Source organism: Mauremys reevesii, linkage group 8 (assembly GCF_016161935.1).
Source record: "Mauremys reevesii isolate NIE-2019 linkage group 8, ASM1616193v1, whole genome shotgun sequence".
In the NCBI taxonomy this organism is placed as follows: Eukaryota; Metazoa; Chordata; order Testudines; family Geoemydidae; genus Mauremys; species Mauremys reevesii.
This window is the reverse complement of record NC_052630.1, coordinates 53,952,461-54,093,312: the sequence shown is the minus strand read 5'-3', so window position 1 is coordinate 54,093,312 and position 140,852 is coordinate 53,952,461. Positions and strand designations below refer to the sequence as shown.

General features: G+C 50.1%; 5 protein-coding genes and 1 long non-coding RNA gene across 21 annotated transcripts; 3 read left to right on the top strand and 3 right to left on the bottom strand.

Annotated features, from left to right (window-relative positions):
- Window positions 1-30,679: 30,679 nt before the first annotated feature.
- On the bottom strand, window positions 30,680-39,118 carry LOC120370650. Of its 2 annotated transcripts, XR_005583861.1 has the most exons (4): window positions 38,802-39,118; window positions 37,643-37,900; window positions 35,274-35,845; window positions 30,680-32,218 (listed from the first exon to the last, which is right to left on the bottom strand). It is a non-coding gene; the product is annotated as an uncharacterized LOC120370650 (long non-coding RNA). The 2 variants fall into 2 exon arrangements; XR_005583862.1 differs by lacking the exon at window positions 35,274-35,845.
- Window positions 39,119-43,596: 4,478 nt separating this feature from the next.
- Window positions 43,597-51,084, top strand: LOC120370649 (zinc finger protein 239-like). Of its 3 annotated transcripts, none has more exons than XM_039485683.1 (3): window positions 43,597-43,716; window positions 44,977-46,352; window positions 49,810-51,084. In XM_039485683.1, the coding sequence occupies exon 2, from the start codon at window positions 45,167-45,169 to the stop codon at window positions 46,040-46,042; it is 876 nt and encodes a 291-aa protein (XP_039341617.1). In that variant the 5' UTR covers window positions 43,597-43,716; window positions 44,977-45,166; the 3' UTR covers window positions 46,043-46,352; window positions 49,810-51,084. The 3 variants fall into 3 exon arrangements, with proteins under 3 accessions (XP_039341617.1, XP_039341618.1, XP_039341616.1); XM_039485684.1 differs by having other exon boundaries at window positions 44,977-46,404; window positions 49,859-51,084; XM_039485682.1 differs by having other exon boundaries at window positions 44,977-46,404.
- Window positions 51,085-54,128: 3,044 nt separating this feature from the next.
- ZNF648 (zinc finger protein 648) lies at window positions 54,129-59,476 on the top strand. 5 transcript variants are annotated; one of them, XM_039485673.1, is made up of 3 exons: window positions 55,032-55,162; window positions 56,803-56,871; window positions 56,991-59,476. In XM_039485673.1, the coding sequence occupies exon 3, from the start codon at window positions 57,061-57,063 to the stop codon at window positions 58,822-58,824; it is 1,764 nt and encodes a 587-aa protein (XP_039341607.1). In that variant the 5' UTR covers window positions 55,032-55,162; window positions 56,803-56,871; window positions 56,991-57,060; the 3' UTR covers window positions 58,825-59,476. The 5 variants fall into 5 exon arrangements, with proteins under 5 accessions (XP_039341610.1, XP_039341607.1, XP_039341608.1 ...); XM_039485675.1 differs by lacking the exon at window positions 55,032-55,162 and adding an exon at window positions 55,344-55,603; XM_039485676.1 differs by lacking the exons at window positions 55,032-55,162; window positions 56,803-56,871 and adding an exon at window positions 54,129-54,167.
- Window positions 59,477-66,387: 6,911 nt separating this feature from the next.
- On the bottom strand, window positions 66,388-81,197 carry LOC120370647 (zinc finger protein 234-like). Of its 6 annotated transcripts, none has more exons than XR_005583858.1 (3): window positions 77,989-78,657; window positions 73,571-73,731; window positions 66,388-66,494 (listed from the first exon to the last, which is right to left on the bottom strand). XR_005583858.1 is itself a non-coding variant. In XM_039485679.1 (3 exons), the coding sequence occupies exon 3, from the start codon at window positions 73,614-73,616 to the stop codon at window positions 72,615-72,617; it is 1,002 nt and encodes a 333-aa protein (XP_039341613.1). In that variant the 5' UTR covers window positions 73,617-73,731; window positions 77,989-78,071; window positions 78,593-78,661; the 3' UTR covers window positions 72,577-72,614. The 6 variants fall into 6 exon arrangements, 4 of the variants coding, with proteins under 4 accessions (XP_039341613.1, XP_039341614.1, XP_039341612.1 ...); XR_005583859.1 differs by lacking the exons at window positions 66,388-66,494; window positions 77,989-78,657 and adding exons at window positions 70,580-70,716; window positions 80,529-81,197; XM_039485679.1 differs by lacking the exon at window positions 66,388-66,494 and having other exon boundaries at window positions 72,577-73,731; window positions 77,989-78,071; window positions 78,593-78,661.
- Window positions 81,198-83,882: 2,685 nt separating this feature from the next.
- Window positions 83,883-101,189, top strand: LOC120370618. Of its 2 annotated transcripts, none has more exons than XM_039485646.1 (5): window positions 83,883-84,019; window positions 91,385-91,433; window positions 91,664-91,718; window positions 97,338-97,448; window positions 99,065-101,189. In XM_039485646.1, the coding sequence occupies exons 1-5, from the start codon at window positions 83,939-83,941 to the stop codon at window positions 101,007-101,009; spliced, it is 2,241 nt and encodes a 746-aa protein (XP_039341580.1). In that variant the 5' UTR covers window positions 83,883-83,938; the 3' UTR covers window positions 101,010-101,189. The 2 variants fall into 2 exon arrangements, with proteins under 2 accessions (XP_039341580.1, XP_039341579.1); XM_039485645.1 differs by lacking the exon at window positions 83,883-84,019 and adding an exon at window positions 87,720-88,109.
- Window positions 101,190-125,613: 24,424 nt separating this feature from the next.
- LOC120369703 lies at window positions 125,614-138,750 on the bottom strand. Of its 3 annotated transcripts, none has more exons than XM_039483279.1 (5): window positions 138,399-138,750; window positions 130,893-130,941; window positions 130,608-130,662; window positions 129,504-129,614; window positions 125,614-125,747 (listed from the first exon to the last, which is right to left on the bottom strand). In XM_039483279.1, exons 1-5 carry the CDS (start codon window positions 138,681-138,683, stop codon window positions 125,702-125,704), a joined length of 546 nt encoding a protein of 181 aa, XP_039339213.1. In that variant the 5' UTR covers window positions 138,684-138,750; the 3' UTR covers window positions 125,614-125,701. The 3 variants fall into 3 exon arrangements, with proteins under 3 accessions (XP_039339213.1, XP_039339212.1, XP_039339214.1); XM_039483280.1 differs by lacking the exon at window positions 125,614-125,747 and adding an exon at window positions 127,298-128,262; XM_039483278.1 differs by lacking the exons at window positions 130,893-130,941; window positions 138,399-138,750 and having other exon boundaries at window positions 125,614-128,262; window positions 130,608-130,764.
- Window positions 138,751-140,852: the final 2,102 nt, after the last annotated feature.

Here is a 140,852-nt window from a genome sequence, read left to right as displayed (position 1 = left end):
AAGTCGGGAGGGGGACAACAGCAGGCAGGAAAGTCTTAGAGATCTGGTCAGACTCAGGACTGGTGAGAGCCAATCCCTGCCTTCCTCTTTCAATCTCTCCTCCCTGCTCCCCCTTGCTGGCCCTGGCTTTTGCTGAGTCAATTCATAAACAGGGAACACAGATCTGGCTGCGGTCCCTGCTTGATTTCAAAAGGAGATTGGGAAGTTTCTGTTAGAACTCAAAAGCATGGCTGACTGAAGCTAGCTGCGGGGGACATGTGGGCTGCTTCCAACTTCACACAGCCCCCTCCCTCCCCCTCGCTGAAGAAAACAAGCAAAGCTGGAGGAAAACATGTTGTTCCCTGCAACTTGATCACCAGGCTCAGCCAGAGCTGCTTGTATTATACATCTTGGGACACAAAGGCCCGGGGTGCTGGCTGCAAGCTGATTGGATGGTGGAGGGAAAGAGAGGCGGTTTAACTGTTACCGGGCAGACTTGAAACACATGAATGGGGTGGGGGTGAGGAGTTTTGGGGGGTGGCAGGGCTGGAACACGTACAGCACTTGTTTTGTGTGCTGGGATTCCACTTTGCCTCTTCCGGAGTTCTGGGACAGAGTGTCAGCTGCCTGGGTCCCATGATCATAATTTAGGCCATGGAGATGGCAGGCACTTTGGGGGGGTCTTTCTGGGGAACAAGGGGCCTGCTGACCATTGTGCTGCTGAATGTCGCTATTGTGTAGTTAGGGGTGGCGGCTGGAAGTAGAACAATCACACTTTCAGATCTACCGCTGACCTCCTTTGAAGCTCTCTGCCAGGGCTGTAACAAGGGCGAGGCGAGTGAGGCACTTGCCTTGGGCGCGCAAAGCGGAGGGGCACAGCTCTACCGCCCAAGTGGGGCCGAGGGGGAAAAAAAATCCACGATCAGTGACGCTTCAGCACAGTTCTACCACCGCCACTTCTTCGGTGGCAATTCAGCGGCAGGTCCCTGAGTCCCTCTTGGGGGGAAGGACCCACCACTGCTTCATTCTTTGGTGGCAATTCAGTGGCGGATCCTTCTCTCCAAGAGGGACTCAGGGACCCACTGCCAAATTGCCGCCAAACAACCTGGAGCCAGCCCTTGCCTCGGGCGCAAAAATTCCTTGTTATGGCTCTGCAGACACGGGGCCAGATCCTCAACTGGTGGGAACAAGTGTAGCTAATGGGAAAGGGTGGAAAGATCTCTCTCTCTCTCACACACACACTCTCTCTCTCTCTCTCTCTCTCTCTCTCTCTCTCTCTTTGGGGAAAAAATCTCTGATTTTCTGCCAACAGAAAAGTCATGCTTTGGACAAAAAACTGAAAACCAAAAGTACTACCACTGAGAAGAGGGAAAAAGGGAACGGACGGGAAAGAAAGGGAGAAACACAAACTAAAGAGCCACTTTCAGCTTTTGTTTTTTGCTTTTGTCAAAAAAATGAAAACTTTTCAGTGAAACAAACTTTCTCCCAGGAAAACGTTCATTTCATTCAAAAAGCCACTTTCCATTGCTCTAGTACCTGTATTGATGTCAGTGGAGCTACACTGATTTACACCAGCTGAGGATCTGTCCCATTAATCCTCACTACACTCCTCCAAGGAAGGCATGTTTATTTGCATTTATTGCTCATAAATTTCTCCAGTCATCAGAGTTAAAGGTTCGGAGCTTCAGCATGCTCCTGGTGCCTTCTACTGGCACTGGCATAGTTAATGGAGAAGGTGCCTTGCTTTTTCATTCAGGGTTGCTATTTAATGTCCTTTACATTTTCCCTGCCAAGACTAGCCTCTATTGGCATGAATAAGCCCCTTCCCCTTCCTTTTCTGCATAGCAACACAGGGAAGAGAGAAATGATGGAAAGACTATTTGGGTCCTGTCTCATAAGCATGCAAAAGTTCAGAGGCTACTTCAGTGTTTCCAATGCCCATGATTTCATTGAGTGTCTTGCAATATATGGTGTTTTTCATAAAGCCCCAGCTCCTTGAGTTCTGTGATTTTGGGAGAATCTTAGCTTTATATCTAATCTAATCTATCTATATATAAAGTAAAATTTCTAGCCCTCTTGGTTCCAGAGAAAAATTTGAAAACATGACCTGAATGCACCCAAAAGGCTCAGAAACCAAAAGGCAAAGAAAAGAAACTCAATTTTTTTTAAATATAATTTTTAAACCCATCTCATGATTTTATCCATTGGGGATTGACAGTACTATAGAGGTGCAAAGTTCCCATGCTTACACATGGCCAAACTATTTGGATTCCAGCTAGAGTGACAAGGCAGCAAGAATGAAAAAATTGGGACAGAGTGTGGGGGGTAATATAAGAAAAAGCCCCAAATATCGGGACTGTTCCTATAAAATCGGGACATCTGGTCACCCTAATTCCAACCTGGGCTGGAGGTTTTCGAAGAAGAGGTATCCTTGAGAGATTACTTTGGATTGGCTGAAAATACCATAAGAACTAGCTTTCCCCCGGTGTTTGAGCATTTCTCCTTCCAGCCAGAATCTGGCGGGGCAGAGGTGGCTCAGAAATGAAATCTTGTGGGGAAACATTCAGTTGAAAAATGGTGAACCTTCAAAAATAACATGAGGTCACTGTATGGTTTGGATGATGGTTTAGAGCAGGTTTGCCTTACGGGGATGATAACCTCGGTCTCTTAAGGTTGCTTCTTACATGGCTGCTCGTAGCAAAGCTGAGATCAAGGCCCTGTTGTGCCAGGTGCTGTACAAACACCTAGGAAGAACCAGTCCCTGCTCTTAAGGGCTGACAATCTCAGGCCCCCAATTGGGTAAGTTGTTCCCTGTAGGCAGACTCAATTGACATCAGAGAGGCTCCATTTGAGCACAAGGGTCTGCCCATGTGACTCCAGAGGTGATTGGAGGAATGGGACCTAAATAACTTTAGGAGTCCTAGTTTGAAAACATTGGCCCTAAGTACAATAAAAAACCCTATTATTATTAATGCAGAAGCACCCTGAAGAAATAACCTAATAGAGGACACAGGATCACACTCATTGTCAATCTGTTAGTTAGCTCCGAATTAGCCAGACCTCCTCTCCCCCACTCCCCTGCCCCTGCCCCTGCCAACCTACTGGCTACAGTCTTTAAAAAAAATTAAAGGTTAAGGGTAAAATTTTCAAAAACACCTAAGTGACCTAGGAACCTAAGTCCCATTTTAAAAAGTGGCATAGGCACGAAGAGCCTAAACCCCATCAACTTTCAATGGAACTCAGGCTCCTAAATCACACAGGTTCTTTTGAACATTTTATCCTGTGTGACCAGCTTTGGAGCTGATCACTGTTCATCTTCCTCATTTTACTTGCCCAATAAATGATGAATCAAGAAATTCATCACACCACCCCAGCTTGAGAAGATATAAATACACCCCTAGTGGCAGGATCCCATGGAAGCTAGTATGCTCCATTGTGTAGGAGTCAGGAACCCAAAGTATTTCCGGTTTCCCTTAATTTATTTAGTGACCTTTACATTTATTTAATGGACTTTCAAAAAGGGATTAGATATGAGTTACAGCACTGCTGCATATAACACACAAGGGCTCCCTCATGCTTCAAGGTATAAAATGGTCACCAGCTGAGGTCAGGAAGAATTTGTCTTCCTCCCCCCCAGATAAGCATTGCACAGTTAAGTGAGCTATTGTGCATGGAGAAGTTAGACCTTCATCTGAAGCACCCAGCCTGGCAAGGTTCTCAGGCAGGAGGCTGGACTGGATGAGCCACTATCTGTTCAGGAACAGCAATTCCTATTAGCTGTCATACATGAATCCCATGATTTATGCACTTCCCTGTGCTGGCTGGAATATCAGACCTACTCAAGTGTTTAGGGTTTATGGCATCCTCTCAGAAAGCTCCAATCCTTGTTAGTGATAACTCCTCATCAGTCTCCTTTAGCTCATTTAGAAGCTTGGTTATATTGGGAGCAGACAATGTATTCCACATTCTGTGTATGATTTAGCTTTAGCTGGTGAGCATGGTGTGTCTATGTATGTAGTCATGGATTCATCACACCATGTTCCTATCTAGGAGCTAACACACAACAACACTTCTGCACTGTCCCTGTATAGTAGCCCCATACATTAAATTAATTACTCCTGGGGGAATTCTGCACCACTGCACATGTTTAGAATTCATGTCCCCTGGAGACTTCTTTGCTTTCCCACAGAAAAATGACTTTCTGACAGGGAAGCAAAGGGAATCTGCAAGAGCAGTCACACATCACTCCCTAGCTGCACAGGTACATTGTTTCAGGCACCCAGAGCAGCCAGTGGAGAGGTACAGCCAGTGGAGAGATAAATCACCATGGGTCTGGGGACACCCCAGCCAGGGGCTCCTACCCTGAGTTAGGATCAGCTGCTAGTCCCGGTGGGGCTGGAGGCAGGGGAAGACAGGACTTCCTCTTCCCCAGTAAGGAGTGACTGGGGCGGTGTCCAACCCCAGAAATCTCTCCCAGCTGCAGGAAGCTCAGCATCCTACCCTACTTCCTTCCCCCATTACTCCTCAACTGTGGGAGGAGGGGTCACTGTATGGGGAGCTCATCCAGACCTCCCATACCCAGATACCCCTACCAAGTCTCACCAGGTACATCCAGAACTCCCCTAGCCCTCCATATCTGAACGCCACTCCACTGAACCTCAACCCCTGCATCTGGAGCCCCTCTGAATCTGGAACCTCTTCCTCCAGACCCCCACTGAGCTCCCTGCACTCAAACCCCCATCATGATGCTCCACCCCCTGCACCACTCTAAGCCCCCACATCCAAACCCCCACACCACACCATTGACCCTCAACTACCTGCACCCAGACCGCCCCCACCAAGCCCCACGCTCCCAGAACCCCACACTCAGACCCTCCACTGAGCCCCAATTACCTTCACCTGGAAGCCCCTGCAGAGTCCCATTGTCCCTGCACCTGGAACCCCCTCAATGAGCCTCTGTGTATTGAGATACCCCCACACCTAGATCCCCCACTAAGCTTTCTCACCCAGATTGTCCCACACAGAATCCTCTCACCCCACACCTGGATCCCCCCCCCACAGCCCCTTCACACTTGGATCCTGCCTGGTTGAGCCTGCCTGCCCCACACCTGGTGCACCTGGCGCAGAGGGGCAGGGCCCCAGGGTGTTTCTGGGGCAGGCCCAGGCCTTGTGCTGTGTCAGGGTAGGGCTCACCACTGAATCTGTGTCCTGGGGGTGTGGGGGCTGCAGGGTGATCTTCCACTTTCAGCAAGCCAGTGACCTGTGCTCCACATTGCCATGCTGGAGCTTCTGCATTTATTTATTGACAAATAAAACTTGCAGAATTTTAAAATATTGTGCTCATAATTTTTATTTTTTTTTTGGCGCAGAATGCCCCAGGAGTAAATTAAAGGAAGTGAAAAATCACACTATGGAACTTGCAAGCATGAGAAATCTTACGGAAGGTCACCTGTGGCCAGAGGGGAAGATGGGACAGGTGGCTAGTTTGTGTCATGGCGACTGGGAGTCTGGTTGGGAAGATGTAACAATCAGCGCATTTGTATAAATTTGAAAACAAATCAAGGTGTCCACAGAGTCTGCTCATTAGGACCGAGACAGGGTATTTTAGATGTGTTTGGTCTTGAGCTTTCTATTCATGACTTCTCATTAGGACACAAACAACCTGTGGAGCTCTCCCAAATTCTGGCTGGCAGGATCTGAGCCCCACATTAGTTCATAATCTTCTGCTTGGCAGCAGCAGAGAGGAAGAGGAAGAGGAGGGAGCTGAATCAATTCAAGTTTTTGATTCAGTTTCTAAAGGAAAAAAAAAGGTCCCACAAAATTAAGAAATGTTCCCTTCCCTTCACTCATTTGCATTGAGATGCAAATTGGATTGCCTCAGGAAAGCCCTGGTGGTCAGTCACCTGGGAGGACATGTGAGCGTGATCTCTTCTTTCCCCCCCTCTCAGACCCCCTCTCGCTCACCCTGCAACCTGGCCAAAGTAAAAGGATTTTAATTAAACCTCTATGAAGCCAGGGTGGGTGTTTCGTGTATTAATTACAAAACAAATAGACTCTCAGAGAAATAAATGACTGTCCTGTTGGCTCACGTTCCCCTCTAAGCCAAGAGCTGAGAACATTAGCACCAGGAAGAAGAATGTTCTTTCCTGGCAAGGACACCAAGAGATAATCATCATCATCATCATCACAAGAAGAAATCAGAAGAACATTTTCCCCTTCTGGATATGGGCTGTTCTCCCTGTGGGAACTAGGTCCAGAACCTGTGGCTGCCAGTTTTAAAGGTGAAATGTGGGGAGGCATGACTGTTGCCAGCCTGAAGCTTATTGCACCCATGGCTTGGTCAGGACAGACATCTCTCTAGTTCTTGGGGGGCATCTTAATGGAGTGGTATCTGCTCCAAAGCAGATCCACTTGATCTGGAGTTTGGAACCAAACACTCACCTTGGAAAAGTAAAGAAACTCCTTACCTCCTCCCATTAATTGCTATTCCTCCTCCAACGCTCATCTCCAACATTTGTGAACAACAGACATCATGCAGAGCCACCACCCTTCCCTTGCAGCTGTGTACGTGTTTCTTAATGTTTCCCACGACATGGTCTGCTTCATGGCCTCGCTGTGTTGCTAAAGCTAAGAGTGCAAGAACACAGAGGACCCTAATAACCGTGCATTATGGGATTAATATATTACAGACTCTACATCCCTCACCTGCCAGTTTGTCCTACACCCATGGTTTACTTTCAATGTAGCACGCTAACATGCAAGTTTTTAAAGGCATTCTCATCTCATCGTTTGGGGGGGGTCTCAGGCTGGATTCTGGGTTTTATGTTTAATTTTTGGTGTTAATTTCAGTGACAGATGCCTAGCTGACAGACCTGGCAAATTTAGTTCTCCACAGAACAGGTACCGCATGGCATAACACTGCCGCACTGCATCAACCCTGAGACCACCTCAAGGCATGGAACAGTAGCTCAGTCTCCAGGCCCATCCAATTATCTTCTGGCCTTTCTGCTGAAAGTGCTGGAAAGGAGGCCAGTTAGAGCCAGTTGCGGCTGTGTTCTTTGTGTATTGTAGACAATTCTTCACGACCAAGATGCTCAACCACAGACAGTAACAACTTCCAATCATGACCAACCTGTGTTGGACTTGGATCAGTGACCTAGGGGCAAAAGGTACCATCTCCAATAGCCAGTCCCCAGAGCCATCCAGTTCCACTGCATTGATTATAATTATCTCACAACCTAATTATGCCCTCTCACTTATGAAGAACTAGTCCTTCCAGCAGTCTCAATGAAGCTGCTAATGTACGCTGGTTAGATACATGGCAGCGGAGGGAAATCCAGCTGGTAGCTTGAGAGGTATTTTTAAACAGTAGAGATTGACCTAAACTGAAAGCCTGGATCTGACCAGACCTGAATCTGAGAGCAGGCTGGTCTCATATTCGCACTTTGCAGCTCAGGTTCATCTCTATTAAAGAACACAAGGAATCCATTCACTCAGTAGTCACAAGAGTCAAGGCTGCTGCTTCAGTGCTATGTCTGTGTTTGGTCTATAGCTCAAATGGTGCCCTGGTTTAAAGTGTGTCTTGATTTTTTGCTCAAAAACAGAAGACTTCCTGCTTGACACAGCCCATAATCTGTGGTACTGGAAATTATAGGGTTGTTTCATTTTTTTCAAAAGTACACATTCAAGGTTGAGCAGATCAGAAGCCAAGCTACCTTTTTCTCTTTAGATCTTTTCACAAAATCCATGGAGTTATTTGTGTCTGTCTTTTCCTACAGAAATTCTGGATAGCCCTTTTCCCCTTCACTCCTCAACAACCCTTTTCAAAACAATCAATGCCAACCACCCAGAACTACTACACAATGTTACACTAACTTACCAGTAGAGATGTGTAATGGATGGGGAAAAACCTGGTAAGAAAACAGTTTTCATTTACAAGCTTCCAATGGTTTGCTATTAGGGAACCTTATTTACAGCTGTTTCTCATTTCCCTTCAAATAGATTCATCTTTACAACCTCAGCCAGATTGTTCCACGTGACCATATCACTAATGTTTACCAATTCATACATAAATCAGATCTTCGGCATTCATTAAAAATGGGGCCTGGATTAAGCCCTCAGCCTCACCACCCAAACAGCCCAAACTTCGAGGAAGTTTGAATTCAAATCAGAAGTTCCTGGTTGGCTGCATCTCTATGAAAGACTGGGCAAAAACTCCACATCCAAACACCCTGAACAGTAGGAAAGTTTAGATCGACTCTACACTTTACAGCTGAGCTCCACCTCTGCTACTGATCTGTTTGTATATATGCCAGAGGTAACGGGGTCAGCAGTCCCTTTCATGACTGCTCTGTCCAGGCCCTGGCTGAGGGAGAGCTTGTATGGGGACAATAAGCAGCACAAGCTCCATCTGGTTAGTCTGGAAGGTAGACAGCCAGAGAGAACCATGTGGTCTTGTCTGCATCCAGGAGCCAGACTAAAATACTCCCTTCATAGTCATTACAATGGAATCCTAGCTCTTCAGTGGATGGGACACTGCCCCTTTAATAACACTGTGTTGATTCATAAGGGCTGGACAAACCATTGAACACACGCAGGAAAGAACAAAGACCTCACCCAAAATGGAAACGTTTTGGAGGCTCGAATGAGTTTCATTACCTCTTTGGGTGTTTGTTTTCTACAGTATCCCCTGTGCTTCGGCACTTCCTAACATTGACCAGGGCCAGACATGGAAATGCCCAAACGCCATGAGAAAAGGCTGCTCTTGTGAGGACTCTAGCCTAGTGAGCAAACACTGGAAATCCCAATGAGAAATCTGGTTCTCACAAAACCCCAGCCCAAGAGCTTCGGATAAGCAGCCAAGAGTCTCATCTGTGCTCACTTCCTTGCTTACATGTGGACATTAAAGATCTCATAGCCCATCTCCAAAGAGTAGGGCTTTGCCTTGCTATCCTTGACCACATGCCCCCTTCTCCCCACTGTTATGGAGTATGCTACCTGCTGGTGGCTACATTTCAGTATTTGACAAGGCATTTAGGTTCCTTGGGCAGGTTATTTTGGTTGAACATTTGCAGAATGGGGTCTAGGGCAAATATCTGAGCATAGCCTTCAGATGTTTACCCCTTTTCCCGTCATCCTGACTATAAACAACCAAAACTAGGTCTGAAAAATACTTTGACAGTGTCCTTGCAGGCTTAGCAGGGTAATGAATAGTCACTGGATAGGATATTAGTAGCCATTCATATATATTTGGGCTGCGATTCTCAAAAGGACCTAATGGAATTATGTGTCTAAATCCTATTGACTTTCCCCTTTGCATGTCACCTCCCTTTGGTAGTAAAATGATTCTTTTCAGGAAGGATTTTTCACTGCAATGAGGTTTCTTTTGCCGGAAACATTGTGGGGGGAGGGGGGCAGAGGGAGGTGTTGAAGAAGGGGTGCAGCCATAGTGAAAGGGGCTGCATTTGCAGATCCATTTGGGATGACATCAAACTTCAGCTGGGTTCTGCTCGCCTGCTGAATTATAGCCTTCTTAGACTCAGGCAGTGCCACTCTACCAACAAAGGACCAGGCATGGGCCACCGTGTGGGACAGAGAATATGAGACACAAGAGCGTCATTAGTGAAGCAAAATGGTGTTGGACTGGGGTACAGTTCTTTATCGTCAGTATCGTTTACCTGTACAGGCCACTTCAGCAAGGCTCAGCGTTCAGCTCTCAGGAATACACCACTACAGGGGCTGATAGGAGATTTATGTGAGACTGAGCTAAATTTGGCTCTGAAATAAATAAGAGTTGAGAGGGCAGCAAGGGGCTCGCAAATCCGCTGAGCTATTCAAAAGAAAGCAACAGGCAGACTCCCCACCAGGTGCTGGCCCCCGCACTTCCCATGCAGACTCCAGCGGTGGAATCCGGACCCTCCGGAAGTCACTGTCTGTGATGCCACTGCGGCCAAGATTTCACCTCCGGAGAGTCTGCTTAGCCAACAACCATCTCAGGAAAGAGCTGATTTCCAGGGGGCTAATCTGCAATCACAGACTCACTGTCCAGTACTGAGTGAGACCCAGGCTGGGGAGCTCAAAGGAGGGCAGATCTGGGGAAATTATCCCTCCACTGCAAGATAACAAATATTCATTAGTAAATGGGGCATAAACAGAGATTATACAAGCTAAGGGACAGGTTAAGCCCTAGCTCCAACCCTGGTTTATGGGCAGTGTGTAGCCTGTGCTGCTTGAGCTGATGAAAGGAAGGAACTGAGCTGCAATTCCCCTCACATTGCTCAGAAGGGAAGTTGCTTTCCAGCATGCCTCTTACAGCCTCCATCACACTGGCTCAGCACGGCTGGCTGGCACATTGGCGGGTGGGGTGGGGCATGGCTGGGACCATTCCCCGCCCATCTCCCTCCCCTCTCTGCCCATCTTCTCAGGTGAGCGGGGTGCAGAGCCCCTCATCTCTCTACCATGCCTGCAGTGCACATGTGCTCTAGGGAATGCTAACCCAGCTGCATGGGGGCAGGGGTATGACTTCCTAGCATGGACATATTGGGGCAGGTCACAAATTGGCCCTAAATGCTAACAAATGCTGAAGGGACTGCTGCAGAAAGAAGTCTCTGAGTTTTGCTCTGGTCAGAACGGGGAACGCACGCTTCCTCTTCTTCCTGAGCCAGCCAATATAGGGGTGCTCATCTGTGCAAACAGACACCATGCTGTATCTACAGTGTCCTTCTCTGGGCCTCCTGAGACCTGCTGACTGAATTCCTGGGTGGCTTTGAACTGTCCCTGACCATCCCACTGCGCTCTAGATGATCTCAGAAAGGACAGGCACAAACGGACCAAAGTTCCATCGAGCTGGTTTTTAAAGCAGCTTTGGGGCCGTTTTCCCTCCTCTATCCCAACAGAGGGTGCCCTGCCCATTTGCAGTTATTACACATTGGGAAGCAGACTGGGCCGTTAGGAATCTGGAGCCCTCCTAAGAACACAACTCATCCCCAGCATCTACCAGTCACAATGCTTCAATGACTACTTGCAGGGCACTGCACCCCTGCATTGCCAGGACTATAATCAATGGGGGTGGGGGGCAGTTACCAGTACGTGGTTATCAGGGGTTGCAAAGATGGCAGGAGAAGGCGTGGGAAAATCCCAGCCTGGATAACCATGGAACAGGGCTCACTGGTGGGGCAGTGTCAGGCAGCTAAGGATGAACTGACCCCAGAGCCCGAGCTCCCTCTGGCCCCTGGAGAAGGTGGTCCCCACGTGGCTGCTCCTGGGGGGGTCTGGCAGTGCATTGCATTGCGCGGCAGGTTTGCACTGGCTGTTGGGCTGGCGGTTTTATGTTCGGTTCATCCTGCTGAGAGGAACAGAGGAGTTCAGTGTGCAGGAATCCCACCCCTCTTCCTGCTCAGAGACCGCATGAAAGCTACTGAGCAAACAGAGAAATCCAAGATGATTACGCCCTGCCGGCAGCATGGTGTGCTTCTGCACGGCTGGCCCCGCTGTCAGAGTCTTACATAAGCAGCCGGCTCTGCTCGAGGCTTTAACCAAACAGCTGCCTGCACAGACCCATCTTCAGTCCATTCTGACCTGGAGGTTGCAGTCTCAGGGCCTGAGTTGTTGCTGTGCTGGCTGGGCTGGCACCAAGGGGCCAGAGAGCATGTGTACGTCCCTCAGGGGAAGCTACACAGCAGCTCCAGGCGGAGGGGCATCTGGAGACAGACTAAGGGCAGGGCAGAGGAGGGAAGGGGGCGATTGGGAGCAGGAGAGCATGGAGCTGGGACAGACCTGAACCCCAGTACTGCAGCATCCCTGCAGCAGGGCTGTCTTCACCCTGTGCTGAGGAGACACAAATACCCTGCACCAGCAGAGGGCTAAATCTGCCCATTGGCCCAGGGTGGACTCAGTACAGGTAGAGGTAGAGCAGCGTGAACTCCTCCTTCCTGCAAGCTGCCCAGCTGATCAGGAGGCCTGTGGAGCTGGAATAGCCCCCAATTGCTAAGCAGGCCCCAGCAGGCCCTGTGGCAAAGGCAAAGAAGAGCTCCCTGAGTTTCTACCCATTCCTCCTGCACTAGGAATTATTTTGGGGAAATTCTCTGACCTGATCATCAGACTAGATGATCACAATGGTCCTTTCTAGCTTGGAATCTGTAACCATGCATAGACAGAGACAACTGGGAATCATGCACAAATTCTGAAAGAGCCCCCTTTCCTCCAGGGCTAGGCATAGTGCAGTGGTTTTCAAACTTTTGTACTGGTGACCCCTTTCACATAGCAAGCCTCTGAGTGTGACCCCCCCCCTTATAAATTAAAACACTTTTTAATATATTAACACCATTCTAAATGCTGGAGGCGAATCGGGGTTTGGGGTGGCGGCTGACAGCTTGCGACCCCCTTTGTAATAACCTCATTACCCCCTGAGGGGTCCAGACCCCCAGTTTGAGAACCCCTGTCATAGTGGAATAGCTGCATGCATACTGAGGGCTTCCATAATGGTGTCTATAGAAACTTACTCCACACATATGATATATGTTTGTGTGTGTGAGAGAGAGACAGAGAGAGCATCAGTTGCAGTTTTATGTCTTGTACATTTCCTGGGCCTGTGTTGGCCCTGACAGCAGTCACAGTGATTCCAACTCAGCTCCCTGATGAGTACTAGGATGCATGGGCAGTGGAGTGGCACTTTTTTTTGCACGTGGCAACTGGTTGGCACAGCCTAGTCACCATAACGTAACGTGACTGTGGCCTTTCCAATATCCCTGAAGCTGAGCACGGGGGGCCCATCGTCAGAACTCCCTGCCCTCCACTCCAAAAACACCCTGGGTTTTACGTGCATCTGAAACTGAGCACTCTTTCCCCTGCACGCCTCCCTCTGTGTGAAAATTTTAAACAGTGGTTGGCAAGTAATTCCCAGCAGAACTCTGCTGGTTTGGGTCGCAAACAAGCCTGAGTTCCCTGGACATTATGCATGTGAATTTTCAACATGTTAGGAAATTAAATGCCAAGGGAGGGAGCATTAAAACAATTGCATGTGCTCTACCTTCCACCCACCCAACTTCACAGCAAGCCGCAGCCCCGCCTTTCCTTCCTACAGAGAGGTTATTCTCTGAGCTTGGCAGGGAAACAGCTATCTAATAAGGGCAAGCAAGGCCCGTGGTTATCTTTGCCTTTTCTTCTCCAGCACTCGGATTTTTGTGAGCCTCCCACTGTGGGAAAATCATTAAAGTGTAAAGTTAGTCCTTTGTCCGGCCTGCCCTCCATTAAACCCGGAGCCAAGTTCCGAACAGAGCTGCCTCTCAAAGCGCTCCATTTTCTCACAGCAACCCCACTCGGCCATTGTCAAGCTGTCAGTACCTCTTGGATAGGTGCTGGCAACAGTAATGGCCGGTTATGCAAGTGCTGCAGAAGGGTCATCGAGAAAGAGATCAGAGGGAAAACCCGAAGGGTAATGAAGAGATTAGATGTCATGCCGGCTGGAAAACCAGGGAGCCTGTCAGCTCTGAGCTTATGTGCTGGAGTGGTAAGCTGAGGGCTTGTTAGGGACCAGGGTTTTACAAAACTGTTTGTACTCTCAGAACAGGACATGCTGTACACTAGGGCAGCTGCCATGCAGACTTCCCACAAAGGACCAGGCCACCTTCCCCGACCTGCTCCTGGAGTGACCCTCTCTTCTAAGCAGAGAAGCATTCGGCCTCCTTGTTCACGCCATGTGGAGCCACCCCGATGGCTCCAACAACAACATGCCACCTTCCAGCCCTGGATGTAGGGACCCCCTGTGCCAGGAGGCTCCCTGCACAGCTCCAGCCATGGAGTCCAACCTTGCTCTATAGAGACCCACTCAATTGGAAGGTGTGCAGAAGCCAGTCTCCCAGGGGGGTTCAATCCAGCCTAGCATCCACCTCTTCCCCCCAGAGCCACTCTCCATAACCTTCATTTCTTCATAAAGAGCATAGAGTTAGCTACATCCTTAACCCCCAGGGCTCCTCAACCTGGCTGGTGGAACCGGAGAGAGGGGGACTCCTGTCCACCAGCTCACACAACAGTGGCATCACAGCAGTTTGTAACACAGAGGGAAGCTCTTCGGAGCTCCATTATCCTCATTTGGTCTGAAAATCACTTGAATTATTCAATACAGCATGTATCCAGCAACCCTCTGCGGCTTCTGCTGGCTCTGTCCTTGGTGTCTGCAGAAAGGAAAGCCCTGCTCACTTGCTGTGTCTGTTACATTAGCCTGCTATGATATGGCACTCTCCTTCTTCTGGCTTCCATTGAATCAGATCAGATTTGAGGATGATGATAACAACATCTTACATGTATACAGCTCCTGCCATTCCAAAGGAACCAAAGCACTTCACAGAGTATTTCTGGGTATGTCTACACAGCAAAAAAAAAACCAACTGTGTGGCAGGGAGCTGGAGCCCAAGCTTCCCCCCTCACTGCATTTCAGATCTGGGCTCCACCTTGAGTCTGAACATCTACATGCTGTTTTTAGCCCTATAGCAAGAGCCCAAGTCAGCTGACCCAGGCTCTGAGACTTGCTTCCATGGGGTTGTTTTTTTGTGCTGTATAGACATTCTCTCTTAGGGCTGGTCCACACTAGCTCTTTAAATCGAATTTAGCAGCGTTAAATCGAATTAAGCGTGCACCCGTCCACACCAGGAAGCCATTTAATTCGACATAGAGGGCTCCTTAGTTTGACTTCGGTACTCCACCTCGACAAGGGGAGTAGCGCTAATTCGACATAGCCATGTCGAATTAGGCTAGGTGTGGATGCTAATCGATCTTAGTAGCTCTGGGAGCTATCCCACAGTGCAACACTCTGTTGACGCTCTGGACGCCAGTCGGAGCTTGGATGCTCTGACCAGCCACACAGGAAATGCCCCGGGAAAATTTGAATTCCTTTTCCTGTCTGGACAGTTTGAATCCCATTTCCTGGTTGCTCATCGGGGTGAGCTCAGCAGCACCGGCAACGATGCAGAGCTCTCCAGCAGAGTCCAGGCAATCTCAGACTAGAAAGAGGTCCCCAGCATGGACTGACTGGGAAGTCTCAGATCTGATTGCTGTGTGGGGCGATGAGTCTGTGCTTTCGGAGCTGCGCTCCAGCAAACGGAATGCAAAGACCTACGAGAAGGTTTCCAAAGCCATGAGAGACAGAGGATACAGCCGGGATACAACGCAGTGCCGCGTGAAAGTCAAGGAGCTGAGACAAGGCTACCAGAAACTCAGAGCGGCAAACGGACGCTCCGGAGCCCAGCCCCAGACATGCCGCTTCTACGAGGCACTGCATGCCATTCTCGGTGGGTCTGCCACCACTGCCCCACCAGTGACCGTGGACTCTGAGGATGGGATAGTGTCGACAGACTGTTCCTCGGAGATGCTCACGGACGGGGAAGATGAGGAGGACGAGGCAGTCGACGGCGCTTTCCCCGACAGCCAGGATCTCTTCCTCACCCTCACTGAGATCCCCTACCAACCCTCCCCAGCCGTTACCATGGACCCTGAATCGGGAGAAGGATCAGTCCGTAAGTGCTTTAAACAAGTTAACATTTATTTATTAAAAGCAGCTAAGACCAACGAGTTAACTTTTTTTAGTAACTAAACAGGGAGAGACATTAGGAGAACAGAAGGTCTACATACAGGGGGATGGAACTTTTATCTTCATAAGAGATCTCCAGGAAACTCTCCTGGAGGTAATCTGAAAGTCTATGCAGGAGGTTCCTTGGCAGAGCTAGCTTATCGTGTGCCCCAAGGTAGCACACTTTGCCATGCCATGCTATAAGCTGGAACTCCGGGACCATTGCCCTCACGAGCATGGCAGAGTAGGCCCCTGGGTTGTGGTGGCTTTCTTCAAGCATGCGCGCTCTCTCTGCCCGTGAGACTCTCCTCAGGGTGATCTCTCTCGCACACTCCTGCATGAAATTAGAGTAATTGGGGTACTATTAGTAATGGGAGCGCTTAACTGTTCCTTTGCATAACAAGAAGCCTCACTTAACAGCCACGTGCTGCAGTCTACAGAGTGGCAGCATACAGGGATCTTTCCCAGTGAACAGCCGCGAGGGGGTGCAACAGGGGCCGAGTTTATGCTTTCAGGATTGCCTGCATCAAGAGGACAGAGCTGTACATTCACTTCTATGAATCCAAAAGTGTTTGGCTTACCATGCCTTGCTGCTACACGAATTCTTCTTTCCTGCAAAGGTTCTCTGATCTGCAGCCCAATACCCCAGGCAATGAAAGCGCATTCAGAGAACTCGAACTTTCCATTAGTGAGTGCGCATGAGACAGGTGCTGTGCATACTCTTGTTCACAGACACCGAGTAGACTATGTTTCTTTGTTTAAAAAATGTATCATTGTAAGAAATTCACTACCTTTTTGACATCACACAGGTGCAACTGTATCACGACCTGATCCACCATGCCCCTCACAGATGATGGCGCAAACTAGAAGGCGTAAGAAAAAGACAAGGGACGAGATGTTTGCTGAACTTATGGGCTGCTCCAGAGCCGAGGCGGACCAGCAGAGCCAGTGGAGGGAGAACCTCACTCAGCAGCACCGCTCACTCTGCGAACGGGAGGACAGGTGGCGTCAGGAGGACCAGCAGGTGACTCAAACGCTGCTTGGACTAATGAGGGAACAAACAGCACTGGGTCATGCCTGGTGTCACCAACAATTGGACACGCTCAGGCACCTTGTCGATGTTCTGCAGGACCGCAGGCAGGAAGACAGAGCCCCCCTGCACTGTATCTGCAACCGCCCACCCCTGCCTCAAACTCCAATCCCCCCCTCATCAAAAATAACAAGAAGGAGGGTCACCAGGGGCCGTGAAAACTGTCACTGCACCACAGGACAGTGTTAAATTACCCCAAAGCTATCAGTCACTACATTTTGAAAAGTCCTTCCCTTACTGTGTTGTTGATTATTAAAAGTAGTTTTCTGTTACTTACTTTTTCCATCATGGTTTTTTACACAACGCTGTGTTAGATGTCTTGGGTGGGTCGTTGGGTGGTTGAGGGGGTAGTGTAATGCATAGGACAGTCACCTTTAGCAGGGTACAGAGACGGGGACTGGATCAGCAGCATGTCACACACACAGTGCAGTCAGTAGGCGGTTAGCTGGTATGGGAGGTGGTTTGCAGGTTTTCTGTCGTTGGGGGTGGTACGTGCATTTGTAGCAGGGGAGGGGGGTTACAGATGTCATGCAACGGTCCCTGTAATGGACCGCCGAGCCACGCAGCAGAGGAATCTGTATCCGTCCTCCCCCGCAACAAGGCCACATAGCCCCCGCACACAGAGTCCAAAAAAGGAGGGATGGCAGGATCCGTTGAAACAACCAGTCCGGCACTGCTGACCGGTCTGGGAGCGGGAGCATGTCAAACCTCGACTTTAGAGGCGGTCTTTACATGACCACACACCCTACCCAGCACAGTGTGCGTCCCAGTTTCAACCCTTTAACGCAAAGTCATCAATAAAGACACCATTGTAAAGCTACAGTGGAGCACGTACTTTAATTTTTAAATGTGTGTTAGAAGTTGGGGAAGCGGGGTGGACGGGGTATGTAACTGCAGAGGCTAGTCAACAGTAACTTGGTAAAGAAACAGGGGCAGGTTCAGCTTCTCTGTGAAGAAACTGAACAGTCACAGTTCATGCTGCTCGCTGGTACTTGAAGACTTCCTTGTCGCTGTGCAAGGTGCCTGCATAGGGCGTGACGAGCCAGGGCATTAGCGGGTAGGCTGGGTCCCCTAAGATCAGTATGGGCATCTGCACATCCCAAGCGTTATTTTGTGGTCCAGGAAGAAACTACCTTCCTGCAGGCGTCTAAGCAGACCAGAGTTCCTGAAAACACGCGCGTCATGAACTTTGCCTGGCCACCCGACGTTGATGTTGGTAAAACGTCCCCCATGGTCCACCACTGCTCGCAGCACCATTGAAAATTAGCCAAATTTCTCAGCAGCTGACTGCGGAAGAGGTGGACGATAAGTTGCGAGGAGCTGACAGCGACCACAACTGCAGCGGGATCCATGCTCGCAGTGCTGTGGCGCCCGCGCTGTCACTGAGAAGAAAAGTGCATGAACAGATTGCCAGCTGGCGCTTTCAGGGAGGGATGCTGGGCGTGATTGACGGTTCAATGATGACATTTACCCAAAACCACCCTCCACACAATTCCCACCCCCCCCAGCATGCATTGCTGGGAAATCCCAGCATTCCAATGGGCGGCGGGGAGTGCGGGAACTGTGGGATAGCTTCCCACAGTGCACCGCTTCAAAAGTCGACGCTTTGCCCGTTACTGTGGACTCACACAGTCGAATTAGTGTATTTATTGTGGATACACAACTTCGACTTAATTCGAATTTCTGGAATCGACCTAATGAAGATGAATCGAAATAGTCTTGTAGTGTAGACGTACCCTTATTCTCTCTCACCCCTCAGCCCCCCACAGGAATCACTTCACCTACCACTGAAATGCTGCCTGCCAGAGGTGTGGGGGGTGGAACACAACCACAATTTAACTGCTCAGAAGAAATACTACCACTGCTCAGGCTACAAGATGAAGACTGTATCCAGTTGACATTGCAGGGAGATTTTTGGGAGATAACAATACAGCATTCATGACACTGAGGTGAGTACCCTACTTCTGGAGAATAGTGCCATCAGATCTTGGAGGATCACAAATGGTCGGGGGAGAGAGTTCACACCTTATCAAAAATTGGCCTTTCCAGCAATACAGCACCCGGACATGGATCCAGTATTGAATCAGGGGGAAGAGGGCTACCTAAACAATTCTCAACATCACTTGCCTACTACAGCAGCCTGGATTATTTTTCTTGGAGGTCTCCATCCAAATACTGATCAGGCCTGCCTCTGTCTGGAAGATCTGACAAGAGTGAGGAAGCGCAGCTACAGCTGACTATGGTTAATGTTAATGTGCAACTACCTGGCAACAAACTGTCTCCTCTTATGGACCACATAAGGAGTCTTTCAACTTTACATACAAATATTTCTTAATTATATGCATATACTTCAGTGGTGGTTGGTTTTGCACTGAGTTGGACAAAGTGAACAGCTAGAGTTCATAAGTAGGCATGGCAGATTTTTTTTAATATAATTTCAAAGGATAATATTGGAGTTTATTTGTAATCTTTGTAAAAAAAATTATCTATTTAAATTTTCAGTTGTGGGGGAGGTTAGGTCATAGTTATTTAATGACTGCAGATACTGAGATTCAAAAAAGTCAAGGCTTTATAACAGTTAAAAGCCATATGTCAATATCACATGTCAAAATATACAAGTCAATATCCTGAAGCCAGATTTGAATAAATTTTCAAACAGCATTTTTCTTACTTTGTCTATCTGTAAATTTTGATAATTATCAATATTTGATAAATATTTTGGTTTGTATGTCTCTGGTGAAATCAAAGTTTACTGATCTCTACTGATGAAAATCTAATCCTTCCATGCCTATTTATAGGATTCCTCGGAGAAAAAAATGTTCTTCCAATGTAAACAACAGTGAGCAGGTCCAGCAAGGATGAGTCATCAGCTCACTGATAACACTTTGGCCTCTGGGACACACATTTGGCAGTTCAAGCTCCACACCAGAACTTGGACTGATGCTGTTGCACTCTGGGTCTAGAATAGCTTTTGGGCTAGTGAGAGAAATGGGGCGAGTGCTACTGCCTATCAGCAGCTGGTGTGTTAACCACCGTGTTATCTAACCCCACTCAGAGCAGGGATAGACAGCACGGTGGTTACAGCACTGACAGTCACCTGTAAGTGCCTTGTGTGCCCTAGCAAGGATGGGAAAATTGAGGCAAAAAAGGCCATCATATATGACAGCCACATTTAGCATTGGCCTGCTAAACCCAGGGTTGTGAGTTCAATCCTTGAGGGGGCCACTTAGGGATCTGGGGCAAAATCAGTACTTGGTCCTGCTAGTGAAGGCAGGGGGCTGGACTCAATGACCCTTCAGGGTCCCTTTCAGTTCTAGGAGATATACCTATCTCCATTATATTTACCTATACAGTCACTGAGCTTCTAGCATCTAACTCAGAACGGACACCTTGAATAGGATAGGTGTGATAGCAAACCAACTGGGGATTTATTTCTAAACTAACTCATTCCACAGGGGGCACTAGTAGGCAAATCCGGGGCTGGAGTTCTGTTCTTGGGTGTATCTTTGCAACCGTAAGGGCTAGAAAATCAACTGGGGTCGGGGGAGAGGAAGCGCAAGTAAGCCTATAATTTGTGTAAATGTCTGGCTTATTCCACAACATTTGTGAATGGAGTTTTCAAGCCCTGCTTGCTCCAGCAGTACTGGGCTGGTGGGATAGGGAGACAGGCACTGAATATTACACAGGCAGAAGAGGTTACATCCTTCACAACGCTGCTTTGAGGGAAGGTCATGGACTATGGCCAAGATGTTCAAAAGTGACTTTGGGAACCAGACCTGCCACCTTAAAGGGGCCTGATTTTCAGGGGGAGAAGTCCATTTAAAAACATTTGGGCACCTAACTCCCATTGATCTCAACGGGAACTGGGCATCTAAATACCTTTGAGGATCTGGGGTTGAGTGCTTAGCACTTTCCCTTTGATGCCTCTCCAGCTGGGTGCCCACCTATGGAAGTATTCCCTATTACTGCTTTGGTAAAGGGACCACTCAGTGCACTTGCTTGATCATGGTAACGCCCCTGAATCTATTTCTATTTGTAGTGACTGTTTAACTCCACCATTACTTCGTAAGGTCCCCTGAGACAGCATATACTGTGCCCCCTCCCTCTGTATCTTTCTTCCCCTCAAGGGAAAAGGCCCTCTGCTGTCTTCCTTTTCTTTTTTTTTTCTGGGGGGCAGGTCACCCTCCTGGCCTGAGATGCTCTTTGACAGTCACCTTTGCATTTTCTAGCTCCGTGTCCCACCCTGAGCCATTGTTGCACAATGAACTCCTCCTCAGCAGCCACAAACACCCCTCAGGAGTCACACTTCCTTTGCCGCTGGGTTTGCATTTGGTTGCAAGTCAGGTTGCTGGGCTCTGCACTCGAAGAGCAAGTCTGGTAAGTTTTTCACTGCTGCTTCCATTTCTGTTGCTGATTCTACTGCTTTGGGCCACGTTAAGCTCCCCTTTGCCAGCAACTGCCTTTGAATTCTCTCATTATGAATACCAGAAACCAATCTGGCACATGGCACATCCTCTAGGACATTTCCGAATGCACAACAGTCCTTTTATCTTTTTAACTCTGCTACACACAGGGCTACGCTTTCCCTTTGCCCCTCTCGTTCTGCTGTGCAATGTCCCACCATGTTTGGCGTTTGGCATGCAGTGCTCTGTTAAGGCCTTTTGCAGGCCTTCTAAACATGTACCTTCCGATTTCCTTGGCTGTAACAAACTCCTTGAGAGGGAGTAGGTTTTACTGCCACAGGTGCTCAGGAAAATTGCTTCCATTTGTCCTGCTCTATAATCTCATTTGCAAGAAAACAGTGGCCCACTCTCTCCATATTCTGCTCCCAAGCCTCATTTTCTGCATTAACCTCCTCAATTGCCCTTTCTTATGTTCATCCTCATCACCAGTTGTGTAAAGGGAGTGCTGGGTGCACAAGAAACATACATTACTTACAGTTCTGCAGGCTGGGAACATGCTGCTGCTTCAGCTGTAGGCAAACAGGAAGTCAGAGGAGGGCACACTAACTAAACAGGAAGTTAGGGAGAGGTAAAGAGTGAGTCCAACCCATAATACTCTGAGCAACCCAGTTAGCCCCTTGATGATCTCTTGACTACAACTGGTCACTATTGGAAAGCTTGGCCCACACCTTGAAATTGGGATAAGGGAAAGAGGTGGGGAAACAATTTTCATTTCTGGCCCTTAGACCTCACTGGATTAAAAAAATAAAAGGATGGGGTGGGGGCATTTTGGATGGGAAGAAGACAGATGAAGACTGGCACTGCTGTAAAAGCTCTTATTCTATTATTCCAAATGCTGGTTTTGGTTTAATGTGTGGCTCTATTGAATGCACGGATTATTGCTGAAATAAAGTAGCTGCTGTACCTGCCCCATTAGAGATGTTCATTGCTTTGCCATTTGTTCAGAACTCTAGAGTGGAAGATAAAGACTGCTTGCCCAACAAACCAGGCTTTGCTGAGGTTACCAGGCCCAGCTATCGCAAGGCAAACACGAAAAATCCATCATCACATATGCCAGGCTCATCACAGCCTTTCCTGATAGCAAGTAGCCAACATTGGCTGCTATCTAGGAGAAAATAGTATAGGGTTTCTAAAGCCATCCTATTCCGGTAGCTGTCCACTGCAGTGGCAGTCACCCATCTAGGCAATGCCAGCAAAGTCCCTATGGACTAGGGCACGCAGGAGACAGGGAGATGCAAGGTTTTTTTCCCTCATCCTCCTCGGCTTGTTGTTCTAAACCCGGTTGGCCCAATACCTGTGGAAACAAAACTTGGGGGGAGGAATTATGCACCGTCTCCCTTTGCTCCAGGGAGGATGGCAAGGCTGGGTCATTTGCTCTGGTCAGTCCCAGGCCCCACATTCAGCTTGTTGCTTTCTGTTGTCTCATTATCTGGTCTAGTCCAGGGCTGGCAGTGTAACAGCCTTTGCAGAACTCTAATACAGTGTGGCCCAGGGGGTAAGGTGCTGGCGTAGGAGACCAAGGTTCTAGCCTGGGCTGTGACCTGCTGTGTGGTCCTAGACATGTCACTTAACTTCTCTGTACCTTTATCTCCCCATGAGTCTTGTCTATTTAGACCACAGGCTCTCCAGAATGGGGACTGTTTCTAACCATGTGTCTACACTGCCGAGCACAATGGGGCCCTGATGTCACCTGGAATGGCTGGAGAGGTTCAGACCATCAGAGCACATTTTAGTTGCTCCCAGGCATGGTTTTCATCTCAGGTTATGCTTAGGGGCCCTTTGTTGAAGCAGAGTGGGAGGGGGGAACCTCCAAAGGATTGACTGGAACTGGGAGAGGTCTCTTCATGAAGGCAGAGAGCGCCATAAAGTTCGCTTCCCTTTCTCTTGATCAGGAGATATCCAGAAATGTGGAGTCTCCTTCAGAGGATAGAGGAGGGGGCCAGAAACTCACAAACCCCTTTGCTAGAGCACCAGACATGGATTGGCAGATTGCCAGCTTCGGAGGGCAAGGGGTTGGAAAAGCATTAGGCCTTGATTGGAAAGATGAGCTGTACAATGGTGCCATTAGCTCACAGAAAGATGCAGAGAGGAGGGCCTGTCTGCCTAAATGGAAGCAGTTATTTTGATGACCCATGTGGCAGAAGCAAGCACAAGAAATCATATACGATGAGTAATGGGTCGTGAAAGCTGGGGAGGAAGAAGAGAGACACAGAAAGGGTCCCCTTTAACATCCACCCCTGGTTATGTTACTGACTGATTTAAAAAGGCCTTGGACTTGCAAATCCCTTCCCAGTGTTTAGCAATCTAGTGCAGTGTGAGTATAAGCTAAATATGAGCACAGGCAGCATTACATGGGGAGGAGGGGGGATGCTGTGTGCTAAACCATAATGAAAGCAAATGTTTTAAATGTCTTGACTAGCTGTTGTCCCCTCCCTCCCCATGTTTCTTCTTTACCTTTCATGTGTATTTTGGATTTTACTATAATCTGCTGTGTACTGTAACCATCCACTATTCTAGAGTTGCTGAGTTGTGCTCCAGTGCTGACTGCATTTTAGTGCTGGATGAAGTGCCCTGTATCTATCCCTCACAACGATCTTACAAGGCAGAGCAGCTTTGTTTATTTTTTTTTTTTATATAAAGCACTTTAAAATTCTTAGAAGGTGACCATGCAAGTACAAAGTATTCCCTTGCAGGACAGCCTGATATTCATTCCTTAGAAACTCAAGGATTGTTTACCCAATCAATCATTCATACATTAATACCTAAAACACTGAGTTTAATTTTAAACAAAGTGCCAGGTCACTAAGTTTATTTACTTTTTAAGAATAGTTTTTAAAGGCTGACTTCCAATTCTTTTGCATCTTTCTTTTAATCTTGCCCTCAGTGGGTGAATAGCAAGCAAAATGATACAGAATATTTCAAGTGCATTGATTTCTGGTTTTTGAAATGCATCTCTCCAAACCTAAAGGCTGGTGTAATGATCCATTTAAAATCAACATATGAATCTTGCCAATCTCTCTATTTCAGTAAAAGCCTCTGGAAAAAGCTGGGTCCAGCAGCATGGCCTGGCAGTCAGCACGCTTGGACCCTGATCCAGCCAAGAGCTAAATGTATGCAAGGTGCTCGTTACAGGACTGGAGCATGTTGTATTAATTTAGATGGAATATATGGGCCAAAGGTGTTAGCATAACCCAGTTTCTGTCCAACATTAAACAGTGTTAGATAACATTCAGCTATGGTGTACAGAGATCTCACCACCATGGCACACATGCCATTAAACACCTTTAACCTTTTACTAAAGATAAATAAAAGAAGGAAAAACACTGAAGGCATTTGAAATGTAAACTGCTAAGGCAGGCTTTCATTTTAATAACATCCCCTGTTCCTTTTCCCTGGAGCTGGAGAGAGTTTTTAGAAGGAAAAAACCCCTTGTGTGACAGTCTCAAACCTAGCGATAACTGTCCTTTTGGGGAAAAGAGAAGAAGATAGTTGAGATGAGCTGCAGCCAGTGGCATTGGAACAGTTTTTATAGTGGGGGTGCTGAGAGTCAGTGAACAAAGCTGTATATGATGGAAACCACTTCAAGACAGGAGGTGCTGCTGCACCCTCAGGACCCCGCGTTTCCACACCTCCCGTTGGAGCTGTTGTTGGTTCACTGATTTCTGGTTCCACACTCCTCTTGTTTACCAGGAATGATTTTAACATGGTCCTTGACTTATCTGAGGAGACCTTTCTGTTTGGACTAATTTAGTCTGTCTCCCTTTCGTACCTTTTCCTATCAACATTTGTCATTATAAGTTATTGTTACATCTTATAAACTTTTACTAACTTCTTATAGTTAAACTCACAACTAGGGTAAGTGTGCAGGCCCAATTATCACAACGTAATTCCTCTCTTTTATGAGCCAATTCCACCTACGATCAGACATTTGTTCGTGAAATCACAATTACAAAGTGTGACAGGGTCAGGCCAGATGGCTACAGGAGAGTATTCCTTTTGAGTAGCGCTCGCCCATTGCTGAAAGCCCCTCCTCCAGCTTAGGGAGGGGCTACTAAACCCGGAACCCAACTGAGTTCAGGGGACAACAAAGGCAACAACAGGAACAGCCATGAGGGTCAAAGGGCCAAAACTAAGGAACCGGAAGGGGACACCGAGCAGAGAACCCCAGACAGCACCCACTGCTCCTCGAAAACATCGGGAGAGCCAGCGGATGCTGCCCAGGGCAACTCTGCCCAGATGTGAATGGCCCCACAGTCACAGCCCCCCCCGCTAACCTCCTCTCCCTGGTGTTATGAATGGCCACCTTGGCCATGGCTAGGAGGAGGTTGATGAGGTGGTCCCGTGACTTTGTGAGGCCTCTAATCGGGTGTGCGTAAAGAAGTAAGTGTGGGGAAAAGTGCAGTCAGAACTTCAATAAAAGGTTCTGGAGGAGCTGGAAGAGGGGCTGCAGCCTGGTGCACTGAAGGTACGCGTGCGCCAGAGTCTCCCTCACGCCGCAGAAGGGACAGGCTTCAGGGTCAGTGGTAAACCCCGCCAAGTACACGCCCGTGCTCACAGCTCCATGCAGGAGCTGCCAGCTGATATCCCTGGCAGGCTGCGGGACTAAGGTGGAATAGAAATTGGCTCACCAGGGTTCCCCACCCTCCGCTGCTGGTAGAAGGTTCCGCCGCTTGGTGTCTGGGGGGGACACAAAGGTGGGGTAATGAAGCACGTGCAGCATGAGCGCATACAGATGGTCCCTTGGCGCAGTTTGGAAACAAACCGGCTGCATGATATGCAGCCGGCTGGAGGTAGGGGGGGGGGGAGGCTGGGAAAACTCATGGGACAGGGGGCCGATGGAAAGATCCGGAAGGCCTGGAGTGAAGGGCGGGCGGCGCGCACCCTCTCGCAGGACCCACTCGAGGAAAAACCGAGCCGTGGGAAGGCAGGGCTGCCTCCACCTCCTGGAGTACGCACCGGGGGGTCATAAGGGTGGAGAGCCGCATGCGCCAACCAAGTGCCTGGGGATCCACCCAGCCCCCCAGGTCATAGTCCAGACAGTCTCCGATCTCGGTGACTCCCACCAGGACCGACCTCCGGCACACCGAGGAGGACTCCGCCACCTGCATACGAAGATAGGGATTGTGTAACAGGGGCTCTGCGAGGAGATCTACCCCCTCGGTGGCCACAAGGGACCTGCTCGCTGAGAACAGTTTCCAGGTCTGGAGGAGGTCCTGGTAGAAGACTGGCAGCTCGGAGAGGTCTCGCGGAAGACCTCTCGGATGGAGAAAAAAGAGCTGCCAGTCGTATCGGAGCCCTCGCAGGCGGAGGAGGAAGGCATGCGCCAATGTGCTCCACACTGAGCCACCTGCACTATAAAGGAGTCTCTGCAGAGCCTGGAGGCGGAAGACATGGACCTACGTGCGCATGCACATCAGGCCCTGTCCACCTTCCTCCAGGGGGAGATGGAGAACCCCTGCAGAGACCCAGTGCAGTCCCGGCCAAAAAACCTCCCCCATAATGGCCCTCACAGTCTGGAGAACAAGATGGATATCGCCCCCGTGCTGAAGAGCAAGATGCACTCTGTTCATGGATCCACGAGTGTCCTCCAAGAAAGAGCGCATCTTCCTCCTCTGCGCGGCAGGGACCAGAGTCACAGACCCCGGGGCATCCCCCGATTGGGCCCCCCTGCCAGCCCCGTGGCCCATTGAGACGGGCATGGAGGGATCATAGCCCCGCCGCAGTGCCCGTCCCTCCAGCACTGTGCCACCCAACTCACTCGGCCCTAGGGACAATGGCGGAGGGAGAACTGCAGCCCCAAATGGGCCAGGAGAGGGAAAAAACAAAAACCGCCTCCCGGGGGCCTTCGTAAAAAGAAAATAAGGCAACCCTAGGGGCAGCAGCAACAGGAGTGGGGAGGGAAAAGAGGTTAAGGACAGGAAGAAGGGCTGGAATAGGACACAGATCTGGGACGGGAGCAGGGTCAGGGCAGGGAGCGGGGACAAAAATCTAGGGCTCGAGTGGCAGAGCCACCGGGACATGGTGCCTCTTGACCCAACACAGTAGTTAAAGGGGCAGCAAGGGAGTCAAAGGAAGGCCCAGCGCCAGCACCCCCTTCATAGTTTTACAGGGGGTCACTTCCCCCTTGCCAATGAGGGGGGGTGCTGGGCCCGCGCTCCCTGCTTGCAGCGTCTCCCCTGCACAAGCTCCCAGCTCCCCGAAGAGCGGGGCTGGCCAGCTGGGTCAGGGCCTGAGAGCAAGGGCAATGACGGGAGGGTAAGGGAAGACGAGGGCAGGACAACAGGGAAAGGGACGGACTCCCCCTGAGGCAAGCCCCGCTCAAGTCCCGCTACCAGCCCTGCCACCCTCTCCTCTGCAGGCCCCAGTCTATGGCCCATCTCAGCGACGGGGCCTTCACGCTCATCTGGGCACGTCGGGGGGGGGGGCGTCCCCCGAGACCTGAGCAGAGTTGACAATGGTCATGGATGGAGGAGGGGTGATCCCAGAGACTGGACGATCAGGGCCGCCGGCGATGATAGAGCCGACGCCCTTCCAAGTATTGGGGGTCCCAGATGCCTCTCCAAGCCAGGCCAGGGGGCAGTCCCTCCGGACGTGCCCTGCCGCCCAGCAGAGAAAGCACTGGGCCTCCCCCAAAGAATAATAAACCTGGTACTGGGCCCCTTGATGGGGCACCAAAAAGGACCCCTCCAGAGTCTCCCCATCACGTGTCGCTGGCGGCCCTTGAACCTGCACCTGCCAGCGGAATGACAAAACGTGGCAGAGGGCGGGGTCCTTACAGCCCAACGGAAGGGGTCTGAGGACAGACAGGGGCCTCCCCAGGGTGGCAAGGAACGGCAAAAGGGTGGCGTTAGGAAGGAAGGGAGGAACACAGGAGAAACCACCCGTACACCCGGGTCCTCCAAAGGCTCGAGGGGGATGTGAACGCCCCCCACTGCCAAGCCCCTCTCCACCGCCTCCTGGGCAGCAGCCTCCGACGCCAGGAAGAACACCACCTTCTCAAACATCTTAGAGACCACCACCACGGCCGTGGGCCCCACCACCCGTGTCAACACCCGCACGTAGGTTTCTACATGGGGCGAGGCCGGCACCAGGAGGCAACACACCCCATGCTCCCTGGTGAGGGTGGGAAAGGGGCCCCAGCCGCCGGGAATGGTATTCCGGGAGGCGGCTGGAGCAGATGGCGAGCGGAGGAGTTGCAGCCACCTGGGTGTAGGCCCTGGGGGCCGAGGGAGCAGCACCCCCAGAGCTGGTGAAGGAACAACGGGCAAGGGAGAATGGGGAGCTGCGGCTGTTGACAGGGCCGCAGCGGGAGAAGGAACCAGTCACTGGGGGTTTCACCTTCCGGGCAGGGCCCTTGCCCTTCTTCGTCCCCTGGCCCTTCTCACCAGCCAAGGGAGCGGTCTCAGAAGTGGAGGCGGCCGAGGTCGCAGCAGCGGAGTCTCGGGAGCCTCTAGCCATGCCCGCCAGTGCCTCAGTGGCAACGATGGCAGGCAGCCCGGCAGCGGCAGTCAGGGCAGCCATCGCAAGGGAGGGAGACTGAAAGGGAGCTGCAGGGGCATCCAGGGAAGTCCCACCCCCTGAATCACCCACCACAGAAAGGGAGGGAAGGGGGGGCAGCCGCTAGGGCAAGGAAATGGAAGGAAGGGGAGGGAAGAGTGGGAGGGGAAGAACAGCTACCACACCTCACCCGCCAGGCTGAAAGCGGGGTGGAGGGGCACCAACAGAAAGGGACAAGGGAAGACAAGGAACACAACGCCAGCACAAGATGAAAAAGAAACCAGCTCCCCCAGCTGCACTAAGGAAAGGAAGAGAAAACTAAGACGGCCTGGGGGAGTGCGCGCTAGTAAAGGAATCAATGAAAAAGAAGGGGGGGGGGGAGAATCTCAAATGCCAACAGCGGAACGTGGGCACGCAGGCAATAAGGGCAGACCGGGAGGGAGAGAGGGCAGGAAGCAAGGGGGCGGAATGCAGGGGAGGCCAAATCAGGTGTGCCTCGGGCATGGAACAAAGAACAGGTGGGTTCAAAAACAACCAGACCAAAAAAAACGAGGAAATGGGGGTGGCAACCACGCCTGCACTGCGGGACAAGGGCAGGGCAAACAAACTGATCAAGGACCAAAAAACAATCCAGAGCAAACAGGGTGGTAGAAGGGGGACGGACAGGCAGGCAGCAAAGGGAAAGGGGGCAAGCAGCTGCAAGAACAGGGCAGTGGACGAGGCAGAGGAAAAGGGGGCCCACTGGCCAAATGCAGCAAGGGAGGGAGGACAAAGGGAAGGGAAGGGAAGGGAAAGGAAACGAGCACCCATGGGCATCTGAAAAACAAATGCCCGTTCGCTGCCAATACTTTCTCTGGATGATTAGAAGGGCAGAGGAAACTGCTGGGTCAGGGAACAGAGAGCAGACTTGGAAGGCAGGTAGAGGAGGCGGTGGTGGTGGCAGTAGGGGAGTGGATGGACCAGGGGGAGGGCTCCAGGTCACTCCCACAGCAAAGGCACCTACCGCCACAGAAGCAGGGATGTTACAAACCCCCTCCACAAAACAGACCTCCCCTACTCCCTCCTCAGCTCCAGCAGCAGTAACAGCTCCCCGGCAGTGGCGAGGGCAGCAGCAACCCAGCCAAGGGAGGCCCCCAAAATGATGGAAAAAGTGGGGCCTTGCACTCCCCTTTGAGAGTCAATCCAGCAGGGTCCTCCCCACAGCAGCAGCAGCTAGGGGGGGCAATGAGCCAGCAGAATGGCCTCAAAAGAAGGGGAGGCAGGTATCTCAGCCTTCAGAACAAGCAGGTTCCTTTTCCCTGGGTAAGGTAACAAGGGCAGTTCCAGAACACGCAGGAACTTGCTGGAACCAATTAAGGCAGGCAGGCTAATTAGGACACCTGGAGCCAATTGAGAAGAAACTGCTAGAATCAATAAGGACAGGCTGGCTAATCAGGGCACCTGAGTTAAAAAGGACCTCACTTCAATTTGTGGTGTGTATGCAAGGAGCTGAGAGTGGAAAGGTGTATTGCTGGAGGATTGAAGAGTACAAGCATTATTAGATACCAGGAGAAAGGTCCTGTGGTGAGGCTAAAAAAAAGGTGCTGGGAGGAGGCCATGGGAGTTGTAGTTGTCACACAGCTGTTCTAGGAGACACTCTAGACAGCTGCAATCCACAGGGCCCTGGGCTGGAACCCGGAGTAGAGAGTGGGCCCAGGTTCCCCCCTAAACCTCCCAACTCCTGATCAGACACGGGGGGGATTGACCTGGCCTGTGGGTTCTACCAGAGGGGAAGATCTCTGGGCTGTTCCCTGACCCACACAGTGAATCTCTGAGGTGAACAAATCTGCTGATAAGTGCAGGACCCAACAAGACAGAGGAGGAACTTTGAACTAAAATAAGGTGTTTCTTTTGTGACAAGCATTTAGAAAAAGGGTCCTTGGTTATATTTTAATGTTAGCAAATTCCTTATCCCAAGCTTGGGATTTGCAAATCCCATTTGATCAAATATTGCAAAGATTACAGGTAAGCTTTGTAGCATTTGAAAGGTTTAAGAACTTGTAACCCATTTCATTTGTAGTGAAAACAAAACATAGAACTGTTGCTGTTTGTAAGATGTTTAAGAACAAACCAGCCCTTCTCACTTCTTTGGCTGTATGCCCAGAGTAGGTAATAATAGAAAGAACTCCTCCCCGGCACCCCTTTTGCTGCTTACACAGTAAAGGCTGTACATTTACACAACCCAGGAAGATTTTAGGCACTGGAGGTTAAGCTTGGTCACTTGGAGAAAAACTTTAGCCCTGAGGGCATTTTTAACCAAGTGTGTTGCCTCTTAAAAAGAAGCAACAAAAAGATGTTCTTTTGGAACCACTTTTGCATCCATGAGCAATGTTAGATCTTGCGCATGCATTTTACCACCATCATTTGTGAGGACAACATGGCCATCTTGGCAACTTAGCCCATTCTGGGGATCTGAGCTACAACACTAGCACTGTGCTGAGAATAACAGAAATCATTGACATAAAAACCAAAAGTGTGTGGTGGGGGGGGACCCTTTGCTAAAGCACAAAAGCAACAAGTTAAAAAGCATCGCAAAACCAAAACAATCACCAACCCCCCCCCCAAAGTTTGGTGCTCCAGGAACCCTGGGTTCTGGTGGTCTGAGATTTAATTCACGGTTAATGCAACAGCAGCCCAGAGTAAAGCTGGCATTTTCTTAAGAAGAGAATTAAGATGTTATTTCAGGAAGTCTGCTTTAGTCACTTAACCTTCAACAATTTTAAACAACTCATTCCTTTTACTTTTTCTTAAATTACCAATCACAGAAACTACAAACCTCAAAAACACAAAGGGAAAAAAATTAACCCAAGCATTTTACAAGATTTTTTTTTTTTAAGAATAACTAGAAAAAAGAGAGGGTTAACAATTGTTTTAAAGCAAAAATGTTCAGTTTGTTTTGCATGTTTATCTCAAACTCAACACATTTAAGAATTTTAAAACACTTTTGTTTTAAACTAACTTTGGAAACAATTGCTTGTTTGCCAAGGTGCCAGCTTCTGAGTATGTATTTAACCGTTTGGGTCCCACATTGGGAACCCAAAAATTTTGTATTAATTTACATGGAGTACTTGAGCCAAAGGTGTTAACATAGCACCATCACTGTCCAACACTAAACAGCATTAAATAACTTTGGGGCTTTGTTCTATAGAGACCTCATATTGCTTAGCACGGTCTGTGGCAAACACACTTTTACAAATTATTTTAACCTCTTATTAAAGGTCAAGAGAAGAAGGGAAATCAGTTAAAGCATTTGACAAGTTAAGTATTAAGTGAGGCTTTCATTTTAACAACAACCCTTGTTCCCTTTCCCTTGAGCTGGAGAGAGTTTTTAGAAGGCAAAGCCCCTGTGTCTCATGGTCTCTTAGATGATGATGATAAAGATGGCAATAACCATCCTATGGGGAAAAGAGAAGTTAGCTGAGATGAGCTGGAGCTGCTGCTGCAGTTAAAGTCCAGTCCTGTTTCATCCGAGGTGGCATTTGGGATTCAGCTGGAGCTGGTAGAGGTGGTGATGTCATCTGGGTGCCTCTCGCTGACTCAGGCTGCTCAGGACATCTCTCATGATTAGGATGAAGGTGGTCTGTGGTCCTATGAGACAGTTGGGGTGGCAGCCATGATGGTGAAGCTCACTCTAGTTACTAATTTTTCTCCCCAAAGTCTTCCTTTAAGGACCCCAAAAGGGGAGTGGTGGGCAGAATAGCCCATCCTTTCATTATTTTGTCCACCAATTAGGCCTAGTTTCCGACACACTAATTTTAGTTCACTGATTTGTAGTTCCACACTTAGAACTCAAGGACTGTGTTATCAGGAAGCCTTTTTGTTTGGACTAACTCAGTCTGTCTCCTCTTCATACCTTTTCCCAGCAACATTTGCTGCTCTAAGTTCTGGTTACATCTTATAAACTTTCACTCACTGCTTACAGTTAAACTCACAATGAAGGTAAAGCTGTAGGCTCAATTATCACAACAGACCCTGGGTGCTGTTGGACCACTGTGGGTGCATAAATTTCAGAGTTAAGGACCTTTGACTGAAAACACTTCCAGTGCCATCCATTTAAACCTCACAATCCAATGGCATTGCACAAGGAAAGGGTTTATGAAACTGGCTTCATTGAAGCCAAGGGGAGAGATTTTACTGAGGGAACTATACAACTTACATGGCAGGAAGTTGATGTGGTTTCTGTTATTCTGGTAGGGTTTGTGTTGATACCTGCTTCCCTATATTGATCCCCTCTGTGAGTCCGTTTGGAAATCACTGAAACTGGGGATCAGGACAACCAAGCGTTTTTCAGAATGTTCTACATTGGCTGTGAAGATATCATTCAGGAACATCATAAACTGGCAGGAGCTGGCTGGGAAGCTGGCCAGCGGCAGTCCAGTAAACTAATTAGTGGCAATATTCACTAATACCAGGCAACAGGCCCAGTTCAAAGGGAGGTACTCCAGATTTACACCAGTGTGAACAAGAGCAGGGTTTGACCCAATATATTTGCTGGTTAAGAACCATATTAGCTTAGTTCTTTTCTGGGGTATGTCTACTCTGCAATCAGGGTGTGTGATGGAAGCACATACAGATGGCAACTGAGTTATATTATTATGGGTTAGCTCAACCGGTTTCAACCGGCTGAGGGAGCTCTCTGTATATCTGTAAATAAAATGGAGGTTTTAGTTAGCTGCCTGCTCTCTGGTCTCAAATGATTGCTTCCTACACCGGCTGCCCAAGGATTTTACAAGATGTACTAGGAGCTAGATTTAATCCAGCTAGTTTGGGTCCTGGATTAGGGAGGTGGCAGTAACACAGGGTATGCAGTTCATGCTGAAACCTGTGTGGGGCCGTGGGTAGTTACCTGGGCAGCTAGCCCACACTGAACTCTGTGTGGCCACAGCTTCACTGCACTATAGCTAGATTGAGGCTACCTTGGGTACATCTACACATTCTGCTATCACACTTCTGAACATTCCACAGTCTCCCCTTCCTCAACACACACGGCACCTTTGCACTTACATTCTCTCTTCATCTGCATTGTCTTTTTTAAACATCATTCTGGCAATGATGCTTTTCTTCTTCTGTCCCTTCCCTCTTCTTCTCTGGTACCTCCCCTCTCTGCCAGGGGAGATTCCTGCTGCTGGGCTAGAACTCCTTTGGTATCTATCTGGGCTATATGGTGTGCTCCACTCATCCCAGGGCTCTTTACATTCTTACTTGATACAGCACGTCTTGGGGTATGGTCACAATTCACTTTAGATCTTCTCTTCCGTCCCAGCTGCTGGTCCTGTGGATGGAGTCTGCCACCCATCTCCCTTGGAGAGAAACTAATTTCTCTATCCATATCCTTTGTTATTAGTTTCTTCCATTGGTCAATGGATTTTCTCATCTAGTGTTTCCCCTCTATTTTTCCTGGTTTGCACATCCACAGCCTTGTCTTCTCTCATGGCCTTGCACTTCTTTTCTCTTCCCAACTGGCTCTGCTTCAGAAACCTTTCCCACTCTGGGCCAGATCCTCACCTGGAGTCAACTGGCATGCCTCCATTGAGTTATTTGGGAGGGTCTGGCCCCCTCTGTTTTACTACATACACACACACAGACACCACACTGCTGTACCAGAAACACTGACAAGCCCTCATCACTTGCACTAAAGGAGTAAGTGTTAGCTGTCAGAAAGCAGCATGCCCTTAGCCTCGCTATATCCAATGGCTAGAGGGAGACATGATCACATGCACCCATCCAGTGCATTACACTGGCACAATGATGGAATGTACATATGCAATCAGGCATCTTATCCTGACATCAGCATGACCAGCACTGTCCAATATGGCTCTCAAACACCCAGAGAGTTTCTCTCTCGACTCCTTTTTTGGGGTGAGTGAAAGATGTGGGACCAACAGCCCTGGGGTGTTTATTCACAGCACTGACAGAGTGTGGACATTGACTGTTCAAGCTTCTCTCACGCTGCCCCATCAGTGTACTTCAACCCTGTGCTGGAGAGACCTTGTCTAGCAGCTGAAGGGAAGTTCAACTTCCATACAGGCCCAGTCCTCTCTGCTGAACCTGTCAACCCAGCAGAGGGAATACTAGCTCATTGGGGGCCCTAAGCAGGAATATCCCCCCCCCCAACACATCATGAAAAGCGAATAGGGGGCCCCCGCTTGAGCTGCTCAGGGCCCTAAGCAATTGCTTAATCTGCTTATGCCTAGCACTGGCTCTGCAACCCAGGTGCCAGTTAGCTGGTGGCTTCCATGAAACCCCCAATTCATTTCATGGAGGCCACCAAACCACCATGAGCTGGTAGTTTCAGCCACTGCTAAGCTGGGCTTACTTTGGTTGTTTGCTCTCCAGCTGTTCTGGTAGAGTTTGATATGGGGCTGGGGGTTAAGCTGTAGCATGGAGAGTTAGTGTATGAAATGAAGCACAGAGGTTGCTTAGGATAAGGGCTGTTGGAGGACAGGAGTGTGAGTGTGTGTAGGACGGCTGTTTGTACCTGCTCAATGCCTTGTTGCACATGGTACAAAGCACCTTTCAAGAGGATGATAACAGAAGGAGGGGGAGCCTAACTGAGTGCAGGGTTCTTGTATCTTATCTTTGCTGTTATCATTGGCAAACCTGCAAATCCTGGCCTGCTGAGAAGTCCCAGGCAGGTTATTACCTGAACAGCATTTGCACAATGGCTGTGCCACGCCCACATCACATCTTCAGCTGGGTCCATGGAGCGACAGTGATTTACGCTGGTTGAGAATCTGGCACAAAACGTTTAAGGATCCTTACAGCGATGAGCTCTTACAGCCACCAACAACTCCACTGACTTCAGGGGGACATGTCACATAGGGAAGTGCTCACTAATGTGTGCAAGGGCTAAACAGCCGGGCACTAAACATTTACACACTCATTCTTCTAGGGGGGGGGAGTGTATGGCCGTCCTGCCTGCCTGAGCACAGCCCCTGCCTCGCTGGGAAGGGAATGTTCTCTATAGATACCAGTCAGGTATTCAGCAGCCTGGAAACGTGCACAACAGTCCCTGATATGGTAACATCCAGGGCATCCTGTGTCCCAATCTCCACGTGTGCAGGACAGGAGGGTGGGCAAGAGAGCACTGTGAAAAGCTGCCACAACGCTTCAGCTACTGCCTTAGCTGCAAAGTGGATGAAGAAATGCTGAGAGCTGCGGTAATTTGCGGTCAGGATGCTTCGCTTAGGGGGATTTTCCCGATACACCAATTACCTGGGCAGTAATAAAAATCAAGGCATTTACTCCGTTTGCACCTCAGAGTGCCTCCACAGCCTCCCACAGCTCTAACACCAGCTTGCCGGCCCATTTTAAGAGTGTGGGCCCCCCCTCCTCACTAATGTAGCTATTTGTATAGTGCTGCACATGGGAGAGGCTGGGGTGGGGTGTTCCTTCCTGCCCCCCCACTCCAGTGATCAGTGTATGCTTGAATCAGGAGCCTTAATTGCCTTTACTATCTTGGCCCACATAACTACTCTTATTACAGGTCAGAAAACCAGCCATCCAGGCCTTACTACAATGCAGCCTCAGTGCTGGCCCTGGATGACCTGCTCCCAACGGTGCTTTCCATCAGGGTGGCTGCACATGCTGTGAGGAAGGATTTCCTTTTATTTGAACTAAATTTACCAGCCATTCATATCACAAAGTGCCTCCTTATTCTCTTATTACTGGACCTAGGGCAAAGAGAGGGCGGGGCAGTTTTCAAAAATAGCCTTCCCATAAAGGTGCCACCCTGAAAACCCAAGCAGGGGGGTGGAGGTTGGCAGGCGCTCAGGGGAGGCCAGTTAATTCAGTCACGCAAACAAGTTCCAGAGGGCACCTTCTATTACTTGGCTTGTCCCTCTTCAGTACTTTGCTGCCTCTAATGCAGTCAGTTGGAGAGTTCCAGGATGGGTGAGCAGACAGCGCCCCCTGCTGTTTCCTCTAGAATGTAAGATCTAGAAAGAAACACTATTACAGTACGAGGCAGGCTTTCAGTCCATCAAAACCTGGCCAGAAATCCAGATCTAGCTAGGATTCCCAGCCAATTCTTTGCGACACGGCCAGGAATGCACTTTTCTCATGGTTAATAACAAACGGCTGCTAATTGCAGTTCTTATAGCAACCGCTGTTCGAGAAGGGGTGTGGGTAGTAACATGACTGCCTCAACAGCTCGAGGCCCCCTCACCAGGCCTGTGAGGTTATTGTTAACCTAGGAAAATAGGAGCCTACTATAGTCTCTTCTCCCTTCTCTGTCACTGTGCTGTTAATACCATCACCCTGCACCAAACACTGTACTTATTAACACTATCTTTAGGCCAAGTCCCTGTGAGAGGGGGCGGCAGCACAGTAGGGCAGATGGTAGTCGGGAGCATGAGGGGACAAGTAAGTGCTGGAGGGAGGAAAAGCCTGAACAAGGGGCCACTTTACAACTTCACCCCAAAAATATCCCTTCACCCTACGGCCTTTCCCCCTGCCCATTCTCAGCAAAGGTGCCACCCTTGCGAGAATGGGAACAAGAAGCAGGAGAGAGCAGCACAGGGATGCTGCGCAAAGTGGCGTGCGTTGACTTGGAGCGCATCCGAGCTCTAGACATGGAAGTGATAGTTCAGAAAATGAGCCTGAGAAAATGGGATTGGGTGTGAAATGGAGACACCGCCCTGGTCATGATGATTAGATCATTATTACACACATCACTAAAATTGCACAAATCCTTGCCACAAATACTGAGAAGGGAGCTAAATAACTACAGGACAGAAGCATTTCACAGACACATTCAATTCCAGAAAGTCCCAGTTCTAGTCACTGGGCCAAATCTTCAATTCTGTACTCACACATTACTCCCTTTGACTTCAGAAGGTGTCTGCTTAAGTGAGGACAGAGTGAAAACTAAGGAAGGATCTCAGGACTGATGGAAAGACGGAAAGATGGCAAGAAAATAATAAGAACCAAGGGGAATTGTGACCTGTGCTGCCAAACCCAAGGCTATCACAGAAAAAGAAAGGCCTGAGAGAATAATTAGCAAAATCCTACCAGTAACGTGACTTCCAGTGGAAGGTTGGTCTTTTGGCTGAGGCACTGGATTGCTGCTCAGCAGACCTGGATTCATTTCCTGTCTCTGCCGCAGATTTCCGCTATAACCCTGGGCAAATCATTAATCTCTCTGCACCTCAGCCTCTCCATCTGTATAATGAGGATCACAATATTTCCTTTCTTCCCTTGTCTGTTTAGAATGTAAGCTCTTCAAGGCAGGCGCTGACTCTTACTATGTAGTCAGCCCAAATCTCAGTGCTACAGTAATACAAAGAACAAGGAAAAACAGTGACAATTACATGTGTATAATGAGCTCTGACACTGAACAAGAAAGCAGAGACCAGCCGTTAAGGGCTCAATCCTGCAGGCCTGCCATGTGCAGAACTCCTCCATTGACATCACTGGGAATTCCGCACCCAAAGGACATGCAGGATTGGACACGTAAGAAAGCAGAATTTCAGGAGCATGTAATGTTTTGTGAGATCTTCAGGGATCATCCCTGCCCTGCCTGTATCATTAGCCCTCAGCTGTGGAGCCATACTAGCATGGAATGCAACAAACTTTCCGGTGCCATCAAGATGAGAGAAAATACATCTTTTGTCCTGCCAAACTATCTAAAACTCATTTCAGCTTGACATGCATCAGGAACACAGGTTGTAAGAAAAGCCCTTACAAGTGAAAGCGATAAACCCCACTTGTTGTCAGAGCTTCCTGTCTGCCGACCTCAGCTGTTCCCTGTGTTTTGCTGGTGAGCTAGGACCCCCCATTAATCCCTGCACTATGCCCCCTTCTGCCAGCTAGGCCAGTGCCAAAGGCCGTAAGGCAGACAGACTCCACCAGGGAATAACCTGGGTGCAGAGCACAAAGCTGCACCTGCACTATCTCTGGGGCAGGAGGTGTTTTGGGTCAAGGCAGGGGTAAGGTAGGGGTAGCTGGGGTGTAGCCAATGAAGAACTGCACCCTGGCAGTCCTACACTCTTGCAAAGCCCCACAGAAGCCATTACAGCAGGGGTGCAATTTAGGGCTGCTCTCAAGCCTGGCCTACTCTGCAGTGGAGGCTGAACCAGCCCCTGATCAGGTGCATCCCTGGTGTCTGGGCAGGGGTGAATTTGCCACCTAGAGTGGAACACATCTAGTGATTTTACAGGGGGAGTCTTACCTCTGCTGGGAAGGGGCAACACCAGGGCCTGCTGCCAGGACCAGATGTGTGTGGGGCAGGGAGTCAGCAAAAATTCTCAGCCACGCCTTCTGCTGTCCAGCCAATCCCAGGATGCCAGTTGAGAACAGGCAGCAGAGCTTGCTGGGGTAGTGTTCTTTTCTTCTCTGTTGTCCTGAGCTCAGCAGCCCCGCCTCATGAAGGATATAATTGAGCAGAGGGGGAGGCAGGGGTGAAAGTAACTTACAGGATTTAGGGGTCCTGCTGGAGTCCTGAGGGGGCATGGCCTCATCTGGAAAAGGTGTGGCCTCAACTGGAAGAGGTGGGGGCCTCTCAAGATTTAAAGGCCCTGGGGCACCAGCTGTGGCTGGGAGCCCCAGGGCCTTTAAATCAACTCGGAGCTCCCAGCTGCAGAGGTGGCTGGGAGCCCCTGGGGCTCACGGGCAAATTAAAGGGCCCAGGGCTCTGGCCACCGCGGAGCTCCAGGCCCTTTAAATCCCCAGCACAGCTCCAGCTGGGATTTAAAGGGCTCGGGGCTCAGGCTGGGGCTGGGGCTGGGGCTGGGTTTTAAAGGGCCCAGAGTTCCTGCAGCTGCGGGGAGCCCAGAGCCCTTTTAATCCTGACCGCGGAAGCGGGTGCGGTCCAGCACGGCGTACTGGCTCTTGCTGGTATGCTGGACCGGATCAACTTACTTTCACCTCTGGGGGAAGGGGACACAGTTTTGGCCCATGTTCTGTCAGACAGTGAGTAAACAGGTAGGAGAGGCACAGTTCTTCTGAGCAATGCAAAAAGCCAAGTGGCAGTGAGCACACATGCAGTCACCAATCCAGAGCTCTGATTGCCCTACATACATCTTTCAAGTATCAGAGGGGTAGCCGTATTAGTCTGGTTCTGTAAAAGCAGCAAAGAATCCTGTGGCACCTTATAGACTAACAGACGTTTTGTAGCATGAGCTTTCGTGGGTGAATACCCACTTCTTCGGATGCACTTGCATCCGAAGAAGTGGGTATTCACCCACGAAAGCTCATGCTACGTGCATCCGAAGAAGTGGGTATTCACCCACGAAAGCTCATGCTACAAAACGTCTGTTAGTCTATAAGGTGCCACAGGATTCTTTGCTGCTTATACATCTTTCATACTCACCCAAACCACTCTCCTGGGAGAGGAGAGATGTGACTTAGAGGGCTGAGAACTGGGAGCTAGGAGCCCCAAGCTTGCTTTACATACCCATTCTCTTGGTGGCTTTAGGCAAGTCACTCACCCTCCTTCTGACTCAGTTTCTCCACCTGTAATAATGGGCTGATGCACTGGAATCCCTATCCTTCCACCCAGATGTGCACGTCAAATAAGGAGATGCATGGCTTGGCTACCAAGTAGCGCTCTCCTCTGGGTGTCACTACACAGCTGGGGACACATGGGGAAGAGGGAAAAGAGCCTGCTCTCTTCCCACCCATAAAGGGCCTAGAACAACTGTGTCCCAGTGCTGGGTGGAATGCAGAGAGCAGTCCCTCTGTGTACCCTGGAGGGACACATCACCCCAAAGGGGCATGGCCAGGGTCTGAGTCCTCTGCTCATGCCCACAGCGCAGGCCATGGAGCTTGGGGGAAGCACAATCCCTGGATACTGCAGGCTGTTCCCGCTCTGGCAGCAATGACACAGCTTAGCCTTTCATGACTTTCACCCCTCCACCTGCTGCAGCAGTGAGTGTGTGGAGATGGCTGTTCTGACACCCTGCCATCACTTACACCGTGCTGGGAAAGGGCTCAGAAAAACCTTAGGTGGCCACATGTTCAGAGCCAATTACATCACTAATAACAAAGGTGGCTAAAAGTCAACCTGTAAAAGGGCCTCAGAAACTCAGGGCCAGCTCCTCAACTGGTGTAACTCAGCCTAGCTCCTCTGATTTCCACAGAGCTGAGCCAATATCCACCAGCTGAGGATCTGGCCCTTGGCTTGTATTCAGACCCATGTGCTGCCCCTTCAGTGACAGGGCAGGTGGTATCAAATCCCTGCTCAGCTGAGCCAATTACTGAATGTCTGCCGCAAAGGCCATGCTATCCAGGGGCTGTTCTGCAGATGTCATACGGAGGTTTAGGGGATCTGGAGACAGGGGACATCTCTTACCCGTAGCTGGGTATTTCCAAGGGTATGCTTGCAATTACCTGGAGTGGGGGGCTTTGCAGAGTCCCAGAATGATGGGAATAAAGGAGGAAAAGTACCACCCCCTACCATTGCCAGAGACACTTTGGTTTGTCTGCTTTTTTTGAGTGCATTGATTGCAGGTGATTGCTTAATCCAGTGTGGAAGACAGACAGACAGATAGATACACAGACAGGTCGCCTCACTGCCTGGGATGATTCTTCCTTCAGGGCCACCTCTCTGTGCCACTGCCTGGTATCATTTCTGCTTATTGGAAGGGTGATACCGCCACCTGCTGTTCAGTTCTAGACATGACAACCCAGAATGTCTCGAATTAGTGTAGTGTCCTCCTGCATTTCCATTCAACTTCAAGATGACACAGTAGCAAGTAACCTGTTCCTGGCACCCGTCTTCCTAGCCTACTTCTGCCCTTTAGAGCACAGTGCAGGAATCCTCTCCCTCTTCAGGGCTTTCTTGGGGTCTCACTGTACCTTCCTGCCGTTGGAAACTCATCTGTCTTCTCAAACGCAGGTGACCTTCCCCCCTACCCCCCGTTTCCTTCCATCCCAACAGCATGACTCATAAACCGTCTCTGCAGAACCCTTCATGTGATGCCTGTATGCACGCTGTAGTTAAGGACTCTGGTAGATACTTTTTTATATGAGAATGTGAAAGCAGCACCCTTTTTCCCGTTCAAAGGCCCCAATTAAGGAAAGCACTTAAGCAAGTGCTTAAGTTTTCCTGAGTAGGGATGAATTCCTGAATTGGGGTTTAAGGGTTTGCCAAAAGGAGAAAACACACATCATGTAATAGGGGGAACAAAGAGGCCACTGGATAAAATAAAAACAGTAATTTGCCACACCACCTGTGTTTGATCTTAGTGCATTGTTAAAGGCTCTACTGGCACCATGATTACTTCAGATTCAGACTGGCCAAAAGTGAACTAAATCACTAGTCACTGCCAATTACACAACTATATTGGGTAGGTGTTTGCTAGAAAATCATTCCTCCTTAAAAACAGTCTAAAATGATCTGGTAGGATCACAGAGTAGCTGACTTTCCCCACGCTGGTCTGCCAATGGACCTGTGTACAGACTTAAGGTGAAATTCTGGCCTCAGGGAAGTCAATGGCAAAACTTTCACTGATTTCACTGGAACTAGGATTTTACACATTGTGTTTACTGAACTCTCTACTCCTCAGTCCACTAAACACTAGGAAACTTCATTCCCCTACACATTGATCATATCAAATCCTTCCTAGAACATTAGTTTGTTCCTCACGTTGCTGCAAGAGCTCACTCCAACACATTTGCTTCAGAGATGGGCCATGTTCAAATATCAAGTCATTAAAATTTTCACCAGTGACTTCTGTATTAACTCCATAATCCCTGAACTGCAGCACGAACTGGGATGTCAGTAGGGTGGGGAAAGAATGAGAAGGATTCTAATATGGGAGTGAAACCCCCCCAAAAGTGTAAAAGCAATAGGCCCCCTTTCTGAGACGGGAGGTGGGATTGCCGCCTTGTCTACACTAGGGATGTGTCCATACCGCAATGGGAGGTCTGAGTGTAGCCGGTGTGGACACCCCCGAGCTAGCATGGGCAGGGGTGAAAGTACCTCCAAAAACTTACCGGTACTGGGGCTGGCTCTGGCTCCTGGAAGGGGCGGGGCTGGGAGTGAGCATCCCCAGCCAGCCCTTCCGCGCTGCCTGGCATGCGCCGCTCGGAGCTCCAGCGGCGATTTAAAGGGCCTGTGGCCCCGGCCGCTGCCTTTTAATCACCGGCCCCGGGGCAGCAGCTCCCTTTGCGCCCCCAGCGTCCGGGGGGGGGTGTGTGTCAAAGGGGAAATGACATTAAAGTGCTGTGGAGCCTTTGCCGCGGCAGCACTTTAACATTGCTGCCCCCTTTGTGCCCCCCCATCAGCGGCCCTGCCTACTGTCAGGGCCGCCAATGGGGGGGGGGGGAAGCAATATTGAAGCACTACTGTGGCAAAGGACCCTCTGGCTGTGCTTTAACATTGCTGCCCCTTCCCCGCCCCGCTGGTGGCCCTGTCCGTATGGCCACCGACAGGGTGGGGGGGGGAGGGGCAGGGACGTTGAAGTGCTGCCGCGGGCTGTGTACGGGCCGGTACCGGCTCACTTTCACCCGAGCGTGGGTACCAACAGCAGTGACGCTGCAGCAGCAGGGCGGCTGTACCAGCCTACCCCGGCACCTTGGGTACTCAGCCGGGCAGCTAGCCTGCGCTGAAGTCCCTGCTGCTGCTGCAGCATCCCTGCTATGTGTACCCACCCTAGCGCCATCACAGCTAGCTCGGGTGGTGCAGTCACCCCTCTGCTTCCAGGGTGGCCAATAACCATATCCTATGAGTTGGGAGGTGTTGGCTAACACGTGTTACCAGCCTAGTGTGTCCAGGGCAGGTGCCTTTAGCACGTGTTAAGCTGATGGAGTTCAAAGATAAGGTTGGCCGTTCAGCCCTCCCCATCCGGGCTGGTTGCTGCCTGCTGTGGATCAATAAGCACTAGGCGGTTCTGGGTCGGAGGGGGGCTTTAAAAAATAAACCAAGCCGGGCTCGCCCTGCCAGCCCCCCCACCCGCCTCGCCCTGTCTCCCCGCCGCTGCACAGGCAGCCTGGGCGGACAGCTGCCTGTGCAGTGTGTGTGTGCACGGGCTGTGCGCTGGGGTCCTCGGCAAGGGGAGGCCCCTGTGCTCACCAGCCGGGAGAGCAGCGGCGGCTGCGGCGCGCAAGTCTCGGGCCAGCGGGGAGCGGCAGCACCGAGGGAGGTGAGCCTGGGCCGGCCACGCCCGGCACCCTGTGGGGCTGGAGCGGGCAGGGTCCTGCCGCGGGAAGGCGAGAAGAGGAAGGTCCCCTTCCGAGCTGCCGTGGGGGGCGCAGTGCCCCCCTACACATGCCAGATGGGAGACTGGCAACCCCCTCTGGGCAGCCCCCTGCCCTGCTGCTCAGCGGTGCCTGCGGCAGCAGCCCTGCCATGCCCCTGAAGCCGGAGAGCAGGCAAGCAGCATGCCTCTGCCTCGTCAGTCCTTCCCTGGGTGCCAGTGCGCCCCTTCCCTGCAGGCCTGAGCCCAGGCTGTCCCCACTCATGTGGACCGCGCCAGGCAGCCTGCTCCGGAGCCCGGCTGCTCCTGGCCAGACAAACCAGAGCCAGCCCTTTAAGCGGGTGGCTGTTAGCTCATCAACACAAGACAAGGGAAGTCTCCCCCATGCTTGCTTTCTCTGCACTGAGCTTCCAGCCTGTGTTAGACTCTTCCTAGAGAACTATGCTAAATGGGATTTTTCCTAGAAAGCTGCTGAAGCTTTTGGAAAAGTCACGGTATGCAGGTGGAACCTACCACTCTATAGCAGGCACTTACCCGACAACAGAGGGGTAGGAGGCTGCTGTGGGTTAGGGGAACTCTTGGTTTTCTTGCAGGGTTCGGCACCACCATGATGCATGATGGACACTTGACAAAATTACTGTACTTAGTGATGGACATGGGGAGGGGGGGTTATGTCATTCAGTCATTCAACGGTTTTTGAAAAATTACCACAGACCTCAAAATTTGTGGAGGATGGGGGCCATGTCTACATTGGGCACAGGGGCCAGCAATCAGTGCAGCAGCAGAGATGAAAAGCCCTAGCGTAGACAAGGAAAGCTGTGATTTGCATGGGCAAGTTCAGTTGCCGCAAAACATGTTTTTCCTTCTCTATGCTAGGGGTTTGCACTGGTGCAGCTACTCTGATTACTGGCCACTGATGGCTAAAATCTGGGCTGGCTAATCCTTGCATAGACAAGGGGTAGGGCTCAGAGGCCCCTAAGGGATACTGGAGTAGGGTGACCAGATAGCAACTATGAAAAAACGGGACAGGGGGTGGGGGAGTAATAGGCATCTATATGAGAAAAGTCCCAAAAAACTGGACTGTCCCTTTAAAAATGGGACATCTGGTCACCCTATGCTGGAGGGGAGACCCATGAAAGTAATGCTGAGCTCTAAGTTTGTTGTAAAGGGGACTTGCATCTCCTGTTTGCATCTCTTTGGTTTCAGACCTTGGAGGTGCTGGGAGGCATGGACTGTGAGCACACAGCAGTTCCACAAGTCACCATTCATGGCAGGAGTCCAGCTGTGCCTTAACCTGGCAAAGGAAAAGGGTAGGATCAGACAGATCGGGGATTGCCCATGAGTGGAAGGCCTTGGAGACCAGAGCCCAGTCATCAGCAAGCAGGGTGAGGACAGCATGATGGTGGACAGTCCTGCAGAATGCGGCCAGGGCAGGGCAGAGTTTGGCAGAGTCTTTGCTGGTTTTGTGCCCACAGAGCTGGCAGCAGTGGCAGAAATCAGCAAGCTTGCGCCTGTACTGAGAGACCGCAGGCCCATGGCAGCTGCTGGTGCCACCACTCTGATCTGTGGGGACTGTGGCAAGAGCTTTGCCAGGAAGTCAGACTTCAAAGTGCACCAGCGGATCCATACGGGCGAGAGGCCCTACAAGTGCTCCTACTGCAGCAAGGGCTTCTACCAGGCCTCCATGGTGCGGCGGCACGAGCGCACACACACTGGCGAGAAGCCCTACCGCTGCTCTGTGTGCGATAAGTCCTTCGCCCGCTCCACCTCGTTACTGATCCACCAGAACACTCATACCGGCGACCGGCCATATGAGTGTCCCTTCTGCGAGAAGACCTTCTCTGACCCCTCCACCCTGCTCCAGCATCGCAAGATGCACATGGGCCTCAAGCCCTTCCATTGCAGCATCTGCAACAAGTCCTTCAGCCAGTCATCCAGCTTCACCTTCCACCGGGCTACTCACACCAATGACCGCCCCTTTGTCTGCTCCGAGTGCGGCAAGGCCTTCATCCGCTCCACTGCCCTGCTCAAGCACCGGCAGACCCACGTCCAGAAGGCCTTTCGCTGTGGGGAGTGCGGCAAGGTTTTCCCCAAACTCTCAGGCCTCCGCTCCCACCAACGGATGCATGCCCAAGGCCACCGGATAGAGATGGAGTTGAGGGAGGAGGAGCGGAGCTGCTGGGATGTTCCCACGCTGAGGTTCCAAGCCCATGACCCTCTGGCCCCGGACTGTCCCCTGCCCAGATTGGCTGTGCAGCCTGAATCCAGTTGACCCTAGGACTGTATGTTCAACCCTGCCCAGTTTCACATAGCTGCAGTTGGGTATTGGAGATATTGCCAATGAAAATGTTACGTATACAGGTCCAAATTCCTCTCCATCCCATATAGACCTGCTGGTATTCCACTTTCTAGTACCTATCCTTCACAACAGACAAGAATTCTCCTCCATATCACATAGACTGGCCACCTCGCTTCCTATCATACCTCTCACCTGTCCCACCTTTTGGAGCTGAATCCCTCTCTATCCTGCTGCAGTTACCTCACTTTCTCAGCCTATGACCTCATCCAGTCTGATAAGCTAGGTGAGTCATGCTGGGCCAGAACTTCAATGGGAGACCTTCAGGGAAAACACAGGTAAGGGAGGAAGAGGATTTTGGTGATTTCATCTGGCATTTTTCCCTCTAAGTCAGTACTGAACTAACTAACCTTGGTATTAGGGGCACTGAGCCGCCAACCTAGTGTGGTCGTTAAAGGCTCCAAGGCACTTTTTGCAACAGTAGAACTGTTATCAACAATGTCCTGGCCAAATTCCAGGTTAATTACCCTACTCATTGAAAACTCCCCCTTAGTTTCAATAGATCTAGTATTCTTCACTTCACCTCCTGAACTGCTGTGCTGTACCCCAGAAGTGGCTGCATTTCACTGCTGGGCAAAGGTATTCCTTTGTGTCATTTGTAAAGCATTTGGAATCGGGCGGCAGAGCACCATTTAGAGTGTGTGTATGTGGGGGGGGATAGATTCCCCCCCCATTCCACCTCACCCTCCTCGTTCCCTCTTAGGCTCCCTCTTACTCCCCCCAACCATGAGTCCCTACACCCACCCCACCTCTAAATCTGAGTGAGGAACTCTAACTTGGTGCATGTTGTTGCAGCACCGAAACATGAGTGGCACTGTGATCCTATGGTGCCAGATCACAATGCTGCTCACTCAGATTTGACCCAGACACAGTGGTTTTCAACCTTTTTTTTCTGGGGACCAAGTTGAAGAAAATTGTTGATACCCATGAACCAACGAAGCGGAGGATGACGGGTTTGGGTGGGAAGGGCTCAGGGCAGGGCTGGGAATGAGGGGTTCAGGGTGTGGAAGGGGGCTCTGGGTTGGGTCAGGGGGTTGGGGTGTGGGAGGGGGTCAGGGCTCTAGGCTGGGGCTGCAAGCTCTGTGGTGGAGCCAGGCATGAGGGCCTTGGGGTGCAGGAAGGGGTTCCAGGTTTGGGGAGGCTCAGGGCTGGGGCAGGGGATTGGGGCATGGATTTACCTCCGGCGGCTCCCAGGCTTCCTGCCTGTCCTGGCACCGCAGACTACGCTGCGCCCCGGAAGTGGCCAGCAGGAGGTCCGGCTCCTAGGCAGAGGCTCACAAGTGGCTTCATGCGACTCTCACCCACAGGCACAGCCCCCACCTCCCCGTCAGTGCTCAGGGTGGGGGCAGCACACAGAGCCCCATGGTCCCCCTGCCTAGAAGCTGGACCCACTGCTGGCTGCTTCCGGGGCACAGTGCAGTGTCGAAACAGGTAGGTACTAGCCTGCCTTAGCTGGGCAGCACCACCAACGGGACTTTTAACCTCCCGGTCGGCAGTGCTGACCAGAGTGACTCAGTGCCTGATATGCCACAACCCAGTACTGGGTCGTGACGCGAAGTTTGAAAAACGCTGCCCTATCATGATGGAAGGATGGCTGGGCCAACCGTGAGTGAGTGGCATTATGGCCTGGTACATGGGGTTGCAGCACCACTCAGAGTTGGCCTGACCAAAAAGTGGTTGGGTGATGGCTCAGATGGTCCCCCAGCACAGTAGCCAATGTTTGGAATCTTTCTGGGAGAACAGCCCAATAATAAAAAGTACAATTATTACTGTATCTCTCATCCATTCCCCTTTTGAGGTGGCAAAATTTTCAGATGATACAAAATTACTAAAGATAGTTAAGACCCAGGCAGACTACGAAGAGCTACAAAAGGATCTCTCAAAACTGGGTGACTGGGCAACAAAATGTCAGATGAAATTTAATGTTGATAAATGCAAAGTAATGCACATTGGAAAGCGTAATCCCAACTATACATATAAAATGATGGGGTCTAAATTAGCTGTTGCCACTCAGGAAAGAGATCTTGGCGTCATTGTGGATAGTTTTCTGAAAACATCCACTCAATGTGCAGCAGCAGTCAAAAAAGTTAACAGAATGCTGGGAATAATTAAGAAAGGGATAGAAAATAGGACAGAAAATATGTTGCCTCTATATAAATCCATGGTACACCCACATCTTGAATATTGTGTGCAGATGTGGTCGCCCCATCTCAAAAAAGATATATTGGAATTGGAAAAGGTTCAGAAAAGGACAACAAAAATGATTAGGGGTAAGGAACGGCTTCTGTATGAGGCGAGATGAATAAGACTGGGACTTTTCAGCTCCGAAAAGAGATGGCTAAGGAGAGATATGATTGAGGTCTATAAAATCATGACTGGTGTAGAGAAAGTAGATAAGGAAGTGTTGTTTACGACTTCTCATAACACAAGAACTAGGGGTCACCAAATGAAATTAATAGGCAGCAGGTTTAAAACAAATAAAAGGAAGTATTTATTCACACAACGCACAGTCAACCTGTGGAACTCCTTGCCATAGGATGTTGTGAAGGCCAAGACCATAACAGGGTTCAAAAAAGAACTACATAAATTCATGGAGGATTGGTCCATCAATGGCTATTAGCCAGGATGGGCAGGGATGGTGTCCCTAGCCTCTGTTTGCCAGAAGCTGGGAATGAGCGACAGGGGATGGATCACTTGATTACCTGTTCTGTTCATTCCCTCTGGGGCACCTGGCACTGGCCACTGTCGGTAGACAGAATACTGGGCTAGATGGACCTTTGGTCTGACCTAGTAGGGCCATTCTTATGTTCCATCCCAGACAGATCTGTTGTTACCTCACTGGAAGCCTGATTCTAAAGTGGTACGTTCATCAAGGCAGGGAACAGAAACATGCCATGAGCCCTATTTCAGAAAAAGCTGTCAAGATGTCCCCCCCCCCCCATTAACGTTTTGACCAAAAAAATTCAGAAAATTTCAACCAACCTTTAAAATGATCGGGAATTGCCTGCCCAGCTCTGCCATCTGTCTCTCAGTATGGAGCCTTCTCTCTGTCCATCTCTCACAGATCATTGGGAGGAGGAAGGTAAATAGAGGAGAGGGGATGTGCAGAAAGGGCTGGTTAGGTATAAAGAAAGGAGTGATGTTTTATTGAACCAAGAGTGGTGATGGTGTCAGAACTCCAACTTCCCCTTTCCCCCCACTGGGATGGTTGGAGCTAAATACGATGCAGCTTCAGTGCCTAGAGAGGGAAGTTGGGTGTGAGGAGGTGAAAAGAGACCTGAATCAGAGGGTGGCTTGGGAAGCCTGAGCTGCAAGTTTTTGATCGCTGCCTATGCTATGGAATGTGAAAACATCTGCTACAGGGGAGTCCTCCGATAACTAGGTCATTTGTTTCCCCACAAAGCAATTTTCCTGTAACTTATCCATAAGCGGAGGGTCACTGTCACCAGAATTCCAGTTTGCACACTGGAATGCATGGGAACAAAGCAGGACTTTCATTCTACTTCACAACACAAGGGGTGGCTTGCGATATGCCAATTTCTTGTGAGCAACTGTCGCTATATTGCTGAAATCTGCTTCTCCCTGGTGTAATGGGATAAGCAAGGGAGCAATACTTGCCTGTGGGGAGGTGGAGCAGTTCCAGGCTTTTCACTTTAACATAGTACCAGCCCTTTTCTTTTTAGCTTAGCTCTAAAGAGATCAAGCACCAACTTCTAGCCCTGCTCTTATCAGCTCCATGGGCTCTGGGCTCCCCTTATGCCTGCTGAGGACCAGCTCCCCACTCTCTCAAGTGTTTGAAGCATTGGATGTAGACAATGGCGGGCACATTTCAATCCAGCGGAGACCTTCCTCTTGTTACAATTTCAACATGGCCAGTGAAGAGGCTGCCTCTCTCCTAGTGTTCTGCGCTCAACTTGCTGTCTCTGAAACCAGAGCCCATTCAACCTGCAGCCCTGCCAATCTCATTTGGACCACACAGCACCCTCTCACCCAATGCTAGGAGTCTTCTGGGCAGTGATAGCTAGTCTCTGGTGCCACCTGGACCCCTCCAGTTTGTTCTAGATCAGCATGTTGATGAATTCCTGCCATTTCTCTGGAAACTGTTTGTCCAAGTGCTCCCAATTCAAGTTTCATTCTTCTTTGAAACCAGAAGAAATCTCCCATCCTGAAAAATGTTCAGCCTGGGAGTCCAGGAGGGGGAGAGAAAAGAGTTGAACACAGACTGTAATTTACTGAAACCCAATGGAAGTGAGGGGTGTCTCCTCATCAAATCCTCCTCCTCTCTTTCAGCAAGAAGAGGTGGCTCAGATAAAGCAGCTTTGATGGATATGGGGGAGAGAGAAATATTACCTGATAATTGTTTTTCTGCATCGTAACACGCGCGCACACACACACACAGTTGGAACTGAGCAAGTGATAAGGAGGAACAGTAATATATTAGTTCAAAGATGATCTATTGAAGCTGCAGAATTTAGAGGGTGTGAAATGTCTAAACAGAGATGTGGCAGATCAAAGGCTAGGCAGCAGCAAAATGGGATCCATTATAGATCCCCTTGTGAGATTTCTGAGACTCCGAACTGCTAGAGGTGTGCTGGGAGTGGCAAGGAAGAGAAATCAGCCTATATATTTCATCCTCTTCTAGTCCTGCTGCCAGGGTCTCTGGCCTGCAGTGATTGCCTCCCACTATAGTCTTACTGGCAGGAAGGTGGGGGCATGGAATAGGCTGTGGGCTGACAAGTAGCCACAGCTGACCTGTGTGACTGCATGATCACTACCATTGCTTGGGCCTGATCATGTTATCAGCAACTTTGGAAGAGTCCATATTTATTTTAATAAACAATTACACAGGAACGGAAAACTTCCTGAGGACGCTGCTATCGAGAAACTAAGCACTGCAGAGCTGGCAAGTAGCTAAGACACTGCCACCTCATTGTGATGAAATGAAATCTCTGTTACTAATTCTGTCTCTTCTTTAGCCAGAATAAAACATTCAATTTGTGATTTAAAAAACCCTTCTGTGTCTATCTAAACTTCAACTGTCCTGCTGGCTGAACTGAGCAACATGAAGGCGTGGTGCTAGACCTAGGGTGGGGTGCAGCTACTGAGACCCTTCTACTTCCCTGGGTGCTGGAGTTCAAACCCCAGCGCAGAGGGGACTTGAGTTCCAGATTTTGATTGGCAGGGCAATGGAACCTTGCGGGTCCTGATGCATGTGGTTCTCTATGAACAGGCAGCGTACAGGGACATGTATATACGGTAGTGTGCTTTCTGACAGACATGGCCTAGAGGTAGGTGCATAGTGTGTGATATGTGCGTGAGGACATGCTGGAGGTATGTGCACAAGTGTATATAGTGAAGTTTAATGGCCTGTAATATACAGGAGGTCTGACTAGAGCAGGGGTGGGCAAACTTTTTGGCCTGAGGGCCACATCTGGGTGGGGAAATTGCATGCAGGGCTGGGGCGCGGGAGGGAGAGCAGAGTGTGGGTGGGGGTGCGGTGTGTAGGAAGGGGCTCAGTCAGGGGCTTGGAGTGCGGGGGGGTGCAGAGCGTGGGAGGAGGCTCAGGGCAGGGGGGTTGGGATGCAGGAGGGGTGCAGCAGGGGGCTTAGGGCAGGAAGTTGGGGTGTGGGGTGCAGGAGAGGTTCGGGGGGCAGGCTCCAGCCCAGCACCGCTTACCTGGAGCGGCTCTGGGGAGGCACCAGGGCTAAGGTAGGCTCCCTACCTGCCCTGGCCCTGCGCTGCTCCCGGAAGCAGTTGGCACCACGTCCTTGCGGCCCCTGGGGGAGAGGGGGCTGAGGGCTCCGTGCGCTTCCCTCGCCTGCGGGTACCTTCCCCGAAGTTCCCATTGGCCATGGTTCTCCCTTCCCGGCCAAGGGGAGCTGCGGGGGGCGGTGCCTGCAGGTAAGGGCAGCATGCGGAGCCCTCTGCCCCTCGCCCTCCCACGAGCCACAGGGACGTGTTGCCAGTCACCTCCAGGAGCAGCACGGGGTCCATGGCGCCACTGGGGTGGCAATCCCATGGGCCGGATCCAAAGCCCTAATGGGCAGGATCCGGCCCACGGGCCGTAGTTTGCCCACCTCTGGACTAGAGGATATAATGGTCCCTTCTGGCCTTAAATGTCTGTGAATTTATGAATTCATTTATTGAGTGCAGGTAGATGCTATGTACAATAGGAAGGGGGTAGTGCAGATGTGTGCGCATGTATGTAGAGAGCAGGATTTGATTGAATTCTTGCCTTATTTTTTTGACTGTCACTAGGACAAAATTAAAAATATGCAGAACTTCAGCATCACTATTGCAGACACACAAAAGCAAGTGGTTAAAATAAAAACACCTCTCCTAACTATATCAGGTTATCCCTCTCTGACCAACACCCAGGTCTCATACCCCCTCAAAGTCATGCATCCTGATCCCCCTTCCTATCCAAACCCAGGCTCCCCCAAATTCCCCATACAAGGTGCAAGGACTATTTCCCTATACTCCCATATTCAGATCCAAAAATGGACTTCATAAGATATTCCTCCATAACTAGACCTCCATCCCTGAATAATCCTCTCTCTCATATCCTCTGTAGCCCTCTCTGGCAGCATAAACCCCCCTCCATCTGATTCCCCTCCCCCAAGGTACATTTCCCTAAAAGATTATTTTAGCATGACTCATGCAACAATTGTGTGATTTATGAATCAGAAATAGCATTTTGTTGTGGAACTGCCTTAAAGCAGGCATTGCAAATGCTGAAGCTAATCTCAGAGAATAATAAAATGTTACACACGTCTTTCAAGTTCTCTTTTAAAATTCAGCCACAGAACTAGTTCATTTCATGCCAACACAATTAGTTTTACAAGCTAAGGTAATGATAAAGATGCTTACATCTCATGATCCAGGGCAGAAATTAATTGCCTGTGGGGGTCAGGAAGGAACTTTTCCCTATACCTGGTCAAAAAAAATGTTTTTTTTAAAAGAAGAAATGGATTTTTGAGGAAAAGGAACATTTTCATGAAAATCCTTTGTAATGTAACAGACTGAACTGAAACAAAATTTGTTTTGGTTTTAAATTGAAATGGCTAAAAACCAAACCTGAAATGCTGATTTTGAGTTCAAACTAAATTAAGTTTTTGTTTTGATTTATTGAAAACTTAAAAACAGTAAAAAAAATTGTGTCAAAACTGAAAAAAAAGTTGGTTTTGTTAGAAAATTGTCACTGAAACACCGTTCTTTGATGAGCCTGAGTTCACCCCTTTCTCTGTCCCAGGTGGAGAACTGCACAGCTGGCTAGCTGCATTGTAACGGGCAGGGTGACCAGATAGCAAGTGTGAAAAATTGGGACAAGGGATGGGAGATAATAGGCACCTATATAAGACAAAGCCCCGAATATCAGGACTGTCCCTATAAAATCGGGACATCTGGTCACCCTATAAGAGGGGTTTCTCATCCCTCTGGAGCTTCAGTTAATTGCCTCTGCTGCATGCAGAACACAGACTAGCCTCCATGGACCAAGTTGTGATTGAGCATGGCAAACCCTGTCTTTCTGCAGTTCTAAACTTGGCAGTCCTGTTCTATGTTTTAATACACTTGGAAAACGTGCATGGGATAGGTGGCAGGCTGTCCAGTTTGGAGACTGAAGCCTCTGTTAATCAAGAGAACAGATACAGCACAGGCTGCTGCAGTGTGAACTTCCCTACAGTATCCAAGCCACTGTCTCAAACTCTCCCCTGAAGGGGCTGCCTCTAGGAGTCACAGGGGAGTTCCGTCTCTCTGGCCCATGCAGTCTGCCAAAAGCATGCAAATTAGCATTGATTGTGATGGAGGGCTTCAGAGTGGACACCTGTTCTGGCCATTAGAAACTGGCTTGAAACCATTAACTCATTTCTCAAAGGCCATCAGATGAGAAATACTTTCCAATCAATAGCAAAATGGGCCACTGAACCTGTGGTTCGGGGACGAAAGCGAGCAGATCAAATTCAATCCCATGAGTAGCTATCCAGTACTCCTGACAGCCCTCTTTAAAGAGTTCAAATACACCAGAAATAAAAATCTCAAGGTAAGCATTTTTAGGTGAGGGAGTGGAGAGGAACTTGGACTGTTCTACAGGTCAGCTTCAAGAGAGCAAAATATATCTGCTTCTGCTAACCCCAAGGGAAGAATTTGCGGTTGAAGAATCTCTCCTCCCTAGTTTGAATGGGGATGGATGGTCTGTTAAAAAAAAAAAAAAGAGGACTGGTATTTTAGAAGCACAAGATTCCGGAGCATTTAAACAAAGAAATAAAGATTAAAACTATTTAATTCCTAGTGAGAGGAGGAAAATCACTGCTGCAGAAGTCAGAGAACTGAGCAGTATGTGTGATCTGAGTCAGTAAGAGGCGGAAGGAGAGGGAGAACAGAAGATGACTGCAGGAAGGTTCAAACACTGAAAGACAGACACACACCAGGATTTTGGGGCTGGAGTGATTGGTTCACACTCTGACTAAGCAACAATCAACTGGGGGGCATACAAATATCTGAAATTAATTAGCATAATAAACTAGGGTGTAATGAAGAGCGATAGGAGGGAGTCAATATAGGAAGACAGAGGATGAATATCAGGAAAAACTTTCAGACAGGGAGCTCTATCAGTCTATGGGTTAATCTCCTAGTGGAAGTGGAAGCCACCTTTCAATTCACAGTGGACAAAACCAACATAGTAACTATACTGTAAGGCAAGGGAGGTGATTTACCTGGCTCAGAGTCCATTTCCATCACTAGAATGTGAGGAGGAGTGAACTGGAAGAATGGCTCAGTCAGGCAGTCAGACAGGGCAGCCCTGCTGTATTTCCCAGGCTGCTCTCTGTGATGCAGGCAGGAAGGTTGTGTGTATTCACAAGCCCCACCTCCTGAGGCTCTGCAGCTGCTAGACTGGACACAAAAGGGTGAGACAGACACTGGCACATTTGCCACTGCTGCTTTGCACCAAACTCCCCGCCTTTCCTCATTCCTAACCTGGAGCAGATGATCCCACAGGGGCAGCCGCCTGGGACACACCTGTACTCAAATACCAGGGTGAGTCATTGCAGCTAGAGCTGGGCTTAATGGGAAAGGGGGAGAGGCAGGCCAGAAATCAATAGGGAAAGAGAAATGGGAGGGGGAGCTTTATGAAAAATATCTCAGAGGGCACAGACTGGAGGCAGCTGTGCTCTCAAGGCCTGATGTCTGGTACTTGCTGCAGTCAGACCCAGTTTCCTCCAGACAGTCCATGCATTGCATTTGGAACCAAATCTGTTTTTTCAAGCTGCTGAGGATCAGGAGCGAGAGGTCACCCTCACCCTGTGGGTGGCTTTAGATTTCTACAGAAGTCATACACCTAGGGAGATTCAGTGACTTGGACAAACTGTGCTACCCCTCAGGCCAGTTTTTCCCCAGGTACCAACAGGAACTTGTTCAAAACAGAGATCCCTGTGTTCCACAAATGCCTGCAAGTCCTGGAGATTGAAGCAGCTCAAGGTAAATTTGCTGGAGTTGCAGCCAATCTCCTGTACATTATCCAAGGAAGCTCTGGGGATACTGCAAAATTAGTTTCAGGAGAAAGAAGTGAGGGGGAGCAATTTTTTGTTTGCAATTGCTGTCTGTGACCAGGACTCCCTAGTGTCAGCATCCCTGGGTTGTTTATATGCTTAAGAACGAATTTTCTGCATTGGCCACTGTCAGTGGAGAGCAGCATTCCTTTGCACAGTTCTCTGAAGGCTGAATCAAACAACTAAGTACAGAGCCCTAAACCTGCCCACAAATTACATGAACACTCTAGTTTAAAAATAAAAACTGTGGGTCCCATCACAGCATAGATCCTTGAGTGGCTGAGCTGTTCAGCACCCCTTTTTGCTCCACCATGGGTGGCAGGTGTACAGTCTTCATCCAGGGAGTTATTCCATTAGGGATCTTGTCTCCAGCTATAGGCACTGTACATTCAAGAACTTTGAAGTGGTGAACAAACCCTCAGGATGGCATCAGGCTGGTGACTTTATTAGCCTATTTTGTGGTCATTTTTTTTACATGCATCTTGCAATAAGGCAAGAGAAGAGAAAGTGTTATTGTTCAAGGGGAGAACTGAGAGCTCCTGATCTTCTGAAAGTCAGTTATCTGATTTCTTGCCCTCTTCCTATTTTTATTTCTATAGCAAAGCTTTGAATTGACAGGCTTCCTTGTCAATATCATGTCCTCAAAGTATCTGAGATTCTCCATGAAGTAGAGAGAGACTGGTTTGATTCCCAGAACTCTCCTGAGTCAGACCTTCTGTCAGAGAAATTAACTTTTGTTCCTTACCCAGCATGCTACATATCTTAGCTCCCTGGTAATCAAGAGAAACAGCAGTTTGATATCCAGCACCATAGTGCATCAGGGCCTCCAAAATTAAGAGCATCTGTTTGCTTCCTGGTGCTCCTGTGTTTAGGAAGCAGAAAAATAGATAAGTTGTTTTAAAAACCCAGAAGAGAGGCAATGGTTTTAAATAGAAAAGATAGAAATTAAAACAACAGTACCATGGGTTAGAACAAAGTAACAAACAGATGAGCTTTAAATAGGTGAGCTCTAAGAATAAACTAAAATTAGTAATGAGGGAAAGGATTAAAAAAATATTATCAGCTAACAAGATACGTATCCCGGATCACCTCTAAAATGCTGTTTGTTTGTTTGTCTCTCTGTTGTAGCCAGTCTTGTCTTTTCCCTGCTCTTTGAGGAAGGAATGAGCCACCCCTCTTTGTACAGCGCCTGGCACAGTAAGCCCCTCGCCCAACTGGGACCTTTGGGTGTCAATGTAATAATGATCCCTAGCTGCTTTCTGTTCCTCGCAAATGTCCCCACCCCCTGTTCATTCATCTCTTGTTCTAAAATACAGGTCACTTACCCTGAGGTCAGCTTCAGGCTGAAGGATCCTGAAAGCAGATATTCAGAAGCAGAAGTGGAAAATGGCAAGCATAGAATGCTCTGAGAGACTGGACCAGGAATACCCCAGCAGCAGTTTGGCTCAGGAATCCTATGGGGACAGAAAGAGGACCATGAACACATGGTGTGAAAATGATGAAGGCGATGAGGAGGAGGAAGCTGAGGAAAGCGACAGTGATCATTTTGGGAACGGCATGCAGAAGGACCAAGATCCGGTGTCCAGCAGCTCCATGCCGAAGGACAGCATGGCAGAGGACCTTCTGTGTGAGGAAGACAAGGTCTTTTATGAGACCTTCACCCTTATCAATGCCAACGGCGTGGCCAAGAAGTTGAACATGATGGTCAGTCTTCGCACCAAGAGTGATGAGGGCGATGAGGAAAGCAACAAGGAGACATTGTGTCAGAAGTGGCATAGCCGGCCAGTGAGGAAGCCTGCTGTTCTTCGGCGCAGCCCGCAGGGCATAAAGCACTTTGGCAGGGTGCTGCCAAGCTCAACCGAGTACGTGGACACTGTGGTTACCCTGGACAGCGATTTGGATGACCCAGCCAGGGACAGCCTGCCGTGCAATGGCATGGAAAGCATCAAGAGCTACGTGACCAGGAAAGTAGACGGTGGAGTGTTCCCAGGAAATCCAAGTATGGACTTCAGCAAGCCAGGGGGGAGCAAAGAGTTTCCCCTGAAAAGCAAAAGAGGGGTGAAGTGGCGGAACCCGAAAGCTGCCAACAAGCCAGCCGAGATAGCGGGAAGTGTCGGGGCCCTGAAAGCAGCCACGGTGAGGAGGATCAGGATTGGGATGCAGCAGGTGGGCAGCAGCGAGGTGGAGGAGCGGCCTTACAAATGCATGCAGTGTGGACGGGCCTTTAAGAAATCCAGCAACCTCCTGAGCCACATTGACACGCACAGTGGGGCCAAGCCGTATGCCTGCGAGCTGTGCAGCAAGGCCTACTCGCACCAGGGCACACTGCAGCAGCACAAGCGGTTGCACACAGGCGAGCGCCCCTACAAGTGCCCGTTCTGCATCAAGGCCTACACCTGGTCCTCGGACTACCGCAAACACATCCGCACGCACACGGGCGAGAAGCCCTACAAGTGCCTGGACTGCGAGAAGGCCTTTGTGCGCTCCTCGGACCTGCGCAAGCATCAGCGCAACATGCACAGCAATGACAAGCCTTTCCCCTGCCAGGAATGCGGCAAGACCTTCAATAAGCCACTGTCGCTACTGCGCCACCAACGCACCCACCTGGGTGAGAAGCCTTTCCACTGTCCTGACTGCGGCAAGGAGTTTGCCGTGGCCAGCCGCATGGTGGAGCACCAACGGATACACACGGGCGAGCGTCCCTTCTCCTGTGCCATCTGCGGCAAGTCTTTCACCAAGTCCTCCAACCTCTTTGAGCACCAGACGCTGCACACTGGTGAGCGCCCCTTCAAGTGCTCTGAATGTGGCATGGCCTTCGCTCAGTCCTCACGCCTCATCCGCCACCAGCGCATCCACACCGGCGAGCGGCCCTTCGCCTGTGCCGAGTGCGGGCAGGCCTTTGCCCGCTCCTCCACCCTCAAGAGGCACCAGCAGATCCATAGTGGGGAGAAGGCCTACCTGTGCTCAGACTGCGGCAAGGCCTTCCGCCATGCCTCGCAGCTTACCCAGCACATGCGGGTGCATACGGGGGAACGGCCCTACCAGTGCGCCCAGTGTGGCAAGGCCTTCACTCAGTCCACCCACCTCATCCGCCACCAGGCCAAGCATGGTGCCAGCAATGGGGAGCCGTTCTCCTCTTCTGATGAGTGAGTCCCTTCCTGGTGGGGCAGCTGGACACCAGGCACTCAACACCTGTCTTCTGAGGGGCCAAATACAACAGACCTGGGCTTCATCAGGTACAGCAAATATGAGAGAGGGTTTGTATGCAATATGGAGCAGGCACCACTCTCTGACCAAGTTGCTTGTTGACTAGAAGAGGAGATCTGCAAGTGCTTTTCTTCATAAATGCACACGAAAGGACCCAGCCAGAGCCCACCTGTGACAGGGGATGAGGAGAGAGATTATGAAGAATACACCCACCTTGTCATCTGTCCAGGCACCAAGTTCAGCTGTTTACCAAGATCTTCCTGCTGGACAAAAGATCAAGAGCACATTGCAAACTGACTGACACTCCATAGCTGTTGCTCCTTCATGGGCCCTCATGCCAATTCCTGCTGCCCCTTCAAGTGTAGTTCTTCTCTGAAAAGGGACTAGGTAAGAAAATGGAAGATCTGCTCCCAGTACATGTGTTCAGAGTTGCATCTGACACAACACTGCTTTTTACTCCTGTTTGCCCTGCAGAGCCAAGTCAGCTAACGGAACTGAAGTCTATTCCTGCCTGTGTGTCCTTAACAGAATGATTAATGAGCAGCTGGTCTACATGTAGAAATCATACTAGTTTCACTAAATAGATTTAAAAATACACTTTTGGTTAAAGTGATGCAAGTCTGCATGTAGACAAGACATATGTTCCATGCAGTTCATGTGAAACACCTTGGAAGGAAACAGGATGGAATAGGGATCACTTAGGTTATGGTTTATGTGTATATACCTATCTCATAGAACTGGAAGGGACCCTGAAAGGTCATTGAATCTAGCCCCCTGCCTTCACTAGCAGGACCAAGTACTGATTTTGCCCCAGATCCTAAGTGGCCCTCTCAAGGGCTGAACTCACAACCCTGGGTTTAGCAGGCCAATGCTCAAACCACTGAGCTATCCCTCCCCCGATGCAGAAGGAAAAAGCCCTTCTTGACTCTCAGAGTCCAGGTTGTGTGTAGGGTGACCAGACATCTCAATTTTATCAGGACTGTCCCAATATTTACTTGTTTGTCGGGATGTTCGGTCGGGATGTGAATTGTCCCAATATTTTGCCCTCCAGCGCACAGGCCCCCCCGCCCCAACTCCACCTGGCCCCGCCCCTCCCTAGTTGTGTGTGCAGGTCTGTCAGCTACAAAATACATCTTATTACTTGTAAGTTGCACACAAATCACCCACATAGGGTGACCAGATGAGAGATGTGAAATATCAGGATGCGGGGGGAGGGGAGGAGGAGGCAGAGCAACAACAACAAAAAAAACCCCAAGAGCCAGCAGTGGAGGAAAAAACAAAACCAAGAGCCAGCGGAGCATAGGAAAAATTGGTGGGGGCTGAGCACCCACCGGCAGCTCCACACCCCGCCCCAGCTCACCTTCGCTCTGCCTCCACCTCCCTTGAGCTGGCTGCCGCGTCCTGCTTCTCCCCCCCTCCCTCCACCGCTTGCGCCACCATACAGCTGATTCGCGCAAGCCTGGGAGGGGGGTTGAGGAGGAGGAGGAATGCGGCGTGCTTGGGGAAGAGGCAGGGCAAGGGTGAGGATTTGGGGAGGGATCGAATAGGGCACTGAGGGGGTGGGGTTGGAGGCGGGGCCAGGGCAGGGATTTGGGGAGGGATCCAATGGGGGAGGGAGGGGCAGAGTCAGGGTGGAGTTGGGTTGTGGGGGGCGTGAGCACCCTCCGCCTGTGCACCGGAGGGCAAAATCTTGGGACAATTCGCGTTCTGACCGAACATCGGTTGGGACGCGGGACAAACAAGTAAATATCGGGACAGTCCCGATAAAATCGGGACATCTGGTCATCCTGCACCCACAGAATGTAAATATGGAACCCACCAATGTTATTTTAAGAGATCCCCTTGTCAGAGCAGAACTGCACTTTGAGGTATTATAATCTCCATAATGAGGATGCCCCAGTGGCCAGCCTATCGACAAAACGCTTTCCTGAAGTACCTCTCATATGATACCATGAAAAACAAAACAAACACGCAATTCCAAACAAATAGATGTACTGTGGGATACTTACAAATGAAGGCACTGACATCATTCCTTTCTTACTGGCCTGTTGTCAGGGAAAGGATGAAAGTACTTTTTAAATGGGGTTGTGCTGGCCATGGCTGGCTGAATTATTGACACTGTACACAGTGATTTTCCAATAAGTGCAGAAACACTGGGTGGCAAATGCACAACTGATCAGTTTCTGGCTCATCTTGGGTCTGATCCTGCACTGCTGTAACTGATGGGTATTTTTGCCAGTGGAGCAGGAACAACCCCCACTGCTCAATTCTGCATGTGAGGTATTCATAGCTCCAGATAGCTCTGCTTTATAACATCTGTCTGTCCTCAAGATTCTTTCCAGCAAGAGGCATCCAAATTAAGCAAAATTAGTTTCCTGATTAAGTCCCTTTCCTTGATGTTTTATTACCAGTTGGCATCAGTCAGTTCCCTAATTATGCAGACTTAACTAAGTCAGCTTTCTTTTAGCATCTCTCTCTTTCTCTCTGTTGGTGAAGCTAGCTTTCTGAATGTGAACCAGTCTTTCCGAGTCTGCAGACAGCCAGCTCCAATGTCTCTGCTGCTGCTCAGAACTCTACTGGCTAGCAGCACACTGATGTTCCACTGCTGCTTTTCAGAAACTGGTGGGCAGCAGTGAAGATGTTAGGCATCTTGTCAATTTCATGGTGCTTGAGAAAGCTAGGAATAGCCTAAGAGAGGTGACACTGGAGTTATTCACCAGGGAGGAGAATCCAAAAGCAGAGATTGTGGGAGACTTCTTTCTCTCACCCTCCTGGCAGCTGTCAAAAAGAAGATTTTCACACCTTGCAACAGCCTGGTGGCTCTAAAGGAGTGAGAGAAGAGACAGAAAGTTCCTTCTTCCCTTCCAGCTGCTAAAGGTGGTGAAAATTTATCAGGCACCTACTCATCAGAGGCTGATACAGGGTTCAGGGACACCACCATTCCCAGCAACTGGGTGCTTCATGGGGCTGAACTTCTCCCTAGGCTGTTGCCTCTCCCTCATTTTCTGCATCTATCTCCAGATAGTGCTGCATGTGTCATTCTAGGCCACCTCTCTTGCCCACCCCACACATTTCAGATATTTGCACAAATCCTTTCACGTTACAGCTGCCCCTCTGTGTAGATGCAACACTTGTTGGACTGTGCCTCACAGCAGAAAGGATGAGCAACCTGTGTGAGAACTGCAGCTTTTCCACAGCCAGCCACTCAGCATCAGGAAAGGCGCAGCAGCACCAAGGAAAGCAGCAAATGTTCCATGTCTCCCCAGAGTTAAGAGTTTCAAGATCAGTCCAGTAGTTAGGCTCCCTAGCTGGCAGCATGCCGCACTATGCAGACAGCCCCCAAGACATCCCTTTGGAGAGGAATGTTTTTCATTAATTTCCTTTCCCTGCTGTGCCTGACCACCTTTCGAATCTAGGAGAGCTAGATACAGCTCTGTCTGGAGCCTATCTGTGCCACTATCATCTTCCAGAGAGAAAGAGCTCTCCAATGTAATAAGAGGTGCTCCATCATCCAAGTGCTACCTCCTTCACAACATCAGCAGCCAGGGACAAAGCTGTAGTGGACACGTATGGCTCTGCCCTCCATATTTTTACATTTCATCCTAATCTTTTTGGACCTGTCCTGCACACAAGACTCCAGCTCTTCTGGGATGGGTTGCAAGATCAGTCTGGGCAGCTAGGAAAGGAGTGCACTGAACTGTCTCCATTCACTCTCACTGGTGAGGTAGACGCCTCTTCCCCATCAGGCCAACTCGCTAAGGTTCCGTAGGTAGCCAGATAGCAAAGTTGTGCAATCTTTTCAGCAACAAAGCAGGCCCGGACTGATAAGGCATTTAAAATTCTGCCAGACAAGCGCAGCTCCTGATGAAAAGGTACCAAATGATTACAACAAAGTCATGAGCCAACAGGAATAAACCATCAAGAAACACACACACACATACAGGGGATTAAAATAAAAGGAGTGCAAAATGAACCCTCAAACAACTTAGCCACCGCGTGCAGAATCTTCAGTAGGGAAAGAGTTAAAAGCGCAACACTTTGTTTCTGAAAGGAAGGGAAAAATTCCCCTTACTGAGCAGAAGTGGATAGGACAGGCCTCACCAGTTAGGAGGACAGACAGGGTCTCTGGCCTTCTCTCTCCAGTGGGCCAGACCTATGTTACCAGTTACTGCTGCCATGGAGGAGATCTCCTGACCTCTATATTTGACAGGATGCTTCACATGACACTTTGTTCATGGCTCTCTAACTCTGCCCTTTGTGTTGAAGCTGGTGGGTGCCACATAGAACCAACTACTTGAACATGCTGTGACATTTGAGGAATGCAAATATCTGTAAATAATAGTAATAATAATTAATAATAAATGTGCTCGTATTGTAATGGGGTTATATTTGCCAAGAACTGGCCTGGAATGGGGAGTCTAGTTTTATTTTTTACACTTGCAAAGTTTTCCGTTTCTAATGATTACAAATTAGATGCTGTAATATACCATGTGGACAGAGAGGGAAATAACATTGGGGACATTGTTTTGTGTTCCCTTGAACTCCCCAATGTCTGAGATATTAAAGCTGTTATGTCTCAAGTGAATACAGCCCGGAAATAAATATTGTATTGCCACTCATGTATCTCCATGAGTGGCTTAAAGGAACCAGGTTCTGGCTCTCTCACACGTCTTGTGGTATGCATTAGTTACTCCTGAGGGAATTCTGTGCCAAAAAATTAAAAATTCTGCACACAATATTTAAAAATTCTGCATATTTTATTGGTCAAAATAACACAATATAATCATGCCAGTTTCAATTATTTTGGCAATTTATTTCAAAATACTTGTTAGCAACTATGTCTGTAACAATACAGACAAAAAAGATTCAGGAAATGTTTTTTGACAAACAGATTCCTTACAAGGCATAACTCTGAGTAATAATTAATTTAAACTACAATACAGAACCGTTTTTCCCACACCTCTCAGAAGCAATGCAAAGACTTGGGGGAGTCAGGGGTAATGGAGATGCTGAGGGAGAGGGAATTGCTGGGAAGGAGCCTGGGTGTGAACTTGGAGGGTTGTTGGGTGTGGGTGGGAGAAGTATGGAACAGGGGAGTTTTTGGACAGGGAGGGATTGTTAGGGAGCCGCCACCTGGCTGACCCCAATTCTCTATCATTCAGTCAGGCACATCCCCATGTGTCCCTGCACCCCCACGCCCATTTAGCCCCCCACCCCAGTCTGTCACCCCCAGCAGCCCTTCTGAACCCCAGTCTGTGACCCCCAGCAGCCCTCTGTGCCCCATGCTGTTCTCCCCCCCATATCCTGAGCCTCCGGACCTGGTCCCACGGGCAGGGAGCTATGGGGAATGCAGCTCCTTTCTCTTCCCTATCTGCAGCTGGGGCTGCCGCTGCTCCCACCCAGGAGCGGCTGCTCTCTGTTCTAGTGCCACAGCGGCCCCCGGTGGGTGAAAGGATTAACTGAAGCACCTTTCTGGCAGAATGTTTTTTCTGTGGGGGAAAAAAAATCTTTACAGCACATAAATTCTGCATGTGCACAGTGGCACAGAATTCCCCCAGGAGTAATTAGTAGATAAGGTGTAAATACAGATGCATGGTGTAATTCAGTGTCTAATGCTGCACGTGGACCTGAGCCAAAGCCTGTTTGTGTCCACAACAGCAAGAACACATGAGTGTATTCAGAAGTGCACAAGAGCATGAAAGCATGTTACTAATCACAAACACCTTTTTGTGCACATCGATTTGTAGGTATGAACATAAGCCTGCAGATACAACATAGTGCTGTGTCTTGCCCTGCACAGCTGTAGGCATTTCAGTTGGACGGATTTTGAAATGAGTTTGCAACCAAGCTGTCTCAATACTGGTTCCACACATGGTTCGTGACTACTACATGGCCCTTAACATTTTGCATATACCATATACTGTCATTCTGCTCACAGGCAGGGATGCAACACAACTGCTAGGTTGTAACTGGATTCTAACGTGACTCAGTTGTGCAGATGGGACCAACTAATCCTCTTTCTGTACCTAGGTTATCCAGTCCTCCCACTTTCCAGGTCTCTGTGAAGGAAACATCTCAAAGTACATGTGAAAAACACCCATAATCCTATGGATTTGGCCTCATCAGCTGAGGCAGTATGACATAAGTGCCCAGATTTTCCCACAGTGCACCAGTACAATCATGGTTTGTAGCACGGTAAGCACTAATATAGTTGACACATTTGCCATGGAGAATATTGCTGCATGGGATACACTGAACCATACTAGCTGTAATTGTCTCAATGCGTATGTCAAAGCCTGAATACAATTGTACTTTAGAAAGGACCTTCTTTTTTCAGGCTGGTGGAGCAATGATTTTTGCACATAAAGTCTGTAGACAGACTCCAGAAAGCAGGTAAGTTCATTTTATTTTTAAAAATTAAGAAAGAGCTGTAAATATGAAATCAAGTATAGCTAATAACTGCAAAACTCTTTGAAAATGAATATCATTATATAAATGCTAATTATCATCAAGTGATATTATACAGGAAACCTGTGCAATTTCATTTTGAAGTTTGGGGTTGATGGTTAAGAAAAACACATGCTGTGTTCTCACCCTGATTTCCCCTTCCAATAAAATAAGATACATCATATATAATTCACAATACCTATAAAAGAAAAATCTCCAGAACAAATTACACAACTATCTAATTATATTTGTTCATAGCAACATTCTGAAGTAACCTCTGCCCGCAAGCGCGTCAGTATTAATCAACAGGAGAGACAGAGAACCCATGTGAAGCACAAGCTTAAAGATCTCTGTAATGCTACCAATACCAATCACTTTTTAAGGAATACAAAAAGTAGGTAAGACTTCAGAGGCAAATAAAATTAGCTCAAGTTCTCTCAAACAGGATGGGCTGAATTGCATAAACCATCTCCACAAAATGGGCTGACCCTTTTGATAAAGCTTTGCACCGTTTTTCCCTTAGCCAACAAAGCACTTGTATGGGAAACACTCTTCCATCAAAAATGATCCAATTATTAAAAGGCTCTTAAGATTAAGAACCTTTTCCTGCTCCCCTTGAGGTCAAAGGGAATTCTGTTGTCAACTTGAACAGGAACAGACCCCCATTATAGGACAAATTAGCATTCTCACTTTAAATCCCAAAGTACTTTGGTGGCACATAAGGTAGCAGTTGCAATCAGAATAAGAGTCAAATAGCTCAGATATATCTCTCTAATAGATAAGCATAATTAAAGTTACTCCCTGAATCACAAGCCAATTTGAGCTCTCTCTTACATGAAAACTTGTACAAATATATGTAGCGAGAGGAGGCTTGAAAGCGTGATCATCCCACATTAAAGTCACCATGGTGGCCACATCATCTCAGAGATCTATACTATCAATATCACAGTACATTTCCCACTGGATGATCCTTACCGTATCAAGGTCGATATGCCCAAATAGCATATTCTCACAGTTCCTGACACAGAAGAAACAATTACATTAAGAGAAAAGGTAGTCTTTTCCTGTTTGGTTCCAAAACTTTATTGTAATAAAATTTTATTCACTCACTAGACTGCAGTTGAGTCTGAGCCTTGAAGGGATTCCAATCCCTCCTTCTTTCCATTCTGAAAGAGGGAAAACTCTGTCAGAGGGACTCCCGATGACAACATAAACCCTCTTAAAAAGTAGGGGTGAGATCACTGTTTGATAAAGCCTTATTTCAAATATGGACAGCCCAGCAAAGTATCAAGTATCTTATTATAGGAGCACATTACAAATTCCTCACTCGTTAGTTTTTAATGGTTGACCTCTTTTGCCAGGCAATCTTCCCTGCTTCTAGCGTAGGTCAAAGATCCCTGCTTTGGCCCACTCTACACAGAGGAAAAAGCAAATATTGCAAAGACAGGAGGCAGTATGTAATGAGAGAAGAAGCTATACAGTAGCTTTCCAGGCCAGATGCCAGATCCATCTACAACCTCAACCGTTCCATGCGACTGGTACGCTTAAACAGATGGCAACAACTTAAGGCCAGTCTTACACTGCACTTGAACAGAATGAGAACATTTGTGTAACAAATTTGTTAATAAGAAAGATTGCTGTATGAAACAAGGATTCCTCCTAAGCCCTAACATTATAGTCTATTGGCAGGTCTTAGTGAGTACAACTACATAGCTTGGTTGTCTACGAGGTATGTGCAGTAAGCTCATTAGCTTTTAGGGCCTAGTGTTTATAAAGTGAGTACCTATTTTGAGCTTATAATTACCATGGTGTGTAAATAGTGCATCTATATATGCAAACAGTCTGCTATGCTTTTAACTGGCTGCTTATGTATGCAAATTAGGTGTGCAATTTTGTGAAAACTCTTATAAAAATCAAGGGTTTCTGATTCTCTGTTGTCTTGCACTTTAGATTGTTACATCCACTTTGCATTCATGTAAATAGCTACACTTGGTGCAGGGCAACAGTGAATTGAGCCCTTAGAGTCTGTAGACAGCAAGTGCACTGATTTAACTAACTCATGATCTAAATCGCTTTAGTTAAGTAAGTGCAGTCCCCATCGGTAGATGCTCTCAAACAGATTTGAGGTGGGCAAATACTGATTTGGCCTAATTCAGTTCATAACCGAGTTTACAAGTACCTATCCACAGGCTGATTTCACTAAATGGAATTTAATTAGTGCAGTTTCTGTGTGCAGGCCTTAATTAAAGAGATTATCCCATTCTAGAAAAACTATATTAATTGATATCACACTTTAACACGACTATTTTAAAGGGTCAGTAGTTTGCCCTGTCCCTTTCGATAACTGATTAAAATATACATGTCTAGTAAACGCTGGGTGGCCCCCCGGAATAAGTAATGGAATACTGAGAGTTTCCCAAAATATACCTGTTTGGTGGTTTGTGTGAAATAAGAACATAAGAACATAAGAAAGGCCGTACCGTGTCAGACCAAAGGTCCATCTAGCCCAGTATCTGTCTACCGACAGTGGCCAATGCCAGGTGCCCCAGAGGGAGTGAACCTAACAGGCAATGATCAAGTGATCTCTCTCCTGCCATCCATCTCCATCCTCTGACGAACAGAGGCTAGGGACACCATTCCTTACCCATCCTGGCTAATAGCCATTTATGGACTTAGCCACCATGAATTTATCCAGTCCCCTTTTAAACATTGTTATAGTCCTAGCCTTCACAACCTCCTCAGGTAAGGAGTTCCACAAGTTGACTGTGCGCTGCGTGAAGAAGAACTTCCTTTTATTTGTTTTAAACCTGCTGCCTATTAATTTCATTTGGTGACCCCTAGTTCTTGTATTATGGGAATAAGTAAATAACTTTTCCTTATCCACTTTCTCAACATCACTCATGATTTTATATACCTCTATCATGTCCCCCCTTAGTCTTCTCTTTTCCAAGCTGAAGAGTCCTAGCCTCTTTAATCTTTCCTTGTATGGGACTCCTAATCATTTTAGTTGCCCTTTTCTGAACCTTTTCTAGTGCTAGAATAAAATCAGTTGTTGTTAGTCCATTTCCTCAAACAGGTGTTCACATCATCAAAGCCATGCCAACTGCCATTGTGTCTTGTTGGCCTTTTCTGCATTGATGCTGAAGATTGAATGGGACTATCCTTTCACCCTTAGAGCCGGTCCTTCCAGATCAGAATAATGTCACCTGGCCAAATATGCTATATCACTGACTGTACTCTGCCTGTGTCGAAGATAAAAGGCTCCTTCCTGTCTCATGATTATCATTTCAGCACCTTTCACAAGCACAAAGTTCACTTTACAAAACTGAAAATAAGGAATAACAAAAAACAAAAACAGTTTTTCAAAAGTTCTTTCTCAGCTCATCTTCCATTCTTATTCTGAGCTTGCACCGAGCGCACTGCTGAAACTTACAGTATAGACCATGCCAATTTCTAGACTAGTGGTTCTCAATCTGTTTCAGGAGATTCATGGAGATGCTTCTGTCACGATGGCAAAATGTTCATTTCTCTCCAAGAGATAATGCTTCTAAATTGGAGCCAGCTGAGAATTCTTTTGGGGGTGTATCCAGAGCCTTTTTTCACTACCTAAACTGAAAAAAGCAACAATCTCCTTCCTGCCTGGCTGCTTGCCAGCTTTAAGTCTTTGTCAGATACTTCTTTGGTGAATAATCAATGGTAAACAGATCTGCAAACATTTAGGCCCTGATTCAGCAAGGTACTTAAGCATATGCCGGACTTAAAATACAATTAGACCCGTAACATCAATGGGACCATAGAAGGGTACCAGATCCTCAGGAGGACAAAACCAAGCAAAGTAATCTGAAGATATTAAAGTAATAGGCGCTGCAGGGAAGGAGGGGTTATTCAGAACAACTGCATGTAATTCATCAGAGAAACAACTAATGGTAGGTTAAAAAAAGAAGGGATGGAACACAACTAAACAGCTGCACTCGTATTCTTAGCTTGTTTCCTTAATATTGTTTTAATAGGTTTTCATGCCATCAATCAGTAGGATTGGATGGTGTGGAATCAAGGCTAGAGGGGGAAATGAGTCAATATGAAGCCTGCTATCTTATCAACAGTTCGCAATTGTAGGAGACCCTCTGTTCTAAACAGTCATTTAATACAGGGAAAATACAATTTTTATTAAAGTTAGTTTAAAATCAAATTTACACAAGTTAAGAGGGAAGATACTGTACATCTGGGGTCAGGCTTGGGTTATGGAAGATTGCATGTATTGGTTACAAGGTTCACGAGGTACATACATATCACATAACCAGCATAGATCCAGATTGGGGTGTGGGAGTTTTTATAGCTACATCTCCATTTAACTGTCCATTGCCAGATAGTGCCTGCTAAACCAACTGGCCACAATTTCTGTATATAACGAGCATGGAGTGTGGACTTCAGTGGTGGTTAAAGTTAGAGGCTGCTGAATATGAGAGAGAGAGAGAGAAAATGGGTTTTAAATTGGGAGGGTGGGGGTGTTGAACTGCTTCCACACCAGGACGTTGCACTGATTTAGCTCAACCGTTTTTTCTACCAAGTTAGTTAAATCTGAAAAAGCTCAGGTTAGACAAATCCTAAGAGCTAGCCCAAACATTTCTTGAACCCCAGCTGAACTACAGTATCAATCAGGGTCAGGAGAGGTGTGAAATGCCTGTACGGCCCTACTTACATTGTCCCTATCTGAAAAAATGTGCCACTGTGACTTCTCACTATAAATCATTTATATTGGTCCCTAAATAGCTACAGAATAATTTTGGATTTCAGATTTGCCATCCATTTAGACTATGAACTAAATAACATAATTTTAGTGCTATTAAAATGGCTGTAAGCTACAGTTCTTGTTTACAAGGGATAGGATATACATGTATGGGGTGTGACAGTTGGTAGAGTGGATATTGTGCTGATGAGAGCGTAACAGTGTTGAAAGTGTTCCAAACAACATGATTTTTTAATGGGAGAATTAAAAGGTTAGCGAAATGAAACCTTTACTAAGCATAATGAATGGGTTAAAAAAAGAAACCTGCCTGGTGGTCTGACTCCGAAGCAAGATGCTTGGGCATCATAAGAATATGATGACTTTTGTGAACAGTATGTTCAACCCGATCCAAAGAGAACGCCAGTGACTGCAACTCAAGGAATCAGAGGTACAGGAACTCTCTAGCTTGAGCTGTGAAATCTTACCTAGAGGAATTTACAACATGTAGTTAAGGTCATCTGATCCGCAGTGTCTGATGTTTATCGAGCTGAGTAGAGAAGGTTCTGAAATCACTTCCAAACCCTGAATCTGTCAGGTGTCACACTAGGCCACCACCAAAGTCACCCCAAGCTGTTTCCATGGCCAGATATAATAATAAATAGCTAAAATAGGAGAAGAGAGGGCAAATATAATTACAGTAAAAGCTGTTTTATCTGGCACTTCACCAACCAGAAAGCTCTATAACCTGGCATTTCTGATCTTCATTGAAATTCCGGTTTATAGGCTGGTTGGCACAGGGCTGGCAGGGGGTTGGGGCACAGGAGGAGGTCTGGGTTCTGGGAGGGAGTTTGGGTGCGGGAGGGGGCTCGGGGCAGTGGGTAGGGGCACGGGAGGGGATGTGGGGGTGCCGGATGTGGGGGCTGCTCACCTTGGGCAGCTCCCCGCAAGCGGCGACCTATTCCGGCTGCTCCTAGGTGGAGGTACGGCAGGCGGCTCTGTGTGCTATCCCTGCCCCAAGAGCTAGCTCTGCAGCTCCCATTGACTGGGAACTATGGCCAACGGGAGCTATGAGGGCGGCACCTGCGGGCAGAGGCAGCGCGCAGAGCATCCTGTCACACCTCTGCCTAGGAGCAGCCAGGACAGCTCGCCACTTGGGAGCTGCCTGAGATTAGCTCCCCCTGGATCTGGCACCCCGCACCGCCTCCTGTGCCCCAACCCGGTGCCCCGAGCCCCCTCCCACACCCAAACTCCCTCCCAGAGCCCGTGCTCTGCACTTCCTCCCGTGTCCCACATGCCAACCCCCAGCCTCGCACCCCCTCCCACACCCAAACTCCCACCCTCTTAGTTAACCAGCATTTTTCACTTACCAGCATCCCCCATTTCCCCAACATGCCGGATAAAACAGCTTTTACTGTAGTTGGCATCACTTCCTTGAGAAGGAAGCTGGTGCCCTCCACAGAAATTATTTTTGGTTTGTCCAAATTTGCCAGAGTCCCTCTAGCTCTGGGTCCAAAATGGTCAGTATATCAGTGTCTAAAAGCCACGGAAGGACACAGCAGTTTCTTTCATTAATACTGTGCTATATGGAGGACTTGTCCAACACACATAAACATACTTCCAATTCTGGGACATTACTGGAAGCAATATGAGAAGGGATAAATTCAGTATCTGAGTCCTGAGCTGGGGAAGAAATCTTGGCTGTATGTGCACTTGGGCTTGTTAGATCAGTGTAGAGTGATGTATGGCAATTTACTCTGACCTCTGCTTTATTTTCTCAGGCTAACTGCTCTTTTTATCCTCCAGCCTTACAGTCATGGTTTTTACTAGTGCTTTTGGGAAGATCAGAATCTATATTCCACGGTGCCCAGCAGTGTTACTAGGAGCTGTGGTACTTGGCAATTTTGTAATGCCAGTAACTTTGTTGGATGAAATTAAAATGAACTTGAGAAACTAATGGTTAACATCCCATCAATAATCAAGGTAAATCACTGTAGATTAAAGCAGTTAAGATTGATCTGAACTCAGGACCTCATACCAAGCACTTCAACAATCTAGCATGACCAAGACTTGTAAAACTGTTGGGATTGCTGTTTTGCGGATGCAAGGTATTGTATAGGCATGGCCCATGCCATGAACTTTGCAGCAAGTTTGACCTAAATTCTGTGGCAAGGGGCTTGGAGTCCACAGCACTCTAGGGAAGCAGAATAGAAATTCAGATCAGTTTAAAAATTGGTATTTTACTAAATTGAATATGAAAATGAGTAATAAAATCAGTACAGTATCCCTTATGTTACAGTAACTCCTCACTTAAAGTCGTCTCGGTTAATGCTGTTTCATTGTTAAGTTGCTGATTAGAGATCATGCTCATTTAAAGTTGCACAATGCTCCCTTATAACATTGTTTGGCAGCCGCCTGCTCTGTCCACTGCTTGCAGAAAGAGCAGCCTGTTGGAGCTAGCTGGTGGGGGCTTGGAACCAGGGTGGACCGGCAGCCCCCCTAATCATTTCCGCTAAGTTCCCTGTGTGGCAGCCACCCAGCAGGCTAGCAATTGCCTGGCAATTCAGCTGTTCCTCCCCCCACTGCCATGTGCTGCTCCTGCCTCCTGCCTTGGAGCTGCTCCCAGGAGTTTCCTGCTTAGTGTAAATTCTTGACATTTATATGGTTTGTCCTGTGGATGGATCACCTTGTGTTTCAACAGCAGATTAGGTTTACGGAAACCTTTGCCACACATCGGACAGATGTAAGGTTTAGACTCTTCTTCCCCAGGCTTTTGATTTTTTGAACACTGCTGGTCAGTATCCCCACTGCCATGCTTGTTTTGGTGCAATGTTGACCCTGGGTTCCTAACCATGCCATTTCCCAAAACTACCTTGGAGCGCTCAATCTTATGCACATTGCATAGGTGCCTCCAGGCATCAGCCGTGCGGATGAACCCCTTGTCACACTCCGGACACTTGTGTGGCCTGTCACTAGAATGAATGAGCTTGTGCATTCGCAAGTTCGCAGCACGGAAGAACTCTTTGCCGCAGATGGGGCATTGGTATGAATGCTCTGTCAGATGGATCTGGTTGTGTTCTTGTAATTCACCCAAATCCTGGAAAGAGGCACCACACTTCTTGCACCTATAAGGCAAAGCTTCTCCAGTGATGGCCTCCAGGTCCTCCTCATCAAAAGCATCAACAAGAATGATCTTTTCATCATCCTCACTTAATCCTCCCTGAGGTTCCTCAGAGGAGTAGAACTCCAGATCCTCATCTTCACATTGCAGGTCAAAGTTGGTGTTGGAGGTGACAAAGACCCCAGCTGTAGTCTCACCTCGCTTCTGGTAGTAGGTCTCATAGGTTTCCTCGTCTTCACACTGCAATTCTACAGGGAGTTCTTGCCTACCTGAAGTTCCAGCAGGGCTACAACCAGGACTGCATGGTTGAGAGTAGTCTAAGTCTACCTCCAGCTGGAGGCTAGATTTGTGACCCACCCGCTCAGAGGAATGACTGGAGTCATCTGAATGCTCCTCACCTGTGTCATAAGTGTTGTTATTGGACTCCCAGTCCACCTCGTCCATCCTGTGGCGTCATATATGGAGATTATATCTGGCTTACTGTGGATGTAAAAACACCATGTTCTTATAGTCCTTCATGATTGGCTCATCTCGTTCTCAACTCCAATCACAGCCCTCCCTAGAAAAAACAGGAGATGATTTCATTAACCAACTCGCCAACATTCACATTAAGTAAAGCAAAACAACCACAATAGAGATCTTTTTCTGGTGAACAGAATAATATTGAGACTTTGTGCATTAGTTTCACTGTAGGGGACACTGGGTAGTTTACTATGATCACCAAATGGAACATTTCTGTATCTCCATAAAGTTAAATCCTCTATTTTAATTGGATCTTTACTGCAAATTTGAATAATTAAGGTAACAACTACTGGTTTCTCTAGCCTTAAAAAAATACCATTAAGAATGCCTATAATTTCTGTTTTAGAATTTGATAACGTGGATTCATCCACTTTATATATTTGGTGATCTGAGATTTGGTTTTGAGTTTTCCCTTGTTTTGTAATATGATTTAGAAATGTGGCGGGGTGACGACTCACCAACACGGCGCCTCCTGCTAGTTGTCCAGAGAATTCACTATTTTCCATCTCAGAGCGCCCTCTGCAGGCCGGTGTCTTGCCTGCTGCTGGCCCCGTGTCCCTCCTGGACCCCAGTGCCCTTTGCCCTGGGGTTCTGCCCCAGCAGTAACCCCCAATATGAGTCTCCCCTCCCTGGGGAGCCCTAACCCTCTAAACCCACCTTGCTCAGTGGCTACTGCCAGCCATCATCTAGCCCCCCACTCACCGGGGCAAACTGCAGTCTGTAAACCACTCATCATTGGCAAGGGGGGTTGGACCAACTGCCTCTGCCTATTTCTGGGCTGCTCCTCTGCAGCCCTAGTGCCCTTTTGTAGGCCTTTAACTAAGCCTGCAGCCTGGGGTTTTGCTAGGCTGGAGCTCCCCAGCTCCCTCTGCCCTTCCCCAGCACTGCTCCACCCTAGGTACCCTCCTCAGCTCCCAGGCAGCCAGGTTCTTCTCCCTCAAGAAGCTAAAGAGAATGAGTGTTTCAGTCTCTGGCCCTCAGCCCTCCTATAGGGCCAGCTGTGGCCAGGCACCACCTGTGGCTGCTTCCCCCAATCAGCCTAGCATTTCTCAACTGCAGCCCTCTCCAGGGCTGCTTTAACCCCTTCAGGGCTGGAACGGGTTGACCACCCCACTACAAGAAACTCCAGTAACTCCCCACTTAACGTCCTCTTGCTTAACGTTGTTTTGATCTTATGTCCCTTCTCAATTACAGAACATGCTCCATTTAAAGTTGTGCAATGCTTTGCTATAACATCATTTGGCTTCCTGCTTTGTCCACAGCTGGCAGCTCCCCTATGCCCCCCCACAACGCCTCCCGCCTGCCGGCAGACCCCGCACCTTTCCCCTCCCCCCGCCTCCTGCCCGTGGCAATCAGCTGGCTTGCGGTGTTCAGGAGGGAGCGGGGAGGAGCAAGGACTCGGCGTGCAGGCTCCCCCTCCCTCCCCTGCCTCCCGAACACTGCAAGCCAGCTGATTGCCGTGGGCAGGAGGCAGGGGAGGGAGAGAGGGGGGAGCCTGCATGCCAAGTCCTCGCTCCTCCCCCCTCCCCCCTGAACGTTGCAATCCAGCTTATTCCCGCAAGCAGGAGGGAGGGGGGAGAAGCAAGGACGCAGCGCACCTCCCCTCTCCCTCCTGCCCGTGGCAATCAGCTGGCTTGCGGTATTCAGGAGGCAGGGGAGGGAGGGGGAGCCTGCGTGCCGTGTCCTCGCTCCTCCCCACTCCCTCCTGAATGCTGCAAGCCAGCTGATTGCCAGGGGCAGGAGGCAGGGGAGGGAGGGGGAAGGAGTGAGGATGCGGTGTGTGCAACCCAATTCCCCGCCCCCCCCCGAGCGTTGCATCGCGCCGCCCAAGTCCCCGCCCCCCGAGTGTTGCGTCGCGCCGCCCAAGTCCCCGCTCCCCCAAGTACCCGCCCCCTCCCCAGCACCGCCCAAGTCCCCGCCTCTCCGAGCGCTGCGTCGCACCGCCCAAGTCCCCGCCCCCCTGAGCGTCGTGCCTCCCAAGTCCCTGCTCCTCCCCAGCACTGCCCAAGTCCCCGCCCCGAGCGCCACATTGCGCCGCCCAAGTCCCTGCCCCCCCCGCGCCGCGTGGCACCGCCCAAGTCCCCGCCCCCCCAGCGCCGCCTGGCCAAACCAAAAACAACAAAAACAAACCCCGATCGTTGCCCCCTCCCAAGGTGCCGCCCCAAGCACGTGCTTGGTAGGCTGGTGCCTGGAGCCAGCCCTGCTTACCACGCAGCTCCGAATGAGGAGGAGCTCAGGCCCCACCCGAGCCACGCCGCTTTAGCTCTGTCCAGGGCCGCTTGTGGGTTACCCCCGCCTCTCCTCTCTCTCGGCGCCTCAGCGCACCACATCCAGAAGCTACCCTGGCCCCTGGACAGTGCTGCGGCACCATGGCTCCGGTGGGACCGGAGCTCGCATCCCCGCCCGCTTACCATGCGGCTCTGAGCAGGGAGGAGCTCAGGTCTGCTCCCTGATAAAATCCTGCAGGCTCTATTGTTGTTCCACCTGCCAGGTCAGGAAGGCCTGCTTCTCGGTCTGTTGGGCCAACTGGAGATTGACCAAAGTCTGCTTCATCTCCTCCTGCTGCTTCACCAGCCATTTTAGGGTCTCTTCCATCTCCAGGGTCACCAACCACAGTTGCTGGCGTCAAATCCTGGATTAGTCCCCACATGTAACACCAGTCTAGGCACCAAAAACACCCAGAGACCAGCTGAGGCACCGCACCCGTGTCCTTTTATTATTTGTGTCCGTTCCCACCACCTATTATTTACAAGTATTTACAGAGACCAACACTCTTGGAGACTACTAGCCTCCCAGCCAGCAGGGATCTCGACCCCAGACCCCTCCCTTTCCTGTCTCTTAGCCAGCTTTATAGGGCAGTCTGGCTACCCAGACCTGCAGGTGGAGCCACTCTGGTAATTAGGGCATGGCCCCTCAGCCAGCCCAACTAACCCTTTTTCCTCTTGAACAGGGCTAACGGGCCTGGCTTGCCTTTCCTAGCCAGCACCCTGTTGTAGGTGCCACAAGTACTCCTGTTCTAAGCAACTGAAGCTCTTCGAGTTCCACTGAAGTCAAGGCACTTTGCTGAAGTGGGGACCTCAGTAAACAACCACCTGGCTGTAACCTTGGTCCTTCTTTATCCATCTCCTACGCACCTCTGTTTGCCCCTGCCCCCTGCCATGTGCCAGGCTGGAAATTACATTGCCAGCCCATTGGCACAAGGACCAGGGTCTAAATCTTATCACTGAGCGTTAGTTGCCTAGACACCCTTTGATGATATAGGCCCATGTCATTATATCTGAGCCTGGCACACTTCTCCCTGAGGCCCTGCCCCCACGCCACCCCTTCTCCCTGAGGCCCTGACCCCACCACTTCTCCCCAAAGCCCTGCTCCCACCCTGCCCCTTCTCCCTGAACCCCTGCCCCCATCCCGCTCCTCCTCCTCAATCCTCTGCCCACACGTGGCCCCTTCTCCCCGAGGCTGTGCCTCCATCCTGCCCCTTCTCCCTGAGTCCCCCACCCCACACTGCCCCTTCTCCCCAAGGCGCTGCTGCCACCCCACCCCCATGGGGGCCTGCATGTACCTTAAAAATAGCCTTGGTTTAATGATGCCCCAACATGCAGGTCTAGTACCCAGAAAAAGTGGATGATTGTGACCTAAACCTGACGAGAAATGTTACGCTGAGTTTTATATTGCCTGCTCCGACCAGAGTACAGCGTACTGCCAAAGACAACGGCAACACCTGGCAGGTTGTGTCAGGCAGAGTTATAGCCCATGAAGGGGTACCTGCATGCACTGTCTGCCTGTCCCTCTCTCACAGACACACACATACACGCTACACAAGGTAGGCTGTGCATCAGCAGACATGTCTCGTCAAGCGACCTGGCTCTAGGCTCTGTGTTGTCTTGGCCCAGTCAGCAAATTCAGCAAAAATATTTCTTTTGAAAATTTGGACCAGCTCTAATAATAACACAGGAATGGCTGTCGCTCTAATTCCCAGATTTATCAAAAATAAAACTCCACAACTCAGTTTACTTTTATTTATTTAAACTCTATATGAAAAATAAGAGGGTTATCAAGAGGTCACAAATGTGTTGCAAACAGAACAGTTTGTACTATATAATTTCAGTATTATGACCCTCCAGAGTGCAAAAATCTTGAGTCAGGTCCCATAAAAATCGAGAGATTGGTTCCAAAACCATGATTTAAAAAAAAAATTGGATTCTGTTTATTCACCTTCTGGGTTTTCAATCTTTAGGATGCACTTGGGTCACATTTTTTCTTTTCTGAACAACCATGAATGCCAGAAACTTACTTATTGTTGTCATGGAAGCTGAGAGTCTCATATAATCACGTTACTCCAGCAGTTGAGGCTTTGCATCAAATGTCGCCAATCTCCTGATAAAATACAAGCATGGCCAATGTTGTGTGAATGTGTACAGTAAATGGAGATATCCTTAGTCATACTGAGCAGAGAATTGCTTAATCAGATTTTCTTCTGAAAATTCTCCTCTTCCTGTCTCTAAATTGAACAGTGCCAGGGTGGAAGATGGTGGCACATAAGAACAGCCATATTGGGTCAGAACACAGGTCCATCTAGCTCAGTATCTCGTCTTCTGACATTGGCCGGTGGATGTTGACAGACAGACACCCGGTCTGGGGACCAGTCCCATCCAGAGCCTCACAGCGCCTGCCTGATTCACTGTGGTGTTGCTCCAATTTAATGCCATTCTCCAAGGGCTTATGCTGGTGAATGCCCTTCCAGAAGGATGTTATCAATGAAAGAGAAGTCAGAAAAAAGCCTCAAGACTGATTCAAAGGTTAGAAACCCTGCCACCTAGTGAGAGACTCAGGAGCTCAATTTCTTTTGCTTAATGAAGAGAAGGTTACGGGGTGACTCAGTCACAGTCACTAAGTACCTTCATGGGGTGCTGGGGAGGGACTGCAGGGAGCCAGGGTCTTGCCCACCTCTGATGCCTGCAGTCCTTTTGTGATGTCAGGACCCGCCTGGTCCTGGCCCTTTATGATGCGTCACTGGAACGAACAGCCCCTCAGGAGAGATCCAGCCACAGCAGCAGCAGGGAGTGTAGCATCTCCACCCCCAGTGCGCGTCCAGACCGTCCTTCCCAGCATGTTTGACGCGGGAGTGGGGATCATGCAGAGCTGGTTCTGTGCCTGCTGGGACAGCTTCTGGGTGATGTACACCTGCGTCCTTCTGGTCCCGGTCATCTGGGTGGCCATGGTGACTCAGCACAGCTTCTCCTGGAGAAGCAGGATGGTAGGAGGACTCTCCCCAACTCCCCCAGCCCCAAGCCATCCTGCGCTCTCAGCAGAGCTTGCCTGGACACAGCCCCATAGAAGGGAGGGCCCGAGGCCCCCCTGTTCTGACCAGGACCTGTTGGGCTGACGGGGCACATCCACAGAGAGAGACAGGGCCACAGACAGAGCTCGTGGCTCCATTCATTGGTTGTTCCTTACTGCTCCGACCACCGGCTAGTGCTCAAAATGCCAGGGCTCTCCCTCGTGGTCCCAGGGTTCCTGGCACCCCTGGCACTAAGCCGGCTCTGGCCAGTTATTTCCCTACACTGGGGGAAGCTGAACAAACCCTCCCAGCTCCCGCCCAAAGCCACAAGCTTTCCGGGTCCCTGGCCTCCCAGCCGGCCAGGGAGAGGGCAGGCAAGAGGTGTGGGGAGAAAGGGGGAATCCAGGACAGATCTTTGGGTTTGGTCAGTTGGGGATCTTGCCCAGGGCCGGCTCTAACATTTCTGCCACCCCAAGCAAAAAAAAAGAGCGCCGCCCGACCCCTCCCCGAGCATTGCGTCGCGCCACCCAAGTCCCCGACCCCCGAGCGTCGCGTCGCGCCGCCCAAGTCCCCGCCCCCAAGTAACGCATCGCACCGCCCCAGTCCCCGCCCCCCAAGCGTCGCGTTGTGCTGCCCAAGTCCCCGTCCCCTCCGAGCGTCATGTCGCGCCGCCCAAGTCCCCGCCCTCGCGTCGCGCCGCCCAAGTCCCCGCCCCAGCGTCGCGCCGCCCAAGTCCCCGCCCCCAAGTGACGCATCGCACCGCCCCAGTCCCCGCCCCCCAAGCGTTGCGTCGTGCTGCCCAAATCCCCGTCCCCTCCGAGCGTCGCGTCGCGCCGCCCAAGTCCCCGCCCCCCCGAGCGTCGCGTCGCGCCGCCCAAGTCCCGCCCCGAGCGTCGCGTCGCCCAAGTCCCCACCCCAGCGTCGCGTCGCGCCAAGTCCCCACCCCCAGTGTCGCATCGCGTCGCCCAAGTCCCGCCCCGGCGTCGCGCGCCCAAGTCCCCACCCCCAGTGTCGCATCGCGCCCAAGTCCCCGCCCCAGCGTCGCATCGCACCGCCCAAGTCCCCAGCGCCGCCTGTAAATCCAAAACAACAAAAACAAACCCGATCGCGCCCCTCCAAGGTGCCACTCCAAGCACGTGCTTGGTAGGCTGGTTCCTGGAGCCGGCCCTGCTCAAAGCCCAATGGTATTGAGCCAAAGGTGTGGCATAGCAAAAATGATTGTAAATGGACACTTGCAATGAATTTGTTGTTATTGCTAATGGTAATTTTTGTATCTAATGTGCTGCTATTACCAAGAACTGTAAAAATGAACAATGTGCCTAATCTTTTGGCAAGAGATTATAAAAGGCTGATGCCTCAACTCCATCTAAACATAGCACTGAAGACCGATCCCTGCTGTGGATGTACTCCAGAGACTTGATTTGAACCTCCAGTTCCGCCAGTTCAGCCAGCCCCAGAGAGAGACTGCCATATTGGAAGGGCGCTGAAGATCTCTTCCCCGAGAGCTGATGTTCGCAGGCCTGCTTTCACAACCATGAATGCCAGAAACTTACTTATTGTTGTCATGGAAGCTGAGAGACTCATATAATCACGTTACTCCAGCAGTTGAGGCTTTGCATCAAATGTCGCCAATCTCCTGATAAAATGCAAGCATGGGCAATGTTGTGTGAATGTGTACAGTAAATGGAGATATCCTTAGTCATACTGAGCAGAGAATTGCTTAATCAGATTTTCTTCTGAAAATTCTCCTCTCCCTGTCTCTAAATTGAACAGTGCCAGGGTGGAAGATGGTGGCACATAAGAACGGCCATATTGGGTCAGAACAAAGGTCCATCTAGCTCAGTATCTCGTCTTCTGACATTGGCCGGTGGATGTTGACAGACAGACACCCGGTCTGGGGACCAGTCCCATCCAGAGCCTCACAGCGCCTGCCTGATTCACTGTGGTGTTACTCCAATTTAATGCCATTCTCCAAGGGCTTATGCTGGTGAATGCCCTTCCAGAAGGATGTTATCAATGAAAGAGAAGTCAGAAAAAAGCCTCAAGACTGATTCAAAGGTTAGAAACCCTGCCACCTAGTGAGAGACTCAGGAGCTCAATTTCTTTTGCTTAATGAAGAGAAGGTTACGGGGTGACTCAGTCACAGTCACTAAGTACCTTCATGGGGTGCTGGGGAGGGACTGCAGGGAGCCAGGGTCTTGCCCACCTCTGATGCCTGCAGTCCTTTTGTGATGTCAGGACCCGCCTGGTCCTGGCCCTTTATGATGCGTCACTGGAACGAACAGCCCCTCAGGAGAGATCCAGCCACAGCAGCAGCAGGGAGTGTAGCATCTCCACCCCCAGTGCGCGTCCAGACCGTCCTTCCCAGCATGTTTGACGCGGGAGTGGGGATCATGCAGAGCTGGTTCTGTGCCTGCTGGGACAGCTTCTGGGTGATGTACACCTGCGTCCTTCTGGTCCCGGTCATCTGGGTGGCCATGGTGACTCAGCACAGCTTCTCCTGGAGAAGCAGGATGGTAGGAGGACTCTCCCCAACTCCCCCAGCCCCAAGCCGTCCTGCGCTCTCAGCAGAGCTTGCCTGGACACAGCCCCATAGAAGGGAGGGCCCGAGGGCCCCCTGTTCTGACCAGGACCTGTTGGGCTGACGGGGCACATCCACAGAGAGAGACAGGGCCACAGACAGAGCTCGTGGCTCCATTCATTGGTTGTTCCTTACTGCTCCGACCACCGGCTAGTGCTCAAAATGCCAGGGCTCTCCCTCGTGGTCCCAGCGTTCCTGGCACCCCTGGCACTGAGCCGGCTCTGGCCAGTTATTTCCCTACACTGGGGGAAGCTGAACAAACCCTCCCAGCTCCCGCCCAAAGCCACAAGCTTTCCGGGTCCCTGGCCTCCCAGCCGGCCAGGGAGAGGGCAGGCAAGAGGTGTGGGGAGAAAGGGGGAATCCAGGACAGATCTTTGGGTTTGGTCAGTTGGGGATCTTGCCCAGGGCCGGCTCTAACATTTCTGCCACCCCAAGCAAAAAAAGCGCCGCCCGACCCCTCCCGAGCATTGCGTCGCGCCACCCAAGTCCCGACCCCGGCGTCGCGGCGCGCCGCCCACGTCCCCGCCCCCAAGTCACGCATCGCACCGCCCCAGGCCCCGCCCCCCAAGCGGCGCGTTGTGCTTCCCACGTCCCCGTCCCCTCCGAGCGTCATGTCGCGCCGCCCAAGTCCCGCCCCGAGCGTCGCGTCGCGCCGCCCAAGTCCGCCCCAGCGTCGCGCCGCCCAAGTCCCGCCCCAAGTGACGCATCGCACCGCCCCAGTCCCGCCCCCAAGCGTTGCGTCGTGCTGCCCAAATCCCGTCCCCTCCGGCGTCGCGTCGCGCCCAAGTCCCCCGAGCGTCGCGTCGCTGCCCAAGTCCCCGCCCGGCGTCGCGTCGCCCAAGTCCCCACCCCCAAGCGTCGCGTCGCGCCCAAGTCCCCACCCCAGTGTCGCATCGCGTCGCCCAAGTCCCCGCCCCGAGCGTCGCGCCACCCAAGTCCCCACCCCAGTGTCGCATCGCGCCGCCCAAGTCCCGCCCCCAGCGTCGCATCGCACCGCCCAAGTCCCCAGCGCCGCCTGGCCAAATCCAAAACAACAAAAACAAACCCCGATCGCCGCCCCCTCCAAGGTGCCACTCCAAGCACGTGCTTGGTAGGCTGGTTCCTGGAGCCGGCCCTGCTCAAAGCCCAATGGTATTGAGCCAAAGGTGTGGCATAGCAAAAATGATTGTAAATGGACACTTGCAATGAATTTGTTGTTATTGCTAATGGTAATTTTTGTATCTAATGTGCTGCTATTACCAAGAACTGTAAAAATGAACAATGTGCCTAATCTTTTGGCAAGAGATTATAAAAGGCTGATGCCTCAACTCCATCTAAACATAGCACTGAAGACCGATCCCTGCTGTGGATGTACTCCAGAGACTTGATTTGAACCTCCAGTTCCGCCAGTTCAGCCAGCCCCAGAGAGAGACTGCCATATTGGAAGGGCGCTGAAGATCTCTTCCCCGAGAGCTGATGTTCGCAGGCCTGCTTTCACAACCATGAATGCCAGAAACTTACTTATTGTTGTCATGGAAGCTGAGAGACTCATATAATCACGTTACTCCAGCAGTTGAGGCTTTGCATCAAATGTCGCCAATCTCCTGATAAAATGCAAGCATGGGCAATGTTGTGTGAATGTGTACAGTAAATGGAGATATCCTTAGTCATACTGAGCAGAGAATTGCTTAATCAGATTTTCTTCTGAAAATTCTCCTCTCCCTGTCTCTAAATTGAACAGTGCCAGGGTGGAAGATGGTGGCACATAAGAACGGCCATATTGGGTCAGAACAAAGGTCCATCTAGCTCAGTATCTCGTCTTCTGACATTGGCCGGTGGATGTTGACAGACAGACACCCGGTCTGGGGACCAGTCCCATACAGAGCCTCACAGCGCCTGCCTGATTCACTGTGGTGTTACTCCAATTTAATGCCATTCTCCAAGGGCTTATGCTGGTGAATGCCCTTCCAGAAGGATGTTATCAATGAAAGAGAAGTCAGAAAAAAGCCTCAAGACTGATTCAAAGGTTAGAAACCCTGCCACCTAGTGAGAGACTCAGGAGCTCAATTTCTTTTGCTTAATGAAGAGAAGGTTACGGGGTGACTCAGTCACAGTCACTAAGTACCTTCATGGGGTGCTGGGGAGGGACTGCAGGGAGCCAGGGTCTTGCCCACCTCTGATGCCTGCAGTCCTTTTGTGATGTCAGGACCCGCCTGGTCCTGGCCCTTTATGATGCGTCACTGGAACAAACAGCCCCTCAGGAGAGATCCAGCCACAGCAGCAGCAGGGAGTGTAGCATCTCCACCCCCAGTGCGCGTCTAGACCGTCCTTCCCAGCATGTTTGACGCGGGAGTGGGGATCATGCAGAGCTGGTTCTGTGCCTGATGGGACAGCTTCTGGGTGATGTACACCTGCGTCCTTCTGGTCCCGGTCATCTGGGTGGCCATGGTGACTCAGCACAGCTTCTCCTGGAGAAGCAGGATGGTAGGAGGACTCTCCCCAACTCCCCCAGCCCCAAGCCGTCCTGCGCTCTCAGCAGAGCTTGCCTGGACACAGCCCCATGGAAGGGAGGGCCCGAGGCCCCCTGTTCTGACCAGGACCTGTTGCGCTGATGGGGCACATCCACAGAGAGAGACAGGGCCACAGACAGAGCTCGTGGCTCCATTCATTGGTTGTTCCTTACTGCTCCGACCACCGGCTAGTGCTCAAAATGCCAGGGCTCTCCCTCGTGGTCCCAGCGTTCCTGGCACCCCTGGCACTGAGCCGGCTCTGGCCAGTTATTTCCCTACACTGGGGGAAGCTGAACAAACCCTCCCAGCTCCCGCCCAAAGCCACAAGCTTTCCGGGTCCCTGGCCTCCCAGCCGGCCAGGGAGAGGGCAGGCAAGAGGTGTGGGGAGAAAGGGGGAATCCAGGACAGATCTTTGGGTTTGGTCAGTTGGGGATCTTGCCCAGGGCCGGCTCTAACATTTCTGCCACCCCAAGCAAAAAAAAAGAGCGCCGCCCGACCCCTCCCCGAGCATTGCGTCGCGCCACCCAAGTCCCCGACCCCGGCGTCGCGTCGCGCGCCCAAGTCCCGCCCCAAGTAACGCATCGCACCGCCCCAGTCCCCGCCCCCCAAGCGTCGCGTCATGCTGCCCAAGTCCCCGTCCCCTCCGAGCGTCATGTCGCGCCGCCCAAGTCCCCACCCCCGAGCGTCGCGTCGCCCAAGTCCCCGCCCCCCCAAGCGTCGCGTCGCGCCGCCCAAGTCCCCACCCCCCAGTGTCGCATCGCCCAAGTCCCGCCCCCAGCGTGCATCGCACCTCCCAAGTCCCCAGCGCCGCCTGGCCAAACCAAAAACAACAAAAACAAACCCCAATCGCCGCCCCCTCCAAGGTGCCACTCCAAGCACGTGCTTGGTAGGCTGGTTCCTGGAGCCAGCCCTGCTCAAAGCCCAATGGTATTGAGCCAAAGGTGTGGCATAGCAAAAATGATTGTAAATGGACACTTGCAATGAATTTGTTGTTATTGCTAATGGTAATTTTTGTATCTAATGTGCTGCTATTACCAAGAACTGTAAAAATGAACAATGTGCCTAATCTTTTGGCAAGAGATTATAAAAGGCTGATGCCTCAACCCCATCTAAACGTAGCACTGAAGACCGATCCCTGCTGTGGATGTACTCCAGAGACTTGATTTGAACCTCCAGTTCCGCCAGTTCAGCCAGCCCCAGAGAGAGACTGCCATATTGGAAGGGCGCTGAAGATCTCTTCCCCGAGAGCTGATGTTCGCAGGCCTGCTTTGGCTACCTGCAGCAAGCAGATAACTGCCAGGAGAAGGATCCCAGCCTATTCAAAGAACAGAGTGCTTGCTGCTTGGTCAGCTCAGGAGGGTGTGAGGACATAAATGCCAAATAAGCAGCGCATGCTTTCAATGCATAGGATTAGTGGCCCGTGTACCTTTCAGTACTGAAGAAATCTGTATGTTAGATACTGTTATTTTTCTTTGACTGGTATGTGCTGTATTGCTGTAATGATAAGAGCATGTTTCGATTTATGAGGTGTCTTAGTTAACCCACAGATTGTCGTCTTATCAACAGAAGGATTTTTTTTTGTTTAGTCTGAGCAGCTTTACTACACTGTGGTGTCTTTCCTCCACATTGGAGCAACTCAGGCTACTGGCATCCCCAACTGTCCCAATTTGCATATTTGTGGTGGTCTCCACAGGTGGGAGTTCCGCTGTCAGACCAGACTGAACCTGCTCACTGTCCCTGCAATACAATGGAATTATTACGGGTACGGGTGTAATCAAAGTTTGGTGGGTTACACTCAGGCCAGGCCCTTGTCTCTGGCTCTTTTATGGAGCCCTTACTCTGCTCTCCCAGGATCCCCTCTCTGCCTGAACACCGGTTGCTCTTACAGGCCCAGCTCACTAGGTGACATCTAGCCTGTCTTTCCATCCAGACTCTATGGAAGACTGGAGAACTGAGCAGGATTATGACATCACAGGTATCAAGGAGGCTGAACAGCTGTAACATAAGAATGGCCACACTGGGTCAGACCAAAGGTCCATCTAGCCCAGTATCCGGTCTTCCGACAGTGGCCAATGCCAGATGTTTCAGAGGGAATGACCAGAACAGGGAATCATCAAGTGATCCATCCCCTGTCATCCATTTCCAATTTCTGGTAAACAGAACCTAGAGACCCTCAGAGCATGGAGGGGCATCCCTACCCATCTTGGCTAATAGCCATTGATGGACCTATCTTTCATGAAATTATCTAGTTCTTTTTTGAATCCTCTTATAGTCTTGGCCTTCCCAACATTCTTTGGCAAGGAGTTGACTGTGCATTGTGTGAAGAAATACTTCCTTTTGTTTCTTTTTGACCTGCTGCCTATTCATTTCATGTGGTGACCCCTAGTTCTTCTGTTCTGAGAAGGAGTAAATAACACTTCCTTATTTACTTTTTCCACACAAATCATGATTTTTTAGTCCTCTATCATATCCCCTGTAGTTGTCTTTTCTAAGATGAAAAGTCCCAGTCTTATTAATCTCTCCTCCTATGCAAGCTGTTCCACACCCCTAATCATTTTTGTTGCCCTTTTCTGAACCTTTTCCAATTCCAAGTATCTTTTTTGAGATGGGGAGATCACATCTGCATGCAGTATTCCTACGCTTTGTTTCCTATGGTTCTGCCAGTTACTGATCCATGAGAGGACCCTTCCTCTTATCCCATGACAGCTTACTTTGCTTAAGAGCCTTTGCTGAGGGACCTTGTCAAAGGCTTTCTGAAAATCCCAGTATGTCAGTGCCTTCAATGGCTTTTAATCTTTCCAATGGGGACATCGGAGACATGGTCCAGTTAACTTGTGTTCAGGCCTAACAAGAACTCAGATGCAACCTGCTGTGAGAAACTCATTTTAACAAGGATGCCCCTGTACCAGCACAGACCACAGGTCAAAATGTGTAACTTCAATAACAATGGTATTGGAAGAGCCCAAAATAACCGTTACAGGAATGTATTGACTATGACCCCTTACTTCAAATGCACTGTGGCCTAGTGGATAGAGAACTAGATGGAACTCAGGAGACTTAAGTGCTAGTCCTGGCTCTGCTATTGTCTTCCTGGGTGGCCTTAGGCAAGTCACTGCTCTTCTCTGTGCCTCAATTTCCCATCTCGAAAAGGGGGCTAATGCTACAGACCGCCTTTGTAACGTGCTTTGAGATCTACTGATTGAACATGTTAGATAAGAGGTAGGGCTCTTTATTATCTTATGATATAGGGTGCTTTTCTTAAAGCGCCCACTGCTGGAGTCAAGTGATTTATCTGAGAATCTCTGCTCTTTATTTTATTTTATTTTATTTTATTTTATTTTATTTTATTTGTTAGCCAATTTTAAGCCCTCGTGGTTGCAAAGAGAAGCTGGAGAACATGAATTGAGTGCACCCTAGCGGCTCAGATACCAGAAGGCAAATGAAGAGGTCCCCAGATGAATGTTTTTTGAAGATCTCATTATTTTGAAGCCAATCTCATGATTTTGGTGGGGCCCAGCTCATGGTGTTGGAATGCTTGGGCTGGCGATACCATGAACGTTTTTCTGCACTGGTAGCACTAGAGAATCACTTCAGGGCTGCTTCTCACTTCAGGCTGGGAGATTCTGCCTCAGTCACAAGGGTTTTAGGAGTTCCCACAAGTAGGGAAAAAATGTCCCTTGCCTAATGGCTTGAGAGTCATAGAGCTCGGAAAAGACCCAGGGTTTTCCTGGGAAACCTGATGCCCTCTCTCCTGCCTTATTCTGAGCTCAGCCCACTTGGGCGGTTGCCCCATCCCGTCTCCTGATCTAAGTACAGCATTGACACCTCACAGACTAGAGGGAGATTGCAGGAGGGCAGCCCCATTGTGACCTAGAGATGACATCAGCGCCTGCCTGATGCCAGAGCAGCAACCTGCCCTCAGGTGTAGCCTGGGTACTTGTTGCTGCTTTGAGAGTGCCTGTGTTGAGAGTGTCTTAGTGCCTGAGCCCGGGGAAATGAGTTCACTCCTCCTCGGTCTGCTCTTTGTAGTCTTTTATGCTGTGCTGAGGCTCGCCAGATCTGAGGTAAGTGAGACTCCTAGAGAGATAGAAAAGCTGGATTGATGCCAGCTGAATGCAGAAACCAAACATAAGTATTTTTCAATCAGCAGGCTCAGATCAAACTGATATGGGAATCAATCGATAAAGAATGAAAGGACGGGAATATATTTAAAGCAGGTTAACAATGTTTTATGGAAAATGGGCCATGTCAAACATAGATGTGACAAACTTAGACTTGTGTAAGGTGTTGTTTTTCATAGATTCCAAGGCAAGATTGGCCCATTGGGATCTTCTAGTCTGACCCTCCTGTCTAACGCAGGCCAAAGAACTTCCACACAATAATGCCTCCTGCATACCTTTTATTAAAATGTCCAATCTTGATTTTAAAAATTGCCAGTGATGGAGAATCAATCCACCATGACCTTGGTCAATTGTTCCAATGGTTAATTCCTCTCACTGTTAAAAATGGACGCCTTCTTTCCAGTCTGAATTTGTCTAGTTTCAACTTCCAGCCATTGGACATGTTAGACCTTTCTCTGCTAGATTGAAGAGCCCATTTGTAATTGTTTCTTCCCCAGGTAGGTATTTATAGACTTTTCCTCAAACCACCCTTAACCTCTTTAAGCGACATTGACTGAGCTCCTAAAGTCTATCACTACAAGGCATGTTTTCTAATCCTTTAATCATTCTTATGGCTCTTCTCTGAACCCGCTGCAATTTAGCAACATCCTTCCTGAATGTTAGACACCAGAACTGGACACAGGATTCCAGCAGTGGTTGCACCAGTGCCAAATACAGAGGTAAAAGAACCTCTCTCCTCCAACTTGAGATTCCCCTGTTTATGCATACAAGTACCGCAGGACATTTGGATTAAAAATCAGCACTATACAATATCAATGGAGCACAGGTTAAAGGGATTGAGAACAGGCTAATGGCTAACTGACAGATCTTAAAAAGTAATTGTCAAAGGGCTCCTCGAATGAGGGTTTTTCTAATGGGGCTCTGCGGGGATCAGTACTAGGTCTGAGGCTATTCAACATTTTTTCAATGACTTGGAAGTAAATACAAAATTGCTGCTTATAAAAATGTACTGATGACACAAAGATTGGCAGAATGGTAAATAACGATGAGGACAGGGCAGTCATACAGAGAGTTCCGGACAGTTGGTTTGGCAAATGGGGCCCATTCAAACAAAATGCATTTTCACACAGCCCAACACAGAGTTATACATCTGGGAACAAGGAGGGCCTATTCAGATCTGGATTTCACGATCTTTAGTTTTGTATCATCTGCAAATCTGGCCACTTCACTGTTTCCCCCCTTTTCTAGATCGTTTATGCATATGTTGAACAACTCTGGTCCCAGTACAGATCCTTGGGGGACCTTGCTATTTATCTCTCTTCATAAACTCACCATTTATTCCTACCTTTGGTTTCCTATCTTTAAACCAGTTACTGGTCCATGTGAAGACCTTCCCTCTTATCCCATGACAACTTACTTTGCTTAAGAACCTTTGATGAGGGAACTTGTTAAAGGCTTTCTGAAAGTTCAGGTACACTATATCCACTGGATCGCCCTTGTCCACATGCTTCTTCACCCCTGTGACATTATGCCCCATATTCTTCATAGAAATATTGTTCTATGAATATGGCATAAGTAAGGTATGTTTTATGCAAGATGGGTTATGTGAGATATCATTGGAAAGGTTCTGATTTACTGAATGGGATTATCCTATCTGTATAGATGTATCATTTCTGTATCTGAAGTTAGGAATATGGGCTCTGTATCAATTACAAAAGTGCTTGCACCGGGGGAATGCCCCCAAACAGTGGGCAATCAGCCTGGATGGGCCATTAGGAAGGACAATAGGACTTGGAAGATACTAATCTTCCTCCTTCCTGAGAAGTTTCCTGGGATGCTGCTTTGACACTGCAGCGTCATGTGATCATGTCACCTCATAGAATCATAGAAGGCCAGGGTTGGAAGGGACCTCAGGAGGTATCTAGTCCAACCTCCTGCTCAGAGCAGGACCAATTCCCAACTAAATCATCCCAGCCAGGGCTTTGTCAAGCCTGCCCTTAAAAACCTCTAAGGAAGGAGATTCCACCACCTCCCTAGGTAACCCATTCCAGTGCTTCACCACCCTCCTAGTGAAAAAGTTTTTTCCTAATATCCAACCTAAACCTCCCCCGCTGCAACTTGAGACCATTGCTCCTTGTTCTGTCATCTGCCACCACTGAGAACTGTCTAAATCCATCCTCTTTGGAACCCCCTTTCAGGTAGTTGAAAGCGGCTATCAAATCCCACCCTCCATTCTTCTCTTCTGCGGACTAAACAATCTCAGTTCCCTCAGATGGACATCATTTGGGACTGGTGGTATTTTTCCACTAGGAGGGAGTGAGGGGTCAAACTGGGAGACAAAGGATTCCTGTCATAGCCAAATCCTATTTAAGGCTTGGAAGGGAGTTAATCTAGGCTCTTCTCCACCACCTCCCTGCCCCCAAAAGGAAGACTGCTGAAAACACCTGGAGAAATAAAGGAACTAAACTGTGGGGGAGGGGGACAGGGGCTGAGCCCAGGTGAGAAAGATCTAGCCTGTGAAAGGAATACCTGGCTAGTTAAGCTGCAAGCAGTGCGGTTTACCTTCAAGAAACTTTGCAGCTCCCAGGCAAGTGGGCTGAACTCATGCCAAACTGTTGTTGTTTTTTGGTGTAAAAGAGCTGCCGTTTAAGGATGATATTGGGGTTATATCAGCACTTGTTTGGGTGCATTTGCATAACCCATTCATGGCTTCACCACTCAGAAGTAGCATGGACATCCCAAATGCATGCAGATAAAACCCCGATAGCATGCATTCCCTAAATATGTATCTAGGAAACACTGTTGTCCAGAGGTCGGATTTCTCCCCCAAGGTCTGAATTCCGTGTATGGTATCTGGGGTTAGTTGCATACCCTGCAGTCCTAAACCTGCAGAGTTTTGTCATCTCTGCAGGAGAGAGAACTTTGCAGGCTCTCTCCTTCAATGCTTATAAACTCTGCAGGCTCCGGGTACCAGCAATCCCTATTTCTCCAACCCCTGGATTGTTCCAGTGACCCCTGTTATGGGTTGTGCTGTGTGCCCTACATTGTCTGCATCACAGGAAAGCACAATGCCTACCCATGAGGCCTCATAGTGCAATACTCTTCCACAAAGAATAACTTCCCCCTGGCCCCACATGGCAATCACCTCTGGCTCATTGTTCTCTCAGGTTTATTGAGGAGTTCTCTTCTAACCCTGCTGCTTTCTCTGTGTGTTGCAGGCTCTTCGGAGGAAGAGGAGACACACAAAGAAAAAGCAGAAACCAAAAGGTAAGCAGCCCCTGACCCCACAGCTGTGGTGGCAGACTCAGGCCTCATGCAAAGCAGAGAAATAGGGTCTATTCCCCCACCTGCGAAGGCACAGTCATGCCCAGAGTCGTGCAGAGGCACTGGCTGGGGCTCCGTTCACAGGCTGCCTCTGATATCTGGGGCAATAGGCTGCTAGGAAGCAGAGGGTTCCCAAGCAGCTCAATGTCTCCTTTATGTCTCACTTCTGGCAGCTTTTGGGTGCTGTGAGGAAGAGCTGGAGGAGGCTGGTGCATCCCTAGAGACATGGTAAGCAATGCCCCCCTCCATAAATCTGCAGTGGGTCAGTCCTCTCCTTTAGCGTCATGCAATTCATCCCCACCCGAGTAATCCCTCCCCTGCCCCGACCTATGTACCACGCAAGGAACTCTTCTCCTTTAGACTCATGCAATTCATTCCCACCCAGCAGAAGTTGCCATCTCTAATCCACCCCCATACATCATACCGGGGAGGGATAGGTCAGTGGTTTGAGCATTGGCCTGTTAAACCCAGGGTTGTGAGCTCAATCCTTGAGGAGGCCACTTAGGGATCTGGGGCAAAAAATTGGTCCTGCTAGTGAAGGCAGGGGGCTGGACTTGATGACCTTTCAAGGTCCCTTCCAGTTCTAGGAGACTGGTCTATCTCCAATTATTACCGTGGGTCATTCCCTTCCTCGAGCATTATACAGTTCATTTAACCTGGGACGGTGGTGGTGGAGGGGTAGATTGTGTCGACTGGACTGGACCCTCCTCCCCTCCCAAGAAGGGGAGAAAATGTTTTCTGGGAGCAGCCCCATGCACCCCAGGGAGGTGAGGTGGACAGATCGGGAGGAAGGCTGGCCTTTCTGGTAAAGTGAGTAGGGTGAAAGGGATCCAGCAGCACTTGTGTAACGGCCCCTTCTCCAGTCCCCCAGCAGGATTTGAACAACCCTGGACCTTCAGCTCTGCAGCATAAAACACCCCTTAGAGCTGAAGAGGTAGCTGTATTAGTTGGCAGCTATAGTAGGCTGTTATCCTATATGTTGATTAGCTTCTGTGGGCGGGACATGACACACATGCTGCCAGTAGGATACACTCTCACCTCCTCAGCACTAGACAGGGCTCACCTAACAATCCAGCTGTTGTGTATTTGGTTGTCATGGTTTTTGTTGCTATGGCAACTGAGTTAGATTATTATGGTTTAGCTCAACCGGTTTCGACCGGCTGAGTGAGCTCTCTGTGTCTGTAAAATAAAATGGAGGTTTTGGTTAGCTGCCTGCTCTCTGGCTTCAAGTGATTGCTTCCTACGCCGGCTGCCCCAAGGATTTAACACTGGCGACGAGGATGGGATCCTGGTGCTGCTCCAGTAACAGAAGGAAGTAGAAGTCAAGGTAAAGAACAAACAAACAAAAAAAGCTGCTTGTTTGCACTGACTGTGAAAGTGAAACTAAAAATCATGGCTACTCTGACCAGGCCCCTGGAGCCTTTTGATGAGAATACAGAGCAGTGGCATGTGTATACTGAGCGTTTTGAGCTTTTTGGTATTGCAAATGACATTACAGAAGCGAAGAAGGTGCCAATATTCTTAACTGTTGTAGGGGCTAAAACCTACTCTCTGCTACGCAGCTTACTGCACCCTGTTAAGCCTGAGACTAAATCTTACAGTGACATTGTGGAAATCCTGGGGTCTCATTTCTCCCCAAAACCACTGGTAATTGCTGAAAGATATAGGTTCCACAAAAGAGACCAAAAGGAAGATGAAACAGTTGTACAATTTGTAGCCATTTAAAAAAAGCTAGCAGAACACTGTGAATTTAAAGAGATGTTAAATGATGCCCTGCGTGACAGGTTAGTGTGTGGCCTCTGCAGTGAAGCTATACAGAAGCGCCTACTGACAGAGGCTCAGCTTACATTACAGAAGGCTGTTGATATTGCTGTCTCCATGGAACTGGCTACAAGGGAGGCACAATACATCGGTGCATCCCCTAGGGTGCAAAAAGTGTCACAAGAACTGACCCACAAAACGGTGCAGAGTCAAGAATGTTACCGCTGTGGTAAGCTGGGTCACCAGGCATCAGAATGCTGGTGTAAGGACCTGGTGTGTCGACACTGTGGCAAAAAGGGACACATTGAGTATGCCTGTAAACAAAAGAAAAAGAGGCCTGTGGTCTGGCTGACAAAAAGAGGAACCTTGCATACCCTAGAGCAGACCCAGGATGATCAAGGTGACACCTCCTCACAAGAGGAAGTGCCACTGCATGTTTTGTCTTTGGCAGCGGGCTCACATGAATACTGGGTAACCCCTTTATTGGAGGGCAAACCTATACGCATGGAACTAGACACCGGTGCAGCTGTCTCGCTGGTTCCTGAGACTGTGTATAAGGAAAAGCTACAGCATCTTCCGCTTAAGGCAACAAAAACTGTTCTGAAGACGTATACAGGTGAAGCTGTGCCCATGTTGGGCACTATTGATGTTAAGGTGGAGCTCAAAGGACAGGCAGCTAAATTGCCACTGTTTGTGGTGAGAGGTGACTACCCAGCCTTAATGGGTAGGTCTTGGCTTGGGAAGATTCAACTGAACTGGGCAGAAGTGCACCGGATGACTAAAGAAGAAACCAGTCTAACCCTATTCTAAGGAAACATGCTGCTGTTTTTGGAGATGATTTGGGAAGTATGAAGGGAATCACTGTGACATTGAACATTAAACCTGACAGTCCACCAAAATATCTGAAAGCCCGAACTGTGCCATATGCCATCAGGCCAAAAGTTGAAGCAGACCTGGAGTGCCTGGTCACCAATGGAGTCCTAATACCAGTTACCCATAGCTCATGGGCCACTCCTATCGTTCCAATCGTGAAGAAAGATGGCTCTCTCCGGATTTGCGGTGATTTTAAAGTCACTGTCAACCCAGTGTTGTGTGCAGAGCAATACCCGCTTCCCCGCATCGATGACCTCTTCGCAGGCCTGGCTGGGGGATAAAAGTTCAGTAAGATTGATCTGAGTCAAGCATATTTACAGATGCACGTCGATGAAAAGTCCCAAGAGCTGTTGACTATTGTGACTCATAAGGGGCTTTATCGATACTGTCGCCTACCCTTCGGAATAACATCTGCTCCCGCCCTGTTCCAGAGGGCTATGGACCAGATCTTGTGTGGCTTGTCAGGAGTTCAGTGCTATCTGGATGATATCCTGGTCACTGGAAGAAATGAAGAGGATCACTTAAAGAATTTAGAGGCTACCCTACAAAGACTGGAAGAGTATGGCCTACGAGTTCGCAAAGACAAGTGTGAATTCTTCAAGCCCTCTGTTGAATATTTGGGACACATCATTGATTCTGCAGGTCTTCATAAGGCCCCTGCAAAAGTTAAAGCTATTGTGGAGGCTCCCCCACCTCGAAATGTAAGCCAGCTGCGCTCGTTTCTAGGACTCCTGAACTATTATGGAAAGTTCATCTCACAGTTAGCCACACTGCTAAAACCACTTCATGAGCTCCTTGGGCAGAACAAGGCCTGGAAGTGGACTGAAGCCTGTGATGTTGCGTTTAACAAAGCTAAGGATGCACTGCTAAATTCTGAAGTTCTAATGCACTTTGATCCATCCTTACCACTGCAATTGGCCTGCGATGCCTCCCCTTATGGAGTGGGAGCAGTCGTGTCACATATTATGCCTTCAGGAGAAGAGAGACCTATTGCTTTTGCTTCACGCACTCTAAGCAAAGCAGAAACTAACTACGCCCAAATCGAACGTGAGGCATTAAGAATTGTTTTTGGAATTCGGAAGTTTCATCAGTACCTGTTTGGGCGAAAATTTACTCTTCTCACAGACCATCGACCTCTGACATCAATTTTTGGACCCTACACAGGCATTCCCCCATTAGCTGCTAGTCGTATGCAACGTTGGGCATTGTTACTTTCAGCACACACATATGAAATCAAATATCGGAAATCCACTCTGCATGGCAATGCAGATGGCCTCTCAAGGTTGCCTTTGCCGGTCAAACACCGAGATAGTGCCCAAAAGGAAATCTTCTACTTTGAACAGGTAGAGAATACACCCATCACTGCTACTCAGATAAAGAAGGCAACTCGCGTTGACCCAGTATTGTCCCACGTTATGGACCTGGTGATGCATGGAAAATCTCGACAAACCTCTCCGGTCTCATCCGACCTTGTTCCCTACATGTCCAAGCGGACGGAGTTATCGGTCCAATCTGGTTGTTTGTTGTGGGGGAGACGTGTCATTATTCCACCACCACTGAGATCACAGATGTTAGAACAGTTACATTCCGGTCACTGTGGAATAGTGCGCATGAAGGAAATTGCACGAAGCTATTTTTGGTGGCCTGGACTGGACAGCGCTATTGAAGAGAAGGCAAAAGCTTGTATGTCTTGTCAGGGTTTGAGGAATGCACCCCAGTGGGCACCCCTACACCCATGGGACTGGCCTGAAAACCCGTGGCAACGTATTCACGTTGACTTTGCTGGTCCCCTTGAAGGAAGCATGTTCTTGGTGGCAATAGATGCCCATTCTAAATGGCCAGAAGTCTCTATAATGCAGTCCACTTCGGCAGAGAGTACTATCCAAAAACTACGAGGACTCTTTAGTCGTTTTGGTCTGCCAGAACAACTTGTGAGCGACAACGGACCGCAGTTCGTTTCTCAGGAGTTTCAAAATTTTATGAAGGCAAATGGGATACACCACATCACGTCAGCACCATATCATCCGTCCACCAACGGATTAGCTGAAAGATTTGTGCAGACAATGAAAAACGCTTTGAAATCAGCAAGGGGACAACACTCCATTCAAAAGCGTCTGGATACCTTTTTACTTTCCTACAGAAACACACCTCATGCTACGACCCACGCATCTCCGGCCTTTCTAATGATGGGACGACAGCTGCGCACTTGCTTTGATCTGCTGAAACCTTCTGAACCCCGACAAATTGTGCAACATCAGCAGCAATATCAAGTCATCAGACGGGCACCCAGAGCAAAAGACCGAACCTTTAGCCCAGGACAGCCAGTTTTGGCTCGGAATTATACTTCCAGAGCTAAATGGGTTCCGCCACAGTCATCACTCAAACAGGACCTGTTTCCTACAGTCCGGACTGCAGAGAATCTTACCTGGCGGCGACATGTAGATCAGCTGTTGCCAGGTCATGCCAGTCCTCAGGACCCATCTGCAGGTGAGGGGTCTGACTTCACCTCTTCTGGTGAGGACCGAATCACGAGTCACCTGTTTCTGACTGTTCTCCTCCATTACTGCCGGCGGCTGAGATACCCCTTTGCCCAGCACGAGCTGATACCACCTCCTCACCTGTTCGTGCTGCGGACCCTGAGCCCCTAGTGCTTTCGGGTGCAATAACACCAGAAGTTCGCCGTAATCCACCTAGAGACAGAAGGCCTCCTCATCGGCTGGATCTTTAGCTAGGGCGAACCCACGGTTATGGGGCAAAATAATCCCCAGGGTTTAGCCGGGAATGGAGGCAGTCTACCCTCCTTCTCTAGTCTAGTGTGTGTTTTATTTAGGGGATGTTCTTATTAGGGGGGGAGGAATATGTTGTGTATTTGGTTGTCATGGTTTTTGTTGCTATGGCAACTGAGTTAGATTATTATGGTTTAGCTCAACCGGTTTCGACCGGCTGAGTGAGCTCTCTGTGTCTGTAAAATAAAATGGAGGTTTTGGTTAGCTGCCTGCTCTCTGGCTTCAAGGGATTGCTTCCTACGCCGGCTGCCCCAAGGATTTAACACCAGCTAACCCCAAACCAGAACATCCAAGGCCCGGGTATTGCAGGGGAGGAGGCTGCCTCAGTGGAGAATGGGACAGGGAGCCTTTTGGTGCCTCCTCTCTGGGTAAAAGAGGGCCTGAGGGCAGGGCCTGCACTCAGCTATCTGCTCTCTCTGTTCCACAGCTGCCCTGTGCACCTGGAGAAGTTCGGCTTGGCTCAGCGCCTGCTCAGCCTCAGGCTGGTTGAGAGGAGGCTACAGTATGTGGCCAGACACCTGGATGAAGTTCTGATACCGTAAGGCAACTGACCAGGGGGCACCAGACTGGGGGCTGGGTGGGAGGGGAGAGTGAATGTAGAGAGGAGGGAGCAGGGAAAACCAGACACTCCAGGATCCTAAAATAACAGGGAAAAAGTCACTAAGAGGCTTTAGCTTCCAAGGTGAGATACCAGCGAAAGTGAGGTGAGGGATTATCAGAAATTAAATGCAGAGACTACAAGTTGGGGTTGTGAGTAGGATCAAATCCTTCTGTACGGCAATATCTGCCAGCAGGCAACTGTCAAGAACCTTCCCGTGCTGTGTTTGAAAGAAAAAGCAATCAAATGACACCCTGTGAGGGGGTGTCCACCCCACATAGCACTGGAAGGGGCTAAGGTGGCCAGGCAGGCCCATTAACTCCACAGGGTGCACCTGCAGGAAGAGCCGGGGAGCAGGGAATTGATTCCAAGCAGGCTCAGCTGGCAGGAACAGATGGGGCCTATAAAGCCGGGAAGATGACAAGAGACAGGGGCTGCGGCTGGGAAAGGGCAGCCCCTCCCTGGGAAGAGGGGGGAGTGTTTGGAGCTGGTGCACCCAGAGCAAGGAGGGGAACCAGGAGTAGTAGGAAGCAGTCCAGGCTGGGAGAGGAAAGCCCAGAACTGCTGGGTTGAGGGTCCCTGGCCTGGACCCCAGTGTGAAGTGTGGGCCCAGGTTTCCCTACCAGCCCCCGAGGGCATGGCATGGACCGGCGGGGCAGTGAACAGGAAAACTGTCTGGGTCATTGTGGGAGTGACAGTGACCACATGCGTCAATTGGAAGGGGCATTGACACCGAGAGCTAATCCCATCCCCAGAGTAGGCACCAGACAAGCAGTGAGTGGGACACCACGTGATACACCCTAAACACGAGTCATCAGCCAGGACTTTCAGGACCATAGCACAGACCTCCACCACCGGAGAAACTCCATTAACTGGGAGCAATAGTGAGTTGTTAGTCTCTAGGGTATCAGCCATTAGAACAGGACAGTTTTCCAGTGAGTTAGAATGTAAGAACATAAGAACAGCCAGACTGGGGTCAGACGAAGGTTCATCTAGCCCAGTATCCTGTCTTCCAAAACTGGCCAATGCCAGTGCAGCAGAGGGAATGGCCAGAACAGGGAATCATCAAATGATCCATCCCCTGTCGCCCATTCTCAGCTTCAGACAAACAGAGACTAGGGACACCATCCCTGCCCACCTTAGCTAATAGCCATTGATGAATTTATCTAATTCCTTTTATAGTTTATAGTCTTGGCCTTCACAACATCCTCTGGCAAGGGTTACACCCACATGCTCACATCTTCCTCCCCCAAACCAATTGTTGTTCGCTAATCTTTCTATTAAAATAGCAGTAGATCCCGGATCATGCTGAAGGCCCCATTGTGCTAGGTGCTGCACATGTGCATGTGACGAAGGGGTTATCGTTCTAGATAAAATGAGTGCCAGCTCCCCCTCTCAGTCCTTCGTTACCCAGCTGATGTCCTTGTGTCAGGGTGTGGTGTGCAATACATGCCTAGGCACTGCCCCACTGCACTACTGTTGGAAGGCTGTGCCCAAGCCCTGCCTTTGCTCAGGAGAGCCATGTCCCATCTGTCCCTGTCTGCTCTTTCCCACAGGCCGAGTGTGTCGACATCTGCCATGAGCCAGTTCTCCTACTGCTCTAGGGAATCCACCACCTCTGCCCTCCGGAGTCTCAGCTCCTTTTCCCTGAGAGAAGCTGCCATGATTCAGTCAGAGCCCCTCTGCCACACGGGGGAGATCATGCCTGTCGGGGGCTGGGAAGGATCCGCTCATCCCATCCAAGCCCAGCCTCTCACCAGGCCTCCTGCCCACAGCAGACGAGACCGGGGAGAGCAGACCATGGGTCTGGACCAGACGTCAGTCCGTGGCTTAGACTTCAACATCCGCCAGAAGCATCTGCAGAGTCAACTGGGGGCTCCTACCCCATACATAGAGTCGCTGGCCAAGATGATCCCTAACGTCCCTGCTCTGCGCCCACCGGACAGAGACCCCAGGGTGAAGTTCAACATGAGCAGGGTCCCTTTCCTAAGCTGTGAAGTCCTGGAGGAACTGGACTGTCACGTGCACACAAAGAGACTCCAGCATGAGCAGGGCTTACCCCTCACCCCACAGAAACCCCACACAGCTCTTCTGCCTCCAGCTCCACAAACCCCCATCCCGGGGGAGCCATTGCTGGGTGAGCGGGACACCAAGCAGCAATTGATATTAGACACAGATCGGCCCAAATGTGGATTTCCAGCAAAGGTCCCGGAGCCCCTCAGATCCAACACCAGCCCTCAGCGTGCACAGGCGATCCAGGAGCCATGTGTCTGCCCCTCTGGACCCCTGCCTCAAAAGGCCCACAGGATCCTGGCATCCGCTGATGCCATCCTGGCCAGGCTTGTGCCCACGGTGGTGGTCAAGCTGCAGGATCACATTGCTCAGAAATGCTCAGAGATCCAAATGGAGGCGTTCCCAAAGATGGTGAGAGAGTCGCACAGAGATGCTCCCCTCATGAGAGAGACGGCAATAGCAGAGAAGACGCTCACAGCCACACTCCACCTCTATAGGAGCGAGTTGAGAAAGCCCCTTACCAGTGTGAGCGGCACCAAAGGGACTGAAGAGAAGCTGGAGCTGCACATGGAGAGGAAGGTTCTCTTGGGAGAAGGCTCTTGTCTGGGGCCAGGGGCACAGGCAGGTGAGGGCAGGGCAGATCATCCCAGGACCCAAAGCCACCAGGTTGCCCCAGAGGCCCCAGGCTCTGAGCAGCTAACAAGATCCACCCTTGACTCTCTCATTGCTGGGCAGGCTGCACACGACCTGCAGCTGAAGCACCTGATGGAAATGTTGAGCAGATCCCGTCCCTTGGCGGGCCAGGTCTCAGTCTGCCAGCAGTGCCGTAAGACATATCCAGGAAAGATGAAGGGTAAGAAAACTCAGGAGGAGACATCTGCTGAGCTGCATGGTCTTCGAGACATCATGGATCCACATGGGCTCGATGGAACTGTGAATTCGAAGCTCTTCAGGGATCAGCTGCCAATTAGAGTCTGCAAGAAGTGCAGTAAGCTTCGACGGAAGAGACCAGCTGGCTCTGCAGGTGCTGACTTGCCCGGAAGATCCCATGGAATTCCACAGCGATGGACTCCAGGAGACTCCTCAGCATCATCCAACAACAAAAAGATGCCAGTGGTGTGGCTCCTTCCAGCAGACAGGAGAAAGACGCAGGATGGAATGGGGAAAACGGCTCCCAGTAAGCCACCAAAGATGGTGTCCATTGCTACAAGTACAACAGGGCTTTCGCAAGTTGGGGAGAAAACAACTGAGAGTCCTGACGGTTCTCCCCCAAAGTCACCAAAGGCTTCTAGAGCTAGGACATCATCCCCTTCAAGGAGCAAAGTTCCAATTCTCAAATGGATGTTAATGTGCCTCAAGAAAACCTGCACTAAGCTTCAAAACAAAGTGAAGTCCCAAATGTCCAAGGACTCTCGTTCAAGAACACCTGATGCTAAATTTACAAAGCCACCCCTTGGGAAGGCAAGGGCCTCCAAGGGTGTCTGGTAGTAGTATAAGGGCCCTACCGTCAATAAAACACTAACCCCTCCCCTTGACCCCTCAAAACCCGCTCCTTGACCCCTTAAGCCCCAACCACCTGTCACTGGAAGTCCCACCCATGGCGGACACATGACCGGAAGCAAAGTGTGTCATGTGACCCCTCTAAGAACTCCTCCCACTGCCCTCTACCAATCAGGATGGGTTTTGTCCCCGTAGGCCCGCCCCGAGAGGAGATTTGACCAATCAGGGGGTGTTCCGGGCCGGGGTGACCCATCCAGAAGTGGTTCGTGTGACCCCTCTAAGAACTCCTCCCACTGCCCTCTACCAATCGCGATGGGTTTTGGCTGCATAGGACAGCCCTGAGAGCAGGTTTGACCAATCGGGGGTGTTCCAGGGCGGGGTGACCCCCCAGGAGCGGGTCCTGTGACCCCTCTAAGAACTCCTCCCAGTGCCCTCTGCAATCAGAGTGCAGTACCATCACCCCATAAGTCCCAGCACCAAGGCAGAAGAGGCTCTTTTACCCAGAATGCGTGCTCTAGAGATCATGGAGACATGGACTCCTTCACCACCCCCATGAGAACGTCAGACTTTGTTTTAGCCCTGAGGGCCTTTGGACTTGTGTGGGAAAAGCTCTACATCAGCGAGAGTTGCGACGAGGGCCCTTTGACTCAGCCGTTGATGGATACGCTGGAACCCGAAACCCAAACCCTCCTGAGGCACCCCAATGAGCGTGACCGCCTCTCATTGTCCGCTCCCCTAGAGGAGGAAGGTGAACGCAGCTCGGGGGAGTCACCGGAGGACAAGGTGAATGGAAAAGACATCACTCAGGTAAATGCATGATTAAGAAGTGACGGTTGATGATGGGGTGTAATGGGTTAGGAACCGCAGGGTTGCGTAAATCTAAAAACAAGCAGTGGGGGGCTTACACTGTTTCTTTTCTGAAAATCTCTCAACAGCTCGACGATGCCTTTATCAAAGCCTTTGAGAACCAACCACACAAACACAACTCCGGTTCCTCAGCGGCCACCACCACACCAAGCCCTGAGAAAACTGTGTGTGCGAAAATGCCCATATTCACAAACCCAGAGCACGCGCTATAGGGGTTGTGAATAAAAAACCAAGGACTGACAAACCATTCTCCCAACACCATAAACTCATCACAGCTTCCCCATAGTCTAGTGTTTGGGAAAAGTATGATGCTTCATTCAGAAAACTGATGAAGATTTGGGGAAAATATGATGCTTTGTTCAGAATACTGGTGGCTGCTATATCCTCAGGGGGTCTAAAAGAAAGGAGGGCTGGAAAGACCCTACTTATAAAGCCCAAAATGCCGTTAGCCTTCTTGGCAACAAGGGCACACTGTTGACTCATATCCAGCTTCTCGTCCACTGTAACCCCTAGGTCCTTTTCTGCAGAACTGCTGCCTAGCCACTTGGTCCCTAGTCTGTAACAGTGCATGGGATTCTTCCATCCTAAGTGCAGGACTCTGCACTTGTCCTTGTTGAACCTCATCAGGTTTCTTTTGGCCCAGTCCTCTAATTTGTCTAGGTCCCTCTGTGTCCTATCCCTATCCTCCAGTGTATCTACCACTCCTCCCAGTTTACTGTCATCTGCAAACTTGCTGAGGGTGCAGTCCACGCCATCCTGCAGATCATTAATGAAGGTATTGAACAAAACCGGCCCCAGGACCGACCCTTGGGGCACTTCGCTTGAAACCGGCTGCCAACTAGACATGGAGCCATTGATCACTACCCGTTGAGCCCGACGATCTAGCCAGCTTTCTAGCCAGCTTATAGTCCATTCATCCAGCTCATACTTCTTTAACTTGCTGGCAAGAATACTGTGGGAGACCGTATCAAAAGCTTTGCTAAAGTCAAGGAATAACACGTCCACAGCTTTCCCCTCATCCACAGAGCCAGTTATCTCCTCATAGAAGGCAATTAGGTTAGTCAGGCATGACTTGCCCTTGGTGAATCCATGCTGACTGTTCCTGATCACTTTCCTCTCCTCTAAGTGCTTCAGAATTGATTCCTTGAGGACCTGCTCCATGGTTTTTCCAGGGACTGAGGTGAGGCTGACTGGCCGATAGTTCCCCGGATCCTCCTCCTTCCCTTTTTTAAAGATGGGCACTACAGCAGCCTTTTTCCAGTCATCTGGGACCTCCCCCGATTGCCATGAGTTTTCAAAGACAATGGCCAATGGCTCTGCAATCACATCCGCCAACTCCTTTAGCACCCTCGGATGCAACGCATCCGTCCCCATGGATTTGTGCTCATCCAGCTTTTCTAAATAGTCCTGAACCACTTCTTTCTCCACAGAGGGCTGGTCATCTCTTCCCCATGCTGTGCTGCCCAGTGCAGCAGTCTGGGAGCTGACCTTGTCTGTGAAGACAGAGGCAAAAAAATCATTGAGTACATTAGCTTTTTCCACATCCTCTGTCACTAGGTTGCCTCCCTCATTCAGTAAGGGGCCCACACTTTCCTTGACTTTCTTCTTGTTGCTAACATACCTGAAGAAACCGTTCTTGTTACTTTTAACATCTCTCGCTAGCTGCAACTCCAAGTGTGATTTGGCCTTCCTGATTTCACTCCTGCATGCCTGAGCAATATTTTTATACTCCTCCCTGGCCATTTGTCCAATTTTCCACTTCTTGTAAGCTTCTTTTTTTTGCCTTTAAGATCAGCAAGGATTTCACTGTTAAGCCAAGCTGGTTGCCTGACATATTTACTATTCTTCCTACACATCGGGATGTTTTTTTCCTGCAACCTCAATAAGGATTCTTTAAAATACAGCCAGCTCTCCTGGACTCCTTTCCCCCTCATGTTATTTTCCCAGGGGATCCTGCCCATCAGCTCCCTGAGGGAGTCAAAGTCTGCTTTTCTGAAGTCCAGGGTCTGTATTCTGCCGCTCTCCTTTCTTCCTTGTGTCAGGATCCTGAACTCGACCATCTCATGGTCACTGCCTCTCTGGTTTTACTGCAGTTTCATACCGGAGCTCTGAGCAGTCATACTGCTCTCTGACATACAATGCAACTCCCCCAACTTTTCTGCCCTGCCTGTCCTTCCTGAACAGTTTATATCCATCCATGACAGTACTCCAGTCATGTGAGTTATCCCACCAAGTCTCTGTTATTCCAATCACATCATAGCTCCTTGACTGTGCCAGGACTTCCAGTTCTCCCTGCTTGTTTCCCATGCTTCTTGCATTTGCATATAGGCACTTAAGATAACTCACTGATTGTCCTGCTTTCTCAGTCTGAGACAGGAGTCTTCTCCTCTTGCACTCTCCTGCTCGGGCTTCCTCCCGGTATCCCATTTCCCCACTTACCTCAGGGCTTTGGTCTCCTTCCCCCGGTGAACCTAGTTTAAAGCCCTCCTCACTAGGGTAGCCATCCTGCTTGCAAGATGCTCTTCCCTCTCTTCGTTAGGTGGAGCCCGTCTCTGCCTAGCACTCCTCCTTCTTGGAACACCATCCCATGGTCGAAGAATCCAAAGCCTTCTCTCCGACACCCACCTGCGTAGCCATTCATTGACTTCCACAATTCGACGATCCCTACCCAGGCCTTTTCCCTGCACAGGGAGGATAGACGAGAACACCACTTGCGCCTCAAACTCCTTTATCCTTCTTCCTAGAGCCACGTAGTCTGCAGTGATCCACTCAAGGTCATTCTTGGCAGTATCATTGGTGCCCAAGTGGAGAAGCAGGAAGGGGTAGCGTCTGAGGGCTTGATGAGTCTCGGCAGTCTCTCCATCACATCGTGAATCCTAGCCCCTGGCAAGCAGCAGACCTCTTGGTTTTCTCGGTCGGGGTGGCAGATAGATGACTCAGTCCTCCTGAGGAGGTCACTCAATCAGGGTGAACTGGAAACCAAACCGGGCAGACAAACCCCAAATGCTGGTGGTTATTCCAATACTTAGGTTTACCAACCAGCACAAAACAGCTTCTGTAGTACCTTACTGGTTACTCAGAAGTCCAAACCACACAGTTCCCTTAAAGTGCCCAGCCTTAGGCCTCCATCCAGACACACCTGTCAGATATGCTGATGATTCCTGAAAATCTTATCTCATCATATAAAAGAAAAGGTTCTTCCAATCCCAAAGGATCAGCCACACACCCAGGTCCAATTATAACTTAGATCTTACCCAAAATACACGCTACAGCCAATTCTTATTAACTAAGCTAAAATGTATTTAAAAAGAAAAAAGAGAGAGAGTGTTGGTTAAAAGATCAAGATACAGACAGACGTGAATTCAACTCTTGAGGTTCAGATACATAGCAGAGATGAGCTTGTAGTTGCCAAAAGTCCTTTTAGAAATAGTCCATAGGTTATAGTCCAATGTCCGTATTCAGGGTGACTCCAGTCAGTGACTGGGGATCTCAGTCCTTGTGGCTTAAGGTTTCCCCCTCTTGAAACCCAAAGCAGATCTGAGATGAAGCAGGATCGTGTCCCAGGGTTTTTATACATTTCCAGCAGCCTTTCGGCCTGAGAAAACAATAGGCTTACCTCTCCTTCTCCCAAACATCCTGGCAATTAGCACAGGGTAATTTATCCATTAAACAGTTCAGATACAGGTTACCACAACCTTCAAAGAGACACATAGACAACAATACTATTTCACTCAAGTATCTTCCTAAATGTTAATATTCCTTTTTTGATCTTTGAATTCAAACTATAGCAATAGACAAGACTTGTTTGCTTACATCACAAGCCCTGAGCAAACATCTACCCTTTTACCGCTAACAATGCAGACTTGCATTTCAAAGCTCTATTAATTTACATATCTTCCTAACCAGTCCTTAAGGTTCACCCATGGGTCAGGTCAGTCTGTGAGTTGATTAACTCTTTCTGGCCCTGTCACCTTTCAATGAAATATTATACCACACTCATAACGTCACAATCATCTAGTCCACTCTCCACATTAGTACCTGTGGAAAGAACATGAAAACGGTTGCTCATCTGCATCTCCATTGCTGGTACATGGACGCTCCTCTTTCTTCTTCTGGAGGTCACATGCTGCCAAATTTCTTCACCGTCCCTCTCTCCCCTCTGCCCAACCTGCTCCAATTCTTCAGGATGTTGTGCCTGTAGAAGCATATCCTGACGTCTGTCCAGGAAATCTTCATTTTCTCTTATGAAACGCAGGGTCGATACTTGTTTCTCCAGACCTCGAACCTTCTCTTCCAATATGGAGACCAGCTTGCACTTTGTACAGACAAAGTCGCTTCTGTCCTGTGGAAGAAAGACAAACATGGCACAACCTGTGCAGGTTACAACACCTGAACGCTCACCTTCCATAATTTCTTCCTTCTAAGAGCTTCCTCAGCTGTTGCAGCAACTCACAGAAGCCCGCAAGATGAAAGCCTCAGTGGGCTCTCCCCAGGCAAACTCCCTCTGTTCGCCGCTCAGCTGCTTCGCTGCTGACTGCCTTTTTATAGCAGTCAGGCCCACTCAAGGCCCACCTGGAACAAAGCCCTCCCAAGTCACACCGTTCAAACAAACAATCAAACAATGAAGCACACGGTCCAACTGACAAACTGTCCCCTGCAACAGACACTCAGATACTCACCAACACAGCCCCCCAATGCAGCACTTAGCGGACCTCCTCTCGGACAGATCCCAGGCAAACGCCCTGTGTTAGCCTCTGCTGTTCGCCGCTCAGCTGGTTCGCTGCTGACTGCCTTTTTATAGCAGTCGGGCCCACTCAAGTCCCACCTGGAACAAAGCTTCCCAATTCACACTGTTCAAACAAACAATCAAGCACACGGTCCAACTGACAAACCCTAAACGCCAAATGGCTAAACTGTTTTTAAATTCTCTGTGGGGTAAATTTGGCCAAAGAACAAACCTACCCAACAGCTGCATGGTGAGAGACCCTGATGAACGCTTTCAGTACCTGAAAGTGGGTACGAAGTGGGTATTCACCCACGAAAGCTCATGCTCCAATACGTCTGTTAGTCTATCAGGTGCCACAGGACTCTTTGCTGCTTTTACAGATCCAGACTAACACGGCTACCCCTCTGATACTCTTTCAGTACCTGTTTTCCCCCAGTTACGAGGTTTCATCCTGCGAGTTTATCGACGATGAAACCGCGTGTGTGTCTTGGAAGCTCGCAAAAGACCAGTACTCTGTCTCTGGCAATACCAACGTCTTCATAGCCTGTTTCACCACCGCTTAGAACTATACAACCTACTAGACAGGTTGCAAGAGCGGTGCTTGTACCACGACACTGACTCGTGATATTTGTGAAAAGGGAGGGTGACTGGAATCCCCCCCGGGGGATTATTTAGGGGACCTCACAAGCGATTATTTTTATTAAAAAAATAATAATCTGTGTCCTTTTTTCTGAATTGGTCATTTTTATTTTTAAAAAAAAAACCCCAAACATCAATTGTCTTTAATCCCCTCACCTGGGGGGCTTTATTGGGTAATAGGGCTATGAAAATCATTGCAAAATACACGTCTGGGCTTGTTGAAGCACGTGTTGAGCAAGGCTAGGCATGCCCAAGGAATATCTCATCGGTAAACGTCTGTTCATAACCCTTTGAAAAGCTCCTTTGGTTTTAAATAGTCTCACATGGTCGCCTTTTCTAAAAGAGGCAACAACCGGTTTTATTTTAAAACCATCTCTGTAAACCGTTTTCCATACCTTCAGAGAATTTGAAGGGCTAACATCAGCGGGTCTGGTACGTAGAGTTCTGTGAAAACTCTGGTTGTAACTCTTTATGAACTCAGGTAACACGTCAATGTAGCAAAAGGTGATATGGGCTGTAAAATATCTCCACATCCTCTACGACCCCTGCTTTGACTTCCTTATTAGTAACAAACTGGTGAACTCCATGCCGCTTTAACAATCTGCTTAAAGGTTTGTTTAAAAATTCTTTCCCCCGATCGGTTTGTAATTTTTGAGGCATGCGACCTTTGCTGAAAATAGCTTTAAAGGCCTTGGATACCTCACCACGCATCTGGTCTTTTAGGCCTAAGGCCCAAGCAGATTTGGATAGAATGTCTATCACTGTTAAGATGGACTTAAAACCGATGTTGCATTTGGAGAACCGATGCATCTTCACCGAATCTCCCTGCCATTGCGCATCCACATCTGACCCAATGGTCTTGTTTCTTTTAAAACGTATTCGAGCCGGTTTATGTAAAGTGTAAGCGTTTTACGAGGCTTTTTGGCCACTTGAAAAAGAAGGGTCACCCGCCGAAGCTCCCAACTTCCCCGTGTAATATATTTTCTTTAACAGAGCTGCCGGTGTAGACATGACTGTTACTGGCACCATCTTTTACTAACACAAATATGAAGGGGGACACATTCATATTGACATATTTAAATACGTTTTATTAATCGCTTGGTTTAACACGAACTTTTACAGCCGCCTGCCTGTAAAAACGGACACCACGACCCCTGCCATAAGGGAGTCTGAGCTGGTTCATTCTTCCATTTTGTCCTTTTCCGGATTTTCCTCTTGAGATCTGTGTCTCAGACATGAGCAAAAACAGCTGATGCATGATATATTTACTCCCACGGGGCTACTGATCTGTAAGTTCTCAAAGGCCTCTAGAAAGACATCGAGCTATTGAGAGATTTTCAGAAAAAGAAACAGTGTAAGCCCCCCACTGCTTGTTTGTAGATTTACGCAACCCCACGGTTCCTAACCCATTACACCCCATCATCAACCATCACTTCTTATTCATTCATTTACCTGAGCGACATCTTTTCCGTTCACCTTGTCCTCCAGTGACTCCCGCGAGCTGCATTCGCCTTCCCCCTCTAGAAAGGCAGACAATGAGAGGTGGTCACACTCATTGGGGTGCTTCACGAGGGTCTGGGTTTCGGGTTCCGGTGTATCCATCAATGGCTGAGTCAAAGGGCCCTCGTCGCAACTCTTGCTGATGTAGCTCTTCCTCCACACAAGTCCAAAGGCCTCGGGGCTAAAACAAAGTCTGACGTTCTCACGGGGGTGGTGAAGGAGTCCATGTCTCCATGACCTCTAGAGCACGCGTTCTGGGTAAAAGAGGGGCTCTTCTGCCCCGGCGCTGGGACTTATGGGGTGATGGTGCTGCACTCTGATTGGCAGAGGGCGCTGGGAGGAATTCTTAGAGGTGTCACATGACCCTCTTCTGGGTGGGTCACCCCAACCCAGAACACCCCCGATTGGTCAAACCTGCTCTCGGGGTGCTCCTATGTGGCTGAAACCCATTGCGACTGGTAGAGGGCAGTGGGAGGAGTTCTTAGAGAGATCACACGAACCACTTCCGGATGGGTCACCCCGCCCCAGAACACCCCTGATTGGTCAAATCTCCTCTCAGGGTGGGCCTACAGGGGCAAAGCCCATCCTGATTGGTAGAGGGCAGTGGGAGGAGTTCTTAGAGGGGTCACAGGACACACTTTGCTTCCGGTCATGTGTCCACCTCGACCCCGGAAGTAATATCCCCCATGGGTGGGACTTCCGGTGACAGATGGTCGGGGCTTAAGGGGTCAAGGGGCAGGGTTAGGGTTTGATTGATGGAAGGGCCCTTATACTCCCTCCGGTTCCCATGCTACTGAATCCCACCCTGCCAGCAGGCCCACTAACAGAAGGGCCCACAAATTCCACCATCTCCCTACCATCCAGCGGGCCTGGTAAGCATGGGCCAAAGTGGCTGAGAACAATGGCGTGTTGTCCTGGGACACAGAGACTGACGTATAAGAGACTCTCCTTGGGGTGTGACGTTTAACCCCAGATTCCAAGATGAAAGCGGGGCCTGGGGCTTGGACGAGACTGATGGTGTGAACAGCTCACTGGATTTGTTACTTGACCTCCTCTGGTTCAAGAATCAATCCTTCCTTGGCAGATGCATGGCCAAAGTCTCTTCCTTACAGATGTTTTGGCTACATGTGTGAATAAAAGCCAACAATCCATGGAGGAGGAGAACAGCAAACCCTCTTAGTTTTCAGAAGCTGACCTGGTGTTAGACATCGAAGGGAGGCAGCAGTGGGGTGAAATGCCCCAGAGATGTTTATACTAGAGGGTGGAAAGCAGGGGACTCCATGGGGCACTTGGTTTGCACAGGGCTCAGAAGAGAAACTTCCTAGGAGATAAGGGGCAGGGCTTTCCTGGGGTGATGGAAAGATGGAGTTTGGCATTTCCAAGTTGGCAGACACAAGACCCGAGGAAGGGGCTGGGGCAGGAAGGAAGTGAGGCCCTTGACCCAAAGAGCGAAAGAAGGCGAGATCTGCCACAGACCCGAGGGGAGTGCCATCCAAATGGAGTATGTGTGTTGCCGGCCCAGAGGGCCCGAGGGGGCAACAGCGGGGTTCGTTGCCTGGTGTGCATCGCACTAATTAACACACCAGGGTGGAGAAGCAAACGAAGTTTATTCAAGATCTTGAAAAGGCACTAGGAGAAGCAATATCTCAAATCAAGCGCACTGATAAAAGCAAGTTCCCCTTTTTATATTCCAAGTTGTCTGTACTGGCCCTTATTTCTCCCTGTCTCCCCCTTCCTCCCTCCCCTTGCAGCAGATACATTAAGCAATAAATTGTAGCTTGTTAGAAACCTTCCCATTCGCATGTTTATCTCTGGCCTTTACGACACAGACGCATGCAGACTTCCCCCCCCCCTTCTCCCCCGTATCACTACCGCTTTTTGCTGTTTCGAGCTGTACTGCAGCTGCGAGCTAAGAAAGCTGACAGTTACAAATTTTTGCTTTTTGGCTGTTAGCAGTTTCGGCTGGTTAAAGATCACAACATGGAAGAACTTTGGTTCACTCAGGCCTAGAGCAAGAAGACTTCATCGACACTCGTGGTCTTTCATCCTCCCGAGTTACCTAGATTTATGCCTAGTGACACCAAGAACTGTGACCCCCATGTCCCCTCTCTACAGCACGCCGTCCAAGAGCTGAGATGTCATGGGGCTGGGGTGTCGGAGCAGGGGAGGAAGTTGCTAATAATTAAAGGAGGCTTTAGTACAATGAATGGCCACAGCCAAGCTGTGGAAAACAGATCGCAAGACCTGAGGCTTGGATAGTTGAGGTGCCCTGCAACTTAAACCCCAGTCCACTGCGCCTGCATTCCACATATTAGCTGAGCTTCCTGGGCTCGAGTACCTGCAGCCCAGGAACGGAGCAAGGCCGAGGTCTGGAGAGCGGAACGTGGGCCATCTACCGAGTGGCTGGAGAGAAGGTTCTGCTAACCCCCTTCGAGAGGCAGGTACTGTTACAGCAGGACTCTCCGGCCTTAAAGGGACAGCAGCCTCAAGCACAAGCAACCCATTGGCTAGCCATCCCCAGCATCACTGGGCGGAGGGAGAGGCTGGATGGGGTGGCACTAGGGCCCAGGGAAGGTGTTGTAGCTGATACCTCTACAAGGAGCTTCTCAAGCCTGGGAATTATTGAGGTATCTAGCCCAAGGAACCTGATGAGCTCAATTTATAACAACACCAAGTACTGCTTGGTTTGCCCCAAGCCATAAAGGCCCGGGAAGGTTATGGGTCTATTACAGGAGGGGATGGGTGAGGTTCTTTGGCCTGCAAGGTGAAGGAGCTCAGACTAGATGATCCCAATGGTCCCGCCTGGCCTTAAAGTCTATGAGGAACTGTAACAATGCTGGTTCTGGCGGGACCCAACTGAGAGTGCCAATTCAGGACAAATTGCTTAACACAGGGCAGTTACAGCCCAAGGCTGGGGTTTTTCCACCTCTAAGGCAAACCAAACCAGCCAGCCAAAGAAGACTTTGGTCTCACCCCACTGGCTAACCACAAGTCACACAAGCAATTCCCTTAGACACTCCAGTCTCCCAGTATCACCATCAGTGCCACTCGTCCTGGGGATCAATGGTTATGAAAACCAACACCCCAATAAAAGAAAACGGTTCTCTTGATCCCAAAGAATCAAGCCCCAGCCCCAGGTCAATATACAAATCAGATCTTACCCACAAATCATGCTGTTGCCAATCCTTTAGAATCTAAAATCTAAAGGTTTATTCATAAAAGGAAAAAGATCTAGATGAGAGCTAGAATCGGTTAAATGGAATCAATTACATGCAGTAATGGGAAAGTTCTTGGTTCAAGCTTGTAGCAGCAATGAAATAAACTGCAGGTTCAAATCAAGTCTCTGGAACATCCCCCGCTGGGATGGGTCATTCAATCCTTTGTTCAGAGCTTCAGTTTGTAACAAAGTCCCTCCAGAGGTAAGAAGCAGGATTGAAGACAAGATGGAGATGAGGCATTAGCCTTATATAGGCTTTTCCAGGTGTAAGAACCTCTTTGTTCTTACTGTGGAAAATTACAGCAAAATGGACTCTGGAGTCACATGGGCAAGTCCCTGCACTTTGCTGAGTTACAAGGCGTATCTGCCTGCTCTCCATGGGTCAGTTGTAGCTGATGGTCCTTAATAGGCCACCAAGCAGGCTAGGCAGAGCTAACACCAACTTGATTTGCAATAAATACTTGCTATAAATTTGTTATTACTAATGAAAATTTTTGTAACTAATGTGTTGCTATTATCAAGAACTGTAAGACTGTGCAATGTGCCTAATCTTTTGGAAAATCCCTTGAACACGTTAAGAGGAATACACGAGAACACACTTTATGTTAGAAGGCCTTGTAATGCTAATGTTGCACTGTTAATGCCTGTAAACAGTCTGGGAATTTTTCACAGGGAAAAGACGTTCCAGACCTGATGTGCTGTATGAAAGGGAAAACTGAGGCACGCGACCATATTGCTTTCACGGCCAAATGCCAAGATTCCTGTACTATGAACAACAGGCGAACAGGGGCTGCTAACAGAGAGTTTTGCAAGGGAGTTTGGAAGGGAGCGGGAGTCCCTCATCGATCCTAACCCTTCCCCTGTAGTCCCCCTTAAAACTCAATAAACCAAACCACATTTCAAAACCCCTTTCTGTAAACCACCCTTCCATTAACTAGGAGACAATGCAGGCTGAAGCCCAGCAGCAGAGTGGGGGCTATCCAGTTTATTGCGCTGAGTGTTGCATGTATGATTACCTGCCCTGTGGGCGGTGGCGTATGTGAGCAGTTGGTGCAAGGAGCTCCTGGCCCTCAGAGACCACGTACGGACTTTGGAGGCCAGGGTGGCGGAACTGGAGGAGCTAAGAGAGGCAGAGAGGTATGTGGATGAGGCTTTCCGGGACACTGTACAATTGTCCCACCTCCACTCAGACAGCCCCTGTGCTGTTGAGGAGGAAGAACGGCCCAGGGAAGCAGAGCAGTCAATGGGAGCAGAGGGAAACCTTCCCGTAGTTGGGACCCTCCTTCCAGAGGGTGCTGGGGTTGCCTCTCGCACTGAGGTTACCTCTCCGGGGGAGGGAACTCCAGTTTCTAGGAAAAGGCAGGTGTTAGTAATGGGAGATTTGATTATTAGGAACATAGATAGCTGGGTTTGTGATGACCGGGAGAACCGTATGGTGACTTGCCTGCCTGGTGCGAAGATTGCGGATCTCTCGAGGCATCTAGACAGACTTATGTGTAGTGCTGGGGAGGAGCCGGTGGTCGTGGTACATGCAGGTACCAATGACATAGGCAGGGGCGGTGAGTTATATGGGCCCGTGGGGCCCAGGCCCCACCAATAATCCAGGAGCTGGGCTCAGCCCCACCAATGTTTGGGCCCCAGGCCCTGTGCTGGGGGTCCCCGCGTTGCAACACCCGGCGCTCTCACTCACCGCAGCGGCAGCGGCAGCTCCCGGGAGGGGCCTCAGGAGCGACTGGACTCCCAGCCCATTGGCTGGGAACCCCAGCCAATGGGAGCTGCCGGGGGCGGTGCCGGAGCTGTCTGGCCGCGCCTCCACAGCAGGGAGGGGGAGCGAGCCACAGGCAGCGGCTGAGCCCTGGGCATTGTGAGCAGCAGACAGACACAGACGGTGAGCTGTGGGCAGCCAGACACACACAGCCGGGGAGGGGGGGTTGGTGGGGACAAACACACACAGCCAGGGGGTTGTGGGACAGACACACACCGGGGGGGGCACGGACAGACAGACACCGCCTGTGCGCTGGGGGGGCAGCCAGACACCCACACACCGCCGGGGCGGGGGAGGTTGGTGGGGACAAACACACACAGCTTGGGGGTTGTGGGACAGACACACACAGCAGGGGGCAGACAGACAGACAGACAGACACAGCCGGGGGGGTTGGGGGGGAGAAACAGACACAGCCAGGGGGTTGGGGGTTGTGGGACAGACACACACAGCAGGGAGCAGACAGACAGACAGACAGACACAGCCGGGGGGGGGGGGGGGTTGGTGGGGAGAAACACACACAGCCAGGGGGTTGTGGGACAGACACACACAGTGGGGTGCAGACAGACAGACAGACACATCCGGGGGTTGTGGGACAGACAGACACAAGGACACAGCCGGGGGTTGTGGGACAGACACACACAGCGGGGGGAAGGGGGACAGACACACACAGCCGGGGGTGGTGGGGGCAGCCAGACACACACAGCCGGGGGTTGTGGGACAGACCGACACAAGGACACAGCCAGGGGGTTGTGGGACAGACAGATGGACACAGCCGGGGGAGTTGTGGGGACAGACAGATGGAGCCGTGGGTGGGGAAAGGAGCAGCAATGGGCACCCCGGGGCTGGTATAAAATACACAGGATGGGGGGGGGCTTCCTGAGGGGACTATAGCAACACCCCCCGCAGAGCAGACCCAGGTTGCAGCTGGCTCTGCCCATCACAGCCCCCTGCCCCACAGAGACCCACACAACCCTCTGCCCCCTCGAGAGACTCCCAATGACCCCTGTGCCCCTGTCACTCCTCTCTAAAGAGCCCTCCCCTTTGTGCCAGCCCACTCCCCTACCCCACTGCCTCCCCTCTTCCAAAGCTCCCTACAATCTCCCCCTTTGCCTTCCGCCCCCCAGCCCATTCCATTGGCCGGGAGGATCCCAGTCTAGTAGCTAGCAGGGCCCATGGGAGCTGCACCTGAGGCAGGGTGCCTGCCTGCAGATGCAGACCTGCCTGGCTGTGCCTCCACAGCACAGGGAGGGGGAGCCACAGGTGAGCAAGCCCTGGTCATCATCATCATCACAGGCCCAGTAATTCTCTGGATATTTAATTTCACTGAGGCAAAATGTGTGCAATGTTATGGGTTGAATGATTGAATGACATAATACCCACCTGCCTGCACTGTCCGTCACTAAGTCCAGTAATTTTGTCAAGTGTTTGTTGCACAACATGGTGGTGCCTACCCCTACCTTGTGCTTCAGGGGGTGATGGGGTCAGGGCAGCCTGTTATAGAACTACCTGATTAGTAATTGGATATTTTGGCTGGCATCTTTTTTAGTAATTGGATATGTTTGCTCCCCCTGATGTTAGAACCTGGCTACACCACTGGGGAGGGGAGCTTCCTAGACCTGTGCAGCTGGGGCTTAGGTGAATTTTGTGATACTGTGCCCCTTCCCAGCTACCACCCTGCAGTCCCCACTCCTGCACCATGCTGGGCAAGGGGCAGCCCCATCCCCAGTGAGGCTATGGTGAGGGGTGGCAGCAGGGGAGGCCATACGTGATGGCAACCTCCCCCCTCGGTACCCACCATAGGGGAGCCGAGTGGGCTTTCTGGACCTGAGAGGGACCCTAGGAGCATGTGCAGTGAACTGCGGGGGAGAGGAGGGGTCCCTCCCCTGGAGCTTGCTGCTGCCAGGGAGGGTGGAGGGGAGTCCTCTTTGGCCCTAGCCCTGGGGCAGCCTGTCTGCACCCCAAGTTCCTTATCCCCAGCCCTGCCCCAGAGTCCTCACCTGACCGGAAAAACACGCAACTTAAATTTGGTGGTCAGTTTAGAGTATCATAGAATATCAGGGTTGGAAGGGGCCTCAGGAGGTCATAAGGTCCAACCTCATGCTCAAAGCAGGACCAATTCCCAACTAAATCATCCCAGCCAGGGCTTTGTCAAGCCGGGCCTTAAAAACCTCTAAGGAAGGAGATTCCACCACCTCCCTAGGTAACCCATTCCAGTGTTTCACCACCCTCCTAGTGAAAAAGTTTCTCTTAATATCCAACCTAAACCTCCCCCACTGCAACTTGAGATCATTACTCCTTGTTCTGTCCTCTGCTACCACTGAGAACAGTCTAGATCCATCCTCTTTGTAACCCCCTATCAGGTAGTTGAAAGCAGCTATCAAATCCTCCCTTATTCTTCTCTTCTGCAGACTAAACCATCCCAGTTCCCTCAGCCTCTCCTCAGAAGTCATGTGCTCCAGCCCCCTAATCATTTTTGTTGCCCTCCACTGGATTTTCCAATTTTTCCACATCCTTCTTGCAATGTGGGGCCCAAAACTGCACGTAGTACTCTAGATGAGGCCTCACCAATGTTGAATAGAGGAGACTGATCATGTCCCTCGATCTGCTGGCAATGCCCCTACTTATACAGCCCAAAATGATGTTAGCCTTCTTGACAAAGGCCAGAGGAGGGAGTGTTAGTGCCTGTGTGGACTTCTGAGAAGTGCATGGGGTGGAAGGAGATGCTGGGATGCTCTGGAACCACTCCTTCAAAGCCAGTCAGGACTCTGGGGGAGCCTCCTCTCTGAGCAGACTGTCTCCAGGGCAAGAAGCTTACACCTTCCTGGGTCTGACCTCAGAGCATTCAGCATGCCCTTCCACACCATGCACTTTCCGCAGTGAGTCCACCCAGGCGGGGTCCTGGGGCAGCCAGAGGTCCCTGCACCCCAACTCGGCAGTCAGATGTGACTCTCAGCCAGACTGTAAAACAGAAGGTTTATTAGATGATGGGAACACAGTTTAAACAGAGCTTGTAGGTACAGAAAACAGAACCCCTCGGTCAGGTCCATCTTGCGGGGTGGGGAGCCCAGAACCAAGTTCTGAGTCTCTCCCCATTTCCCCAGCCAGCTCCAAACTGACACTCCCTCCTCTGGCCTCTGTGTCTCTTCCAGACAAGGAGGCCACCTGATCTCTTTGTCCCCAACACCTTCAGTTGGCATCTTGCAGGGGAAACTGAGGCACCCACACAGTATTCAGAGAAAATATTAAGAACATTCCCACTTCATCACAACAGGTGCAACAAAATATAATACTGTATATTGAAGTAGGCAAGTGCTGCTTCTGACTTTCCACTTTTAATTGACCCTTGAAATCTTGTGGCGCTGACGCGTTGTAGCTTCATTTTATATCGGCTTACAGGGCGGGAGCGGGGGGGCACCACCATTTTGGGCCCCACCAAAAATTATACAAACCTGCCGCCTATGGACATAGGGAAGGGTAGGAGAGATGTCCTGGAAGCCAAATTTAGGCTGCTAGGGAAGAGACTGAAATCCAGGATCTCTATGGTGGCATTCTCAGAAATGCTCCCAGTTCCACGCGCAGGGCCAGGTAGGCAGGCAGAGCTTCAGAGTCTCAATGCGTGGATGAGACGATGGTGTAGAGAGGAGGGGTTCACGTTCATTAGGAACTGGGGAAACTTCTGGGATGGGAGGGGCCTATACAGGAGAGATGGGCTCCACCTAAACCAAAGTGGAACCAGACTGCTGTCACTAAACATTAAAAAGGTTGCAGAACAGTTTTTAAACTAGGAGATGGGGGGAAAGCCGACTGCTGTAGAGGAGCATGTGGATCGGACACAGACTTCTCTTAGGGCAGAGTCTGATGATAGAGAATCTCCAGGTTATAGCCAGGAGCAGAGGACGGAAGAGTATTATGTAAGGGCCGGGTCAGATGATAAACAGTCACATAAAAAAGAATCTGGCACATCAGAAAAGGGAAGACAATTAAACAGGGGCAAGTTTTTAAAGTGCCTGTACACAAATGCTAGAAGTCTAAATAATAAGATGGGTGAACTAGAGTGCCTGGGGTGATAAAGGAGGATATTGATATAATAGGCGTCACAGAAACCTGGTGGACTGAGAGCAATCAATGGGACACAATCATTCCGGGGTACAAAATATATCGGAAGGACAGAACAGGTCGTGCAGGAGGAGGAGTGGCACTATATGTGAAAGAAAATGTAGATTCAAATGAAGTAAAAATCTGAAGCAAATCCACATGTTCCATAGAATCTCTATGGATAGAAATTTCATGCTCTAATAAAAATATAACATTAGGGATCTATTATCGACCACCTGACCAGGGCAGTGATAGTGATGATGAAATGCTAAGGGAAATTAGAGAGGCTATCAAAATTAAGAACCCAATAATAGTGGGGGATTTCAATTATCTCCATATTGACTGGGAACATTTCACTTCAGGATGAAATGCAGAGATAAAATTTCTTGATACTTTAAATGACTGCTTCATGGAGCAGCTGGTACGGGAACCCACAAGGGGAGAGGCAACTCTAGATTTAATCCTGAGTGGAGCGCAGGAGCTGGTCCAAGAGGTAACTATAGCAGGACCGCTTGGAAATAGTGACCATAATACAATAGCATTCAACATCCCTGTGGTGGGAAGAACACCTCAACAGCCCAACACTGTGGCATTTAATTTCAAAAGGGGGAACTATACAAAAATGAGGGGGTTAGTTAAACAAAAGTTAAAAGGTACAGTGACTAAAGTGAAATCCCTGCAAGTTGCGTGGGCCCTTTTTAAAGACACCATAATAGAGGCCTGTCCAAGTGGGCTGAGACACCACTTTCTGTCCCCTGCCCCGGAAGTCAAGGGGCGGGACAGGAAGTATAAAAGGAAGACACAGAGCTCAGTCAGCAGCCAGCCAGCGGGAGCAGGCGTGCGGGCGGGAGCTCCTGACCAGGAGCCTTCTAGGCAACCAAGGCAGCTGCCCAGACTGCCTCGCTCTCCCGCGCCCACGACGAGGAGGGAGGAGCCGAGCCCCCCCCGCTGACACCGACCGCCACCCCGACCCCACCCCCCCCCCCCCCCCTGAAGAGAGGAGCCCCCCTTCGCGGCTGCCTGCCGGGAGGAACGGAGGCAGGCCTGGCCGCCTTTCGAGAGCACTAGAGACCCCCCCCCCCCCCCCCCCTGGGACCCGGGAGAGGAGCTGGGCTGGGCCGGCCGAAGTGGTGCAGGCAGGTAGGAGGGGGGGGATAGGGGGGAGAGCCGCCCGGGAGAGAGACCCTTGTCAGGTGTACGGGTGTCGGGATGTGTGTGTGTGGTCTGTGCCTGACCACCCCACCCAGCAGCCGAGAAGCAGCTAATAAGGCCCTGGCTGGACCAGGGTGGGGGGTGGGGGGGTGGGTGCCCCCCCACCCCCACCACGGGTGGCAGGTCCACTCCCCCCACAGGTCACTCCAGGGGTCTACCTGAACCTATGCTTACCTGTCCCTAAGGGTCTGAGCCCTCCCTGTGTGCAGCCCTGCCCAGCCCCCCAGGCAGCCAGGCCTACTCTGTTGCTGCCCAGCCCCGGTTCCAGAGGCCTGGGCCTATATTGACTTTGTTGCTGCCCAGCCCCTGCTCCAGAGGCCTGGGCTTGTATTGACTCTGTTGCTGCCCAGCCCCTGTTCCAGAGGCCTGGGCCTCTATTGACTTTGTTGCTGCCCAGCCCCTGCTCCAGAGGCCTGGGCTTGTATTGACTCTGTTGCTGCCCAGCCCCTGTTCCAGAGGCCTGGGCCTCTATTGACTTTGTTGCTGCCCAGCCCCTGTTCCAGAGGCGTGGGCCTATATTGACTTTGTTGCTGCCCAGCCCCTGTTCCAGAGGCCTGGGCCTATATTGACTTTGTTGCTGCCCAGCCCCTGTTCCAGAGGCCTGGGCCTATATTGACTTTGTTGCTGCCCAGCCCCTGCTCCAGAGGCCTGGGCTTATATTAACTCTGCTGCTGCCCAGCCCCTGTTCCAGAGGCCTGGGCTCATATTGACTTTGCGGTTGCCCAGCCCCTGCTCCAGAGGCCTGGGCTTGTATTGACTCTGTTGCTGCCCAGCCCCTGTTCCAGAGGCCTGGGCTTATATTAACTCTGCTGCTGCCCAGCCCTGCTCCAGGGCCTGGGCTCATATTGACTCTGTTGCCGCCCAGCCCCTGCTCCAGAGGCCGGGGCCTATATTGACTTTGCTGCCGCCCCGCCCCTGTTCCAGAGGCCGGGGCTTACATTGCCCGTACGATTGTCCAGCCCCTGCTAGAAGGGTCTGGGCCCAAGGACGGCTGTCCTGCTGCCCGCCCTGATCGAGGGTCGGCATTGACTGTGTGCCTTGAGGTCAGCCCCTGCCTGAGGGTCTGAACCCCTGGACCTTTCGAGACTGATTGCCGCCCGCCCTGCTCCAGGGGCCCGAGGCATGACAAGGAGCGAGTCGGTGTGGCTTCCCTCCGGTCTGCAGGAGGGTTGAGCCCCGACTCGCCAGGTTACACGGCCCAACTTCAATGTATACCCCAAATTAAGAAACACAGTAAAAGAACTAAAAAAGAGCCACCGTGGCTTAACAACCATGTAAAAGAAGCAGTGAGAGATAAAAAGACTTCCTTTAAAAAGTGGAAGTCAAATCCTAGTGAGGCAAATAGAAAGGAGCACAAACACTGCCAACTTAAGTGCAAGAGTGTAATAAGAAAAGCCAAAGAGGAGTTTGAAGAACGGCTAGCCAAAAACTCCAAAGGTAATAACAAAATGTTTTTTAAGTACATCAGAAGCAGGAAGCCAGCTAAACAACCAGTGGGGCCCCTGGATGATCGAGATACAAAAGGAGCGCTTAAAGACGATAAAGTCATTGCGGAGAAACTAAATGGATTCTTTGCTTTAGTCTTCACGGCTGAGGATGTTAGGGAGATTCCCAGACCTGAGCTGGCTTTTGTAGGTGACAAATCTGAGGAACTGTCACAGATTGAAGTGTCACTAGAGGAGGTTTTGGAATTAATTGATAAACTCAACATTAACAAGTCACCGGGACCAGATGGCATTCACCCAAGAGTTCTGGAAGAAAGAACTCAAATGTGAAGTTGCGGAACTATTAACTAAGGTTTGTAACCTGTCCTTGAAATCGGCTTCGGTACCCAATGGCTGGAAGTTAGCTAATGTAACGCCAATATTTAAAAAGGGCTCTAGAGGTGATCCCGGCAATTACAGACCGGTAAGTCTAACATCGGTACCGGGCAAATTAGTTGAAACAATAGTCAAGAATAAAATTGTCAGACACATAGAAAAACAAATTGTTGAGCAGTAGTCAACATGGTTTCTGTAAAGGGAAATCATGTCTTACTAATCTATTGGAGTTCTTTGAAGGCGTCAACAAACATGTGGACAAGGGGGATCCGGTGGACATAGTGTATTTAGATTTCCAGAAAGCCTTTGACAAGGTCCTTCACCAAAGGCTCTTACGTAAATTAAGCTGTCATGGGATAAAAGGGAAGGTCCTTTCATGGATTGAGAACTGGTTAAAAGACAGGGAACAAAGGGTAGGAATGAATGGTAAATTCTCAGAATGGAGAGGGGTAACTAGTGGTGTTCCCCAAGGGTCAGTCCTAGGACCAGTCCTATTCAATTTATTCATAAATGATCTGGAGAAAGGGGTAAACAGTGAGGTGGCAAAGTTTGCAGATGATACTAAACTGCTCAAGATAGTTAAGACCAAAGCAGATTGTGAAGAACTTCAAAAAGATCTCACAAAACTAAGTGATTGGGCAACAAAATGGCAAATGAAATTTAATGTGGCTAAATATAAAGTAATGCACATTGGAAAAAATAACCCCAACTATACATACAATATGATGGGGGCTAATTTAGCTACAACGAGTCAGGAAAAAGATCTTGGAGTCATCGTGGATAGTTCTCTGAAGATGTCCACGCAGTGTGCAGAGGCGGTCAAAGAAGCAAACAGGATGTTAGGAATCATTAAAAAGGGGATAGGGAATAAGACTGAGAATATCTTATTGCCCTTATATAAATCCATGGTACGCCCACATCTCGAATACTGTGTAGATGTGGTCTCCTCACCTCAAAAAAGATATTCTAGCACTAGAAAAGGTTCATAAAAGGGCAACTAAAATGATTAGGGGTTTGGAGAGGGTCCCATACGAGGAAAGATTAAAGAGGCTAGGACTCTTCAGCTTGGAAAATAGAAGACTAGGGGGGGGATATGATAGAGGTATATAAAATCATGAGTGATGTTGAGAAAGTGGATAAGGAAAAGTTATTTACTTATTCCCATAATACAAGAACTAGGGGTCACCAAATGAAATTAATAGGCGGCAGGTTTAAAACAAATAAAAGGAAGTTCTTCTTCACGCAGCGCACAGTCAACTTGTGGAACTCCTTACCTGAGGAGGTTGTGAAGGCTAGGACTATAACAATGTTTAAAAGGGAACTGGATAAATTCATGGTGGCTAAGTCCATAAATGGCTATTAGCCAGGATGGGTAAGAATGGTGTCCCTAGCCTCTGTTTGTCAGAGGATGGAGATGGATGGCAGGAGAGAGATCACTTGATCATTGCCTGTTAGGTTCACTCCCTCAGGGGCACCTGGCGTTGGCCACTGTCGGTAGACAGATGCTGGGCTGGATGGACCTTTGGTCTGACCCAGTACGGCCGTTCTTATGTTCTTATTAATATCTACATTGGTTTGCTGTTAATTGGGTTCCAAACATTGGCCAGAGCTTGAATGGATAAAGTAGCTGTTTTCTTTAGCTCTTGGCAAGATGAAGAGCTAAAGAACATGAACATGAAACATATAGGAACCATGCTGCAAAAGCTAACCAAGTTATACCTTGAGTTTGTAAAGAGATTCAATCATGTTATTGAACATGACTTTGATAAACCATTTCTGTTATACACTGGTACGGCTTCTAACCCAGGGCCAGTGGGGAAATGCCAATACTCCACGTGAGCCTGATTGACAGGGCAGGCCAGCCAATGAGGGAGCCAGGAGCCCAGGGTCCCGTCCTCCATGTGAGGGGAGCTGCCTGAGGCGAGTGGGGCAGAGCTAAGGGGAGAGAAGCAGCCAGAGATGGGGGAGCTGGAGCGGCTGGGAGCTGGGGCAGCGCAGACCAGCCGCAACGTCGGGGAGCCAGGGCCGAGCTGCAGTGGGGAGCTGCGGGGCCAGAGCCGGGACTGCGGGTGCGGATTGGATTGGACACTCGGGTCATATGACTTGACTTCTGTTCCCTGATTGGATGAGCAGAACTCCAAGAAATCTGATTGCTAGTGTGAATGCTCTCCTTTCCTTATTCAGAATTTATATTCGGGGAATATAATGTACTATCGAGGAGGCAGTGTGTTCCAATGGGCAGAGCACTGGCTGGGCAGTCAGGAGACCTCAGTGCAGTCCCAGTTCTGCCACTGACCTGTTGCATGAGCCTGGATGAGTTGCCTCTCTGTACCTCAGTTTCCCCATGTGTTTAATAGTCTACTAATCCATACTGTCCTTTGAAAGGTGCTTTCATAGATTCCAAAGCCAGAATGCTGTATCACACAGGCCAGAAAACTTCCCCAAAATCATTCCTGGAGCAGATCTCTTAGAAAAACATCCACTCTGGATTTAAAAGTTGTCAGTGATGGAGAATCCACTACAACCTTTGGTAAATTGTTCCAATGATTAATTACTCTCACCAATATAAATAGATGCCTTATTTCAAGTCTGAATTTGTTTCGTTTCAACTTCCAGACTTTGGATCAAGATATACCTTTCTCTGCTAGACTGAAGAGCCCATTATTAAATATCTGTTCCCCATGTAGGTACTTACAGACTGTAATCAAGTCGCATCTTAGCCCTTCTTTTTCTTTAACTAAATAGACTGAGCTCTTTGAGTGTCACTATAAGGCATATTTTCTAATCCTTTAATCATTCTCATAGCTCTTCCCTGGTCCCTCTGATCCCTGACCATAGAGGTCTCCTTGTGTCCCTTTGCTTCCCTTTTCAATTTTCTACAATTCCTAACCTCTAATTTATATTCATTACTATCAAGTTCTCCTTTCTTTTATTTGTGTGTGTGTATGTATGTGTGTGTGTGTGTATATATATTGAGCCAAGCAGCATCCCCACCCTGCCAAGGGTTTGCTCCAGCCTCCCCTTGCAAACCAAAGTGTGTTATGGAGGGAGAGGCTCCTGCTCGCCCTGCAGGGTCCCCTTGCTCAGTTCCCACAGAGCCATTGCTGGAGCAGCCAGGGCTCTGCAGAACACCCGGCCTGAGCAGAGGGGGACACTGCTGGGCTCCCCAGCTAGACCCAGAGCTCTGTGCAGGTCCCCACTAACCTCCAGCCATGGCCATGTGGAGGACACTCGGTGCAGCCAGCTGGCTGATTTGGGTCACAAGCTTGGGGGTGCCAACAGCAGCCACGGTGCCAGGGGCTGGAGATGGGGGTGATGCCCGGGGAGCAGCTGCAGACACCATCACTCTGTGTGTCTCCCTGCGCAGTGGAGAGGGTTGGGCAGGGCTAGGCACTGGGTCAGACTGCTGCACTCGCCCCTATGCTGGGGTGCAGGAGAATCAACCCGGGGCAAAGGGCTTTCTAGCAGGGGGCCAGCTGGTGCCAGGGAGGCCCGGGAGGCCCAGCCCTTCTCCCCTTCCACTAAGCCAGAGCTCCCATGGTGTGTCTCAGAACCCGGCCCATGGGCAGCCCCCTGCTGCCACAGTGAGCCTGGGGGGGCGTGTCTCCCCACAGTGGCTTGGCCCCTGCCCCACACCCAGCAGGGCTGTGGAGGCAACTTGAGGGAGCGTCCGTGGGCGTCTCCGCGGGCAGAGTACAATGCCAGCAGCACCTCAGAGGGCTCCAGGGTGGGTATCTCCAGTCAGGGCTCTCCCCGGCACACCCGACGGGAACAGCTTGTAACCCGGGCAGGCCCTTGCAAAGGCTGCTTCATGAGCAGAACCAAGTCAGGCCGCGGAGCTGCAGGTCGGCTCCCATCCCCGTGTGCCTGGGCCCCAGGCTAGCAGCTTTGGCCAGCCCCTCCAGGTGGGCAGGGTCAGGGCTGGAGCAGCTCTGCAGCCAGCCCCCAAGGCAGAGCCATCGGTCGCTGCCTCCCACTCAGCCCAGCCGCTCGGGAGTTGTTCAGGGCTTTGACGCTATTTTGATGAGAGAGGGTTTGTCCTGTGACGTGTTTCTATTAAAGTTTGTTTGGAAGAAATGTCCCCTGAGCTCTGTAGTCTGGGGCAGGCCTCTCGACTGTGCCAGGAGCCTGCCGCGCCCAGAGCAGCAGCGAGAGGGCTGCTGGTCCAGGAAGGCAGGAGTAGAGCCCACTGTGTTCACCCGCAGGAGCTGGCAGGCTGCTCGGGGGGAGGCCTAAAGACAAGGCTGGACTGATGGAGGAAGGACAAGCGAGCCAAGGGCCAGCTTTGCCCCCTTGGAGGAGAAGGGGTTAATGCAGCCTGCATGCTGTGCCCACAGTACAACCGTCAGCACCGCCAGGCTGGCAGGAGCCACCGCTTCCCTCAGAGCCTCTCCCGGGATGGGAGCCCCCGCTGCGAGCAGAGCAGATGATCACTGGGGTCCCTTCTGGCCTGGGGATCTACCTGGTGCTATCTGTACCCAGGGCTGCTCTGACGCAAGTCACCGGGAGACCTTCCTCAAACACCTGCCTCTTTCCCGGGGCTGCCAAGCCCAGATTTCTCTGCCCGAGAGCATGGGGAGCTGGGGGTGGGGCCAATGGCTTCCCTGTCCCCCCCTCCGCTTGTGATCACAGCAGGAGTCTAACCTGGGCCCCAGCTGAAGGGCTCCTCCTCTCCTATCAGCCCGAGCAGCATGCTCTGCGCCCCACAGGTAGGGCTCTGCTGGCACCGCAGTGACACCGAGGCGCCCGCACACGGGAGGTTCCAGCCCTTTATTTGTGTCTGCACAAAGCTACGGCGCGGTGCGATGTGGAGCCAGGCTGCGGGGCCAGGGGCGGCTGTCAGCTCTGCTTCTGGCCATGGCAGGCCCTGCTCAGGGCTCGGGCTCTGTCGGGGCAAACAAGAACAAACAGCTCAGGGTACAAGGCGAGTCGGGAGGGAGCCGGCGCTAATGCCACGGGGACCAGTCCCCGCCCCCTTAAGCGGCTCGACTGCTGCATCTGCACAGCCCCCGGGCAGGCCCTGCAGCTCACAGGCCAGACGTGCTGCCAGGGAAACCAGCTCCAGCCAGACCCACTGGGCCAATGCCCAGGCTCACTGGCCAGCTAGGGGAAGGGGCATCATAAACCTGCCCCCCCCCGCCCCCTCCGGAGACCACGATGCTCATGGGGAGCAGTTAGGGGCAGGAGTGCCAGGAGAGGGGTATCAGGGGATAAGGACCTGCTCTCGGGGTGCTCCTATGTGGCTGAAACCCATTGCGACTGGTAGAGGGCAGTGGGAGGAGTTCTTAGAGAGGTCACATGAACCACTTCCGGATGGGTCACCCCGCCCCAGAACACCCCTGATTGGTCAAATCTCCTCTCGGGGCGGGCCTACGGGGACAAAACACATCCTGATTGGTAGAGGGCAGTGGGAGGAGTTCTTAGAGGGGTCACATGACACACTTTGCTTCCGGTCATGTGTCCGCCATGGGTGGGACTTCCAGTGACAGGTGGTTGGGGCTTAAGGGGTCAAGGAGCGGGTTTTGAGGGGTCAAGGGGAGGGGTTAGTGTTTTATTGATGGTAGGGCCCTTATACTACTACCAGACACCCTTGGAGGCCCTTGCCTTCCCAAGGAGTGGCTTTGTAAATTTACATCAGGTGTTCTTGAACGAGAGTCCTTGGACATTTGGGACTTCACTTTGTTTTGAAGCTTAGTGCAGGTTTTCTTGAGGCACATTAACATCCGTTTGAGAATTGGAACTTTTCTCCTTGAAGGGGATGATGTCCTAGCTCTAGAGGCCTTTGGTGACTTTGGGGGAGAACCGTCAGGACTCTCAGTTGTTTTCTCCCCAGCTTGCGAAAGCCCTGTTGTACTTGTAGCAATGGACACCATCTTTGGTTGCTTACTGGGAGCCGTTTTCCCCATTCCATCCTGCGTCTTTCTCCTGTCTGCTGGAAGGAGCCACACCACTGGCATCTTTTTGTTGTTGGATGATGCTGAGGAGTCTCCTGGAGTCCATCGCTGTGGAATTCCATGGGATCTTCCGGGCAAGTCAGCACCTGCAGAGCCAGCTGGTCTCTTCCGTCGAAGCTTACTGCACTTCTTGCAGACTCTAATTGGCAGCTGATCCCTGAAGAGCTTTGAATTCACAGTTCCATCGAGCCCATGTGGATCCATGATGTCTTGAAGACCATGCAGCTCAGCAGATGTCTCCTCCTGAGTTTTCTTACCCTTCATCTTTCCTGGATATGTCTTACGGCACTGCTGGCAGACTGAGACCTGGCCCGCCAAGGGACGGGATCTGCTCAACATTTCCATCAGGTGCTTCAGCTGCAGGTCGTGTGCAGCCTGCCCAGCAATGAGAGAGTCAAGGGTGGATCTTGTTAGCTGCTCAGAGCCTGGGGCCTCTGGGGCAACCTGGTGGCTTTGGGTCCTGGGATGATCTGCCCTGCCCTCACCTGCCTGTGCCCCTGGCCCCAGACAAGAGCCTTCTCCCAAGAGAACCTTCCTCTCCATGTGCAGCTCCAGCTTCTCTTCAGTCCCTTTGGTGCCGCTCACACTGGTAAGGGGCTTTCTCAACTCGCTCCTATAGAGGTGGAGTGTGGCTGTGAGCGTCTTCTCTGCTATTGCCGTCTCTCTCACGAGGGGAGCATCTCTGTGCGACTCTCTCACCATCTTTGGGAACGCCTCCATTTGGATCTCTGAGCATTTCTGAGCAATGTGATCCTGCAGCTTGACCACCACCGTGGGCACAAGCCTGGCCAGGATGGCATCAGCGGATGCCAGGATCCTGTGGGCCTTTTGAGGCAGGGGTCCAGAGGGGCAGACACATGGCTGTGCACGCTGAGGGCTGGTGTTGGATCTGAGGGGCTCCGGGACCTTTGCTGGAAATCCACATTTGGGCCGATCTGTGTCTAATATCAATTGCTGCTTGGTGTCCCGCTCACCCAGCAATGGCTCCCCCGGGATGGGGGTTTGTGGAGCTGGAGGCAGAAGAGCTGTGTGGGGTTTCTGTGGGGTGAGGGGTAAGCCCTGCTCATGCTGGAGTCTCTTTGTGTGCACGTGACAGTCCAGTTCCTCCAGGACTTCACAGCTTAGGAAAGGGACCCTGCTCATGTTGAACTTCACCCTGGGGTCTCTGTCCGGTGGGCGCAGAGCAGGGACGTTAGGGATCATCTTGGCCAGCGACTCTGTGTATGGGGTAGGAGCCCCCAGTTGACTCTGCAGATGCTTCTGGCGGATGTTGAAGTCTAAGCCACGGACTGACGTCTGGTCCAGACCCATGGTCTGCTCTCCCCGGTCTCGTCTGCTGTGGGCAGGAGGCCTGGTGAGAGGCTGGGCTTGGATGGGATGAGCGGATCCTTCCCAGCCCCCGACAGGCATGATCTCCCCCGTGTGGCAAGGGGCCAAGACTATAAACTATAAAAGGAATTAGATAAATTCATCAATGGCTATTAGCTAAGGTGGGCAGGGATGGTGTCCCTAGTCTCTGTTTGTCTGAAGCTGAGAATGGGCGACAGGGGATGGATCATTTGATGATTCCCTGTTCTGGCCATTCCCTCTGCTGCACTGGCATTGGCCAGTTTTGGAAGACAGGATACTGGGCTAGATGAACCTTCGTCTGACCCCAGTCTGGCTGTTCTTATGTTCTTACATTCTAACTCACTGGAAAACTGTCCTGTTCTAATGGCTGATACCCTAGAGACTAACAACTCACTATTGCTCCCAGTTAATGGAGTTTCTCCGGTGGTGGAGGTCTGTGCTATGGTCCTGAAAGTCCTGGCTGATGACTCGTGTTTAGGGTGTATCACGTGGTGTCCCACTCACTGCTTGTCTGGTGCCTACTCTGGGGATGGGATTAGCTCTCGGTGTCAATGCCCCTTCCAATTGTCGCATGTGGTCACTGTCACTCCCACAATGACCCAGACAGTTTTCCTGTTCACTGCCCCGCCGGTCCATGCCATGCCCTCGGCGGCTGGTAGGGAAACCTGGGCCCACACTTCACACTGGGGTCCAGGCCAGGGACCCTCAACCCAGCAGTTCTGGGCTTTCCTCTCCCAGCCTGGACTGCTTCCTACTACTCCTGGTTCCCCTCCTTGCTCTGGGTGCACCAGCTCCAAACACTCCCTCTCTTCCCAGGGAGGGGCTGCCCTTTCCCAGCCGCAGCCCCTGTCTCTTGCCAGCTTCCCGGCTTTATAGGCCCCATCTGTTCCTGCCAGCTGAGCCTGCTTGGAATCAATTCCCTGCTCCCCGGCTCTTCCTGCAGGTGCACCCTGTGGAGTTAATGGGCCTGCCTGGCCACCTTAGCCCCTTCCAGTGCTGTGTGGGGTGGACACCCCCTCACAGGGTGTCATTTGATTGCTTTTTCTTTCAAACACAGCACGGGCAGGTTCTTGACAGTTGCCTGCTGGCAGATATTGCCGTACAGAAGGATTTGATCCTACTCACAACCCCAACTTGTAGTCTCTGCATTTAATTTCTGATAATCCCTCACCTCACTTTCGCTGGTATCTCACCTTGGAAGCTAAAGCCTCTTAGTGACTTTTTCCCTGTTATTTTAGGATCCTGGAGTGTCTGGTTTTCCCTGCTCCCTCCTCTCTACATTCACTCTCCCCTCCCACCCAGCCCCCAGTCTGGTGCCCCCTGGTCAGTTGCCTTACGGTATCAGAACTTCATCCAGGTGTCTGGCCACGTACTGTAGCCTCCTCTCAACCAGCCTGAGGCTGAGCAGGCGCTGAGCCAAGCTGAACTTCTCCAGGTGCACAGAGCAGCTGTGGAACAGAGAGAGCAGATAGCTGAGTGCAGGCCCTGTCCTCAGGCCCTCTTTTACCCAGAGAGGAGGCACCAAAAGTCTCCCTGTCCCATTCTCCACTGAGGCAGCCTCCTCCCCTGCAATACCCGGGCCTTGGATGTTCTGGTTTGGGGTTAGCTGGATTGTTAGGTGAGCCCTGTCTAGTGCTGAGGAGGTGAGAGTGTATCCTACTGGCAGCATGTGTGTCATGTCCCGCCCACAGAAGCTAATCAACATATAGGATAACAGCCTACTATAGCTGCCAACTAATACAGCTACCTCTTCAGCTCTAAGGGGTGTTTTATGCTGCAGAGCTGAAGGTCCAGGGTTCAAATCCTGCTGGGGGACTGGAGAAGGGGCCGTTACACAAGTGCTGCTGGATCCCTTTCACCCTACTCACTGTACCAGAAAGGCCAGCCTTCCTCCCGATCTGTCCACCTCACCTCCCTGGGGTGCATGGGGCTGCTCCCAGAAAACATTTTCTCCCCTTCTTGGGAGGGGAGGAGGGTCCAGTCCAGTTGACACAATCTACCCCTCCACCACCGGTTAAATGAACTGTATGATGCTCGAGGAAGGGAATGACCCACAGTAATAATTGGAGATATACCAATCTCCTAGAACTGGAAGGGACCTTGAAAGGTCATCAAGTCCAGCCCCCTGCCTTCACTAGCAGGACCAATTTTTTGCCCCAGATCCCTAAGTGGCCTCCTCAAGGATTGAGCTCACAACCCTAGGTTTAACAGGCCAATGCTCAAACCACTGAGCTATCCCTCCCTGGTATGATGTGTGGGGGTGGATTAGAGATGGCAACTTCTGCTGGGTGGGAATGAATTGCATGAGTCTAAAGGAGAAGAGTTCCTTGCGTGGTACATAGGTCGGGGCAGGGGAGGGATTACTCGGGTGGGGATGAATTGCATGACGCTAAAGGAGAGGACTGACCCACTGCAGATTTATGGAGGGGGGCATTGCTTACCATGTCTCTAGGGATGCACCAGCCTCCTCCAGCTCTTCCTCACAGCACCCAAAAGCTGCCAGAAGTGAGACATAAAGGAGACATTGAGCTGCTTGGGCACCCTCTGCTTCTTAGCAGCCTATTGCCCCAGATATCAGAGGCAGCCTGTGAACGGAGCCCCAGCCAGTGCCTCTGCACGACTCTGGGCATGACTGTGCCTTCGCAGGTGGGGGAATAGACCCTATTTCTCTGCTTTGCATGAGGCCTGAGTCTGCCACCGCAGCTGTGGGGTCAGGGGCTGCTTACCTTTTGGTTTCTGCTTTTTCTTTGTGTGTCTCCTCTTCCTCCGAAGAGCCTGCCACACACAGAGAAAGCAGCAGGGTTGGAAGAGAACTCCTCAATAAACCTGAGAGAACAATGAGCCAGAGGTGATTGCCATGTGGGGCCAGGGGGAAGTTATTCTTTGTGGAAGAGTATTGCACTATGAGGCCTCATGGGTAGGCATTGTGCTTTCCTGTGATGCAGACAATGTAGGGCACACAGCACAACCCATAACAGGGGTCACTGGAACAATCCAGGGGTTGGAGAAATAGGGATTGCTGGTACCCGGAGCCTGCAGAGTTTATAAGCATTGAAGGAGAGAGCCTGCAAAGTTCTCTCTCCTGCAGAGATGACAAAACTCTGCAGGTTTTAGGATTGCAGGGTATGCAACTAACCCCAGATACCATGCACGGAATTCAGACCTTGGGGGAGAAATCCGACCTCTGGACAACAGTGTTTCCTAGATACATATTTAGGGAATGCATGCTATCGGGGTTTTATCTGCATGCATTTGGGATGGCCATGCTACTCCTGAGTGGTGAAGCCATGAATGGGTTATGCAAATACAACCAAACAAGTGCTGATATAACCCCAATATCATCCTTAAACGGCAGCTCTTTTACACCAAAAAACAACAACAACAGTTTGGCATGAGTTCAGCCCACTTGCCTGGGAGCTGCAAAATTTCTTGAAGGTAAACCGCACTGCTTGCAGCTTAACTAGCCAGGTATTCCTTTCACAGGCTAGATCTTTCTCGCCTGGGCTCAGCCCCTGTCCCCCTCCCCCACAGTTTAGTTCCTTTATTTCTCCAGGTGTTTTCAGCAGTCTTCCTTTTGGGGCAGGGAGGTGGTGGAGAAGAGCCTAGATTAACTCCCTTCCAAGCCTTAAATAGGATTTGGCTATGACAGGAATCCTTTGTCTCCCAGTTTGACCCCTCACTCCCTCCTAGTGGAAAAATACCACCAGTCCCAAATGATGTCCATCTGAGGGAACTGAGATTGTTTAGTCCGCAGAAGAGAAGAATGGAGGGTGGGATTTGATAGCCGCTTTCAACTACCTGAAAGGGGGTTCCAAAGAGGATGGATCTAGACTGTTCTCAGTGGTGGCAGATGACAGAACAAGGAGCAATGGTCTCAAGTTGCAGCAGGGGAGGTTTAGGTTGGATATTAGGAAAAAACTTTTTCACTAGGAGGGTGGTGAAGCACTGGAATGGGTTACCTAGGGAGGTGGTGGAATCTCCTTCCTTAGAGGTTTTTAAGGGCAGGCTTGACAAAGCCCTGGCTGGGATGATTTAGTTGGGAATTGGTCCTGCTCTGAGCAGGGGGTTGGACTAGATACCTCCTGAGGTCCCTTCCAACCCTGGCCTTCTATGATTCTATGAGGTGACATGATCACATGACGCTGCAGTGTCAAAGCAGCATCCCAGGAAACTTCTCAGGAAGGAGGAAGATTAGTATCTTCCAAGTCCTATTGTCCTTCCTAATGGCCCATCCAGGCTGATTGCCCACTGTTTGGGGGCATTCCCCCGGTGCAAGCACTTTTGTAATTGATACAGAGCCCATATTCCTAACTTCAGATACAGAAATGATACATCCATACAGATAGGATAATCCCATTCAGTAAATCAGAACCTTTCCAATGATATCTCACATAACCCATCTTGCATAAAACATACCTTACTTATGCCATATTCATAGAACAATATTTCTATGAAGAATATGGGGCGTAATGTCACAGGGGTGAAGAAGCATGTGGACAAGGGCGATCCAGTGGATATAGTGTACCTGAACTTTCAGAAAGCCTTTAACAAGTTCCCTCATCAAAGGTCTTAAGCAAAGTAAGTTGTCATGGGATAAGAGGGAATGTCTTCACATGGACCAGTAACTGGTTTAAAGATAGGAAACCAAAGGTAGGAATAAATGGTGAGTTTATGAAGAGAGATAAATAGCAAGGTCCCCCAAGGATCTGTACTGGGACCAGAGTTGTTCAACATATGCATAAATGATCTAGAAAAGGGGGGAAACAGTGAAGTGGCCAGATTTGCAGATGATACAAAACTAAAGATCGTGAAATCCAAATCTGAATAGGCCCTCCTTGTTCCCAGATGTATAACTCTGTGTTGGGCTGTGTGAAAATGCATTTTGTTCGAATGGGCCCCATTTGCCAAACCAACTGTCCGGAACTCTCTGTATGACTGCCCTGTCCTCATCGTTATTTACCATTCTGCCAATCTTTGTGTCATCAGTACATTTTTATCAGCAGCAATTTTGTATTTACTTCCAAGTCATTGAAAAAATGTTGAATAGCCTCAGACCTAGTACTGATCCCTGCAGAGCCCCATTAGAAAAACCCTCATTCGAGGAGCCCTTTGACAATTACTTTTTAAGATCTGTCAGTTAGCCATTAGCCTGTTCTCAATCCCTTTAACCTGTGCTCCATTGATATTGTATAGTGCTGATTTTTAATCCAAATGTCCTGCGGTACTTGTATGCATAAACAGGGGAATCTCAAGTTGGAGGAGAGAGGTTCTTTTACCTCTGTATTTGGCACTGGTGCAACCACTGCTGGAATCCTGTGTCCAGTTCTGGTGTCTAACATTCAGGAAGGATGTTGCTAAATTGCAGCGGGTTCAGAGAAGAGCCATAAGAATGATTAAAGGATTAGAAAACATGCCTTGTAGTGATAGACTTTAGGAGCTCAGTCAATGTCGCTTAAAGAGGTTAAGGGTGGTTTGAGGAAAAGTCTATAAATACCTACCTGGGGAAGAAACAATTACAAATGGGCTCTTCAATCTAGCAGAGAAAGGTCTAACATGTCCAATGGCTGGAAGTTGAAACTAGACAAATTCAGACTGGAAAGAAGGCGTCCATTTTTAACAGTGAGAGGAATTAACCATTGGAACAATTGACCAAGGTCATGGTGGATTGATTCTCCATCACTGGCAATTTTTAAAATCAAGATTGGACATTTTAATAAAAGGTATGCAGGAGGCATTATTGTGTGGAAGTTCTTTGGCCTGCGTTAGACAGGAGGGTCAGACTAGAAGATCCCAATGGGCCAATCTTGCCTTGGAATCTATGAAAAACAACACCTTACACAAGTCTAAGTTTGTCACATCTATGTTTGACATGGCCCATTTTCCATAAAACATTGTTAATCTGCTTTAAATATATTCCCGTCCTTTCATTCTTTATTGATTGATTCCCATATCAGTTTGATCCGAGCCTGCTGATTGAAAAATACTTATGTTTGGTTTCTGCATTCAGCTGGCATCAATCCAGCTTTTCTATCTCTCTAGGAGTCTCACTTACCTCAGATCTGGCGAGCCTCAGCACAGCATAAAAGACTACAAAGAGCAGACCGAGGAGGAGTGAACTCATTTCCCCGGGCTCAGGCACTAAGACACTCTCAACACAGGCACTCTCAAAGCAGCAACAAGTACCCAGGCTACACCTGAGGGCAGGTTGCTGCTCTGGCATCAGGCAGGCGCTGATGTCATCTCTAGGTCACAATGGGGCTGCCCTCCTGCAATCTCCCTCTAGTCTGTGAGGTGTCAATGCTGTACTTAGATCAGGAGACGGGATGGGGCAACCGCCCAAGTGGGCTGAGCTCAGAATAAGGCAGGAGAGAGGGCATCAGGTTTCCCAGGAAAACCCTGGGTCTTTTCCGAGCTCTATGACTCTCAAGCCATTAGGCAAGGGACATTTTTTCCCTACTTGTGGGAACTCCTAAAACCCTTGTGACTGAGGCAGAATCTCCCAGCCTGAAGTGAGAAGCAGCCCTGAAGTGATTCTCTAGTGCTACCAGTGCAGAAAAACGTTCATGGTATCGCCAGCCCAAGCATTCCAACACCATGAGCTGGGCCCCACCAAAATCATGAGATTGGCTTCAAAATAATGAGATCTTCAAAAAACATTCATCTGGGGACCTCTTCATTTGCCTTCTGGTATCTGAGCCGCTAGGGTGCACTCAATTCATGTTCTCCAGCTTCTCTTTGCAACCACGAGGGCTTAAAATTGGCTAACAAATAAAATAAAATAAAATAAAATAAAATAAAATAAAGAGCAGAGATTCTCAGATAAATCACTTGACTCCAACAGTGGGCGCTTTAAGAAAAGCACCCTATATCATAAGATAATAAAGAGCCCTACCTCTTATCTAACATGTTCAATCAGTAGATCTCAAAGCACGTTACAAAGGAGGTCTGTAGCATTAGCACCCTTTTCGAGATGGGAAATTGAGGCACAGAGAAGAGCAGTGACTTGCCTAAGGTCACCCAGGAAGACAATAGCAGAGCCAGGACTAGCACTTAAGTCTCCTGAGTTCCATCTAGTTCTCTATCCACTAGGCCACAGTGCATTTGAAGTAAGGGGTCATAGTCAATACATTCCTGTAACGGTTATTTTGGGCTCTTCCAATACCATTGTTATTGAAGTTACACATTTTGACCTGTGGTCTGTGCTGGTACAGGGGCATCCTTGTTAAAATTAGTTTCTCACAGCAGGTTGCATCTGAGTTCTTGTTAGGCCTGAACACAAGTTAACTGGACCATGTCTCTGATGTCCCCATGGGAAAGTTTAAAAGCCATTGAAGGCCTTGCAGTGCACTGACATACTGGGATTTTCAGAAAGCCTTTGACAAGGTCCCTCAGCAAAGGCTCTTAAGCAAAGTAAGCTGTCATGGGATAAGAGGAAGGGTCCTCTCATGGATCAGTAACTGGCAGAACCATAGGAAACAAAGCGTAGGAATACTGCATGCAGATGTGATCTCCCCATCTCAAAAAAGATACTTGGAATTGGAAAAGGTTCAGAAAAGGGCAACAAAAATGATTAGGGGTGTGGAACAGCTTGCATAGGAGGAGAGATTAATAAGACTGGGACTTTTCATCTTAGAAAAGACAACTACAGGGGATATGATAGAGGTCTAAAAAATCATGATTTGTGTGGAAAAAGTAAATAAGGAAGTGTTATTTACTCCTTCTCAGAACAGAAGAACTAGGGGTCACCACATGAAATGAATAGGCAGCAGGTCGAAAAGAAACAAAAGGAAGTATTTCTTCACACAATGCACAGTCAACTCCTTGCCAAAGAATGTTGGGAAGGCCAAGACTATAAGAGGATTCAAAAAAGAACTAGATAATTTCATGAAAGATAGGTCCATCAATGGCTATTAGCCAAGATGGGCAGGGATGCCCCTCCATGCTCTGAGGGTCTCTAGGTTCTGTTTACCAGAAATTGGAAATGGATGACAGGGGATGGATCACTTGATGATTCCCTGTTCTGGTCATTCCCTCGGAAACACCTGGCATTGGCCACTGTCGGATACTGGGCTAGATGGACCTTTGGTCTGACCCAGTGTGGCCATTCTTATGTTACAGCTGTTCAGCCTCCTTGATACCTGTGATGTCATAATCCTGCTCAGTTCTCCAGTCTTCCATAGAGTCTGGATGGAAAGACAGGCTAGATGTCACCTAGTGAGCTGGGCCTGTAAGAGCAACCGGTGTTCAGGCAGAGAGGGGATCCTGGGAGAGCAGAGTAAGGGCTCCGTTAAAGAGCCAGAGACAAGGGCCTGGCCTGAGTGTAACCCACCAAACTTTGATTACACCCGTACCCGTAATAATTCCATTGTATTGCAGGGACAGTGAGCAGGTTCAGTCTGGTCTGACAGCGGAACTCCCACCTGTGGAGACCACCACAAATATGCAAATTGGGACAGTTGGGGATGCCAGTAGCCTGAGTTGCTCCGATGTGGAGGACAGACACCATAGTGTAGTAAAGCTGCTCAGACTAAACAAAAAAAAATCCTTCTGTTGATAAGACGACAATCTGTGGGTTAACTAAGACGCCTCATAAATCGAAACATGCTCTTATCATTACAGCAATACAGCACATACTAGTCAAAGAAAAATTAGAGTATCTAACATACAGATTTCTTCAGTACTGAAAGGTACACGGGCCACTAATCCTATGCATTGAAAGCATGCACTGCTTATTTGGCATTTATGTCCTCACACCCTCCTGAGCTGACCAAGCAGCAAGCACTCTGTTCTTTGAATAGGCTGGGATCCTTCTCCTAGCAGTTATCTGCTTGCTGCAGGTAGCCAAAGCAGGGCTGCGAACATCAGCTCTCGGGGAAGAGATCTTCAGCGCCCTTCCAATATGGCAGTCTCTCTCTGGGGCTGGCTGAACTGGCGGAACTGGAGGTTCAAATCAAGTCTCTGGAGTACATCCACAGCAGGGATCGGTCTTCAGTGCTACGTTTAGACGGAGTTGAGGCATCAGCCTTTTATAATCTCTTGCCAAAAGATTAGGCACATTGTTCATTTTTACAGTTCTTGGTAATAGCAGCACATTAGATACAAAAATCACCATTAGCAATAACAACAAATTCATTGCAAGTGTCCATTTACAATCATTTTTGCTATGCCACACCTTTGGCTCAATACCATTGGGCTTTGAGCAGGGCCGGCTCCAGGAACCAGCCTACCAAGCACGTGCTTGGAGTGGCACCTTGGAGGGGGCGGCGATCGGGGTTTGTTTTTGTTGTTTTTGGTTTGGCCAGGCGGCGCTGGGGGGGCGGGGACTTGGGAGGTGCGATGCGACGCTGGGGGGGACGGGGACTTGGGCGGCGCGATGCGACGCTGGGGGGACGGGGACTTGGGCGGCGCGACGCGACGCTGGGGGACGGGACTTGGCGCGCGACGCTCGGGGACTTGGGCGGCGCAACGCGACGCTGGGGGGGCGGGGACTTGGGCGGCGCGACGCGATGCTCGGAAGGGCGGGGCCTTGGGTGGCGCGACGCGACGCTCGGAGGGGACGGGGACTTGGGCAGCACGACGCGACGCTCGGAGGGGACGGGGACTTGGGCAGCACAACGCGACGCTTGGGGGGCGGGGACTGGGGCGGTGCGATGCGTTACTTGGGGGTCGGGGACTTGGGTGGCGCGACGCAATGCTCGGGGAGGGGTCGGGCGACGCTCTTTTTTTTTGCTTGGGGCGGCAGAAATGTTAGAGCCGGCCCTGGTCAAGATCCCCAACTGACCAAACCCAAAGATCTGTCCTGGATTCCCCCTTTCTCCCCACACCTCTTGCCTGCCCTCTCCCTGGCCGGCTGGGAGGCCAGGGACCCGGAAAGCTTGTGGCTTTTGGTGGGAGCTGGGAGGGTTTGTTCAGCTTCCCCCAGTGTAGGGAAATAACTGGCCAGAGCCAGCTTAGTGCCAGGGGTGCCAGGAACCCTGGGACCACGAGGGAGAGCCCTGGCATTTCGAGCACTAGCCGGTGGTTGCAGCAGTAAGGAACAACCAATGAATGGAGCCACGAGCTCTGTCTGTGGCCCTGTCTCTCTCTGTGGATGTGCCCTTTCAGCCCAACAGGTCCTGGTCAGAACAGGGGGCCTCGGGCCCTCCCTTCCATGGGGCTGTGTCCAGGCAAGCTCTGCTGAGAGCGCAGGACGGCTTGGGGCTGGGGCGGGGGGTTGGGGAGAGTCCTCCTACCATCCTGCTTCTCCAGGAGAAGCTGTGCTGAGTCACCATGGCCACCCAGATGACCGGGACCAGAAGGACGCAGGTGTACATCACCCAGAAGCTGTTCCAGCAGGCACAGAACCAGCTCTGCATGATCCCCACTCCCGCGTCAAACATGCTGGGAAGGACGGTCTGGACGCGCACTGGGGGTGGAGATGCTACACTCCCTGCTGCTGCTGTGGCTGGATCTCTCCTGAGGGGCTGTTTGTTCCAGTGACGCATCATAAAGGGCCAGGACCAGGCGGGTCCTGACATCACAAAAGGACTGCAGGCATCAGAGGTGGGCAAGACCCTGGCTCCCTGCAGTCCCTCCCCAGCACCCCATGAAGCTACTTAGTGACTGTGACTGAGTCACCCCGTAACCTTCTCTTCATTAAGCAAAAGAAATTGAGCTCCTGAGTCTCTCACTAGGTGGCAGGATTTCTAACCTTTGAATCAGTCTTGAGGCTTTTTTCTGACTTCTCTTTCATTGATAACATCCTTCTGGAAGGGCATTCACCAGCATAAGCCCTTGGAGAATGGCATTAAATTGGAGCAACACCACAGTGAATCAGGCAGGCGCTGTGAGGCTCTGGATGGGACTGGTCCCCAGACCGGGTGTCTGTCTGTCAACATCCACCGGCCAATGTCAGAAGACGAGATACTGAGCTAGATGGACCTTTGTTCTGACCCAATATGGCCGTTCTTATGTGCCACCATCTTCCACCCTGGCACTGTTCAATTTAACTCCACCAGAGAGGTCCTTTGGGGCCATCTGCCTGTCCCAAGTCAGGGTAAAGGAGGAGGGTTGGGCGTGGGGCTAGCAACTCCACCCCGTAAAAATCAGCTTGCTACAGAAACGCCAACAATAGAGTTAACAGAGACTTTTAGCCTGGAAAAAGAAGGGTCTTCAACTCGAAGACGCATGACGCTGGGTGGTGAAAGCCGCGAGGAAGCCACTAAGCCGATCACCCTTCTTACAACCAGGAGGATTACCATCGGCACATGGAACGTGAGGACCATGTACGAGTCAGGAAAGACGGCGCAGGTTGCAGCAGAGATGAGGAGCAACAACCTGACCCTACTAGGCATTAGCGAGACAAGATGGACGCAAGCTGGACAGAGACGACTGTTCACAGGAGAGCTGTTGCTGTATTCAGGACATGAAGAGAGCAACGCACCCCACACACAGGGAGTAGGCTTCATGATGTCCAAACAGGCACAGAGAGCACTGATTGGTTGGGAGGCACATGGTCCCAGGATCATCACAGCATCCTTCAGAACTAAAATGAAGAGGATTAAGATGAATGTTGTTCAGTGCTACGCTCCAACCAATGACAGTGAAGAGGAGGACAAAGACTACTTTTACAACAGACTCCAGAAAATATTAGAGACTCTCCCAGACAAAGACATTACCATCCTTATGGGAGACTTTAATGCCAAAATTGGACCGGATAACACAGGATACGAACAAGTCATGGGGACCCACGCTCTGGGAGAGATGAGTGAGAATGGAGAGAGATTTGTGGATCTGTGTGCACTTAACAACCTGGTCATAGGAGGCAGCATCTTTCCTCACAAGCGGATCCACAAGAGTACCTGGGTATTGCCATCAGGCATGACAGAAAACCAGATCGACCATGTCTGCATTAGCAAGAAGTTCAGAAGATCCTTGCAGGACGTTAGAGTTAGAAGAGGAGCAGACGTGGCGTCCGACCATCACTTAGTGGTGGCCAGATTGAAGCTGAAGCTGAAGAAGAACTGGATAGACGCGTCAGACAGAAGAGCGAAGTACAACGTCAACCTTCTGAAGGACCATAAGACCAAGGAAGATTTTGGATTGACGCTGAAGAATAAGTTTTCAGTACTACACGATCGGTCTGAGGAAGAGGAAGACAGTGTACTCAACAGATGGCAGAAAGTGAGAGACACGCTTAGGTCAGCATGCCAGGAAGTGCTTGGAATTAAGAAACACCAGCAGAAAGAGTGGATCACAGCAGAGTACTTGACTAAGATAGAAGACAGAAAGAAGAAGAAGGCAGCAGTCAACAACAGCAGGACTAGAGCAGCAAAGGCCAAAGCTCAAAAAGAGTATGCTGAAGCCCACAGAGCAGTGAAGAGGAATATTAGGAAGGATAAGAGAGATTATGTGGATGGACTGGCTGCAGAAGCAGAGCAGGCAGCATACAGCGGTAACATGAAACAGCTGTACGATACTACCAAGCGACTGTCTGGAAAGTTCAGCAAGCCAGAACGTCCCGTTAAAGACAAGCAGGGAAAGTCTATAACAGGAATAGAACAACAGATGAACAGATGGGCGGAGCACTTTGAGGAACTCCTGAACAGACCAGCACCACCAAATCCACCAGACATCGACCCAGCCAACGAGGACCTCCCAATCAATTGCGATAAACCAAGCAGAGCCGAGATCAGAAAAGCCATCAC

Coding starts and splice junctions, on each gene's coding strand:
- LOC120370618 (XM_039485645.1), top strand. CDS start 87,942: ATGCCAGAGCAGCAACCTGCCCTCAGGTGTAGCCTGGGTACTTGTTGC. Junction 91,434..91,663: donor GAAAAAGCAGAAACCAAAAG/GTAAGCAGCCCC, acceptor CACTTCTGGCAG/CTTTTGGGTGCTGTGAGGAA. Junction 97,449..99,064: donor CTGGATGAAGTTCTGATACC/GTAAGGCAACTG, acceptor TCTTTCCCACAG/GCCGAGTGTGTCGACATCTG.
- LOC120369703 (XM_039483278.1), bottom strand. CDS start 128,226: ATGCCTGTCGGGGGCTGGGAAGGATCCGCTCATCCCATCCAAGCCCAG.
- LOC120370647 (XM_039485680.1), bottom strand. CDS start 73,616: ATGGACGAGGTGGACTGGGAGTCCAATAACAACACTTATGACACAGGT.
- LOC120370649 (XM_039485683.1), top strand. CDS start 45,167: ATGATGGTGGACAGTCCTGCAGAATGCGGCCAGGGCAGGGCAGAGTTT.
- ZNF648 (XM_039485676.1), top strand. CDS start 57,061: ATGGCAAGCATAGAATGCTCTGAGAGACTGGACCAGGAATACCCCAGC.